This window comes from Diadema antillarum, unplaced genomic scaffold (assembly GCF_040938485.1).
Source record: "Diadema antillarum isolate AM-2024a unplaced genomic scaffold, OU_Dant_1.0 scf00000192, whole genome shotgun sequence".
Classification (NCBI taxonomy): domain Eukaryota; kingdom Metazoa; phylum Echinodermata; class Echinoidea; order Diadematoida; family Diadematidae; genus Diadema; species Diadema antillarum.
Genome location: NW_027271081.1, coordinates 1,648,734 through 1,792,912, shown reverse-complemented (window position 1 = coordinate 1,792,912; position 144,179 = coordinate 1,648,734). Strand labels below are relative to the sequence as shown.

The window sequence follows — 144,179 nt, the reverse complement described above, 5'->3', positions numbered from 1 at the left end:
TGGTGACTGTGGTAATATTTGTATTTGCGTTTGTGTGTATTTATATGAGCGCATTATTCTACTGTATAGATGATATTGTGCAAATGCTTGTGTATACCGTTATCATCGGCTGAGTGTTTCATCTTTTCCTTGTTGTTTTATTATAACATGCTGAAGCACTTGTTGCTGTGTACTTTAACCAAAAAGTCTTGATAGGCTTATCAATCATATCGTGCTTATTAAAATCACATTTATGCATCACAAAATATACTCATGAGAAAATATATCAAATTGTTTCTAACCCTGATTCCTAGATACAACCTGTGCATGCACCTGCTTCAACTGATTATACTATTCGAGACGCTTTCAATCTTTGCCATTTTGGCGCGAAACACCGAATATGACCTGTGGCAAACTCTCGGTTGCCATAGCGATCATTATTGATGGAAACATGCGAGAAATTTCAAGGTAAGGATAGACTTACCTACTCGCGATTTTTATAGTAATATCACACAGGAAAAAAAGTACAATCCTCCATCTTGGAATGCTGACTTCTACTTTCCTGCTTTCCATTTTTGACTTTGCCTTTGTGTATCTCTTAAACTGGAGTGACTTTATCATGTGCGTAAAATTTGTCCGTGATAATCCCTTCTATTACATATAGGCTCCGTTAGTTTGCGGTGCGTTTCGTACAATATTTCTTGTGATTCCAAAAAAAAAGAACAACAGACTTACAAACTGCACTAACTCGCTTTGAATCATGTTTTTTTTTTCTTTGATGGAAATAAATAAACTATTGAATGAAATCGAATTGAATTGAATGTATTGATGTAACGATTTTATTATTTCTGTTGTGTGGTTTCGTCTTTCAAAAAGTTTTCCTTAGTTGTGTTTGATTAATCGTAAAGTGGTGATGATTATCAATTTGAATTATCTTCAGAGGTTCGAGGTCTGAGGAGGTAGGTTATCCTATAAAGATTCCATCACGATTCTCCAGTGAGAATGTGTCAAACACCACTTGAAGCGCTTTATACATGATCATGAGCGTGCGCGAACGCCAGGTGGTGTGGTGTGACGAACAAAAACTTGCCGCGTGCTCGTAACTTTGGCAAATCTAACTCTTCTGCCCTAGTGCATAGAACTGTACTCAGTGAGAGGGGGAAAGGCAATCGGGGAAGCACCCCCGGGCTAATGGGCTGGTCCCGTATCCCTGACGCTGCGATCGTGCACATGCGGTGTGCCATTTCCAACGTACCATACTTTGCGGCGCCAACTCTGAATTTCAAATTACCTACTTGTTTGGAAAAAAAAGTACCATAGAAGCAGAAACAGGTATGGTAGGAGGCAAAACGAAGTACCAATGTCTTGCAAAGCTACTCTGGCGATGCAGAAGAAAATGGAATTAGATTACATGAATTCAATCTCAGGTAACAGGTATAAAAAGACAAACATATCAATTTATCATTGACCTAACTTAATAAAATGGTGACACTAATACCAGTTGAACGCTTTGTCTCAAAAAATATCTCAATGAAAAGATAAAAGACGAACAACGTTGTAATCACATTAACCTGGAAACATAATTCCGTCGAAGAGGTTTGGTTGCTAGGGCCTACTTTTGATAATTATAAAGTCGTCTCTTTTAATGAGAAATGCCTGTCACATTTGTATTGTCTCTGTGTGTGTGTGTGTGTATTTGCGTGCTGACGGGAGAGTATCCCTTTTGACCCGGTCTTCAAAAATAAATTATCTGTCTTCCCAATTTGACCCAAAAGAAATGAAAAAAAAAGTGAATGGCGAATCGTCCAACAGCTTTCAAATAACGCAATGGATTTGCTTCAAAACATAAATAATTATGACCATACACAGTCAAACTTACCTGTCTACGATGATCACCTGCCGTATATGGACACTAAAAAAAACAAAATCCCTCCGAATAAAAATTCATATTAAAGACCCTGTCTACAGCGGTCACCTGACAGTTGCGGCCATCTTTTTGTCTCCCGTGGGTAGCCGCTATAGACAGGTTTGACTGTATAGATAGGGCCATATAGAATCATGCTGATGTATGCATATCTAATGTACGTACTTACAGCGTTGCGTGTGCAATCATTTCTCTCTTTCCTTATATATATGTAACAGCGTTCTATTTTGTAGGTAAATTTATTCTCTTATCACTTATATTTGCTGTATGTTCTCAGCGTAAGACAAACAAAAGAGTATCCGACCAAAATTTGACGTACAACCAAAAACAGAATATGATTCATATCCACGATATAATTTGTTGTCATACTAAACAGAAACCCCCCCCCCCCACAGAAAAAAACCCCACCCTTAAACAATAATGACGATAACAACTTGTCGAATATCGAGGAGTCACATATCGCCACCACATTATATAAGCAAGTGTTAACTCGAGTAGTATGAAATATTTCTTGTCTCTCACATCACACTGTAAATTCTGAATTCAGTACTTTCGGGAGATGTGTCTCGACATTTTTTAAAAGTATTTAGAATAAAAATGAGTAAACATTTACGTGCAAAGTAAATGAAGAATATTACGCAAGCCATGTCCTGCGACAGAGCAGCTACTACGTAAAAGATGATCACGTGACACGTGACATCTTTCGAAGCGCCAAAAGAGTTTGTTTTATGCCGTCTGAACTGCACTGGAAGAACTCCTAACTTCTATTTCTCTGATTTCACTCACAGCTTCACTGATCCACTGGTTTTGGGTTCGGCCAAAGCACACGGAATGTACATTGCTCCTGAGGGTGCACTCGCCATTAAGCAGAGAACCGAGGTAAGCTATATCCTCGACCTTTCCGAACTTCGGCGGTGCATGTAAACAATGCACTGTTGAATATTACTTCATGCTTGGTTTCTGGGGCGCGTTGCGATATGAATATTCCTTGTTATTATTCGTCATAATGGCATAGGGCGGTTCGGGTTTTTTGTTTTTTTTTTGGTTTGTTTGTTTGAGGTATAATCAAAATCTTAGCCTTGAGTGCTGGCCCAGGAGAAGCACGACAGACCTTGATCAGTGCCAAGTTTCCATTAAGTAGCGAAACTAATCCACTCCTTTCTCACCACCCGACAAATGATTTATCCTTGAAGAAGCTTTCGCCGTGCTACGTGCAAACAACTCGCGACTAGGGTTACGATGTGTAGCTAACTGTGTATGGTGACAGCAAATATACGCCCCGACTCTTCCGAAGCTGATCTTAAGCCGTTGGCTCCCGCAGTAACGTTTCCCCTGTAGTGACTTAACCCGTTCCCTACGGGAACCTCGTTACCTGTGTATCAAGTCAACAGGGATTAAAGAATTCAGTATGGAATTGGTTAAAAGCGGTAGAATGATTCGTAGGAGCTTAAGGCTTGTAAGAGGACATCGCTCTGCCCCCTCCCTCTCTTTTCCTTTCTCACGTGTGACGTGTGCGTGCCTATGTACGTGGTCATGAGTAAAGAAGAGGGAAAAAAAGAGGAGAAAGGGGATGAGGAGAAGAAGAAGATGTGGAAGAGAAAAAAACGGAGAGAGAAGACGTGATCAGATGAGATGCAGAGATAAGCCGCAACCGCATCGCTCGAGGGGGGATTTTAAGAGATAGGGTATCGGGGGAAAACAAGGACGGTTAGGTAGCTGGAGATGTATCTCTAAATGTTGCCGAGGTCTCTTCATAGCCAGGGCTCCCAAGTCTACCTTGCTGCCTCCCAGGGGTGCCATCATGTTTGGGTGATGATATCTCCTGCGAGAGGTCACTTTGCATGCTCCTGAGGTTAAAGGAGAACAAGCTTCGAACATTCACGCAGCAACAACACGATCTATCGTGTCCGGAGAAAGCGAGTCCGTGCCTTACACCCCTTACACTCCAGAAGAAGAAGAAGAAGAAGAAGAAGAAGAAGAAGAAGAAGAAGAAGAAGAAGAAGAAGAAGAAATACAGTGTCTTCAATGAATCCTATGAGGTCCATGATCTCTTCTAAGGTTTACAGGATTTGACGGGAGCTGGGTCTTAGATTCTATGTTCCTTGAAAGGTTCAAACAAACATTGACGAAGCCCGCTCTCTAAGATCCCTCTCAAAAGGGAGGAAGCTTATGGGGCGCCAAGTGTCGACGAAATCGGTCATTTCGTCGACGAAATTACCATTTCGTTAACGAAATCTTCACTTTGTTATCGAAATTTTCATTACTTTAATGTTCATTTCATTACGAAATGACTGTATTTCGTTACGAAATGAACACTTCGTCGACGAAATTATATAATTTGGTTATGAAACGACAGCGAAATTACAACATTTCGTCGACGTTTGCGATGTTCTCATTTCGTTACAATGATCATTTCATTACGAAATGAACATTTCGTCGACGAAACGACTGATTTCGTAACCGAAGGGACCATGCGACACTTGGAGCTCCATAATGCTCACATTGACTTGTATTCCATCCGATTCAAATTTTCAATCCAACGATCTTTCGTAACAACTACAAACACACAATCTTCGTGCATCTTGGCCGCCGGCTTTATCTCGAAAGTTTGGTGCTTCTCCCACCGTACTCGCCATAATACGGTCTTGAAGTTACAAAAGCAGAGGCGATATCTGAAGTAGAAAAAAATCAGAACGTATTCATAGTCAGAGTAACTGATGGAGTAATACTTATTCGACTCTCAGGATTCATGACGTCTACTACCTAAAATCAGAGAAAAATGTACAAGAAATAAGCACTTTGACATGCAGAGAAAGTGTTTCGTTCACATTGATTTCTTCCGAGAATCAGTTCAAAATTTAAACTAAAGAGCTTTAGAAGATTGTGGAAGTGAAACTAACAACTACCAAATGGGCCAAAATGAAAGATACGTTCCTTTACCTCACAAAAATATAGTACGAATTGTACACGTTCTAGTGAAATGATGCACCACCGAATCATAGAAAATCTGGTGGCTCTGTGGATTCAATGGGTTAAGTATATGTAACATTATAGAGGAAAGCTTCTCCAAATAACAGGCAACATTTGAATTGTAGGAATGCAGCAATATTACTGTAGAACACAACTGCGAAAGTTTCAAGAAAATCGGAGACACCGTTTGAATAGTTAGGAATTGTTGAACAGTTGAATGTGAAATTTTGGTGCAGTCATCGCTGGGTGAGAAGACTACTACACTTTGTGACGTCACGTATTTATGGACAACAGTATAAAGCAAACGTAAAGAAATTTTAACATAATTATTTTCACTTTTCTAGCATGATGAAAGACCGCCTGACGTCCGTCTTTCAAAAAGCAGGAGGAATGATATTACCCGTAATATATTTATGTCATGCAGGAAAAAGTCGAGAGAATGTGTACATTTCGTTAAAAGAAAATGAAACAGTCTTTAATTGTCTTTATTGTTTTCTTCGTGTCGTTTTCGACAAATGCAAGGAGGACGTCAACAACTGTAGCAGTCTTCTCATCCTGCGATGGCTGCGCCGAAACTTTGAAATAATTATTCTCAACTTTTGAACGGATCGTCTATTTTCCTCAAACTTTGCTGACGTGTTCTACTAATGTCGTAGTATTCACTCAATCCACGACTCGTGTATACTGGGGTTTCATTCTCCTTAAACTACCAAGAATATTCCCCTCCGGCATGTTCGGAGGCGGGATAGTACGACGCCTCGAGGAAGGGGATTGCTGATGGGTCACATTCGTTTTCTACTATGGTACAATCCAACTGAATTCAGGCTTACGTCAAAACCTTCTTAAAGTGCGTCGGCATCTGCGTGCATCATAAAAACGGAAACATGATAATCTGTGACACGGCGATACCTGTATTTTTCATAGTCACGATACCTGGGCCCTGTTTTATAAAGAGTTAAAATTGATTATATAGTTGATTTCAGCTGTAAGTCTATGGCAGCCTGTGTAGTAAACAAATTTAAAATCGATTTTATCTTTTGATAAAACGGGGCCCTGGTTACCATTCTTAGTTGTTCACACACGTACAACAAAGTAAGATCCGTGCAACATCAGATGCTTAAAGGGTGTGTACAGTTCTGGTCGAGGTGAGGATTTAAGGATTTAGCTTTTAACGTTTTGCGAGATATTCAGAAACCACTCTATGAGATGTCAAAGAGCATGCAATTCTAAGGGGTATCAAAAGTTTATGTGACGAAAATCGGTTTTGAAATGGCTGAGATATCCAAAAACAAGGTGAGACAAAGAGATCTTAATAAAAGGCGTGGTCTGTCGCCTTTTATTATTAGCACTTTTTTTGGATATCTCAGCCACTTGAAAACCAATTTTCATCAAATAAACGTTGAATCCTTCTTAGAATTACATGCTTTTTCATATTTCATATTCAGGTTTCTCATTATCTCACATAGAAATGTTCCAAACATGAATCCCCACCTCAACCAGTACTGTACAGTCCCTTTAAAGTAGGGATAAAGTGAGAATATAAGAACGCAACAAAAAGAATAGAAGGAAAGAAAAGAGAAAAAACTAAGCAAGTTTAGAGTATATTTTATGTAATATATATGCATATATGTGTGTATATATATCATAATCTCTTTCTCTCTCTCTTTCTCTCTCTCTCTCCCTCCTTCTCTCTCTCTCTCTCTCTCTACCTATCTATCTGTCCCTATCTTTCTCTCTTTCACTCTTTTTCTGGGAGTAAAAGACAGCAGGTGCAGCTGTGGAGATCAAACTCGCTGCCGGCAAAGCTTATCGGGATATATACAAGGAAAGAAGATCGTCCGCGAAATAATATTGTACCAGCAAATTTGCAGCACAAGATTGGATTCTGTTTTCCCCTTGGTAGTATATACGATGTGTTTATAATTGAGTATATGAATATAAGAACGACCCAAGTCCAATTTTTGGCCAAATTCAGTTTGACATGGGAAATTGTAGCTTATGCATGGACTCATCTTGTGTATAAATGATAAATCCTAATTACCCCCGGAAGTGCCTGAAATAAATGAGTTAAATCTTATATGAATGTAAGAATGAAGGACTTGGGTCATTCTTACATTCATATTATAGCGCCCTCTCTCATCCTTCTCTCATCTCTATAGCAGAATATCATGTGTATGAATCAAAGAACGACCCAAGTCCATCACACAAAATGGCCTCTCCACAATTAATGTTAATGTTAATTGTCATAATAATATATGTTCTAATTTGTATATACAATGTTGCCTTCCCATCACAGTTAAATAGAATATTATTGGACAAACAAAAAAGATATGAAGTTTTTTTTAGTTTACTCGAAATGGTCTTCCATGGACTTGGGTCGTTCTTATATTCATATACTCAATTATAATCATATATTACATGAAATCAAATTTGATAAATGAATGTTCATTGCAGCTGTGTTTGTTGTAATAAAACTAATATTTCTGCTAAAATTTGCGCAAAAAACTAGCCACTTACACCAATTACCATATTTAATTGACCTAAGGTAGAATTTATATACTTTTTTTTTTAAAATCTCTGAAGAATAGCTTTGGCATGAAACACTTTTCTCCAACAGAAATCTCGTTTGTTTTCACGCAAGTCGACACGGGTGTATTCCTGTATCTTGACGACAGGGACTGAAAAATCCCATTCCTTATCAACCCCTTTAACTGAAAGCGAGAGCACCCCGTCGAAAATACAAATCGAGTCCCAACACGAGTCAGTTTTAAAGGCTGGTTAAAATTTGTGGACTGTTTTAGCCATGGGAAGGAGAACGAATTTCCCTTCATATTCCCAGATTGCTTAATTCGTCTTTCAGTCGCAGTATAAAAACATGAAGTTGAAACATGGAAGGGCGCCACGCTGTGACCATCACGAATTGACCGCAACAAAGGATCGAACTACCTCGTAAATCACTTTTCCTCTTTTCTACTCCATACTGCAAATGGTGTTTGCCCCCTGATCACTCACACACACACACACACACACACACACACACACACGCACACTCACACACACACACACACACGCAAAAACACACACACGTGTACATGCAACACAAAACAACCAGAAGTTCTCTCCATATTAGATTTGTGCAACTACTTGTGTGTACCATTCATTCCTAATTCATTTGTTCGAACGTGATGTAGGGGAGAAGACTCCGAGACACAGAAATAAGGGATCTTATAGTTCCAAATGTTATCGCCGTTTGCCTCCCACATGACAAGATTCTTGCCCCCTCTTATGTCTCACCTGACCCAGATGTATAAACGGTTACCTGGCAAAGCTTGGAACGTGATAATGGAATCTAATAGGCTGTCTGGGAAGCGCTGCTCTTTAAAACACGAAAGAAATCAGCTTCATAAATCAAGTATTATTACAGTTATATATGACTGTGTTATCCTGACAGAATCAACATCCTCACTTATCCTCTAATCAATCAGCGTAGTGAATATCATTCTTGAGGAAGTCATGACTATCATTATTTGTATTATCATGACTATCGTTATCATTATAATTTTTTTGATTAATATTACAATAATATGGGCGTCATAATCTCTGCAATCTGATTGGTCAATTAGACTGATGTAAATTCTTCTCATTCATCCAGTCGAAGTACAAGATCAATAATTAGTTGAATCAAGAAACTGGAAAGTAAACTCACTGTTGCGACGTTTCGCCAATTATCAATTGGCTTCTTCGGGCGAATGACGCTCCCGATGATCATGGCCACTCATTTAACACCAAAGAAGTGATTATCCTGGACAGAGAATCCAGATGGTTTGAAAGAGGCGTCAAGGAAGCCATCTGGGAACGTGTGGAAAGACCCACACTCAACAAGAGAGGAGGTCTCCGGTTCAATTTATCGCACGCGTGGGACCGGGCCGTTCGCAAGATCCCAAGCCGTCTTTCGCGCGCTGGACAAGGTCCAGTGCGCTCTGCACAATCTCGCACTATTCAAGGGCCATTCCATCATCGGGAGCATCATTCGCCCGAAGAAGCCAATTGATGATTGGCGAAATGTCGCCACAGTGAGTTTACTTTCCAGTTTCTTGATTCAACTAATTATTAATCTTGATTGGTCAATTATTATGCATTGATTTTTACTGATCCACACTGAGCCATGCGTCCGGTAAAATCCGGTCGCATAATGTATGGCTCAAGCCTTGTATAGTGATGTAAGTGTACCGGAAGCATTATGGGGAAAAGTTTGAATATTTTATGAAGTTGTTGGCCAATTTCATAAAACGAAAGATATACAGGCCTTTCTTTTCTTTTCTTTTTTTTTGGATCAGTGAGAATTGGATGCTCTCTTTTAACTGTGGAAACAGTCTAAAACCCACTCGCTGCGCTCGTGGGTTTAAACAGTTCCAAAGCGCATCCAATTTTTGTTCTCACCGATTAACTCTGTTCTTTGCGTCATTTGTATGTTGATGTCATTGTTACTGCCATTTTTTTATTATCGATATCATTATCATCGTTATCACTATCCTCTTCGTCATCGTCATCATCATTATTACCGCTGCTTTCATCGTAACAATCTTCACAATGTAGTTAATGGAGGTGTCGTGGCCGAGTGGATAAGAGCGCACGTCTTTGAATCACACCTATAAGCGTGGTATGGGTTCGATCCTATGCAAAGCCCGACACGTTTGTCCTTCAGCAAGGTACTTTATCCACATGGCTGCTCAGGAGTTTGACCGAAAGATCGGTCTGTATCTGGTCGTCCGGGAATGTTCCGCGGAGACTGCGTCTGGCTTCACGGATCCCCTCCTTATACAGACCGAAGTCAATGATTCCGGCTCCTGTGTGGAGCAGTCGCGCACAGATCAAACGTTACGATAAACCAAATTTCAGACAGCTTTTTTACATTCAAACAAGTTTGACATGACATGAAATATTATGCAGCAATATTTGGGGTAAACTTCTCACATCGTGCAATCGAAATATTCACAGTAACTAGGTTATAACGCAGAAATTTTATCCAAATCGCAACATCGCCTTTCGCTAGCTGTAAATCGCCTTTTTGAATCTGTAAGCCAATCACATGCGAGGTAAGTGTTTTAGTAAAAAAACGCGTAGAAACTACCTCGCATGTGATTAGCTAATGGATCCATACTGTATGTTTCTGCAGTTTGAACGTGACGACGCGACGGCTGGTTGATGTGTGTTTTACGTTGAAAATTCTACCAAAATGTTGGATTATTCATTAATCTGGTGAGTGTAGTGCATTCTTGAAATGTTGATTTTGCTATTAAAGCTTAAATTTGCTGACCTAGGGCCATGAATTAGACGCAATCGAGAAGGGTGAGGTACCTAATCCAATTTTCCATAGAGACAGTGGTTAAGAACATCCACACAGCGATGGATACTAATACCTTCCGTCTGTCTACGGAGGAGAGCGATAACTTAAAAATATATAAGACTCCTCCGGACAGACGGATCTTTCTGTCTACTCAGGAGTATAAGTGGGTGGGAAAGCTTATGTTGGTTGATTAGCATGTGCGCGCCTGTAAAATGACTGCGACTGGAATGTTCCCTGCCAGGGAGTGGAGAGTGAACTCTCAGTGCTGGAGGTTGGAAATAACTTATCCAGTGACCGGGGTAATAAAAGTGTGTGTGCGCCTTGAGCACTCTACAGAATAGATATGGCGCAAACTAAATTGATAATAATAATAATGATAGTAATAGTAATAATAATGATAATAATGATAATATCATTATTACTATTATTATTATCATTATTGTCATTATTATCATTATTGTTACCATTACTATTATTATTATTATTATTATTATTATTATTATTATCATTATTATTATTATTATTATTATTATTATTATTATTATTAGCATTATTAGCATTATTATCAATATCATTATTATCATTACAATTGTTGCTTATCATTATTCTATTAAAGTTCTTTGTGCGTAGTACCTCTTTACCGGATTGTGGCTTAATCATTGTTAAAAATGCACCCCCCCCCCCCCCCCCCCCCCCCCCATTTGCACAGATTGGGCTTTTGTTGCCTGCAGCAAGAAACATTAGTGGTGGAAACACCTATACAGCCTTGTACTACTTTGCATTCTTACTGTAAGTTCCGTCGGTGTCAATTGCGTGTCTATCTTCTTGTCAGACAGGGAGACACGTTGACTGAAATAAAAAAAAAAGAAAGAAATAAAAACAACAACTGTGGATGGAAAAAGAGGATTGGGTAAAAAGAGGATGATAATGGAAATAAGGACAGAAAGACTAACAAAGAGGAAAAGAGGGGAAAAGTAGAGAAAAAGAGAAGAGAGTAAGTGAGAGAAACAGAGGGAAATACTTCCTTTTTAATTGTAAAACTATATTTCCCTCGCATTTAGGTGGTATAGAGCTCCCTACAGACACGAGAAAAATCAAATTTGCCCCGTAGCTCAAGTGTCCTTCTATCTTGCGATACTTAAAATGGCCGAAATGGCAAACCGACAAGTCACCCTGCATAATCTAATCATGTTTGTCGTAATCAAATATAGGCGCCTTGAATAGGCATGTTATTGAATTGTCACATGAGATGGGGAGGCGCTATTCAAACTCTCCCGTTATTCTGCCACGTGGAAACACAGCATCCGCCATTGATTTTGTTGTGTTTGTAATTGTTTTCTTATCTACACATTGTGAGACCCATGCGTCCGTATCCGCAGTGACAACATAACCCAACCATTGTCTCTCAGGTATCCTTTTCATACACAATTTAAAAGGATGCGAAAACGGCAAATGATGTTTCAAATTAAAGTGATGATTTAGTATTGAATTGACATATGGATTCTTCTCACATATTGACTCAAAAGGAGCATTTAACGCATTTGCGAATTATAGTCCATTCCAGAATAAATGAGATATTCACAAACGACAGCTAATGCCCCCTTTTCTTTTGATACGAGTAGAGCTTCCGACAATCTGCTGAAGCTATTAAAAAAGGCAAGACTTTCTGGGAAAGGAGTGTTTTAAAAGAGAAGGCCTGATGGCCCTTATCAGTGTCATCACTGTTGAACTAACCTAAAAAAAATACCTCACGACAGAAGAGCTGTTTAAAAACTAAACGAACAGTGAAGTGAAAGAGAGAGTTAAAGAAAGAGAGAGTCGGAGAGGAAGGGGGAGAGAATAATATCTTACCAGCTAGTACTCAGCAAGTGCGCAGGTATGTGCCAACAGAGGGCGACATACTAAGTCAGGTAATTGTAGACATTAATCACATGATGGAGAAGGATAGTAAAGGCCGTGTCACACCTTTCATTTTTGACTACCCGGAGGTCCCCATAGATGATCCGCACATGACAGTACCTAGCACGTATACAACCGTAGTCGCCCGGAGGTGTGCACGCATTTTTTTTTTTTTTTTTTTTTTTTTTTACCCGCAACCATGTTTAGGCCCTGTCACACCTTTCCGGGCAAGTATACTCAGGCTTGTTGCGTGTAGGGATTTTTCAGCATACGGGAACATTTCTGAGGGAGGACAAGGATTTTGGCGAGTCAGTGCATGTGTCTTACTTGCTGGACGCGTTCTACTTAAATTCTGCTTGCGAGTATACTGTGTGATCTTTGTACCAGTCGCGTGGGGGCTGACAACTCAGTGGAGGAATTCCTCTGAAGGAATGGCAGAAGTCCCACAGAATGTCATTATCCTGGCTGCATACGGGACTGCGAAGTACCTGCGTGGGAGTTGCCTGCGAGGTGCTACCGCTAAGGGCCTCCTGCTGGCGTATTGCGTGGACCTCTCCGGGCATCCCCGCGACTCATCCGGAAAAAAAATTTGGTCATGCTCAAAACATGGCTGCGGTTAAATCGGACTTGCGTGCGCACCTCCGGGCAACTTAAGGCGAGATACGCGCTAGGTACTGTCAGGTGCGGACCAACTGCGGATAGCTCCGGGTAGCAAAACTTCCCCAGATGCGGTATGACAATGCCTTAGGCATGCTCAAAACTTGTTCCGAGTGAGTCATGGGGGTTCGCTCGCAGAGGTATACACGCGGAACACCAGTATGAGACCCTTACCAGCAGCACCTCGCAGGCAACTTCATCGCAGGTACATCTCAGTACCTGAAAGTCGCTCGTAACAGAAAACGGATCGGTTTCAAAGCTCTCACGCAGGTCACACGGAATACACGCAAGTAGAAGGTAACTAGTACGTGTCTAGTTAGTAAGAAACAGGTGCGAAACTCGCAAACATTCTTGTCCGCCCGCGGAGTGCGGAAAATCCCTCCTCGCAACAAGCCCGGTTAGCTTGCCCGGAAAGGTGTGACACGGCTTTAATACCCTACAAAGACTTACCGCGTCCGGGCGTGTTTGTGTAGGGGTGTGTGTGTGATACACAGGTGAAGATATTTGGTAAGATATTAGATTTTCAAAATATTAAGCCAAAAATATTGTATGAGTATTTTGTTACAGATTTACAAGTGTAATTTCACTAATAACGAAATTAGAAAGTTATATTAGACCTAGTAGTACGACTTTACTTAGTAAGCACAGTTAATTTCAGTTTAAGTTGTCTCACGGGGTGATATACACAAGGGAACATTTGTTCAAGTTTGGTTTTGTGAATAATAATCGTTGTTCTTATTGTCAATTAGAAAGGAAAACTTATTCACATATATTCTTAATTGTGTTAAAGTAAAGCCGATATGGCAGTTTCTTATTAAGTATTATGAATTAGTTGAGTGGGAGGCTCTCGAATGGAGAGATATTTTCTTGGGCTTACGAAACAGTTCAAATCGAATTAAATGTGTGAATGCTTTGATAATTTCGATGAAAGTTGTAATATTTCGGTTAAGAGTAGAAAATAATTTACCCTCGAGGTAACCATGATACGTCATGTATCCAGTGTGATTTGGTGTGTGAGTGTTTGTGTTTGTGGGTGTGCGCGTGTGGGTATTTTTGTTGTCGTCGTCGTTGTTGTTGTTGATGTTTTTGTGTTTGTGTGTGTGTGTGTGTGTGTTGAGGGTCAGTTTCGGGGGGGGGATATGTCTGTGTAGAGAAGTGTGTGATGGGTGGGGTTGGGTAGATGTAGTTAGGTAATAGTAGAGTAATGGTGTGCAAGCTAAGAGGGTTAAGCAGAAAAACGGTTTGTTTTGACGATATGCACAGTCATATATGTTTGTTTAGTTTTGTACAGGGGGGAAGGTATACAAAACTAATGAATTTCGTGCAGTTAATTGAAGCATGATTTTTTTTTTCAGTTTACTGCAGGTTTGGGGAAACTATTCGCAAGGGAGTGTAAGGGAGTTTTTGTAATGAAGCAGATATTGATTAAGTTGGTGAAGTTGTTTTTTTGTCTCTAAGAGTTATGCTGAATTTGATATAATTTTGTAAATAGAGTATGCTCTGCAAAAAAAGAAAGTACAGGCGTATGTTTAAAAAAAGAAGGTGAGTCAGCAGCACAAGTTTTTGTGTAATGAGGCAGATTTGGATTAGCTTGATTAGGTTGATCGAGATAGATTTTTCTGAGAGTCATACAGAAATTCATGTCATTTCTCTTTTGATTTAAACAAAAGAAAAAAACCCAAAATATATTATACTGTATGTTGGAAAATGATTTAGCAGCACAAGAGAGAAGAATACAGCTGCTTACAGTTCATATTAATTTCGTTGTTAACATGAACCTGATATTGAATGAAATTCAAATAAAGAATACCATAACAAAGTGTGTATATGTGTGAGTGTGTGTGTGTGTGTGGGGGGGGGGGGGCGTTTATGGGCAAGCATTGATCAATATTGATAAGTTTTATTATGTTTCGTTGCACTAGCTGAATTTTATCAAAGTCTTCCCCACTTTGCTGAGCAGGAGACGTCTTTTACATGAATCTCCCCATTTTTGGCATTTTTTTTTTTTTTGGGCATTGCACCGAGTTGGAGGAAATGATTCATAGCATAATTATTATGGTTTATATCGCTACTCCTACCTATCCCCCCCCCCCCGTATTTGAAATAAAGCAGTGACATTTTTTGCTCCACTTAGGACTTGCTGTCCAACTTATCATTTCGAGGAAGATTTCCTTATTAAAATGCTGAGCTTTAGAAAATTACGTAGGTGCGTGAAACATGTTGATGGATAGACATTGCAATCGACGAACAACAATTTCACGAAAAGAAATAGAAAGATACTACAAGAAGAAGAAGAAGAAGAAGAAGAAGAAGAAGAAGAACAAAACTACAGAGGGCGACATTTCGTCTGATGTACGAAAGCCATTGATTGGCGTCTCATCAGCATGCATGGAGTAAATGTTCATGTGGATAATGTCTGGTAATAGCTGCGCATGTGCTGCGGATCACCGTTTTCCTCTCAAATGGTCTTTCATTCCTTCCCCCCTGCGTTCATACATTCATTCATTCATTTATTTACTCATTCATTCATTTATTTCTTAATTATTTGATTGATTAATTAATTAATTGATTAATTAATTAATTAATTTATCTATTTATTCATTCATTCATTCATTCATTCATTCATCTATGTTGATGTGTGTGCTTCCGTTATTTTACTTGTTTTTTTTTTCTTAAAGTTCACTTTATTGAGTTGCCTACATTTCTACATACCTGTCTTTTACGTGGACCTCTCTCTTCCAATAGTACAATGATTTTGAACAAATAATGCCATAATATATGTATCTTTGTAGATTTTTGTTGTACATTTTTTTTGTGTGTGTAATTGTATGGAAAAAAATATTAATGTGATATCTGAAATGAAAATAAGGAGGGGAAATACATTTCCTAACGCCCGACCAAGTACTGTGCATTATCATTATCATCATTATTTGTAAAGTTGTGATCTGGTTGAAAATCCGAAGTAGATAATGTAATTTCGGAAGATTCCCAGCGCCAGCACCAGATTAAGCGAACTGAACAGAGCAAGCTGCGTTTACACCATGTTCACGGCGACCACGGCGCAGCACCGTTTCAGGTCACCGTGGACAAAAAGGGATAGACTTGAAACAACGCCTTAAAACGGGACAGGCAAACGCGACAGGTCGTGATTGCCGTGGATGCCGTGTCAGATTCTTAGACTGTCAAAAAAAAAGAAAAAAAAGAAAGAGTGCCACTGCAGTCCCGCTGCTAATGAGGAATCTTGTATGCAGCGATAAAACAGTTGAACGTAACAAAACGAGGCGGCACGTAATAGGCCGTAACAAAACTTGGAGGTTGTCCGTATAGCGGGACGCGACTGAAAGAAAATATTGATAGTCTAGCCTGACCAGACGCCGTGAGAACAGTGGCTGATAGCAATATGTTCACGGGGGGGGGGGGGGGGGGGGGCGAGGACTGAATCGGAGAAGACTAGAATGCGAAGTGGAGGAGGGGGGGGGGGGAGGACAGCAGAATGTCTCATCTACCCACGGTGCACTACGTTTCGAGCAAACGGGGATGCCGTGGCCACCGGGAACATGGTGTAAACGCAGCTTTACGCAAACCACTGCAAGACATTTATGATACACAAGCTATGCACCTGAGTTTTTAGTGACGTTCAATCATGGAGGTATACTAACGCATGGTAGAAAAAAAAAACATTTTTTAAATCTACAACATTATCTTGTAATTGTCACTATTCTAGCTTAACTATAAAGTGTGTTATACCGATCACTGACAGCAAACATGCTTTCAACTTGAGAAACTGTTTTGGGGTAAACACACAAATTGTCAGCAAGTCGTTTCTGCGGTATGATCCGAAAAGCAAACCACTGATTAATGTAGCTACTTTGAAAGAATGAGGCAACACCTTTTCCTACTCTGTCCTTCTAACCTTAAACTGCCGACCCATGGCTGTACCAGTTCATGCATGTGGATGAGCACCAACAGAGGATATAATCTTTAGTTACATGACAGTTCAATCTTTGTCAGTGGTTTCAAGCACTTATATGCAGAGTCTTTCTTCATCACTTCATCTTACAATAGGTAATCTCCAGGATCTGATAATGATTTATTCAATCTGTTACGGAATAGCACAACTGAAGAGAATCATATAGGAGTTTGAACATAGCATGTTGTCTACACTAAGGAGGTTATACCTCCTGATTTTGAGACCCTTACAAGAACCATGCCATGACAACACAGTCCTATTCTTTATATTATGAGGATTCACTTAATAGTGTCTCTGCGGCCCCTGTTTTTTTCACTTGAAAATTAACTGAGTTGAATGTGATTGTGAATCATATATTGTTCTTTATCATGATGATATATGATAGAATATACATGCATTACTTTTAACATGACACATAACACTGGGTCTTTTGCCTTAAGTAGGATATTGAGATTCTTGTCCTTGTATTGAAAATGAAAAAGAAAATATTATCTTCCTCTTACAATACCCACAGTGGATTGTAAAATGACTCCATAACATCGAATCACTTCATTGTGCTGTGTCTCTGCGTTGTACACTAATGATCTCCTACTGGACACAATCGTACCTATTCCGTATCATTGCGTAACTTCAAGGGAATCGCGCACAGAACAGAAAGACCTCATTGAACTGAATTCCCCTTTTATGATTATTCTCTTAAAGAGATAGATGTTAAGATGTCTCCATTGCACAATTCTGTGAAACTGATAAGGAAAACTGGAAAAAATAATCTGACTATCATCTAATGAAGGAAACAGTGATTCAAACAGTGATTCCCGTCGTAGACTGGTATTGATACTGCTGTAACCTTCAAGTCACAATTCCTTTTTATTTATTTTGTCTGCCGTTCACATCCCTTAAAGTGAAATCAAAACGAGAGAAGGAGAAATACAAACGGATATAAAAGAAAACATGAATGGTTATTGATCGTCCTTGTTAATGTATAGGTAAAAACAAGTAGGCCTATAACGTAAGGCATGACATTGAATGACCTCTGCCGTGAAGAATATGCCTACTATAAGGAAAGGTGGAATTCATCGCCTAGATTAATGTCGTGAGCTATATTTCCCATAGACATGCTCCAAATTCATTGTTTGACAAAAACACTCGCAGTTGCCTCCCAACTCCCACGCGGAGACTAGCGGGTTTCATCGACCTGAAAGCTTCAAATTGCACGTGACCTGGTTTTTTTGTTGTTGTCGTTTTTGCTGTTGTTGTAGCTTGTGTCCGTTAACTACAGGGCAATTGTCACTTTGGCCAATTGCGTGTGGTCGAATAATTTTTGGATTCAGCGGCATTTCAAAGGGAAAGCGTTCCCAACGACAAGGCCAAACATGTTAATCAGCAGTTATTCCTGGATGGATGACACTTGACAGATGAATATTGCTCCGCATAAGATGCATCTATGAATTAGATCTATATCTTTGTGTCTGCAGATTGCTATGATTGCGGGGGAGGAGAGCAATAAGAAACATTTCATTTCATCTAATTTTACCAAGGTGATACATCATTTCGTTTTGTAAATACACTTCATCAGTTATGGGAGAGAATTGAAACTAACCAGCGTTTTATTGCCCACTTCCACAAATTTCATTCAATGTAGTAAAGTAGCATAGAGGATATTTGTTCCTATTCATGGAAAAATTGTCTTGTAACAGGTCATCAACTGTTCGGTGAAAAGGTCAGTCGCGAATAATACTCCGACTTTGAATTCAATTTCACGACACATTCAAGTGACAGCGAGGTTGATAGTGAAGCATTTGTGGGTCTCGGTATAGATATTGCTACGCGCTAAAATATGAATGCTGAAATGTAGGCAAACACACACATATGTATGTATATGTTTTATACATGTATCTATATGAATGTATGTATATATGTATATATATACATATATATATATATATATATATATATATATATATATATATATATACATAATATAAATACACAATGGTCATGTATAATCAAACGCAGAGTCTTTCAAGTGGCGTGAATTCTTTTAGTTAATAGGCTTGCATAGAGGGTGGGGGGGGGAGGGGAATTAAAATATAATCAAAGAAAGCACAAGAAATCCTTCTCTCAATGAGTTTCAGTGTTTTGTTTTGCGTATAGTTTTTTGTTGTTATTGTTTGTCTCCAAGGCTTAGGAATTATTAGTTTTTTTTATCTATTAGTCAGTTTATTGTTTCTTCTGCAAATTTGCAGTTTACATCGTTTGTATTTTTTTCTTGTTTGAAAGTGCTATGAACCCACACTCCGTGCCCTACATTATTATAGTTATATATGATATACACTGCATATACATATCAGACATTACACAATCTATTCTATTCATAATTAGTCAATAAAGCCATAAAATGGTTGATTGATATTATGTTTCAATCATTTACTATTCATTGATTTATTCATTCATACATTTTTCATCTCCAACACAAGCAAAATTAATAAAAGGAGTTATTGTGATTATACAGAGTATAAGTGCAGTGTATTATACTAGCCTTACTATCGATTCTATCGTTATTATTTTCATTGTTTTTTATTTGTCATTCTTTTGTGTCTGAAAACTAAAGATCTCCTTGACCTTCAAAGTACAAAAATAATTCTGTTCAATTGTACTATATTTCCATCAAACAAAACAAAAACTGAATAAATACAAAATACAAAGTAACATTTGTCAAAATCATATTGTAGAACAATATGAAAGAGATACAAGTCATAAAGTATACCGCAAACGGATGATTAGAAATCGAGAAAAAAAAAATCATAGTTTTGTGGAAAGCGGTGAAAAAGAGTGATCTACTACCTAAGTAGCAGAGCTTTTACAATGACATTGTGTTACAGGTTGTCGGTGATACAAAATGTTGGTTGCAATTCAATTCTTAACGAAAATAACCACCAATACCGTCCAAAAAGTGCCATCAGTACACCAACCTTGTTATTCGTTTTGTTGATTCTTCTATAAATTCGTCAAATACAGTACCTGCTTACTCTTAAATTTTCCAATTACATGTCTTGCCTTTGCTGACGTTGTAACTAGACCTCAGTATGCCCAGAAGTGAAGTTTCTTGGAAATAAAGCCTTGGCATTTTTACGCAATTTGTGACCAGTATTACTTGTTCCTCTCCTTTCTCTTGCCAACCCTTTTCTTTTTATAAACATAGAAGGGACCTTCATCCCTTTGTATCAAATGACGTCTTTGTCGAGGCGAAAATTACGGCAAATGTCAAGCGGGAGATGTTTGTGACTTTGCAAAATGTAATGGCACCAATAATACAGAAAGCAGAGATTGCTTGGAGATTGTGCTCAACACTGTGCTCAAGGGGAAGGTACATTTCGCTGCTTCCTTTTCATCAGTTGCAGTATAGTGACACCACACGCGACGTATTCCCGCGTACAGGGCATCGAATAACAGCCCAAGGAAGGCAGCTACTAACGCTATATTTAGCTTCAGGATTACGAATAATTAAGGCTAATGAGTATTTTGTGAGAATCAGTATCAGAAAACAACTTCATCTGACGCGTGGTGTGCGCATGGGTAGCACTTTTTTTTCGATAACAGGTTCAGATAGAGGACAGATATTGCACATTTTGTCTTGCACACTACCGCCAGTTGTACATATGAATTTGTTTGTTAGTTTTTTTTTTCAACAAAATTCCAAACATGAATCCTTTTTTCAGTAATATCTTAGGAAACATCAACATATTATGAAATGTACATGACTCAAGGAGAAAAAAAATTAATGTGTACGTTAATTCCATTACCAAAATATATGTGACCCTGCACCACAAAACAAAACAAACAAACAAAAAAATCGCCAGACATGAATTTTTAGTTAAGGACAGATTCTAAAAGAGCAGACTCTAAGCTTTAAAATGATGTATAACTTGATTCAAATGGACTCTTCTAACCTTACCTTCTAATTTAAATGTTGGAAAAAAAGCACATACTCTGGAAAAGTGTGAACTGAGAAAAGAGGCTCTGAAGTAATGAGTCTATTCAAGCGCTTAATCATTTCCAAGCCATGCTAGCTATGCCAATAATGGGACAAAAAACCAGGGTGTTTACCACCGTAGCGATAACAATGAAGAGATTATTAGATTAAGCTTAAATTAGGCATGCTTTATTAACACATTCTGTCCATGATTAATGACAACTTTCAAAGCAGCAGAATTTTCCTTTCAAAAGTTATTAGAGTTGAAAATGAAGATTGTGTACAGGATTTTGAAGAAATGAAAAATAGACTCTATTAGAAACATCTAATCACACTGTTCTACAATAAAGTGTTTGAGAAAAACTGCTAAAAACACAGTTTCCTGTTTGTTTTATGATACCAAATTTTAACATAATGTAGAAGAAGACTTGCTCTTTCAAAAAATATGAAAAACTAAAGATTGGCTAGGTTGACCCATTTCACCTATTTTCAGCCCTCACCCAAATTCACTGCGTGCGACTTTTTGTTCGTTTTGTGACGCACAGTCACATATTGTACGTGTATATTACCAAATTTGCAAAATAAGCAATACGAAATTATGCATAAGAAGGCCTGCCACTATTAATGCATAATTGAACACGTAGCAGGCCAAGAAACCTACCTACGTATAGATATTAATTTATCTATTTGTTTATTTGTTTATTTATTCATTTATTTATTTTTTGTATTCATTCATTTATTTATGCATCTATTTTAAGAAGAATCGAGGAAAAAAAAGATCCCTGAACACTACATGAATTAGGTCTTCATTTTCTATGGACAGGTGCATGGATACATATAAAGATATCGCCATTATGATTATGATAAATACGACAAAAGGGTAATTTATATGGTAAACCCAATGTCTTCTTGTTTATTTTATAGAGTTGAATTGTTGTTGTTGTTGTTGTTGTTGTTGTTTGTAATCGGAATCCTTTGTCCCCTTTTTGGACAATATCTCTCGTGATTGCGGAATTTAGAATTCAATGTTGTATTTTTGTCTCATTTGTTAGGTATTCACTCGCTTCTTCTTTGATATTTGTAAAAACATGATCATGAATTCCAGGTTTTAGTGGTCTTAACTTTAGGGATAATTTGAAATACCGCCTACAGCAAACGATTGGCCCGAGTGACGTAAGTATACCACACAGCACAGATGTGTTAGTGGGTGGGTGTCTCTCTGTGTGTGTGTGTGTGTGTGTGCGTGTGTGAGTGTGTATTGTTTTACTTACAAATCACTGTATAGTGTTCGTGCCAATGATCTAATATAGGAATAAATATTAATTTCATTGACGTGACGTGCTTTCAATGAAATAAAAATAAATTACTAAATTAACAATACTGACAACTGTACTGTGGCTACTCAAGTTGGTAATTAGGTTTCCGACGAAAAATGTAAAGAATATTTTTTTTTGTTTCTTCTCTTTCTTCTTCTTTAGCCGTCGAAGCCTCTTCTTGCTTTCAGGGAAGAGACAGCTCAAATTTTCTCTGATGGCAGTAACCATTGATCACACTCGGTAGTTTTACATCAACCATCCGTGCGGATCAGACGAGTCATTATGGAAATATTTACGGATTAACTACTTGTGAGAGGAAATGGACTCCTCTCAAATCACAGCACAACCCTTCTAACTTTAAGCCATGTTTGTCACCTTGTCTGAAAGAGGGTATACTTCCAAAAATTGAGTATTACGTAACCATCGACCCTTGATTGCTGTCGAAAACTACGACAAGAGTCTATTCTTTTTTCTTTTTCTTTATTTTTTTTTTGTTCTGAAAATCTGCCACAATAGGTAATTATTTTCACTTCTGTATCCGAATCTAACAATATATTTTTTTAGATGGTTCCCCTACTAAATTTTTGCAGTTATTCAAGGCTCCGGTTCGTGGCAAAGTCATGTGTGTACATGCTATCGACTTTGCACGGGGTAGGTTTTTGCTTCATCTTGTAAATTTTCCCTTCATCATGTAGAACCGCAGTAAACATGTGATAAACAAATGTGATTTTGTTGTTGTTAATAATGTTTTAATTCCTGTCCAAATTCAGAGTCTATTCAAACTGATTTTTTCCTTATTTGAAACGTTTTCTTTCTTAATATAAAAAAGTGTTTTCTTGGTTCTTTATATGTTTGGTTTAATACGCTCTGTTCTTTATGTGCTTGGTTCTAAATATGCTTATGATATAATTCCTGATTTATTTTATTCTGTGTTATGTTTTGTTGGAAGATAAATAAGAATGAAAACCCACAAAAAAAAAATGAAATGAAATGGAAGTCATTGGGTGTTGAAATAATAATCTCCTAAAAGATTGGGCACATCGTTTGGGATTTTAAAACATCATTTTGTCATTTTTTGTCGCACATCATAAACACACACACACACACACATACGAATGTGGCATAATTGCGAGATTATGTGTTATAATCATGCTTATATTAACCTCCCAAAGAGCTGTTCTTATTTTCTTATGCAAATTACTGACAACGCATCACACCAAGTAATCCGTCGACTTCTAATCCGATGACTACATGAAACGTACAATCAGTGCTGTTCTACGAATTAACACAAATTTTGGATGTGTTTATCGTGTACTCTATTTCTTTTGAAGTAATTTATTAGTGGTAAAATGAGCAAAGAAAATAGGATTCCTAAAATACATGGGTATCCAAGAAACAATCAGATGTGCTTATATTACCATGCATGATGTTCGATTGTAAGTGTTCGCCTTAGAAATCTTATCTCTTTATTCACTTCCAAAATCATCAGGATCTTGTCTGGTTCGTGATCTTCGACAGTGAATACTTTTGAAGTATGAACATCATTTCTGCTAAAGCGATGCATTCACGGCAGTCAATCAACGGGCATAGAGATGTAATTTATTCCAAGTGTACCCAAACTGAATTTCCGTCTGATGTGAAAGTTAATTAATAATACACATATAATTATAATCACTCCACTTTCTCGCTGTTATGTAAAATGAAGTGAAGCACAGCGAATAACTAATGAAAGCAGGAGCGAAAAATTACTTTAAGTTTTTTGGTATGATTTAAATATATGGAAAGACTGGATGCACATACGGCTGAAATGAATTTAAAACCAATGGGGATTACTAGATTCAACGGTTTTTTTTTCCTTCTTTTTCGGCTAATTACCTAAATCAAAATTATAATGTTTGTTTTGAATATATAAGTAGAGACACAATGGTAATAATGATAATGAAATAATAGTAATGATAATAATGATAATGATAATAATAATAATAATAATGATAATATTAATAATAATGATAATGATAATATTAATATTAGTACGGATGTTTCTAAACACACAGTTTACGGAAAATTAAGATTCAATCCAAAATGATACCAAAAATAAAAAAAAAAAATACATTCACTCTATAATGTGTAAGAATGTACCACATAAAGCTGTCAAGCGCAGACGACTGTGAAAAAAATAATCATCATATATGATGTACAAAAATATTGTACAATCAACTACGGACAAGCCGCAGTGTGAATACGAGAGACCAAGCTACTGTCCTAACTATCTTGGTAAATACAGCTAAGGATAGCATGTCAGATTTTGATAAAGCCTTCCAGAAGTAAATTGTATGATTCTTATCATGAATAAATCGTCCCCCCTTTTGTTGGTTTGCTAAATTCTGGAATTTATATTGTTCACTGTGATTCTGCACCTATCATACACCTTTATAAATCACCACATTATACTTGACACCAAAACCAACGGATTTCATAATGAAATAATTCAGCAGCAGGAAGTATTGTATGAACAAAGAATACACCTTATATTGAATGACAAACATCTTTAATTGTTAGACAAGATTTTGAATCAAGGACGAATTCTGCAAGAACAGACGTTAAGCTTAAAAATGATATAAAACTCAACCAAAATGAACTCTCCTAACCTATCTATACATTGGAGAGAAAGCGCACACTCTGGAAAAGTGTGTATCGAGAAAAGAGAGGAAAGCGTCTGTTCGAGTGCTTAATAATGCCAACATGAACTAGCTGTACAATGGATAGAACAAAAAAGAGGATATTTTAAACCCATAAAAACAACAATGAAGGGATTATCAGATTATGAAAGGTGAAATCAAGCATTATCAAATATTAAAACATTTTATCCATAGTTCATACACTGTCATACCAACTTTCAAAGCAGTATAGCATTATCTTCTCATAGATCATTAGAGTTGAAAGTGACTAAATGATTCTTTCAAAATAAAATGAAATAGGGCCCTTAAGACAAACCCAATTAAATAATTATGCCAAAAAGGTTCTAAATGAACTGCTAGAAACACTGTTTTTCCTTTGTTTTATGATCCCACACTTAAGAATGATGTAGAAGAAGACTTGCTCTTTCAGGAAACATGAAAATTCAAGACTGTCTAGGTTGACACATTTCATCTATCTCAGGTCCTTACGTAAAATCAGGGCATGCGACTTTTTTTTGGATTTGTGATGCACGGTCGATATATATATATATATATATATATATATATATATATATATATATATATTTATATATGACCGAAATTCCCCTTGTTAGCCATTTTTAAAGTTTGGTGTTCATCTTCTTGGAAACAAGCGGCCGGATTTCGAGCACACTGTGGAAGAATCACGAATGAGCAGATGAGAGAGAGAATCGTATTTTCGTGTAAATAATGATGGTCCCCCTTCCATCTGATGGGTCCCTGAATCTCAAAATGTTTAAAATATTTTCATAGGAATGAGTAATTTCCACAAAGACAAAGTGTGCTTCTTAGGTGAGCGTTATGACCCGCTGGTCTGCTGTTCGTTTTGGTTTTATCTACGTCTTTGTGTGGTCTCATTGCGTAAACCTTATTAACATATCTTACGAAAGCCAAAAGTTTCTATTTTCAAATTTTGACACTGAAAAAAAAAAAAAAACTTCTCCCTGGACAAATCACATTATGCTCATTTTTTTCAACATTTTATATTTTCTCATTATTATTGGTACTATTTTGCTTTAGTAGCTACGTCTTGGGAGGGTAATCAGGATAGTGGCGACGGATGACTATAAATATTTATAGGTATGACATTTCTTCTGGCAACTGAGGCTAGTCCTGCTGAAATGGCACAGTAGGTTGGTAATAAGGGAAAAAACATCTTGATCGTAAAGGCAAAATTGTACCACCTTTAATCACATTGTTTAATTACAAGGGCGTATCACTTAAAAATTACTTAAAAACACTTACGAATATCAGATCGTGACGAGATTTCGCTTCCAACTTTCCGTTGCCGTGTTTGTAAAACATATTTTGTAAAACTGCTCTTGAACAATTCCGGTATTTCGAGATGTAATGCACATCATTTTTATTGCATTTTTATTATTTCTTTTTTTTTTTCCACTGAAGTAAGCACAATCCTCTTCAAGTTAGTGTTTCATGAAGTTTGTCCTAATGTGAAGAACCACACGAAAGCGATCCGCTGTTTGTCGAATCGGTTGTATTACGAGATTGTCCTTCAACCTTCCGAGCTATTAAAGTGAGGAGGAAACGTCGTGTTTTTAAAACGGCAACTGGGTGAAGGATTGGACTCAAATAACACATCCTAATAATCTCAAGGTGGTGGCGGGGAGGGGGCTGGAGGGTCGTCATGTTTGTGTTCTTTACAAAACAAAAACAAAAAACAAACAAACCCAAATCCTTTTTCAGGAAGCGAAGCATGGCTGACTACAGCTCCTCATTTTTGCAAAATTGACGACTTGATGCAGCGGGTTGCATTTTAATGATTTCAACGAAGTAAAAAAACGAACAAACTGTAGGCCCCTACTTTCCCATCTCCAATCCCCCTTTTTCTTTCCTTTCCCGAACCGACATAACACCTGCAAAAGGAACTAAGGATTCTGTCTTCAAAAGAGACTGTGGGCTAGCAAATGAATACCTAGAGACATGGTCAATGTGCAATTTTCGCCAGATTATCACTTTAATGCGCAGTGAACAACAGCAAGGAACTAAACAATCAGGACTTAATACCCGAATAATCTCTGAAACTTGACCCATCTCCCTTCCCTAATATCTATCTGCTAACGCTTTTCTTATTCTATACGTTTTTCTACGCTCAATTCCCTCTATTTTCTTCTCTGTTGGCTTGTCCCGTTCGTTAATGTGTTGTTCTGTCTCGTTTGTCTTACTTGCCATCTTGCACAACGTCACTCAATTTTGAACATTGTTTTAAAATTTTTAACATAATTATATGACCCAGCTTTGCAATGTTTGTCTGAAATATTAAACTAATCTTTAATGTGTTTATTGAGTAAATTCTCTTATTTTTTTTAACGGATTTCAAGTTGAAGTGATCCTAATAAGTGGTCCTAATCAAAAGTGTTTTCGACCGTTATATTAGGATTTTTTTTGGATATCTCAGTCATTTCAAAACCGATTTTCATCAAATAAACTTTGATTTCCTGTTAGAATCGTATACTCTTTCATATTTCACAAGTGCTTTTCTCATTATCTGACAGAAAAATAAAAATCAGAAACCCCATTCCAACCAAAACTATACCACCTCCAAATCATATTTGTTTGAAATGAATTGTTGATATACATGATTATAATCTATTGAAACCATTACAGAATTTTGAATCGGTAGAGTGAAAACAAAGCAAGCCTTATAGTTGATAATTATTCGCTAAGCTGTAGTTCTTGTGATTGAGGAAATTAACAGAAAGTCTCATCCACGAGAGCTCAACAATTAATGTAAAATTCATCTTCTCTTTTATCTTGTTTAGGGAACCACCAATAGATAGCTCCAAAATAAATGTGTGTTTTCGAAAGTCTTAAACTTAGAATTTTAATGACCTCAGGTTGCAATATATTATACACTCTTGAGAACTTTGTCATATCACATTTGTTAATCGAGAAAGAAAGTAAGAGTAATATTTGTCGTAATCTTTTCTATTATACGAAAGATTCTATTATAGCATGCCAAAACCGATTGGAGCCTCGGTCTGTCAAAATGAAATGAATAGGGATGGATGTATACCGTCTGGTGAATGCAGACTTCATGTATTTTTCTTTTTTTTTCCTTTCAGAGTGTTGTTAATAGAAGGTTTCAGAACAGTATAAGAGCAAAGCGAGTGATACTCGTTCAGTGTCTATCATAGAAAGTAATTTAGTTCCATCATTCACGGCGTGTAAGACGAAAAAAAGTATATAAGGACGAAAACTTTTCTTTTTCATCACAGCAATGAGGATGAAATTGAGAGGCTTGATGAGATAAATGTCATCTTCATGAAATAACACAATCATATAATATAAAACCGATATACAACAATGGCCATGTCATTAATATCATGATTTAAGAAGCAATTACCGCGGTTGTTCCGGCAAGATTTCGCGCGGTTTCATCGAGTAATGACAAACGGCACTTAATAGAAACAATGGCTGCCAGAGTCATTACTGGGAATCAGCACGATCACCCTGTGAGGAAGAGAAAATTACATTTACATTCTTTTCATGAGTGCAAATAGTTACGGCTGACAGGAATGTATAAGGCCATCCAAGCTTTCTTACACGATTTACTAATTTTCATTTACAATCAAGTACAGTATTGTCTGAAGAGATTGAGATTACTCTATGCAGAGTGTACAACAAAAGAGAAAACGATAACGTGTCTTAGCTGTCTCAAGAGCAATTGAGTATACGAATATAAGAACGACCCAAGTCCAATTTTTGGCCAAATTCAGTTTGACATGGGAAATTGTAGCTTGTGCATGGACTCATCTTGTGTACAAATGATAAATCCTAATTACCCCCGGAAGTGCCTGAAATAAATGAGTTAAATCTTATATGAATGTAAGAATGAAGGACTTGGGTCATTCTTACATTCATATTATAGCGCCCTCTCTCGTCCTTCTCTCATCTCTATAGCAGAATTTCATGTATATGAATCAAAGAACGACCCAAGTCCATATGAATCAAAGAACGACCCAAGTCCATCACACAAAATGGCGTCTCCACAATTAATGTTAATGTTAATCGTCATAATGATATATGTTCTAATTTGTATATACAATGTTGCCTTCCCATCACAGTTAAATAGAATATTATTGGACAAACAAAAAAGATATGAAGTTTTTTTTTAGTTTACTCGAAATGGTCTTCCATGGACTTGGGTCGTTCTTATATTCATATACTCAATTGCCAGAGGACACGTTTTGACCATGCAGATTAACTGATATATCAACTTCCATACTTTGCTCAATATCATGCAGCTACAGACCGAGGGTGAACTTTGCCTGGGATTGATTGTTCACCTTCACAAACACGAAGTCAACGAGGGTGAAGGCAAGTGCTATATAGAATGGTTGATACTGAGAATGAGCACAATAATTCCAGTCTATCGCAGCAAGAACCGGTTCGCTATTAGGTGTTAGTGCAAGATTGTTCACAAAAAATAATCAGCAGAAAAACACGTACAGTTCTAGGGACTCTCCATTTAAAAGTACGTGCCTGGATGCAATATATCTTATCTCAAAAAAGGAAAAGAAAAAAAAACACAAGGACAAATCAAACAAACGCAGACGCAAAAGACAATCAAGACGAATACGTACAATTTTCAGGATATAATCACGGTTGTGCAAACAAAATTAATTGCTTACAGTCTTTAAGCTGAGTGCAGATTTGGAAACGGATTAATCGGGACAGGGTTTTTGGATGGGTGCTGCTACTGTTGGCACAGTTAAAGGCGCGGTCAGACCGGCAAAAGATCGAGAAGTTTAAGATCGCGAAGTTTGAGCCATTTGTACGCGCGCAAGAAAGAGTGCACCGTCCGATGGCTATATATTGTGATGTAACAATGCACATCTGGGGGTGTTTCATCAACGTTTGTCAGCGCTGACAATTTCAGCAAAATCCTTGGTTTTGATTGGCTGAGATGCTCTGGTCACTGACTGTTACTATGGTGATTCCAGTTGTCAGCGCTGACAAACGTTGATGAAACACCCCCTGTACCTGACAATGGCCTCGCGCTTCGGAGGTACCTCCCGGAAACAGATCGAGAAGTTTCGCGGGAAGTTACGCGGGAAGTTTGGGGTCACACTGGCAAAACGTCGAGATCTTAAAGATCGCGATCTTAAACTTCGCGATCTTTTGCCAGTCTGACCGCGCCTATTAGGTGCGGTCAGACTGTGAATTTTACTTTTAATCGGAGGTACCTGCATCCTTGGACAAGATGTTTTACCCAACAGGTCCTTCTCGACCCACACGTATAATATGGCAAAGGGTCATGATCATGGCAGGGCCAAGGTAGAGCAGTGATATGGCGACACCGAAGACACTACCCTGGTTAGAAAACAAAACAAAACAAAAAACAAAAAACGAACAAACAAACAAACAAACAAACAAAAAATAAACAAAACATCCCCACAAATAAATAAACAAACAAACAAACAAAAATAAGATAAAGAAAAAAAAGATACCATACTATTGTTATCATTGTCAAACAGCTTTCCAGGTGAAAGTATATCTCATAAATCACTGCAAGTTGTATATTATGATATACGTGCGAAGAACATACTGCCAGCGATGGATTTTCATATCGTAAGGTGTCACAAATGGGGAGGAGGATGTGGGAAGGGGCGAGGGGAAATGTATCCATATAGGCCCGATATATAACTTTAGTACACCGCATAGACCATAAGAAAGTGCTCCAAAGCATTGCGGAGTTCGTCATGGAAACAAACTTTAACCACAACGCACAGCAAACAAAAGCAAAAAAAAAAAAAGAAAAAAAAAAGTGAAATCAACCAGACAGAAAGAACGTCTTTACAACAGATATGTATAACATTTATTCCCCATGCTTTCTGGGAAGTGGCCTTTACGTGAATTGTTTTTATTTCTAAATAATGGCTTGAAGTCTGGCCAAAATTGGGGATGTTGACTTGTACGCAGTGCAGCCGAATTGCATTCAAGGACTCTATTTATTTTTTCTTCCCCTTCATCACAGGGCTGGCTGAACAAAGTCACATCCTCCCGTGTATGCTTAAGTGCGCTATCTGCCCACGCCGACGAAAACACGGTAATGTGCTTCTTGACCATTCGTAAATATGACCGAGGAGGTATCCGTTGTAACAAGACGCCTCATCGTAATTGGTCAACCGAAATAAGAATGGGTGTGATCTTCGCAACTACGTCAAAGATCCGGTGGCATTTTTTTTTTCAAACTTCTCGTATTAGTAATTGCGCGCGCAGGTCATATCACCTGTATCGTCTGTGAGTGTAAATGTATTACGTGATTTTCCTTCTTCAGAATTTGAACAAATTAGGATGGATAGTTGAAAATGTATAAATTTCTCCACTCCTGTATGTTTACCCCCATATCATCCTTAATGACGTTTGAGTTCAAAAGCTTCCCCGGTGAACACAAAGAATTGGAGCTCCGGTCAACCATCACAGGCGTTAACACGGGATTGCTTAATGCTTGCACTGTTGACAGCGAAGTCAAGAAAGGTAGATAAATACGAATGTTCTCCGACCCTTACGGAAAAGAAATAACAACTACTGAAAGGATACTTTGACGAAGCAAGACGAGGATATTCACTCTAACAGCCTTGGTAAGTTAGCTTAAGTTGTCAGTTTCCCCCCGACCGTATGCTGCTGCTGATGCTGATTCCGATGATGAGTGTCCAATACAATTCTTAGCTATATTAACACTTCCGGTGTTAATGCTAGTGCATTGAGATGGAATTGCTTAAGATAGGTTGTGCGCTTGTGTGTGTGTGTGTGTGTGTGTGTGTGTGTGTACTTTTTGTAAAGATTTTCGTCTCACTCTCTTCTACAAATTACTTATGACTTCTCATTGCACAAAACTAGAAAAACAGAAATGCTCATACCAATGTGTCCTGCATGTTGTTGTTGAACATAATTATAATGTCTTGTTTAATCAAAGAGTATTTTTTTAAATCTCACAGTGGTTTAGCTATTGTATGGGAAGTTATTGTGTAGGCCCTACTCAGTTTTACAAGTTCAGGTAGAGTAGCACACTACGTGTTAAATCTAAAGAGAGCGGATTTTTGCTGGATTTGAAGTATGGTAAAAAAAACCCTCCGTCTTCACGACGGCATGATATTGCAACGTCCACTGCATTTGTTGGTATTTTGTGGTCTGTTTATCATACTTTTGTTCATATGTGTATGTAGTTATACTTTAATATTGTTTTAGGTCATTCAATCTTTTTAAGGAAATGTAAAAAATCGATCTTGCTCATTATTTTACGGCGCACACATTTGTCTGATCGCTCTCTCTCTCTCTCTCTCTCTATATATATATATATATATATATCAATTGTAATATTTATTGATAGTGATGATACTGAGGATTGATGCTGGCATCTAAGAGTTCAAGCCGTTTCTACCTTAATATCATTTGCAAGTATTAGGACAATCAAGAACTTGAGAAGTGTATTAGCCCATGAACTGTTGTTTATCGTTACGACAAGTTATAATCATTTCGGGCATTTGTTAGCCGTGATGACTTGGCATATATATTTCTATGATAATATTTGTCAGAAAATGGAATTCGTTTATGCCGAAGGGATTTAAAAAAACACCCCCGAAAAAAAAAATCTTATCCCCGCACTGGGGGTCCAATGGCATGCGCGCGCTAATGAAAAGAAACCTTACAATGATCAGCAGCTAGTTACGTAATCATCAGAAGCGGATCTAGAAAAAAAAAAAAAAAAAAAAATCCGGAGACCATTTTTTTTATCTTATTTTTTTTTAACTTGTAATTTTTAATTTGGCAATGACCTCTATACCAAAAATAGTGTTGTTTTAGATGCAAGAAAACGCCATTTTCACACATAGATTTTCAAAAATTCTCCCTACTGTGGGAGGGGGGACACACCCTTCCCACACCCTCCCCCCCCCCCCCTCGCTCGCTCCGCTCGCTCGGGCTCGGTCGCTACGCTCCCTCGCATACCGCCTCCAACCCCCCTTTATAAAAAGCTAGATCCGCCCCTGATCAGATATGATACGTATATACGATAGAAATATCGCAGCGACAAAACAATTATCTTGGAAACAACTACAAGCGTTGGAGGTATAAACATTACATCCGTGTCGCTTTGATGACACTATACTATAAGATATAGATTTATAGGCACCTACCTTCGCCGCTGGATAATAGATGCCCCTTGATCGAGAAAGGCCGAGTTCAGGCCTCTGTAACATATTTTTTCTTCGTCCTCAATCTTATAACCTCTCGATCTGATTTCCTCTTCATTTTGTCTAAGATGCTCTTTTGCATCCTATTATGTCCTAATAGAGTACCGAGTCTAATTAGCTGTGAGTTGTTGACCTACACTATTCAGTCCGTGAACAATGGTGATTTTTTTTTTCCGGATATGACGAGGAATCGCATAATTTTATATAATTGCATATCACGAAAATGATGCAGAATAATTTTCAAGAAACCGAGGACATGGAAGATGGTTGATTTACCGATTTATTTTTTTAAAGTTATATTTGTTACTGAGGCCTACTAACAGTATGGAACACCCACTTTTTAACACCGAAGCTTTGCCGTTGGTATACTTCAATGAAAAATAAGCCAATTCGGACTCAAAGAATATTCAGTTACTCATCTTTCAGTAAAACTGACTACGTACAATCCTTGTCGTTGTTTCCAATGATCATCATACTGCTCAACTACTTATAGTTTTACAACAGTTTTTTTTTCTCTCGCATGCCCTTTTATATGGCCATTTCTTTAATACTTAAGTACACCATTTGTATCAACATTTTTGTTTCATTAAATGCCTCCAACATGAAACTCTTTTGTTTTCACATTGATTTAATTCATTTATTCTCTGTATGGCATTACTCTACATAGGGTTTCATCAATTTTCAGCAATATCATCAAACATTGTTATATGTATATAGACCTAGTGGTAATAATTGTATTATGCAGTATCTTTTTTTCTTCTTAGAATTTCGACAATTTTCATTACACGTATACATCTATAATTGTATGATTTTGATATCAATTTCGGTACAAAAATGGTTACAACAATGATAAAGCAGATAAATTGACTCCCTGATAATGGCTGATAAACGGCTTCAAAGATCCGTCATTTCTTCGTGACTTTACATTTTGATGTCAGTTCTTCCTTCAAACTAAATTAGAGCGCTTCCTGTATCTAAACGTTTACTCCAACGTTACCTATAATAATAAACAGTCGCCTGGGCTGTCATTACTTCCTAAATAGGTACTATTCTCTTTTTATTGTCCTGAATGCAAACTGAATCGGATTAAGCTAGTTTCCCTACGTAATGTGTAACGAATTCTTCTTTTTTTTTTGGGGGGGGGGGGCAGTCCTGTCTGATTGTGCTTGGTAGCTCACAAACGCGCTTGACAACTGATAAAATGCAGTGTTAAATCCTTCAGTAATATAAATAGCAGAATTAATGACATTGATCTAAAAGCAACATAGAGCAATATTCGAAACGTCGTAAAAGTTTGCATGATCTGCAGACTAGGGTTTTGGAAGCTGCTTATGTCTTCCCATATAGAGTGACCAAACGTCTAGATCTTGTTTTCAGATTTGAAAAATAGATTCAAGACCCTGTGAAGACTCATTGATTTCAGATCCATCTTTTTGCACCTTTCCACAGCTGTTTCACTCAGAGATGGAATTCCTCACGAAAATCCGCTCTGCGAATATGTTGGTTTTCTCAGCCCTGGCCTGTGTCGTAGTAACGTCATCTAGCCCTTTGTATGGAAGTTCCCTTCTTAAATACCATCACCTGCTATCTGCGAGGGATGACGCAATCGCCGAGCCGACGCAGTCTACGCGAACTCCAGCGCGGGAAAGTTTAGAGGGACCACGTGACCATAACGCGGGCGCCACCGTCGTGGCGCCAACTTCTCAGTCACCGTCAACACATTATGGCGCACACCTTATCAACAGAATGGCCCTCTTTCCTCACGACACCACGTGGTGCGTAGCGAGACATATCAAACAGGTGATCGAACACGAAGGATGCTCATCAAGAACCATTGATAATAAGGTGCGTATTATATTAATTATTCATTCTTTTTGGCTTCTTCCTTTAATTAATCAATTCCTCCATCATTTATGATAACAATTCCACAACATGCCTCTATGTAAACACACAAGCACATACACATACACACACTCACACACAAACTATTACATAAACATTATACATATCCCATATGACTGACATAAAAAAAAACAACAACATGAGATCAGTGTCACTTTACACAGGAAAATTTTAAAGAAACCAAACAACTGCGAGGCTTTTCTCGTATCATATCTAAGCAACCTACATGCAATTTCATGGTGAAACACCTACAGCAATTACTAATCAATTTTGGGACAAGAGCTATCTCTCGCCAGCTAGTGAAATTACGATCTAGAAAAGCACTCTGAGAGCGCAGACCTCCGCCAAGCATGCAACTCATTTCCACCACTAATCTTGTTCTTCCCTTGGCGGATATACCTTAATGGCGTGCTTTCTTTTCCTTTTCAAATTTCAGATGTGCGCTGGACAATGCATCAGTTACACCGTGCCTAAGGTTTTACCTCACCTTGGTAACAAGGACGACTTCCGGTCATGTGATTGTTGCCAGCCTTCACTAATCTCCTGGATAAATGTAAGAATTTCAATTTGTGACGATCATGTGTTGCGTCTTATAATAAATCAGTAAATTTACGAATGATGTTTGTTTTTACGAAAGTCCGTTACTACGAAACACAAAATTCAGTATACCTTATGGTTCGTTAATTTCAAAAGAAAAAAGGAAAAAAAAGTTCGTTAATTCGAACATTTGTGGCGTTATTCAAAGGTTCGTAGCTCCGAAAATGAAATAAAGATCGGATTCCCAAGGTTCTTTGAACCGAAAATGAAATAAGGTACATTACGCTGAAGGTAGTTCGACAAGGAAATAAGGTTCGTAAATCCGAAAAAAAAGTACAGTCAATTTCCAAGATAAGAAAATACAATAGTATAAGAAACATATTGACTTGGTCTCTTCAAACAGAACTGTGAAATTTGATACATTCAATTATTTGCAAATGCAATGGCTACAGCTACCCAAAAATCTTCAATAAGCTAGAAACAAAATGTAACCTAAAACGTAAGAAAGAGAAAAAAAAGATTTAAAAAAGTCCAACCCCAACAGTAACGACTATGGCTACGGCTTTCCAGCCATCTTCTCAGATGGAAAATTAACAAACAAACAAACAATATTGTTACTATAAAGATATCCTTAACTTGTGTCCGTCTACTACAGCACCTCTCGTATGCATTATGTGTAAAAAGTTTAACATTCACCACACGGCGGCCAAACTAGATAAAAAACAAATTCTCTAAGCGTTTTTTTCAAGCTTTTGTGGTGAGCTAATTACTCAGTGGCCGAGCACGTCGAGTGAAATGAAACGTTAGCATCAAAGTTTTATGTGAGAGAGTTTATACCATGTTGACAACCATGCTGCCAATTACTGCATGTTCAGCCAGTAATACTGAACTATTCGCTTACATTTCAGAGGATGGTAGAAGTTGAACGCGGTTAAATGAATCAATATAAGAAATTGATAGGATTCTTAAACTTGTAAATGCTGCATGAGTTACCTCTTCATTACTTATGCATTAATTCCTTCATTTAGTATTAAAGAAAGGAATGTATGAAGAGTTTGTTTGCAAAAACCGATAAGTCCATATTTGCCAGATGGAGATATTTGCGATTAAAGGTCAAGAAAAATACAGAAAATGATAAGAAAATTGTTCCTTCTTTTGACCATAACTTCAAAAATGTACCTTTATGGATTATGTAGTGACCAATGTATAATTTAAAAGGTATTATTTTGTACTTTATGACAGAGATCGTATTTCAAAATCTTCATGGACTTATCAGTTTTTGCAAACAAACTCTTCGTATGTTACCAAAGTTAAACAAGGGCGAAACATAAGGGGGACTCGATAAATGATATTAGATTATGTCTTTGCATGGGCTTATGTGTAATAACCTTACGGGCATTCCCCCTTCTTAATACATTAAAATGCAGGTTCAACTGACCTGCGACGCCTCCGAAGGGACGCCCGAAGTCACCAGACTCGTTGAAATCGTGGAGGAGTGCCGATGCACGCCTTGCGGTTCGCGTGAACCATCGATGACGTTTAGCACGACGCCTTCCGCCACCAACGGCACGGCATCTGTGGACGAGTCCTCATCTTATTTAGAAAGCTCGAGCTACCTTTAACGAGAATTCCCGGCCAGTAGTTATACATTTAGTGTCCTTCTTTGATGATGTTAGCGAGCATCCCACCTGCGCGAAGACACCGCTCAAGTTTGTGCTCAGCCTGCGTTCATTTCTAATGCCTATGGTTGTTTTTACACTAAAATACTCTTTTGAAAATGGTGCAGTATTGCACACTTCAACTGAAAACGACAGGACTTTCAACTCTGGTTATTCGAATAATATGTCGTTTTTGTTTAAGAATATTCTGTTGTGAACCTGTTCAAAATATATACAAAAGTCACATATCATATCTCCCCAGTACTTCTTGCTGTTGAACAGAATTTTTAAATTTTTAAATAGTTAAAAGGTCGGGTATACGACGAGGTGCCTGATGAAACGACCCCCCCCCCCCCCCAAAAAAAAAAAAACAACAACAACAAACAAACAAACAAACAAACAAACAAACAAACAAACAAACAAACACACACACACACACACACACACACACACACACAAAACAAACAAACATGCGGATTCTCTCATTTCATTTTTTTTTATATTGTCCTACTCTTACTCACGGTGCAGGTGTCTTGGTTGTTTATTTATTCATTTATTTTTTTTCTGTGTACTTGTAATTGCTACCTTGTTATACCTGAGGAGAGCTTAGCCAAATGAGGCATCTTACGCACGTTGCACAAACTAATGCGTCATCACAACAGCTGTGCAATTCATAGGTTAAAGCGACGAATGGAAACTTATCAGGGCGCATAATCAACAATAATAACACATATAAATGAGCAACCCATCAGTGAAATTGACGCATTTGCACGATTTAATCTGAACCATGTGTGCGTAATTTGATTTTCAAACAAGGTGCCTATATTCTAATATGACGTCAGCAAAGAGACATTTAAAGAAAGCATAGGAAACTGGCTGTTTAGACTTAGTCAAAGCATGTCAAAAACGTCACTCGGGATGATAATTATAGGGATTGGAAGTTGTTTTTTTTTTTCTTGTTGTTCCTGGCCGACTCTCGTCATGCACCTTCATTACTGCACAATACATACACGTAGGCCGTATTGATTGCAGCCGGGTGTATATTAAATCAATGGTATTTTATTGCATATTTTGTGATTCACATCATATTTTACACATTGATGTCTTATCTCACTTTCATGAAATCAGTTTTTCAACGGTTAGGTAAAAGGAAAAAAAAAAGGTATTCAAGAGTCTTTGCCTAAACTTGGTTATCACAGATCCTATTCGACTCCGGCACTATGACATAACAATTTTAAAACAAATGAAAATGAATGGAAAATCACCGTGTGGTTGATCTTTAGATATAATTATTGCTTTGACTCGAAAACCAAGCAAATCCGTGGTTGCACGTGAAATCGTTTCGTGGATAGTCATGTTTAATCTATAACTGATAACGTAATATAAAGGTAGTAATCTATTTTTCCCCCGCCACGGTGTAAACCCCCTTTGCGCCACAGTGTTGACACTGCAACGTAGATCCATGTAACCTTTTATAAAATTTCGTAACGCCGGACATGAAATGAGTAAAGTTGTAGAGAAAATGTCAAGATTTGCTATGATGTATACATTTTAGGGCAATTCTATAATCATTTTGTTTTCTTTCAAACGACCAGCAGCTACAATATTGATGAAGAATAACTTTTGCTCAACAGCTACAAAAAGTTGAAAATTACATTGTACTCGCAAATCCAAAGGGAACACGGCTTGATATTCAGTCCCCACACAATGCAAGCTCCATGTGACAGAAATGTAATCGTCAGTGAAGCTTTTATAGTATTATGAGGCATTTTGAGATCTATCGATCAGTTTTGGCTGGTTTGTACACTATCTTGACCCCTCCCCCCCCCCCCAAAAAAAAAAAAAAAAAAAAAAAAAATGCCAATTTGGTGTGCCGTCGAGTTGGGTGTGCAAACGCGGGACATATAAACATAAGCAAAGCACTATTAAAATGAACACATTGGCACATAACTGACAATGATTAATACTCCAAGCCTAATATCATTATAGATGTTATCAACACACTCAACATAGAGATGACTAGAAATGAGGTATTTCAAGCAAATACAATCTTCTGGATACAGTCCTATTAAAGATATAATTTTACGACGTGGAATGTATGACTTGATCGACATACCTCGGCTAGAACGAAACAGAAATTAAATCTTTGATAAGCAGACAAAATATGTGTGCATAAAATTGGTTCCTCGAGGAGGAAAGATGAGAGAGAGAGAGAGGAGACATTGATGCAGGCAGACTTAGATAGACATACAAGTTCAGCACAGACACATGCAGATGCATTACATTATCATACGAATGCAAGGATACTATAGTGTAGTGCAGCTACGGTCAGGACGGTAATCGAACTGAACCTTGATGTTTATGCGATGAGACTTTGCACTTCTGGTGAAAGATATGGATTTTTTTTTCCTCAAAAAGAAAGAAATATAACTACTCAGGAAAATGTTAAAAGTTAACTGATATGCGTCAACTCCAGTGCTCCGAATGTGCGCCTTCACTACCGGTGCATACTTAGCGTAATTATTATGTTAGTGGACTGTGCTGAAAGCTATTGCGATTGCAATAACGCTTGGTGCATACGTTTGATGTGAAATTTTGAAATATTTCAATCTAAAAAGTAAGAAATACCACTTTCGAGGACATTCTGAAGAGGAAGCTTTTGTATTAAGGCTCGGTCACAAATGCCTTTACTAACTGCTACGAACTCCCTACGAACGATTTTTAGGCAATTTCGTAAGATCTTCTCAAGAAGGCTGTACAAAACCAGCGTTCGTAGACCGTTCGTAGACCGTTCGTAAGTTCGTAGCCTGGTCGATGATCTTGTCCAAGATTTGTTTTAACTTCGTACGAAACCCTCTCTTCGTAAGGCGACCGTACGAACGTCGTACGAACATCGTAAAAACTACGCAAGATTTTGTAGGGTCGAGAGACAATTGTAGAAGCCTTAAATTCTTACGATGATTGTAAGAACGCCTTAAGTCGTTCATAGAGGGCTTTTACGTCTTTCGTAAGAATGCCTTACGAACGGAGATTCGTACGGCGTTCGTACGAACAACTCTTCGAGTTTGTAAGGCATTCGTAAGGGACTCGTAAGGCGTAGGTACACAATTTGTGCAACTGTTGAGTTTTAAGGGGTATAAAGCCAAACGCCAGAAGTTCAAATCCTCACTCTGCTCTATAAGTGTTCGATCAGAAAGCATCTCTGTTAGATATGGGACCAAAAGGGAAGGCAATCAAATGGAAAAGGGGGAAGGGGAAGAAAAGAAAGGAGGGAGATGAGGAGGAAGGAGCAAGAGGGGGAGGGTTGGAGCAACAACCTCCTCCCCCTCCTCTACTTGCAGATGCAGCTGCAGTTGTGGTCTTCTCGGCACTACTGTCATCTTGAAGTATGAAACTTTCAACTGCTACAGAATTTTCGACAGGACACGGCAGCGTCTGTTTAACAACCCGACAAAATATACCAAAATCATAAAATCTTCTTACGAATGACTTGAGAGTGCCGTGAGTTGCACCTACGACCATCTTACGACAAAAAGAAATCGTAAGATGGCCGTAAGTCTGACGAAAGAATAACTAAAGGCATTCTTACGAAAAACGTGCGAATTCTAGGGCCATTGTATAACTGAAAATCATTTCGTTTCTCTATAAGGTCTTAAGTTGTTCTTGCGAATTAAACAGCGTTCGTACGAAATTCCTAAGAAGGCCGTAAGAATCTGTGCCCCATCTACGAATCTCTACGAACTCCAGAATTCGTACGAACAGTGACATTCGTACGAACGCATCGTTCGTACGAACCTTTGTGACCGTAGCATTATGTGAAATAAAAGCCAAAATTACATATCTGGTGCACGCCTTTCTTGGAATGTTTGTAATAATTAAACTCTATGAAAGTAATTTTGAAAAAAAGGAGTATCATCACAGATACAATGTCACTAAAAGTCTGTTGCTGTACATTATTGAGAGAAAGATAGGAGGGGATGCTCAACCACCCCAAGTCCCGTTTCAAGATTAAAAGGGTGTTTGAACCCTCCAAACGGTCTATCCCTTTGCATTTACATGATGTCTGACTTAGACTAATCTAAGACCAAGTACTGACTGCCTATATTGGTATACTGCGCCCCCCCAAAAGACACCCACACAAAAAAACAACAACAACTAGGGACGGCATTCACAATGAAGTCGTGTCATAGCCTGTAGGCCAGTAAGGATGGCTTGTTTGATGTGTACTGCATGAACACACGTAAGCATACCTTCATAATTGTGAATTAAACATTTTCAATCAAGGTTTTAATCATGCTTTTCACTTACAAGCTCGTTTAATATACCACATTCTGCTTACAAGAATCTTTGATAGTTCTTTTGAAGAAAAATAATTACATATTACACACCTGTGAGAAATGTGATGTCCTTGTTTTCGTTTTTGCCACAATGTGCCGTTTAGAAAAAACACCACCATTGCTTGAAATCAGAGTATCATTTTCAGTTCAAAGGTGCATTTGTTAGTGTTGTGTGCAATTTGCCAATGATGGTCACAATTTTTTATAAAAGCTGTAACAATGTTTGTGGAATTATGATTCAATTAAAAGTTTGTGAACTTCAGTTTTTTTTTTGTCGTCTATAATTTGAGCTCTGCACAAATTTAGCATTTGGAAATGAGAAACTTTGTGTGAAACTTTGACATCTTAGGATGCTGATGTTGATAAAGACTTAACTTATATTTCAAAAATACAGCGCCACGATACCAAAAACTAATACCAATATTCCCATTAATCGTCTTCAGTGAGTCAAGTCGTAAAGAGCGCGCTTGAATTTAGAAGCATATAAACACTGTATATATATATATATATCCATATATATATATATATATATATATGTATAGATATATATTATATACATATACAAATATACATCTTTTTTATGTGTGTGTGTGTGTGTGTGTGTGTGTGTGTGTGTGTAACCGTGCATCACAAAACGAACAAAAAGTCGCACCCCTTGATTTTATATGGGGACTAAAAAAAGGTGAAATAGCTCAGCCAAGTTAATCTTGAGTTTTTCATTTTATCTGAAAGAGCTATTCTTCTACATTATCCTTAATTTTGGGATCATAAAATGAATTGGAAAGTGTGTTTTTAAAAGTTTTCCTACAACCCTTTGGTAGAGTAGTGCGATCAGGTATGCCCTATAGAGGTCTCTTTTCATTATCCTTTGCTCACACTTCACTTTTAACTCTAATAACTTTTGAAAGAATAGTACTTTGAAAGTTGGCATTAATCATGGACAGAATTTGTTAATACAGCATGTTCAATTTCAGCTTCATCTGATAATATTCCGTCGTCGTTGTTGCTCCAGTGGCTTGGGCCCTGCATCCCATTTTTTTTTCCGATTCGTACCACAGCTATAGCACGGCTTGGTAAGGATTAAGAGCTTGAATAGACCATAGTACTTCAGAGCCTCTTTTCTCAGTTCGCACTTTGCAGAGTGTGTGCTTTCTTTCCAGTATTTAGATAGGTTAGGGGAGTCAACTTGAATTGAGTTATACATCATTTTAAAGCTTAGAGTATGCTCTTTCAAACTTTGTCCTTAACTAAAAATCCATGTCTGGAGACTTTTTGTTGATTTTGTGGTGCGGGGTCACATAATTATACCCCCAACGCTATCGCAGATTCATCTTGAATGGAATTAGACTTACAAGCGATATATATATATATATATATATATATATATATATATATATGATATTATATTCTATACTTTATACAACATACATAAACGTATATTTGTTTATCTGGGCTTCTGTGTTGGCAATTTATATTTGCAGAAAGGAAATAAGAACGCTTTGCAACCGCAATTGCAATATGCAGCATATTAACTGGGTTAACCCTAATGTAAAGCCTTTCCTAAGCGAAAAGAACCCGACAATTTGAATTATTCAATCCATCAGACTGGTCTCGGAAGGTCTTGAATATATTCTAACGTAGACACTATATTATTTCTCAATTTCTTTTTTATTTGCATCACCAAGATTTAAATAAAGTCTGTTCATATTTCCTCCCACTGTTTAAGACGGGTTCTGACAGGATGAGCAATATAAATCCGCAAACGCTGCAATTCAGTCGGTCAATATGATTATACTCGCTTTCGAACTTTTTCAGAGCGCCAATCTACCAGTGCACATATTTAGTATCGAATAATCCCTAACTTATACCCTGGAAGATCGGCTTTAAATCCATCAGTAATCCTATATAGAGCCACGTGGCGGGAGGGGGGGGGGGGGGTTGTAAGATAAAGCTGTATATTCCACGTGATGAAATCGGGCAAATATGCGTTCAAGCCATGAAAATGATTTTTATTACATCAGCACATCCCACACACATCATTACAAAACAATTACAATTTTTGACAACTCCTGGTTGTAGATGAACTCCTTTTGCAGATGATCCTTAATCTAGTTATGTAGCATGGCATTTTACTTGAGAGAATATAATACAAACTAATGTATATTTTGAATATTCTTTACTGTTGTAAATCGCGCAGGTATTTAAGCTATCTGTCTTAAACATTTATTCACGAGTTTAACTACGTAATCCACAACTCAGAAAAGGATCAGACATTTAAATACACGTAACTTTGTGTGCAAAGTTATCATATTATAAACATCATCGAATGAAAAACGGTTAAAGATACCTCTGACACAAAACAAAATATCTTTAAAATGATCAAAGCACAGCACTGGATAACAAAGATGGAAGGGAGCGGACACATGACATCATCTCGCTCATTCCACAATCGCAAACACATGTGAAAGCCCCTTTCGCCTCGCATTGCAGGCTTAGAGTCGCGTAGTGTTGCGCAAACTTGCGTAGCCTTAACTCTTGAAAGTTATTTTGACGGAAGCAAGTGACTGCAAATACGAAAAAAAAGAAAAGAAAAGAAAAAAAGAAGTGGTTGGGTAAATCCTTGGATAAAGCCTCAAAGGGGTTTTAGTCGGACTGGCATGGCGTAGAGTAGCTTACCATTGCGTAGTTATTGGCACAAAGTAGCGTGTTGCGTACTATTGCGTAGGCATGGTGTACATCAGCGTAGCGTTACGTAGACTTGCGTATAAACCGCGTATGTTTGCGAACTGCGCTGTACGCCAAAAGTACTGATGTTTATCTATACATCTACTTATTTACACACACACACACACACACACACACACACACACACACACACGCACAAAGCTTGCTCTGACTTTTACGATACACTACAAAGCAATACAAGTTTGTATAACGCTGTTACAAAGTATTTTAGTTGTTTCCTAGCGCTCTGCATCATACTGACATAATTATGGTCTATTCTATTATGCACAGATGTCATAAATACTCTATATCAACACACTGTACACTTTATATCTATACTTGATTTCTTTTTCATTGTTTATACTTAAAACATATAAAAAAAATAGAACAAAAGCAACTTATCAGAATTAGCAGACCATTACGAGAACGCATAGACTGGACTGCAGTAAGAAGGCCTAATGGAAACATGAACCCCTGCCAGCCATAGGGGGCCTACAGAGATAGGATAGAACAAACACAAGAAAAGAGAGAGGCATAGAACAGACTGAGCGGTACAGAATTCATGTATGTCCTGTGCATATACAGGTAGTATCAAAAAAAGTTACACTTTTAAAAAAAAATGTCTAAATTCCATTTCAAAATATTTGGAAGATTTTTTCATATTAGTAGATGCTCAATAGTGTAATCTATTAAGTGCAATGAACAAAACAATTTTTTTTTCACGCTTGGCTGAACACTGACACTCTTTGTCCAGAGTGTGAAACATGACTTGCGCCAAAGTGAAAGATGGGAAATTCAGCCAAAAGCCCAAATAGGTGTTGTCATTCAAACAAATTGCTCTTTTGCTCACAGTTTTAATTATGTTATGATAGTTTAGGAATTTTCTGGCAGTTTTCTGTCACGTTTTAAATGATTCCATTGTGTTACAGAAGGTTGACGAACAACATCAAGATCTTTTAAAGGGATCGTACAGTTCTGGTTGAGACCTAATTTCAGGTTTCTAACATTTTTAGGTGAGATAATGAGAAATCTCATATGAAATATGAAAGAGCATGCAATTTTATGAGGAATTCAATGTTTATTTGATAAAAATTTGTTTTGAAATGGCCAAGATATCCAAAAAAGAACGATTCTAGTAAAGTGTGGGACCCACACTTTGTAACGATCGCTTTGTTTTACTTTGTTTTTGGATGTTTCAGTTATTCCAAACCCGATTTTCATCAAATAAACTTTGAATTCCTCTTAAAACGGTAGGCTCTTTACTATATCATAAGTGTTTTCTTGGTATCTTGCAAAAATTTAAAAGCCTAATTCTCATCTCAACCAAAACTGTACTATCCCTTTAAGCACGGTTATCACAAATCATGCACAGACATATCGAACCCACATGCCAGTCACTCAGTCAAGAAGAAAAGTATAAAATTAATGCATCCTCAGATCATTCAATCAATACAATCAATCCAATCAATGTAATCAATCAAGCATTCAATCAATCAATTAATTAATTAATTAATCAATTAATCAATCAATCAATCCATCAATCATTCAAACAATCAGTCAGTCACAATTGTAGGTATGTTTTATAAAAAGTAGAAGTTCGACATAGGGAATATCACATCCTCCTCCCCCGTGGCTTAAAGGCTAATCAATGTTTGAAAAACTGATTTATTTGTTGATTTATTCATTCAATCAGCCGATTAATTATTTCAATGATTGAAAAGTGATTAATTGATTATTGAGTTGATATTAAGTCGGTTGGTGTATAGATGGGTTGATTGATTGATTGATTGATTGGTTGATTGATTGATTAATAGGATGAATGATTTGAATGTTGATGAATTTGGTACCACTACCACATTAATGAATAACTGGCATATGGTATTGATGTGTCCGTGCATTGTGAAAACTGTGCTTTAAAGATCTTGAAGTAATTACACACTCTAATTCTCACCAATTGATTTAGAAATGAAATCATTAAAATTACGATAAAACTGACCAAAAAAAAAAAAAAAATCTCTGACTATCATAACATAATCAAAGCTTTAAGCAAAAAAGCAATTTGTTTGAATAGGAGCACTTATTTGGACCGCTGACTGAATTGTCCATGCATCTTCTTTCAATTTGGCGCAAGTCATTTTTCACACTCTGGACAAAGAGCGTCAGTGTTCAGCCAAGCGTGAATAAAAATTTGTTTTGTTGATTGCACTTGATAGATGAGACTATTGGGCATCCATAAATGTGAAAAAATCTTCAAAATATTTTGAAATGTAATTTAGACAATTTTTTTTTCAAAAATGTAACTTTTTTGATACACCCTGTAGAATAAAACAATATGTAATTGTAGCTACAGATTGAATTCCTGAACAAAAAGTAGAATTTGTATAATTCTCTTGGAAATCTCAAGAAAGGTCTGACAAAATAATCTTAAAAGCTTGTTCTAGAATTCTTTAGAAGAATACATGTAAAACCAAAGCATTTAAGTGTTACGAAAAAAAGTATTTGAGTACTTCCTTTTTTTCTTTTATCATGATAAATATGTTTCACTTATTCACTGTGCTGTCGCGTGCGAATGCTTGTCCTTGAGAAAACACACAGGCAAGATTGTTTGTTTGTTTTTTCAGTGACCAGAAGCATGCATGTCGCTATCAGACTTGCGACTCTTCATAGTCGTTCAATGTAGATTGTATATCTCGGAAGTAGATACTGAGGGTAGCAGATAACTCTTCATGTATGTCCACTTAAGAAACACTGGTCATTACTACAAATGTAGTAGATATTAGTCTTGCATTATTACTAGTACTAGAAAGCAGCGACACTTAAAAGGATCATATAGTTTTGGTTGCGACCTAACTTCAGGTTTCTAACATTTTCTTTTTTTTGTGAGATGAGAACCTAAATATGAAGAGCATGTTATTCCAAGAGGGATTCAAGGTTTATCAAAAATTGAATCGTTTCTGCAAAATAAGCCAGTTCGGAGATAGCTCATGTGCACATGGGTACAAATGACCTTTCATTTTTTCTCAGTTGGTTAGGCACTTCACTCAATGAAAGCGACATAATGCAGCAGCTTGCCCAACATAGCAATTTTTGGAACTCGTATTCTAACACAGAATAAACCTGTGTAGATGAAGTGACCAGAATGGTTCGTCAATCAATACTTTGGGAAGCATCTATTGCATTGTGCTGTTTTGAATACATTAACAAACTTTTTCTGTTAACATCGCCAAATATCAGGCTTGCTGTCAGGTGGATGTACTTGCAGGCACCATTTATGAGGATTCTATGAATAATCATAGCACATTACAGATGCTTATCTCAGTGAAATTAAAAACCAACCTGTCTCTCGGTGCAAATGACCTTTTTCTGCTCATGCTCAAACTGGAACCCCGAACTGGCTTATTGGTTTTGACATGGCTGAGATATCCAAGAGAGCAATCCTAATAAAAGGTGGGACGTTTTTTACTTTGTTTTTGGATGTTGCAGCCATTCCAAAAACGATTCTTATCTAGTATATTTTGAATTCCTCTTAGAATGATAAGGGCTGTGTTATTCTATTAAGTGGTTTCTTGTTACCTCACAAAAAGCCCAACAGCATGTCCACAAACACTATATCGTCCCTTTAAATTTGTAATATCCGGCTAGAACGACTGCAGTGGATTTTTTTATTATTATTATCATTCACATGGCTCCCACTATGACCTTTCATGACGTTGAAACTCATTTATTGTTTAACACCTCTTAACTTCAAATTTCTATCAATTTATCCATGAAGTATGCAATGTAACACATGAAAAATAATTCATAAAAGTGTATCAGCCTTTATTAAACAAAAAAGAAGGACGGTTTGTCATGTTTGTATCTTTTCATACGAATAATCGTCGTATCTAAAAGCGACCGAACATTAATCATGATTACAGAGGGCGATTCTACAACTCTTGTGTAGCCATTGGCGCCATGGGAACGATTTATTAAACCAAAGAGTGACGTCCTTCACAACAACGCATCCCTTAAGATGAATCTCTTTTCTTTTGATCTTTAGCTAAAACATGAGTACGAAAGTACAACTCAATTTAGGACTTGCGAGGTAATGACATTACCTAGTCGAAGTTGTGCCTATGTGGCTGCTTTTTGATATCACTGTTTTGTGAACCGTGTTAAACTTTAAATAAGCAAAAAAAAAAAAAAACACCAAACAAACAAACAAACAAAAAAACGAAAAAAAAAAGAAAACCAAACAAAACACCAACAAACAAAAACAGAAACAAAACAAAAAACCCAAAACAAAACAAAACTTTATATCCGGTTGAAAGGAAACTTCTATAAATCGGTTAATCTGATTTGGACATGATGTGGAATAGAACTTACACGGTCTCTTTTAGACCTACTTTTTAGGCCAGCAAAATCGGTCAAAAGACAGGAACTACATGTATAATTACCCACGATATGTTTGAAGGCTGGTGTACATTTGATTCTGTATTATGCTAGTTGGACTGTCTTCATTACAGACAGACTTTTCCATATTATGTGCTATTATCATACACACTGACGTTCCTTTTCCACCATATCAGTAGGCCGGAGACTATTACCAGGGTATAACTTTCCTCCCAACTTGAAGGAGCATTCCAGAAGAAAATAAAAAAAATATTTATATATCGATATGTTTCCCTGCCTGTCTGAACTGAATAATTCTACAAAAGTGAACTGCCTAAACGAGGACAAAATAGTTCATCCATTTCTCAAGCAGTCTGGCAGAACAGGCAAATCAGACACTTTATCGGTCATTATGCATGGGCTAAATGGCGATAGTCCATGACCTATAATGTACATGCACCCATGAATCGAAGTCTTCATGAATCCATTCATGATATTGACACAAATATTCAAAGGATCATAACATTCTGAAATCTTCCTTGTCAAGGAAGTGTCATATACATATAGACGTATATAAATACATCACCAAAGAAATACAATGATATACATTTGGTATACTCATCTATTTATAAGGTTGATTGAGAACGCGTAATTGATCGGACGACTTAAACACGGATGCACTATCAAGTATGTGCAATATTTGGCATTATTATCACAGGGGCTATGTAACAGATTTTGGTTTTTGAGGTCGAGAGTGAACGAAAAATCAAACTACGCGAATATGACGTCAGCATCAAGTGCTTCGATAAAGGTCTGCGCGCTGCCAAGTGTCTACGAATGTTTCAAACGAAAAGATAAAACTTTATTTGGTGATTATCTATACGCCTGGGGATAACTATGACAAGAGCTAGAGCCTCTTGCTCCCGTTCCTGCTGTTGTTTTGATGCTTTTGAGTGCCATATCCATGTACCCAGATGATTACGCAGTGTCCAAGTGGATTTTTTTTTTCGTTGTTAACGGATGCATTGAATTGGGTAACAACGATTTCAAGAAGGCAATTGCGCTGACAACAATTTAAGAGGTTCTAGAGAAGTAGCTCATAAGGGATGTCTTGAAGCGAGCATAATGACGGCGTAAATGTTTCAAAGGTTATTGAAAGTTTAATCGGGTAAAAAAATGTGCCTATCGCAAACTCAGAGGTAAAATAAAAGGGGGAGACTTTCTCAATTCTGACAAACTCATCAAGGGTCATGAGAAATTACGATTTCAAACAAAGAAATGTCAAAAACATTTTTGAGACAGAGCAACTTTTGAGACAGAGCAATATTACGATGACCTTTTGTTTAAACAAAAACAATATTGAAAGTGGTTCTCTATCTGCAATTCGAATACTTTTGCTGCTTTAAAACAATCCCGCGGTTGTCTGTAGTATGTATCTGCATCTGTTGCGAAGAGTGGAAAGGTGCATGCGTCACAAAGGAATAGTGCTTGATAAAAATGAATGTGATGACATAACAAAGTGACAAAGACAGAGGAAGAACGGTAGAGAGAGAGGGGGAGAGGGGCGGGGAGTGGATGGGGGAGGGGTTAAGCAGTCATACATCGATCCGCAGGGAAATTTACCGGTAAACTGAACATCCAAGTTGAATTATCTAACGCTTCAAAAGCGGTTCAAGCTATCACAACACTTAAAACAGCGCTCCAGGAAGTAAGAACGAAAGCAACCTTAACATCTTCGCTGCTTTGCTCGTGTTGTTTGGTTCTCTTGAATTCAATAAATCGATTATGTTATCTGAGATCCATTCCGATACTTTGTTTTGCGATCAGTGCTTGCTGTTTTACGTTGTATAGTACTATTGCTTGTAAATAACAAAACACTCCTGATTCAGGTGCCTTTTTTGCTTTTTGCTTGTCGAACCACTATTGATGCTTGGATATCAACAATTATAGTCGCTTTCCTGAACAAATATAATCATGCTTAACACATGTCATGAAAAAGCAACTTCCCCTATCAAAATGTTTTTTTGTTTTTTGTTTTAAAGAAAATAACTTGGCAGGGATGTGCCTATCATTATATATCAACTTTAAGATAACTTCTGGGTGAAAATAAGAATGATCTGTTGAGTTTTGCATGGGTAAGCAGGAATAAACGTTAGAATTAATGATCTCTTTTTAAAAGTAAATTTGGAGGGTTTTATGAAATAAGACTTTCAACAATTTCTCTCTTGTTGAAGTTGTATTGTTCATTTATCATTCATCGTTTCATCCTCTCGTATCTATGACACTACATGGTATAATCAAGCTTTGTCTTGTATTTACGGACGAATGAGCACAACTAAGGGGTATGTTCAATTGATTTTACTGACGTAAGAACTGACGTAAGATATTGTAGCAAGTACTGACAGGTAAAAGCACATGTTGTGTTAACATGTGAGGTCGTCATTTAAAGGACAAGTTCACCTTCATAAACATAAGGATTGAGAGAATGTAGCAATATTAGTAGAACACATCATTGAAAGTTTGAGGAAAATCAGACAATCCGTTCAAAAGTTATGAATTTTTGAAGTTTCTGTGCAGTACCCGCTGGATGAGAAGACTACTGCAGTGTATGAATAACTTAGATGTCACATGCGTACAACAATATAAGGAAAATATAAAGAGAATTTCACAAAATTCCATCTTTTGAAAAAAGTACATTCCCCTGACTCGTTACCGATAAATGTTATGGGTAATATTATTCCCCCTGCCTTTAGAAAGAGGCAAGTCAATTGCTCTTTTATTATGCGAAAAAAGTGAAAATATGTTGAATTTTCTTTTATATTTTCTTTATACTGTTGTACGCATATGACTCACAAGCTGTAGTAGTCTCCTCATCCAGCGGTTCCAACACAAAAATTTAAAAAAATTCATAACTTTTGCATCGATTGTCCAATTTTCCTCAAACTTTCACTGATGTGTTCTACTAATATTGTTGCATTTTCTCAATCCTTATGTTTATGAAGGTGAACTTGTCCTTAAGTTAAGTACTGTACTTGTGTCGCGAGTTTGGTGGACATTTACCTCAAAGCTTTTAACGTTTTGTGAGATATTCAGAAACCACTCTATGAGATGTCAGAGAGCATGCAGTTCTAAGGGGTATCAAAAGTTTATTCGATGAAAATCGGTTCTGAAATGGCCGAGATATCCAAAAACAAGGTGAAACAAAGAGATACTAATACAGTTGGGGCATGTCGCCTTTTATTATTTGCACTTTTTTTTTTTGATATCTCAGCCATTTGAAAACCAATTTTCATCAAACAAACGTTGAATCCTTAAAATTACATGCTCTTTTATATTTCATAAGAAGCTTTTCATTATCTCACTTAGGAATGTTCAAAATATGAATCCCTACCTCAACCAGTAGGGCCTACTGTACAGTCCCTTTAATGTGTGCTCACATGGTACCGGTCTTTACATGTCGTGACTCAGCAGAACGTTCTCCTATTGATGATGATGATAGAAGTTCATGGTCAATAAGTTAGTGTAGCACACTCCTTTAAATAAGTTTGTTCAAACCTTTTCGTCAAAAACTTATGCCATTGGAGAGGAGATCCTTTTGTTGACATAAAAGTGTGTGTGTGTGTGTGTGTGTGTGTGTGTGTGTGTGTGTTTGTGTGTGTAGGTGTACATGTGTTTAGACGGTAGACATAAAGTGTGGCCACGCGCCACATAAAATAATCCCTAAGTGTCATGTATAACTAAAATGCTTTTGGCTACTTCTACAAGTTCTAATCCTATAGATGATATAAAATGCTTTTTAATTTATAATTTGGTATACTCTGAAAAATTTCATCAATAAGTTTGTGACATTTTGAAACATGAACGTTACACGTAAACAGGCATGCAAAAGACAAAAAGCAATGAAAAGTAATCATCACCTTACCATAGATAAGTGTACATGTATTATGATTTTGACACACCAAAGTTGCCATTACTCAACTAGAGACATACAAATCGAAACGAAATACGAACACAATCTGTGAATATCGCATTTCGACGCACATGATTATTGTGTACACTCCCACACGCAGTACATTCATGTGTACACAAATTCAAAGCACAAATCATACATTAATGATTTTACATGTTTGTATGAATTTGTGATTATAACGGGAATCACAATATACAAGAAATACATGTATCTGCTTTGTGACTTCCAAATAACATTCGTTCCCATTTTAGAAGTAATCTTCTCTCATCACATAATTGCAATTACAGTGTAACACTGAGAGTCAAACAGACATACAAAGCTAGAAAAAAAGAAGAAATGTCATGTCCAAGCAATTTAAGTTAATGTTAGTTTCCCAATATTTTCAAAACAGGTACGTTTAATATCGATTCCTGCCATGACTTGGACCGACATAGAATGATAAAAAAAAGAAAAATCTCGTATCTAATGTTTCCAACCCACGCAAACATGTTCTTCATCATGTTTACAGAATGCCGCCAAGAATAAAAGAAGACAGCTTCGAAAAATATGGTTGCATAATCTCGGCTGGCGAGACAGGAAAGGTTGAGAGGGAGGGATGAATAATCCGTCAACTTCCCCCTCAAATCTCGGTAGTTGAGTCACTTTAATTACACCTTGTCATCTCATGCCTACTTCATTATCATTTTCCCCACTGCAAAAACCTGCAGGTCAATGACTTCATCCCACGTTCATCTTCACAGTCTGCACCTCACCCATGCCCTTTAACCAACCACCGTTATGGAATCAGATCAAAATCACACTGAATTTATAAAGCGAATCGTTCTCTGTCTCTACGTTTTCAGCCATCAGCAGAAACTGCTTTCTGCCGAACAGCTTAAATTGATGATATGGTATTGGTGCAGATAAGAATTGGACTTATAACTATTAGTTTATTTCTGAATTTCATTTTCATACATAAATGAATACAAAGACTTTATCGAACGAACTAATTGAGTACAGTATAATTTGAATCTGACAGTTAAAACAGATAAAAGATTGCTCTGTTTCGGATATCTCAGCCATTTCAAAGCCGATTTTTATTAAATAAACGTCGAATCCCTCCTGGAATTACGTTCCCTTTCGTATTTCATAAGAGGTTTCTCATTTTCTCCCAAAAGAATGTTGGAAACCTGAAGTTTTTTTTTGCCAAGACATGATACACGTACACTGTATGACGGCAAATGATAAAGAAAACATTCTAGCGCCTTAAAACAGCATAGCTTGATTTTCTTGCACTTTTTCCAATGGCATGCATGCTTTATTTATTTCATGAACCACACTCATAATAATTCATGCAGCTCATGGAGTTCGTATTCATTTATTCTTAATGGATTCATTCAACCTTTCCACTCTATGAAATTATGAACACAGGATTTACATAAATACTGTATTGACGACTGATCTACGCCATTAATTTTATGTGAAATATGTTTATTACACTTTATAGATAAAATCCAATACAAACTTGTGACATACTCAATGCCAAGATGTCCTCGAGAGTGATAAGATATAAGACATAATAATTCCAGTCAACCTCGTGTAAGTCGACATAATCGGGACTGAGAAAAACACGTCGACTTACGCGTAAGTCGACATTTTGTCGACTTATAAATGAAAACTATTTTCCCCTACACAGAGTGACATTACGATGCGGATCGCAACCCAAATCTTACTCCTTTTGCCGCCAAACATACCTACTGACATTAACAACAATTATGTTTTAGTTCATGCATAAATCTCGCGCGGATTAGTAACGACAACGCACAATTCCCAAATCTCTAGAGAGATTTTGAGAGCGGGATCGGAAACCTGGGCCCGTTTCTAGACACTGTACGTTTTAAATTTGATTTGAAAAATCAAACGCATATTCCCCAAATTGCATGCAACTTTGCGATAAAATTCAAATGCGTTGCTGCGAAGATATGCGTGTGAATTCGTATGATTCTGTCGAGATAACGTTTCAGTGCCGACTGAGTTGAAATATGATGTGTGATTTTCCTTCCCTAAGTCGCCATATTTGTTTTGCTTAAATTTCTACTGCCATACTCTGAAAATAAATTGTTCTTGCGCTCCGATTTGCAACATTACCGCTCTGTACGGCGCGGGCCAGTCTGAAATAAAATGAAGAAGAAAAAGTTTGTTATTCCGAAAACGATATCTTTCGGATTACTAACCTTCGTAAAAACAAATCTCTTCCTAACGACGGACTAATTTAACTTTGGTCTGAGATTTAAACCTTTGGCATAGCGAACTGTAACAATAATTTGCTGCTATATTTTCATTGACAGTTCGTGAAGCAGGCGTTTCGGTATACGAGTTTGAAACGTGTAAATGTTGCGATGTCTTTCCCCTGCTAGTGCAGACTTAAGTTCAGTCATGGCGAAAGTTCCGTTACGAAATAAAAAATACTGCAAGTCTTTTCAACAATAACGCACTTCCGTATAGATTTTTGAGCGTTTAAACGCAGTTTCTAGTTTCGTACAAAACCGCAAGTCTTTTCTGCAACGCTCTTGCGTTTTAGATACAGCGTTGCTTGTGATTTGATGGACTTGAATTTGATTTTTAGAATTGCGTTGAAACGCAATTGAGTTTAAGTTTCCTACAATTTTCTAGTTTCGGATGATTATCAAACGCAAGTCTTTTCAGCGTTCCGTGTGATTTGATGGACTTGCACTTGATTTCCGGGGTTGCGTTTAATTTTTAATTTTGCGTACGAAATAAACGATGCAAGTCTTTTCAACAATAACGCACTTCCGTAGATGTTTAGAGATACATTTAAACCCAGTTTCTTATAGTTTCGTACAAAAACCGCAAGTCTTCTCTGCAACGCTCTTGCGTTTAAAGACAGCGTTGCGAGTGATTTGATGGACTTGCATTTGATTTTCAGAATCGCGTTTAAACGCAATTGAGTTTTTAAAAAAAGTTCCCTAAAATTGTCTAGTTTCGTTTGATTATCAAACGCAAGTCTTTTCAGCGTTCCGTGTGATATGATGGACTTGCAATTGTATTTGATTTTCAGAGTTGCGTTTAATTTTTAATTTTGCGTACGAAATAAAAAATAACGCAAGACTTTTCAACAAAAACGCATCTCCGTAGATGTTAAGAGAAGCTTTTAGACGCAGTTTCTAGTTTCTTACGAAACCCGCAAGTCTTCTCTGCAACGCTCTTATGCGTTTGAATACAGCGTTGCGCGTGATTTGATGGACTTCATTATTTGATTTTTAGAGTTGCGTTTAAACGCAATTGAGTTTCGGGTTCGTACAACTATTTCCTAGTTTCATATTTATGATTATCAAACGCAAGCCTTTTCAGCAACGCACTTGCGTTTATGTGCAATGTTGCAAGTGATTTGATACACCTGCATTTGATTTTCAGTTGCACTTAATTACATGTAGTTGGATTTTAATTAATTTTCTAAAAATGGGCCCAGGTTTCTAATACCGCTTCGGAATAATCAACGTAAGAATATTCGGATAAACGGAAACACCTATTTTATGTTCTGATAATGATTCTCTACTAGGACCTATAGGTTTACAAAATTTGTGCGTTTTGAGAATAACGAGGAGAAAAGGGGGAGAGTGAACTAATTTGGGTACCACATGTAATTCTCCAATGTACTAGTATATGGGTGTATGCCCTTTCTATTCTGGCGTACAAGACAATGGACGCATGGCGCGAACGCTACCGCGCCGTACACTAGCGAATTACCGAGTAGAAATGCTGCGAATCGGAGCGGGAAAACAATTCTTTTTCAGAGAATGACGATAATATTTTGAACGAAAAAATTATGTCGACTTAGACGAGGGAATTAACACGTATTTTAGCTCAGTTGGCACTCAGAAATCAGGTCGACTTACGCGAGTTGTGAACTTATAAATGTCGACTAAGACGAAGAAATTTTCAAGGAATAACAAAGGCAAAAATCGGGACTTTATCGTGTCGACTTAAGCGAGTTGTCGACTTATGCGATGTCGACTTAAGCGAGGTCTACTCTATGTGCATCCATTTTGCTCTAAAAAAAAATGAGCAGAAGCCACTCTTCGCAACCGAAAAATATATACATGCAATAAGGAAGAAAGAAGAAAAAAGAAGTACTCAAGCGTAATGTTTGTGCAATGAATGATTGGTAATAGACAAAGACTGGCTGAGAAGTACATGTAAGTCTCCACTTCGAGGTTGTTGTTTACACCTGATCTCTCTAGAGAAGAATGTTCAATTCTGAAGTACATACTGCAGGTACTTGCCACTAAATTGTATAGCATTGTAAGCTGACTGATATTCACGATACATAATTCAAGAGCTTTGATTTTATGAAGATTCATTGTCTCTCGTATCGGGTTCATACCTTTATGTTCTCGCTTTATTCCTCCCCAAATTACAAAACGTACACACGTCACACCGTAGCAAAAATGCTGGACCAATAGAGTTTGTAATAATGACTTTATTTTACATTCGATGACACGGCAGCTATCAGAGAGACATAATACGTGTATACATAATACGTGTACGTGTACACATTGTGCATTGATCTGTATACATGTCGTTGCATAAAATAATGATTTCTGCGTCTAGTAGTTGACATGAGGCAGCTACTGTGAGACGAGGACCACACACGCATAACATTACTGAAAATGATAAGTAGGATAAAAGTAGTCGAAATAAAAAAAAATAGCTTAAAAATATCCGTATATCAACGAATCCGAATGCAACGGGCGTGTATACCCGGGGTTTTACAATAAGATTATGGGATTTAGTATAATAAACATAAATGACATCCACCCCCCCCCCCCCAAAAAAAAAAGGAGTGAAAAAGTATGGAAATACACCTGAATGAGTATTTGCCGTCTACAAGTTGTGAGTGTGACATTTGACCCTGTAAAGACGGAACGCTGGCATGATTGGGGCAAAAGATTACATGGATTCAGATTTGACTCATAACTATATACAGCATCAAACTTGAAGGAAATCCGTCATATATTTAGCTAGTAGAGCGCACCCATCAGATTTAAAAAAAATGAACTGTTTTTTTAATCTTTTTATTTATTCATAAAAAAAAAAATATATATAAACACGTTTTACACGTGGGCATTTTCCATCCAAAGTTATAGATGACGTTAGAATTTTTATCATCATTATTATCGTACACCTACATACGGAATTTAAAGAAAGTCTGTCGAGAGACGCGGCGTAATTGCGCATATAAATGTGACCAGGCGGCGGCGATGGCATAAAACTGCTGAATCCAAAGTATCCTCCAATACACGTTTCGCGGAATAACGAAACAACTTCATTTATAAAAATAGTAATACTGATAATACTGATCACAATCAGAACTAAAATGGGAACATGGTTTATAATAACCTCGGGTAGACATTTTGATTGCTAGTACAGTGGACTCCCGTTAAAACGAAGTCCTCGGAACCAGCAGCTTTCTGTCGTTATATTGAAATTCCGTTATAACCAAACTAAGAAATAAACATTAAAAAAACAGAGCGGATAAGGTTAAGGCCTGAATTGTCACTTCGTCGATCCGCAATTGCGTAACAACCGTATTCGTTATAACGGGAGTGCACTGCATACACTTCCATACAGAAGCCATGATATTACTCAATACAACCACATTCACACATACACGCGCGTACACACATAAGAATAATCCGCACACAAGATATATACATACATGTACATTACAAACATAAGGCACATTCTATTATGAATATCAACTTTATGCCGCAGTTGTGGCAAAAAGGAAGTAAAGGACAGATACAAATAGACATCTTGTGCGATAGTCAATGGATCGAAATACGCGACAGTTTCTGACGTTAATATGCTATGCACTGGACGGTCTCCACTTGCATCTCTGCAAGAACAAATTGTTTACAAGACAAAAATAATGAATTTGTTAGTCTCGCTATCATCGACTCAAATAATTTAACTTTTGTCTAGGACGATCTCGAAATATTGTCATTGAAAAATGTCATCATTACAACATGCGACCATATCACTGTCATACTACGGAAATTGCACACATGTGAGCACCCATTATCTTTATAAACAGTTATATATAATTTTTTCTTCTTCTTCTTCTTCTTTTTAGAGGATAACACATCTTTGAATATGAATAGCCCCCTCCCGCCCTCCGCCACACACTGACACACACACGCACAGACACTAATCTTCATACACCTGATGTGAAATATATAAATGGGAAGTCCGATGTTTCGAAATAGCGCGCTATCTTCTGACTTGGGAAATCAACCCGATCACGAAATAGCGCGCTATTTGAAAATGTGAATACAAATTAGCGCGCTAATTGATGGAAAAAAATTCCCGAGTCCAACTCGGGAAATTTCCGAAATAACAGGATAATTAATGCGAACTAGCGCGCCATGTTCGGGCTGATGTGAACAGGAAATGAAATAGCGTGCTAATTTGCAATCGCGAAAAATATCTCGAGCTTGGATTTTTATCGGGCTGATGTGGAAACGTCTTGTGAGAGTGCTTTCATGAGTATAAACATAATTTTCGCATCGCAATGCCCAAGTCTTACAGGAATTTAATGTGAATGAATATGACCATCATCATCATCATAGAATTACATCACAGAATATCATTGCTTTCTCTGATTCGTTGACGAGCTTGTGAAAAGGACTCGGCGACTGATTATCACTCTTAGAAGCTAGGGCAACACTTTGTATGGATTTAGGATTCCTTTGGGGTCCATCATCGCTTTAATCCCTCGCATCAGACCGACGGCAGCGGCAGCTTTCGACAACCCGATGTAGTTTCTCTTCAGGAAACCCAGTCCGTGCTCGGCACTGATGCTCCCTTTTAAGTTCGACGTCCACTCGTACACGAAAGGCTCCAGAATCTTGTGCACGTGGCTGTCGTACTGCGGCGTGACGACATTCAGGTGGAGATTCTCGTCGCCGACGTGCCCGTACCCGACCACGGTGGCTTCGGTGCCCGACAGTCGCTCACGAGTCTCCTCAACGAGACCGTAAAAATGGTTGATGGGGATGGTAAGGTCGTACTTAAAACACCAGCCCATTCTTACAAGGCCCTCAGCTATCCGCTCACGCAGGGCCCACAGCGCCTGCATCATAAGACACCATGAGGAAAAAGAAAGAAAGAAAGAAAGAAAGAAAAAAAGGACCACTTCAAATACAACTCTTTGGACGCTGTCTCATGTCCCACTCGCAGATGGTTTCATGGACATCTCCCTCACACCCGGCAGTTTCCAAAATGAAATGTTCTTACACACGCATATTGAATATCTGTGGAGCAGCAACATTGTCATCTCCTCTGCTGTCCGCGCAGTAGAGATCGATAGCACAATCTGAAATTCTGGAGCAATAAGCCAGTTCAGAGTTAGCATGAATGGGCACATTGGTGCATGAATGGGCACATTGGTGCAAGTGACCTTTTTTTCAGTCGGTTAGGGGAACTTCACTCGTTTTTAAGCGACATAATGCGCAAGCTTTACTTAAACAATATTATGGAATTCATTGAACCTGTCCAAAAAGGAATGAACTTGGTTAGACCAGATGACCAGAATGTTCCGTCCATTAACACTTGGGAAAGCATCCCTTTCATTATTTTGAATTGAATGTACAATGTATTAACAATCTCTTTCTATTGATATTGCCAAATAACACTTTTGCAGTCAAGTGGATGTGCTGGCAAGCAGCATTTAGAGGTATTACATAAATAATCATTACATCACAGATGCTTACCCTAGTGAATTTAAAAACCAACATGCCTGTTTGTATGAATGACCTTTCTTCTGCTCATGCGCAAAGTGGAACTGCGAACTGGCTTATATCATTACTCTTTACTTCTTGCTCGTTCCATTAACGTTTATTAAAGCTTTAAAAGTTCTTTCGTTTGATTGTATTACTCAGACAACTTTCAAGGAGTAGGATTTCACCTCACTTCAGCAGGGGAGATTCTGTACTGTATTCATTTTAACAAAGGAAATTAAAACTATGACGGCAAGAACGATAGATCTGTCGATATGCTTCTTTCTCTCTTTAAGATAAAAAGATGGATAAAATTAATGTCACATTATTCAGAATAATTGCATTTCATAATTCTTTGGCATTGTGTTGGGGAGTCTATGAAATAAGCATTTTTCTTTTGTTCGGTTGCACGATGAAGGTCTCACTTCTCTGATCAACCTCGAAGTGGAGACTTATATATTTCTGTTCTTCTTTAAGCTTTTTTGTTTCAACTGTTTGTAAGTTTCAATGAAAGGAACTCCATTTTTCTTAATTCTCTCTTACCCATCTGTGTAGTTAGTTCATGTACACTGAAGCATTTGTCAGTGCACTGTCAAACAATAATGATAGTGGCATAAATGCAACTTATTTGTGATTTAATGTTTCACGATACATCTCAACCTTACTTATAATAAATTCTTCGGACCTTATCAATAAGCTCATGTGTCTCCACACAAATTGTGTCATTCACCTGAATTTTTGACACTTCTGTTGCTACAGTTCCGTCAGCTACATAACCGGCTGAGAGGGCACTTTCTAGAAAAGAATTCAGCTTTTCCTCATCGTGTGCAGAATTTGACCCAGAGGTTTCCACCAGCATGTAAAACGGGTGATCAGAAAGTGGGTTTGACAACCCTACAGCATTGACAATAACCTGGGATTATAGAAACAACGACAAAAAACAAACAAACAAACAAACAAAAAACAATAAAAAACAACAACAAAGAAAAACATATGAACGGACAAGAAAAAAAAAAAAGAACCTCCGGCTACCATCATGCAACAAAAGATTACAAACCATGAAATGTGAGATTTTTTTTTCATATAAAATATTTTCCCCTTGCAAATGGATCTTTATTTTTGTTATTTCACTAATCACTGACATGACAAATTTCTCTTCGGAGAACCTCTCATAAGATTGAAAAGATCATTTTTCATTTTGATAAAATAATTTTTAAAAAAGCCTTATTTCAATATAGATGAACAAAAACAATCCCGGGAAAGATCTCATAAAATACAATTGTACCATTGAATAAGGGACTGCAAAATATGAACACATTTAATTCGTGACATTGCTTATTTTGAAACTATTTTTTTCTCTCCAACAATATTTTGAAGAAAAAAAAATCACACAGTCATAACTAACATTATGTAGCTAAACTTGACCATTGTATTCTCTAAATGTTCCCATTCAAATACATGTATACACACATATACACACACTATATATATATATATATATATATATATATATATATATATACATGTATATACATATATATATATATATACATGTATGTACATATATATATATATATATATATATACATATATTGTATATTATATATACATGTATATATATATATATACATATATAATATATATTCACCAAATCTCCCCTTTGCACATGTTCATTTTTCTTTCTTCCTCCCCATACTCCAACACAACTCTGATAATTCATTGAAGATATCAAATTTTCTCTATTCCTGAACTTGAATAATGCAGGACCATTATCAAAGAAGCAACAGACTAATTTGAAACGAATTTCTGGACAGCCATTGAAATGAACATTAACATATTCCTATTTTTTTAACATTTCCATTACATCACAGCAATAGCACATGCAATAAAAGTTTTTTCAAACATCTTTTGACTTATGATTGTTACAATACAAAATTAAGAGTGAACATTACTGACAATTCTATTTCTTGTTGGCAAAAGAAGCAGAAGCTACTTCAGACAGGGCCGATTCTTAAAAGTTGTACTCTGGTGTAAAACACATATCCCAAATTTTGAACAAACATGTAGATCTAGATCTAGATTTTACAAAAACTTCTGTATTGTGTCTTTTCTTTATTACTGTAATTACAATTGCTTTGACTATCTTTTATCTGTAAATTGTAGGAGATTTGGAGATGTCAAACAATAAATTGATAAATATCTTATGAACAAATACCTCTCATATTGTCTTTTCTGTCCTTTATTGTTTCATTCTATTTCAAGGTTTGCCATGTCCACATTTTAAAAAGCAGACGCCGTCTCACATTAACATCCATGTTTATAATGCATCTTTCCAATTAGTGGTAATATCCGATGAAAAACATACTTCTAAAATGTACATTTTCACACTAAGCTACTTCTGGAATGTCACTTTTTAAACCATAGCTAGGCTGGGGGGGGGGGGGGGGCCTCCAAGACAGGCATGTCAGACCAAACATTGCTCAAAAACGTGAATTCGTGTACAATTTCATGCAAACTGTGCTTACAGGCAAATTTCATAAAAGCATGATTATTTTGGTGTTTTATTGTTTAAAATCAATGAATAACATATTTTCTTGTTTGGAGCAATGTCGCGGACAAATTTCATTGAAAAAACAATGAAAAACATAAAGTCGAAAAGACACAGAAATACATAAGAAATTAAAAAAACAATAAAATACTTAAGAATTTTTTCTAATATCACAATTTTTTTTATTACATTTGCTAAGGACACTATAAAGAATATTTGCTCAAAAATGTGCCTGTTTTGAGCTTTATTTTATTATTTAAACCAAATAGTCTGATTTCATGTATCATTATGCATAAATTAGCATAATTTAGCATAAATGATAATTTTTTGGAAAAATTCACTTCATGGTATTTTAGATTACATCATAGGCAATGTGTGTGCCAATTTTCGTCACGATCACGCGGTCGACGGCCGAGATCTGGAGAGGGGGCCTGGGAGGACCCCCCCGCTCTATCAACTACCTAAATAGTGCGGCCTATTTAGGGTTAAAGCCCAATCCAACTGTATATGTTTTCCTATTTACGCCCACACTCACACATCCTACTAGCTTAAAACCTCTTGAAGCTCCACTTTTCATATAACGTATCAAATCATAATTATCAGATTTAATACAAAAGTAATATAATACCTTGGTTCACATCAGGCTAATGCTCTTTCACCCCCCTGCAGCCTTCCCTTTAAAGCACCAAACTTTTCTTACAATTCAAAATGAATTCTTCCATTTCCATACTGATAAGCAGAGACAAACTGTGCTAATGCTTTTTATGGCTTGCTTACTAAAGGAAAGCTCATGTTTTAAACAGGACAATTTACAATCCACCTACAAAAATAGATCCTACCAGGATCGACATCCTGCTGCCAATTGTCAATGACCTCTCTTTCATAAGACGCATTTGCGATGTAAAAAAAAGTAATAAAAACCTATTAACAACAAACAGAATAACAAGAAGATATGTCATTCTTTTGTAGCTTAAAAGCTGGAAGCCTTGTCATGAATATGCTGATAACTGGTGTCTGTGCGTCCATGGGTGCATAAAGGTTGCTTCCCTCATCCCCTCCCGTTTCCTCCCGAATGTGTGTGTGTGTGTGTGTGTGTTTTACATGAGTTGTTGTTTTGTGTGATTTCTGTTTGTTTGTTTTGTTTAATTCAACTCCCTTTAAAAAACATAAATTTCACCCATGGTTGCAAATGAAACTGACTTTTGAAGAGCAAGACGGGATGACTGTAAAATCCTCCTGACATCGTTGGACTGTGTATACAGTAATTTCACTAATAAAGCATTCATGTAGATCATACAACACTTTCACTCCCATTCAATTTGGTGATCCTGCAGGTCTCTGGAAGTAATTTAATATAAGTACTTTCATTTTCTACATCACTTTTTTTTTTTTTTGGTGAAAATTCCAGGAGATTCAACTAAAACTTCAAATTTTTTGACATGCTGTTATGATGTCTCGAGCCTTTTTAATTTTCTGCTTTTAATACTAGTGAAATATGGCTACACTCATTTTGTATTCAATATGGATACTATGTAGTCAGCGATGATCATCTTGGAAGAAAGGAAAGTTTCACCTATAAAATGATCAAAATAATTCTGTGTGATATATTCAAGTTGATGAAATGAAATTATCATTTATGGATATCGAAACAACTGTATGGGCATAAGAATATAATAATTAGTTAAGCCACATATTATGCAATAAATACTTTGAATTATTTGGAGCTATAATGTTGACTTTTTTTCTGCATATCCTTAGCAAGGAAAATACAGATGTGTACTTTAATGGATAGATATGAATGAAGATATAATATATATATATATATATATATATATATATATATTATAACCAAAATGACAGATTGAACTGTTTGACAGGAAACACTGCAACAACAAATAATTGTGACCCTGCACCTCAAAACAAACAAAAAGTCGCCAGACATGAAGTTTTAGTTAAGACCATATTCTGAAAGAGCAGACTTTAAAGGGGACCTCCGGATGATTTTCAGATTTTTACATTTGAACAACTATAAATTAGTTATACTGATGACAGAGTTTTAGAATTTGCGATAACTGAGATGAAGAATAAGAATATTTTCAATATTTAGAAAAAATTGCAATGAACAAGGATAGTGACATGGCAGAGTCACCATAAGAATGTATGAGTTGAGGATCAAGGAAGCAGAACAAAAGAAGAAGGGATGCATAGATTATACACAGGTGAACTCGCAAGCAAAAGTGGTATTGTAATGGAATTACACTGCTACATTTCTGAAATGTGCGAACCTCCTATGTCATCATCCTTGCTCAATGTAATTTGTTTAAGGTTTTTCAAAATATCGTTTCTCTGCTCAAAAACCACAATAAATTCCACAAATCTATACATGGAGTTGTCAATTTATTTACTACATGATGTGAAATTGTGAAAATCGTCTGGAATGTCCCTTTAAGCTTTAAAATGATGTATAACTCAAATCAAATGGACTGTCCTAACCTATCTAAATGTTGGAACGAAAGCACAAACGCAGGAAAAATGTGAACTGAGAAAAGAGGCTCTGAAGTACAGTGTCTATTCAAGCGCTTTCATCTTCACCAAACCGTGCTGGCTGTGCGATGAATGGGACAAAAAAAAACAGGAAGTAAACCACCAGAGCAACAACAATGAAGGGATTATCAGATTAAACTGAAATTACGCATGCCTCATTAACACATTCCGTCTATAATTAATGCCAACTTTCAAAGCAGTAGCACTATCGTTTCAAAAGTTATTAGAGTTGAACATGATGAGTGTGGACAAGGTTTTTCAGAAATGAAAAAGGGATTCTAAAGACACACCAAATCACACTATTCTACCAAAAATGTTTGAGATAAACTGCTAAAAAAAAAACACACTTTCCTGCCCGTTCTATGATACCAAATTTTAGCATAATGTAAAAAAAGACCTGCTCTTTCAGAAAATATGAAAAAGTCAAGTTCGGCTAGGTTGACCCATTTCACTTATTTTCAGTCCTCACGCAAAATCAGTGTGTGCGACTTCATGTTCGTTTTGAGGTGCACGGTCACAATTTATACCATGAACACATTTTAGCATTTGGCCATTGCACCAACTTAAAGTGGTCTCCTCACTTACCTCCATTGAGGCATGGTCCATGACCTCACAAGCAGATAGAACTTCACTTAGGTTCCTTCTGCTTTCCCTAAACGTCGTCTTAACATTCTCAAAATCTGACACACCTGAATAGAGAAATGGAGAAAGAAAAAACCCTTTGACCCCATGGACCACAATTCTTCAAATAATCACAAACTGGTAACATCCATTTTCAAAACAATACTTTGAGCTATTTTCAATACTTGGGAAAAATAGTGACAATTGAACATTGACCCTAGACCCAATGGCCAAAATCTTTCCCTACAATTGTGCAGTAATGCATGTTTTATTTAGTTTATGCATTGAGTACTCTCCAAGGTATAGAGAAAAAGTGTAATTTCGGCATAAAATAGTACAATTTTAGCATTTTGACCTGACCTTTGACTTTTGAATTTTGACCCCAAAAGGTCCTATTAAAGAAAATCACTGTCAGACAGTACATGTATGTGTACAGACTATCATGATGATACCTTGAGCCATTTTCAAGACATGGACAAAAAAGGGTTTTTTTTTTTTTGGTTGCATTTCCACTTGACCATTGACCTTTGACACCATGGTCCATGGCCTAAAACTCTTCATAGAGAATCTTATCTGGTACTAGATGCACGCACTAAGTTTTGAAAAGACAACGTTAGGCAGTGCATAGATATGGGGGAATAATGACATTTTTGAGAAATTGACCTTGACCTTGGGCATGTGCACTAGAAATTGATAGGCACAACCTCGTCCACTCATACATACAAAATATGCCAAATTTTATGATACTTTGAATGGTTTCTACATTGCACAGCCCTCAAAAGTGACTACGGACGGAAGGACTAACAAATATACAGACGGACAACCCAAAACCATAAAATACATAATACATACTTGGGTAGTACTAAAACATATTATGACCTGATGTTTCATATTGCTGCTTCCACTAAACACAGATTAATTTGGTGCTCATTTACGTCAATGCAGGGTAATTTGTAAATCAGTTGTCCACAGTAAAAAAAAAAAAACAAAGTAAAAAAAAAAACCAACCTTGATAATAAGAATTTCATTACCGGTAATTAGAACTACCATAATTATTTACTACAGAGGAAGTATTTTTGGTTTTCACTTCTGAACTTTTGATCTATGTCTTCTTTTCTAACTTCCCTCCTAAAAAAGATGATTAGTTTTTACTTCTTGTTTGTTTCATGGGAATAACGAACAGACCTTCTGTAGCTCTGTTGTCTCTTTAGGGTTTCACGTCCAGCTTGCATTAAATAATTTGGCTAATGTTATTGTTTGTGAAAAACAGACCACTACAATGATACCAGTACTATGGAGGATCTTCATTTACTTATTCTTGTTTTTTTCCCTTCTGATTGATTCTTTGGTAGCTTTCTTTGAAAAAAGAGGGAAGTTTCTTGGCATCCTATGACATCATGGATGGGACAACAGAAAAAAAAAACCCCACAGGAAACAAGATAAAAAAACAAAACAAAACTATGATACTCACACGCACTTGATTGTTAATTAACTTCTATATTGCCCATCTAAGCTGTGAAAATTTATGATATACTATCACCCAACCCAAAAGGATGTTTGTAACTTATCAAAGAAAATAAAAATGTAGATATCATGACATTCTTAAAGAACAAGGGGTTCAAAGTTAAGGGGGCAAACAAGTGATTTATGTCATTTTGATAACAATTATTCATGAAGAGCAATGAGTGTAGAACAAGGCAACCACTATCAAGGGATTATCAGATTAACATTAAATTTTGTTTGACCACATTCATTACAAAATATTATATTTCTGAATATGTGCATGAACCAGAAGTAGCTTTAACAATATTTTGAATTCATAATCTGTAGAAATTTTCACATGGTATTGCATTTTCCTATTAATGATGCATCACACATGAAAAATGAAGACACAAATTTTGAGAGAAAACTCAGTCTAAGTGAAAGTCCTCTATCATTAGAAACATTTCATTTTATCACTCATGGATAATAAACTTTTTAAACTGTTTTGTGCAGTTTGTGATGCAGAATCAATTTTTGTTGTTGTTGTTGTTTGTTGTTGTTTGTTTTTTGGTGTGCGCCTCCATAGGTAGCCCCACTCATTTAGGGCTCAGATTATATTGTCTCTTTTACCAGGTTTTTGCTGCATTTTTGCAGTATGGTTGTTTATATTGTATTCTGTTTGTGTCAAGGATCTTGCTAGACCATTTCCAGTCAATTTGTTGATAAGTTAGCTGTATATTTAAGCAGTTGAATTTTGTATTTTGATACTGTAGCTGACTCTGTATTAGGGCAATTCCGCAGTTAGTAACGTTACATTTAAACAAATTTAAATATTTATTTTTGCTACTAAATCCTCATTTATTCATTTCACGTCAAAATCATGTTAAAAACATGTTCATCCTTCCCATATTCATGATATAGAAAAGACTGAATAGAATCCCATCAATATTAGAATTGCTAATGCAACTAAAAGGGCTGGTTAGTAACGTTACGAAAAAAGGACATGACAAAAAAAATCAATATCTTGTAACAAAAAGTGTGCAGAAATTCAAGGTACTTCAAATAAAGTGTTGCATTAATTTCAATTATTGCATCATGGCTAATGTTCACGCAAATATTTTAAGCAGTTCGACCAATAATGTATTAGCTAGACCCCCAAAAGCATGGTTAGTAACGTTACGGTTAGTAACGTTACATTTGTCCGAAGTAATTCCGCAGGTCATTTCACCCTTTTGTAATTGACGAAATGTCACATGACTTCTAAAGTATTCAAATGAATTCATCTTTTACCCTTTAGCAAAACTTTGAGAAAAAATGTTCAAAGGAACCCTCTGTAATTTACATTTAAGTGAATTTTAGCATCCCTAGTCCCACATGTACATTTTAAATGATAGTTTCAGATCTCGCAAAACCAATAAATATGAAAAATAAAATGTACTGAATTTGAAAGCCCTTTATGATTTGTGAACATCCATGACATTAGCTGTTACCTAAATTAAAGAGTAAGATAAAGAGGCACATTTCTTTTATCCATGTCATGTCCACCTAACTGCGGAATTGCCCATTACCATTTTCAGTGTCCAGTGTTGTACACTTGCTTCGTGCATCTTGTATGTGTACTTGCTTTGTACTTTCAATAGCATCTTTTGTTGTCAAACCCTTCACATGTGTATGTCAATGTAATCTTGCACCCATATATCTTCAAAACCTAGTCTCTCTCCGCTCCTCTTCTTCTGCCAGACCCCTCCGTTCATCTTCCTCTCTCCAATTACTTCATGGCCCACGTACAAAAACCCGTTATGGTGACCAAGCCTTCTCTTCCATTGCTCCCACTCTTTGGAATAAACTCCCTCTTTATATTCAGAATGCGTCATCTGTCGAATCATTTAAAATTCTTCTCAAAACTCACCTATTTAATCAGTTGTAATTTTTTTTTCTAAATGCGCACATGGTTATCAGTTATTGTACCATTGTATCACATGTATTTTCCTTTTCTTTTCTTTCTTCTTTTGTTACTGTTAATGCTGATTTTCTTAATGTTATTGTGTTTTCTAGTCTATTTGTATGAGTAACAAAAGTGTGCTTTATAGAAACATCAGTATGAAGCACCATATACATGCAATTATTATTATTATTATTATTATTATTATTATTATTATTATTATTATCATTATTATTAAGTAATAGTTTGATGCTAATTCTTGAGCAGTAGCTGCTGATTTGACAATAATGTACTTTTAATAGACAAATAGCACTCTGGGTGGTTCAGAATATACACTTGTAACAAAACTGTCAATTATATGCAACTGATAATTCCAATATTGTGATTGCTGATATGACAAACAGTAATCGATTGTATTGAACACTGATAAATACTGAACATTTCTAATCACAGATAAGAAACGATTAAAAAAAATCAACAAAGAATAGACAAACAAACAAACCACAGGTATGTGCCATCAAACAGTATGATAAATGTATACACTGCACTGCCAATATCTGATGCCCCAAACATCAATATATACAAAGTGTTCTGTATAGCAATCTGGTGTTCTAGGCTGAGCAGCCTCTGAAAAATAAAAATGCATTTCATGCTTTGTCAAGCTTTGTTTTGATTAACCATATATGTTGCTCCGGTCTCTCGTCTATCATTCATTCAAAATGATGGTCTTCTGTATTTGTGTTACTATTTATGGTAGAATGATTTTTGTCTTTTGAACTGCAGGTACATGTAATTCTCAGGTTTGAATATGCATTTCAAAGAACACCTGTTTGTCTACATCTTGTATCATTGTGAAAAAAAAATCCCACCATTAATCAATCACTTTAACCTGTTTCACCAGTTATAGTCAGGCAATATAATAAAACTCTTTTCAATTGACTTTGTGCTACATTTTGTATCAATCAATCAATTAACAATTAGTGTGCCTGTTTTGCCTAATCTTTTCAAATGTATATTTATCACATTGGGGAGAGGCTGGTGACCCTCATGGCTTTTTGATCTAGGAAACAGAGATTTCATAAATTTATGCAAAATAGCTGACTAAAAATTAAGAGGGATACCATAGGCTAATACGCAGAGATACAGGTTTTTCTATTGGGTAATCTGTTCAATTTCCACCAGATATCTGCTCAAAACTGAAAGGCAGGATATGTTTGTGAAAGGGCATCAAAACAACACTGCTGGATTCACACTGTTTACTGGATGTGGCAGAGTGGGGACATTTGCCCACATCATTATGTAATCATGTCTCCAGATAGACAAAAGCCTAGGATTAACCATGCATGTGTGCCAGAGGAAAATGTACATTAAATTATGCTTTATCCCACTGATAAGGTAACACTGCTTTCCATCACATCATGGTTGTTCTTTTTTTCCCCTCTTTTTTTTTTTTTTTTTTGGCTGTTGTACATGTACATTGTATGCTTAATTTGTGTCTTTGCTCCATGTGTTTGTGCATGTGTGAAATTTGTTGTTTTTGTGTGTTTTGTTCTATTTTTGCTGTGAAGTGAGGTAGGCATATATATAAACATTTAAATGATAAATGTAAACATTTACATTCATTTTCATAATTTTCTAAGAGTATAAAAGCTTGAAAGAAATAAGAAAAAACAACCCTAATTAGTTTAATATTTGATATCTGAATGAAATGTGACAAAGAGCATTGATGAAACAATATGCCAACACCTTCTTCAAAGAAATCAATTACGTTTTTGTCCATCATGAGTTCCAAACAATCTTTGAATGACCTTGTCATAGTAATTTGTGAATTCTATTGTGCTAGCCTAGAAAAAGGCAGGATAAAATCTGACCACACAAGATATGCACAGTATATAATTATGTAATATGTTTTAAGGTGGTGGTATTACATTTGGAGTATCTTCAAAACTTATTTTGACAGCTAGACAAGGACACATTAAGGAAAAGTCATTCAAATACTAGTAAGACATTGATGTCTTCTCTCAGTGCTTTCTTTTTGTCTTTTTCTTCTTTCTTCCTTTTTTTTCCCCTTTCTTTCTCTCACAACTTATGCTGATACACCCATGATGCCCCAGGCTGATTGAATTTCTTTCTGGATTTGGGCAGTTAATGCCCATACATGTAGATGTTGGAGGATTGAAGACTGAGGATACCAATATGGTAACATGTGAAATCTCCCCCTGAGGAAATATGCAGACAAATATGCGGGAACAGGAATAATAATTATAAAGATTATACACTTTCTGTGAATACCAAAAAAAAAAAAAAGAGAAAAATAATACAGCAAGAAAGTGAATCATGACTTTGGTATTCTATTTATAAAATCCCAGACAGCCAGATTAATTTTGTAAACATGAGATGTGAATCATAGCACAGTTAGTTTGCACTATCTGTGAATTGCTTGTCTAAATTGTTCTGCCAGAGATGTTTTGAAGCAAGCACTAACTGTATATAGCCCAACCTTTTTTTACAATTATAATTCTAAAACGCAAATTTTTTACTGCTGAAATTTCATAACTTTTGGTTATCATTAACTATTCAAGACACAACAAACACTGAAAAGAAAAACAGAGAAATTGTCATAAATGAAAAAAAAGTAATAAACCTTTGGTATTTTGATATTCTCTTTAATAACTTTGTCTAAATTACATTTGCAATACAAAGAATGATAATTATTTGCAACATTAGACCATGGGATTCAAAGCTTAAAGACAGCCAATCCCTTTTCCATGCAAATTTTTGAAAAATTGGTGAGAACACTTTAGGTATTGAAGAAAACACTATTTGTGACCCTGCACCTCAAAACAAACAAAAAGTCGCCAGGGATGAATTTTTAGTTAAGACCATATTCTGAAAGAGCAGACTTTAAGCTTTAAAATGATGTATAACTCAAATCAAATGGACTCTCCTAACCTATCTAAGTATTGGAAAGAAAGCACAAACTCAGAAAAAGTGTGAACTGAGAAAAGAGGCTCTGAAGTACAGTGTCTATTCAAGCACTTAATCTTTACCAAACCGTGCTGGCTGTGCGATGAATGGGACAAAAAAACAGGAAGTAAACCACCAGAGTAACAACAATATCAAATTAAACTGAAACAAGGAAAAGTAGAAATTACGCGGTGCGTAATATATGTCCCCGCCGGAAGTAGCATTTAGTAGCAAAATTTACAATATAGGTAAAAAGATCAAGGTCAAAGGTCAAGAAGTCAAAGGTCAAAATTCTGTGTAGAAGTTTTGAAGCCCTCACCTAGTGCCATCACCTAAAGCAAACGGATCAAAATCGGGTTAGAAATGGCGAAGGAGTAGCATTTTGTAGCCAATGTACAATATAGGTCAAAAATCAAGGTCAAAGGTCAAAGAAGTCAAAGTCAAAATTCTGTGTAGAAGTTTTGAAGCCCACACCTAGTGCCATCACATAAAGCAAACGGAATCGAAATCGGGTTAGAAATGGCGAAGGAGTAGCATTTTGTAGCAAAATGTACAATACAGGTCAAAAATCAAGGTCAAAGGTCAAAGAAGTCAAAGGTCAAAATTCTGTGTAGAAATTTTGAAGCCCTCATCTAGTGCCATTACATAAAGCAAACGGAATCGAAATCGGGTTAGAAATGGCGAAGGAGTAGCATTTTGTAGCAAAATGTACAATACAGGTCAAAAATCAAGGTCAAAGGTCAAAGAAGTCAAAGGTCAAAATTCTGTGTGGAAGTTTTGAAGCCCTCACCTAGTGCCATCACATAAAGCAAACGGAATAGAAATTGGGTTAGAAATGGCGAAGGAGTAGCATTTTGTAGCCAATGTACAATATAGGTCAAAAATCATGGTCAAAGGTCAAAGAAGTCAAAGGTCAAAATTCTGTGTAGAAGTTTTGAAGCCCTCACCTAGTGCCATCACATAAAGCAAACGGAATCGAAATCGGGTTAGAAATGGCGAAGGAGTAGCATTTTGAAGCAAAATGTACAATATAGGTCAAAGGTCAAGGTCAAAGGTCACAACTGAAATTCTGCGTAGAAGTTTCAAAGCTCCCATGTAGTGCTATCATATAAAGCAAACCGAATCAAAATTGGCTCATATTTGACAGAGAAGTAGCAAATTAAACATTTTGATCACACACGGACGCACGGACGGACACACGGACGCACAGAGGGACGGACACACGGACACACACACGTACGGAGTCCGTTTCATAGTCCCCTGCTCGAACTCGTTCGGCGGGGACAATTAAGCATGCCTCATTAACACATTCTGTCCATAATTAATGCCAACTTTCAAAGCAGTAGCACTATCCTTTCAAAAGTTATTAGAGTTGAAAGTGAAGAGTGTGGACAAGTTTTCTCAGAAATGAAAAAAGGAATCTAAAGACACACCTAATCACACTATTCTACCAAAAATGTTCGAGATAAACTGCTAAAAAAACACACTTTCCTGCCCGTTTTATGATACCATATTTTAGCATAATGTCAAAGAAGACCTGCTGTTTCAGAAAATATGAAAAAGTCAAGTTCGGCTAGGTTGACCCATTTCACTTATTTTCAGTCCTCATGCAAAATCAGTGTGTGCGACTTTATGTTCATTTTGAGGTGCACGGTCACATTTGGAAACCTCCTGTAAATTTTGAACTCAAGAGGGTCTTTATTTGTTTACTTAAATTGACCGTTTAGATTTGAATAATTTTTGCGAACTTCGCAAAAATTACAAATCTAAATACTAGTCTAGTTTTACAGACCTGTGTGATGCACTTAGTTGTACATATAGTTCATGTAAGTGGTGTGTTGTTAGCCATTGATAACAAAGTAAGAGAAGCTAGTGATTTCTTCTTTTCTGACAGCTTTAATATGCATATCTGTTGTTGGCATAATTTACTCTTAATGTGCCATAATGTGCACCTCCTGTGTGCCACATAATTCTGAGGCAGCAATGTAGTTTTGCTTTGGGAAAACATTCTGTGTTTCAAATCTATATAATTTATCAATTTTTGTTATTCTGGACATGTAATGTAAAGAGAGTTGTAGAGAATTGCTTAGCTTTGCTTTGATGTAAGATGACATTTTGAGCGTTTGAGCAGAATATGCAAAGTTGGCACACCGTCGACTGAGACAGGCGTGTGAACGTGGCACATAAAGAGTTAAGAGAAAATAACCATATCTGGGGAAAACGAATGACTCATTCTTGGAGATAACATAATGGGGAACATTTGTGTCAATTTTTGTCATGATTGCTTGATCGATGGCTGAGATCTTGTGGAGGCAAATATTTTACACCCCCCACCCCCATGTCCCCCATGTGATTTACAGAAACCACTCATTGTAAATTCCACCCATGGAAGAAGAACAGGGCAGAAACTTTATGAAACTACTAGAGAAGCACTCTGAGAGCACAGACCTCTGCCCAGCATGCAGCTCATTTCCACCACTGATCTTGTTCTTCCATAAGAGATCAGCGATTTCCACCCATACATACTTATAGGTATACATTGTAGCATGTGCTGAAAGTCGCCCAATTTTCCAGTACAGAAGCCTTCGTTACGTCATAAACCCTCAGCTGCACGGCGCAAATCGCCCTAGCAGAAATAAGAGCATACACTTTAGTGCGCGCATGCAAATCTCAAATATGCGCAGCCTGAACCCCCAAGTTCATTGACCCTACCTGCCAAAATGCCAAAAATCCTTCATAAATTCTCCCATAATTGTCGGATCACTACCAAAATTTAATTATCTGTTACTTGTATCATACTAAATCTTTCCTGTAAGTTTCATCCAAATCTGTCAACTACTCTTTGAGTTATTTTGCACATGGACAAACTAACTATACTAACAAACAAACAAACAAACAAACCAACAGTAATGAAAACATAACCTCCTCCCTTGGCGGAGGTAATAAGTCAGCAGTTACTTTGGCACTCTGCCATTCTCCAAGAATAGAATGTTGTTGAAAATTGAAGTCCTACAATTTTATGATCCCTTCTGAGTGGTTGCTACGTAGGAAGCTCTATATCCCTACAGATGTATTTTGTGTGTCGCAAACTAATGGGTGAACTCAAAATTGACATTTGATTTCAAACTTCCTTTTCTCTTAAGTTTCATCCAAGCATTTTCAATTTTCCACCATTAATTTTGGTGAGTCCAGAACATCTAATCATAATGAGTAATCGTATTGCTTAACCTGTTGAATACTAGTTCCGAGTATACTCGGGCAGGTGTATACGGGAAGCGCATGTAATAGCAAGATTGGCATGCCCTCCCTGAGAATTTCATCTACAAGAATCTGACCCTTAATCCGAAATTTCGTGTGACAACTCATTACTGATTTTGTGAAAGAAGATCACATTATCAGATGCGAGTTTCTTCACTTTGTCTCCCTCTACAAATTAAAAAAAAAGCAACTGCTGACCTGTAAATCAACAAACATGTCGGAAAAAAGGAACCATGTTTGTTAATTTACAGGTCGGCAGTTGCGATCTTAACAAATTTAATTTGTAGAGGGAGACAGAGTGAAGAAACTCGCATCTGAACCTTCACCCTTCTGAATAATATCTTTCTTTCATTTAAGATCACATGATGTTATTTGAAGTTTTATTCTGTTTACAGTCTAGCCTGAATCATTTATTTCTCTATTCCTTTGTGTGTCACTTCTACTTTGGAAATATTGATGACACAGGTCATGTGTGGAGGAGTGAAACTCGACGGGTTTAGAAACTTCTCCCGAATCAGCCTCCTCTTTTATTCCCCCATTTGATTTCTCACAGTGGTGGCCCCTGGACTGCAGACTGACATGACAAACACAAGCCCCCAAGAGGAGGTGGCTCAAGATGTCCTCCGGGCATCCAGATAATAAAATCTTGAGAGGTTGGATGGAGGACAGTGCCATCAACACAATGCCTCCCTCAAACAATGAGACAAATACAGTCCAGTACATGGTCAGCGATTACTACGGGGCTATCACAGATGAACGTACGTACGCAGCATCACGAAATGAGATTTCTCAAGAAAACCCCTTAATTTGTGATTGGCTAATGGGCCGCAAGTGACCTGGGAGCATCTTATCTGCTCTTCTGGATACTGCGGCGTCCAGAAATGCAATCTTTAATGCCTATGATCCACAATCATATTCATGGTCAGCACATCCTTTTGTTCTCTTAACTCTTCTTGCATTACATCAATGAGCCTTCTGCCTGTTTGTTACCAATTTTCATTATTGGAAAAAAAAAACAACAACATATTTTATAAACAAAGTATGTAGCTTGTTACAGCCACATCTTTGCTGTTTGAGGCTGATTTCTACATCATTAGTTTTATTTGTTTATATTTTTCTTAAAAAGGAAGAGGTCAACAGAAGGGTGCATAGATATGCCTCCGGAAACTCAGACCTGGAACTCATCATTATCCACAAAAAAAAAAATCATAATTTCTCTGACACAACTTTTGCAACCATACTAACATTCCAATTACTTTTTTCTCTCCTATGATAAGAGATAATCTGTTCCACAAATTAATTGATCTATTCTGTAGGACCTTCCTTCTTTGTTGGAATAATTATCTTTTTTTCTTTTTAGTTATGTATCAAAGAATCTTTTTGTGTGTTGATTTGTGTGAAAAATGTGCACAAATCATATCAAAATAAAATCAAGCACAGTGGTCACCCATTAACCAGGAGCTGCTTTAGTGGGAACCCTGCTTAAGTGCAACAAAGTTTGATGTAAAAAAAGTTTCACATGTTATACCCACCACTTACAATTGGAACTAAAATTGCTTTACCTGGTCAAATTTTTGCTGAAATACTTTTGTTGTCCATTATAAATGTCTGAAAATAATAACTAAATCCAATAGAAATAGTCACAGAGATTTCATTTCCATTACCAGATGGGTTATTTTCTAGCCAATTCCAGACTATGCTAATTGCAGTCCAAGGAATTGCTGCTATGCAGTAGGACGTAGGGCAGTCGGTCTATCGAGCATCGTCAGCTTCAACTCATGCACTTACCACCCTCTCAGTGTAATACTGAAAGTCAGATCACCTACCCCGCGTGCGGCCCAAACTCTCCCGGTTTGTGTATAGTATTCATTTGGTGTGTGTGTTTGTGTGTGACAGGCAGCACAAACAGGCATGAATATGAGCAAAAAAATGTTTCTGTGTCAATCAATTAAAGTTAAACTGTTAAAGGCATGATTTACCATTTGTAGTTCTAACAAAAACCCAGCATTAGTGCTTTACAGTAATAGTTCTAAAATAAGAGTTAGGGATAGAAACAACCACTGTAAAAATTTGAATAAAGTTGAATATTGTTTAATATACAAAATGTGAACAATAGCTAAAATAAAAATGATTCTAGACTAAACTGTAAACAGTTACAGTTTATTGAGAAAAATACAGATATCTCCTTATATTTTAGGCTTTATTACATAATTCTACATAATAAGATGTTTTGTGGTACAGACCTACACATACAATGTATGCATTAAATGTCATATCTTGAAATTTTTTAAAATCACCGTTCCCAAAGGTAAACAGGACCTTTAAAGTGAACAGTGCATTCTTCCTCTCTGTGTTGATAGGGTCATAGCTACAGCACGTATTGTGACTTGCTACGTTGTACATTGTATGTACTGTGAACTCTAAAAAGGCTTATTTTGTGGATCAAATGAACAAGGTTTGTTCCAATGTACAACTGGTTTGTGTCTGCGCGTCTTAGCATATGCGTTCTAGTTGCTGTGGTCATCAGTGGGTCAAATATTATATAAACTGTGCATGATTAAATGTAATGCCCACATACTGGGCTTCATGTTGTGCGGTTTGCATAGGTCAATACCAGCCACAGCTTGTAATGAGTGAGAGCACCAGTTAGACGGGCAAAAACTTGTCTCCCAACCCCTCCCACTTAAGCGGTGACGACTGTAGCATCCACAGCACAAACAACCTAATTTACGAAACACAATGATCTGCATGGCTTCCCTCAATGGGGGCGCTGTTAACTGTTGCCAGCGTTTGTTTTTTTATACAACTGACTGATATTGCCCTGCATCGGCATAAATAAGCACTGAATTCATCAGTGTTTTAGTAGTAGCCATGATAAAAATCCTCATGGCTACTATTAAAACACTGATCAATTCAGTGCTTATTTACGTAGATGCAGGGCAATTTCAATCAGTTGCATAAAAAACCTCTCGACGGAAGAATTTCATGAATTTGGATCATCTTTTTATTTGTTTGTTTGTTTGATTGTTACAAAGTGTGTCCTCTCTCTCTCTCAAAAAAAGTAATGTATAAGTCTGACAAGCAGTTTTAAAAAATAATCAGTACATTGTAGTTCTATATGAAATAACAAATGAAATAAGCAAGAAGACTTCTGATTTTGTGTCATGAATGCAAGTAATTGCATCTATGGATATGGATAAAAACAGATCCTTTGAATCACCTCCATTTGACCATTGGTAATGCAACAGCCTCCCCCCCCCCCCCCCTAAAAGAAACAACATCCACAACATCCCCCAACAAATCCATAGACACATCTTACAACCATAGTTTGTTATTGTCTATGAGTCCAAAAATAGCACGAAGAGACATGGGGATTCTACATTATGAGGGAAGCCATTTTCCAGCCTGCAGTTTGCACGCAACTGAGCTCACCCAGAAACGCGAGGTTGACGGCTTTCGGTCTCTGCGGGCACTTGATGGCCACTGCAGTGACAATGCCCAGGGTCCCCTCCGAGCCGATGAAGAGTTGCTTCAGGTCATACCCAGTGTTATCCTTGTTCAGGGAGGATAGGCAGTCTACAATTTGGCCATCTGCGAGAACCTGAAAGGGAGTAGCAAGGCATGGGATTCATGTGAACGATACCTACTCAGGTCTATTGCGCATGGTTTGTCACTTGTCGTTAAATTCTTTTCATGCATGCTACACCTCAATTCAGGGATATTTTCATACAACAAGGGAACAAAATTTTCATGCAGGGAATGCCACAGTACAGGGAGACCTAGTGAAGAAATAAATACATGATATCTAGGGCCTGTTTCATAAGGATTGAGCGTAAGGTGCAATCAATCAACAATTGTGTTTTTTAAACAACCTTGTCATTGATCGCAAGTAATGCTCAATCTACTGAAAGTTATGCATTTCATAATGAAAAACATCACTCGTTGAGACCACAGTCAAAGTGGCTGAAAGGGGCATTTTCATGTCATGGAGACCTCCTGGTGCATGGGAACATCTAATATGATAAACTAAATGTACAGCCCTCACCACATACCCATTCCTGGAGCGCTCAAAACATTGGTGATCATATCAACAGAGTGTCAGGCATGTCACATACACTCCTAAACCTAGAGCCTTTAGAGGGGCATAACTCTAGAGTGTTCGAGAGCTTGATTGCCTGTTCAAACAGAGTTCAGAGGGCTTGACCCATTGAGGACGAGTCCCGAGTATACTCAGGTAACTGTCTATGGGAAAAGCGTGTTGTACTGTAGCAAAATCAGTCCGTCCTCGACGGGTTAAGGAGTGCTCCTGGGCTCCATTTCATAAAAGATGTTGGGATAGCAACTCTTGCTGGCATGGCAACTCCAAATAGCAACAGCCACTCAGAAAGCTGGATTCTTGTCTTTACCATGACAATTGCCATTCTAGCTAGAGTTGCTATCATATCAACTTTTTGAAAAAATGAAATGGGCCCTGGAACGTTCTAAATACCCTGTATAAATGGAGTATGTGACATCACTAGTAATGTGCTTCTCATTATTTTACACAGTACGTAGTAGGTCATTCTACATGTACGGTACATTGTGTAGTTTCCTAAAAGAACGTGTCTATCCATGCCTACTGCCTTCCATGCTTGAAAATAAAAAGAGCATCACCCAAAGTACATAAAAATTGTTACAAGGTCAATTCATGGTGATGGATACTATGAAAGAGACAATGTAACATCACTACAAAAGCTATTTCAGTCTATCGACACACCCCTCTAATCTAGGGCTCATTGCTTTGCTTGACCTTGTTCAGAATGAGTTCCTTGCCGCACATGCACACAAGAAAAATATGTTGAACACAAATCAACAGTTTGCACATAAAATGCCCCATAGTGCTGTCAGACTGATTTATCATTTCACCTTTTTTTGTTTAGTTTTTATTCTTTTTTAAACCTGAGTATGGGGCCCATGCACAACTCTTTTTAGATTCAATATTTTTTATTTTTTATTTATCTATTTATTTATTAGTACTTTTTTTTTTTTTTTGGTAAATGAGTGCAGTGGAAGCCTGTGTCCTTAATATGAAATTCATTCATAGTCTGGCACATTATCAATAATATTTCTTGCTTATTTCCTTTCAAAACTGTATGGTGTCCTTGGCATCCTTCCTCTGATTACTGTCATGCTAAATTTAAGAGATTACACTAAATTAGTGAAACATTATCATTGATGCTATCAGCATATTCGTAAGATAATCTCTGCAGAATTAAAAGTAGGTGGTACCACTGATCACATGTTATGAAGCATCTTAGAATAATATGGTAACAAGTATCTTTACATTTGGGTGAATAGCATAGATTTTTTTATCAGCACTGACCATGATTAAAATGATGATGATGACGACAATGATGATTATGACCATTATCTTCATCCTCCTAATTGTATTCGTATTCATCCTCATTTGTATTAATGTCATAATTATTGTTCTAACCACAGGAAATAACTATTTTCAGGATGAATGTTAGTAAAAACATATATTTTTAATACAAAAAAAAAAATCATAAATGCAGCAATCATGTGAAAAGAACGACCTGGGGTAAGCTAAGCCTGTTCCCAACTATTGATTTTTATGCACGCATCAACGACTCCCAATCAAATTGTGGTTTAAGTTGAACAATATGTGAGATGTACAATGCTTTTACCAATCAGCTCATTTAGATTTCACCTGGAATGTCTATAAGATTATCATCATCTGTGACTTACTGCTTCCACTCCGAGGACAGTGCCGTGCAGTGACCCGTACCTTAGGAGCCTCAGTCCCCCAGCATTGGTGGACACGTTACCCCCGATGCAGCAGCTGCCCTTTGCACCGAGATCCAGGGGCATGGCTAGGCCATACTCACTAACAACACTGTCCAACTTTTCGAGCACACATCCTGCTTGGGCCACTAATATTCCTGGGGAGAACAAAGAACAAAAAATATCAAAAATCATATTGCCTTATGTACTTTGTACAATGTAGGTCAAGAAAATATACTGTAAAAGTGGATATTTTCGTGAGACTATTTTTGTGTGTGTGTGTGTGTGTGCTAAGCTTGGTAAGATGAGATTTGCATGTTTTTAATTCTGTAGAATCAAGACATTAACTACAGGAACATATGGCAAGCAAAAATACTTGTGTGCTTTTATTTTCGCACTACTAGTGCGACTAGTTTTTGGTTGCGAAATGCACGGAAGTTTCAACACCATGAAAATTTCCACTTTCACAATAATTTACTGTATCAGAGTAATCACACAAATAGGACATCGTACACTGGATTCCACCTGTTGATGTTGAGAAGTGGTAACAAGATTACAGAACATTCAAGCTTAAACTTTACCAGGATTTGTTTTTTTTTGTTTTTGTTCACCTTGACTCATCACTGGAATATTCATTTTGCATCGTCTTTGTTTCCATGACTGAAATTTTGCAAGTTATTGAGGTGCAGGTAGGCTGAAATACTGTATACGCCGAATATTTCGCGAGGTTTTTATTTTCGCGACTTTCGCGAGTCAGCTGCTATTCGCGAAATTAAAAACACGCGAAAATATTGACTCTGATGCCGATATGAATATGACATACGCATGTATACCTTTCTCTGTTCAGTACAGGACTCCACGATCGTGAATTTAACCACTCGCGAAATTGTCGGGAAGTCCCAATTCGCGAAATATATGGCGTATACAGTAGTCTCGGAGATAAATACCCTTCAGAGTACAAATATGAAATGTGAAACACTTCATGTGCCTACGCACCTACATGCAACTTGACTTGCCGTGATTTTCCACCAGCATTCAGTACTTGACTATAGTTGTAAAATTTAATGCATTCCATAGATTTGTATCAATGCGCCTCAATGCAACAGGATGGCCATGATGACACAATAGGGATTAGGTACTCTACACTGATTGGCAATTATTTTCCAGACATCCATGCAATTGGCCGAAGAAAGCTCCCAACCATGCCTGGCAATCAGTGAACATAGTGCAATAAGGGCACATTTAAATCACAGATACTTAATGAAAATTCAATTCAAAGATGCCATTTGAATTTACGAGTAGAAAAAGTTCCATTAACTCTTTATGTGCTACGCTCTCAAGCCCGAGTCGGGTGACTGTGTACCTAGTTCGCGTATTCTGCTCAAACCCGCCCACGCTGATCAATTACGTAATTGCCAAATGCCATAGTACAATGAAAGCTTTCCTTGCAATTCTGTTCCTCTCACACATAGCTTGCATTGTGTGGTGATTGAATATCAAGTGGTGTTCCCTATTGGATTTTCAAAGTTTTCAAAGATAATTCAAAGTTTCTGTCATTTTTTTGTGTATGTGTGTGCGCAAAAGTCATGCCTGTGCCAGTTATATAACTACTGCTCATTTGGAAGAGAAAAATAATCAAATCTGTCAAAAAATTTATCATGACGTAGTGTCTGACTTTCTCTACAGCTTTGCTCATTGCTTGTCTGGCATTTAACCATAATTAGCAAACAGTTACATGGATTTGAAAAACATTATGTCTTCCAAAAGCGTGCCTGTGTTGCAGTCTTGGAATAATGAGGCACACAGGGGGTGTGCGCTGTAGCGCATAAAGAGTTAAGGAAGCAATGTCTGCATGGCAAAGTAAAAGTCTCTGCTTAACCCATTGAAGACGATTTGATCTTGCTACAACACACATTTCCCATGGATGCTTGCCCAAGTATACTCAGGACTCATCCTCAATGGGTTAAAAGTGGTACTGGCTGAATTGTAGACCATTACCTTCAGAAGTTTGTTGGAAATCTGGAAGAAGGCAAGAGACTTTGAAATGGCACAGTTCATTTTTCTATTTGTGGTTTTCATGACTAAGATCAAGGTTTTATGAATGCTACAGTTCTCGATGTCACTGACCTGTAGTTTATATTGTGGTTTACCCCTAAACACATACACATAAAGATTCTAATATGCACGTACAAATGATGTACACATCTGAGTGCGTCAGTTGGAATTGTGTGCATAAGGTAGAATGCTTAACCCACTCGGCTCGCCTTGTGGGTTTAGGCTAAATTCCATAGTTACCGCATGCACACTATTCCGACTAACCCACAAGAAGACATGTGCATCATCTGTGCTATAGAATGGGGACATTTTTCTTGCCAAAAATCCATTTTTCGGTCAAATTTGCTAGATGCATTTCCTTTTGTCTTGCCTTAGACAAGAGCCTGAAAATCATGCATAGAGAACTTCAAAACCTGGATACATGGCAAAAGTACTGGATGCATGATTTTTTGGCCAATAGGCACCTCATATTGAGTGTACGAACGCTTGCTTAGTGCGCACATTCTTGCTAAAGTGCATGATAACATGTTTACCACCGATAACATGTTTATCACTGTGAGGCAGCCTGTGACCAGTAGAAAATCCACACACAGGTCTCGACCAATAAGATCGCAGGATTCTCGCTACCCATTCTACAATAAGGATTGTTGCTCCCATTTCTGATTCAGGGCAATTCGGCGAACAATATTCATTGAGATAAAGGATGCAACCTAATGAACTAGGTGTTGCATTCACTGGCTTTATGATTGAAAGCCATGGTAAAATTACAATGTAGTCTCTCTTACTTTAGAATAAGGCATGCAGTGTGGAATAGACAACAAGCCACACAGATTCTACTTAAAGGTAACTGGTGTCAAAGCCATATAAATTTCACTTGAACGATAACTGGTGTATAGCAGGTAAGACTATTCTACAGCAGGAAATTCAAGAGGGAAACACCATTTGTGCTCTTTATACCCCCATTTCAAAGAGATTTCTTCTCACTGGTCACTTATCGGAAGCAAAGTTTATCGCTTCTGTCTACCTACCGTAGTGTATTGGATCACAGTCCGATGAATCCAACATCTGCTGGCCGACTATCAGGTCAGTGTCAGACATGTTGGGCGGTGATCTGATGAGGCAAGATGGTCCAATGAGGATCCCGTGCAACATGTCTGACACTGACATGATAGTCGACCAATCAAGGCAGATTCATCAGACTGTGATCCGATACACTTTGCTTCAGATGAGAGAAAATCTCTGTGGAATGGGGGTATAACCCAACAAATATTTGGCAGAATACAAACCTAAGCCACAAAGATTCAAATTAAAGGGAAATGTACTGGTGGATAGCACATTGTGTAACTCTTTATTTCATTACAGGGAATTGAAGAGTGGAACACCATTCATGCTCTTTGCCCAGAGAAATTTGTTACCTGATGTCTCATCGATGCTCAGGACTTGATTCATGAGAGTCGTTGACACAATGACCTCATCAAAGACAGGCACACTGCCCCCAACCAGACCGGTGTTGCCACCCTGAGGGACAACTGCCAGGTTTCTGCTGTGGCAATAGGCCAGGATCTTGGACACCTCTTCGGTTGTCTTTGGCCTCAGCATGAGCCGGCTGGTGCCTGCAAATGAGAAAAGATTTTGATGCTCCAAATTTGGCAACATTGACAAACAAATATCAGGTTTTCCTTTTATGACCACCTCCCTTCCCTCCTTATGTAACACATAAAATTCTTGTAACCCATTCCTTTTACAAAACACCAAGGCATTTCAATGCCCCATAGCAAAATTCTTTTGCTCATCAACAAAGAACAGACAGCTTGGTAATCTTCCTGTTCAAAAGCCATCCACCTGCACATGTACGTGTAAACTGCATGGTCAACTACATGTTGCATTGAACACTACAAAAATTGATCGGAAGTGATATGAATAGAGCACATCCTTGGCTCGTAGACTCTTTTGTTATACATTACTCTGTAACAGCATCTGAATGTGGTCAGTTTTAGCAAAAAATTATTGAACTCAGCCTGGTTTGCTACATGCATCTTCATATCAATTTCATAGTAAAACAAGTATACAAGGTACTTCTATGTTGGAAAGGGTAAATAAGTATATTACACAAAAATTCATGCAGTTGAAATAAAGGTAATAGAGATAAACTGATAGAAGAAACTCTCACTATTGAATAAAAGTCATTTATTCATTCAGCATAGCGAACATTAACCCACTGAGGACGAGTCCCCGAGTGTACTCTGGCAGGTGTCTATGGGGAATGTGTGTTGTAGCAAAATCAGCCCATCCTCAACAGTATAACATGGATTCAGGTCACAAATGCAGAAACTCTTGTCTACATTTTGACAAACTGGTATACCAGCAGTGGCGGATCCAGAGGGAGGTGCACCGGGCACGCCCTTCTTTTTATTTATTGTTAAAATGAAAGAAATAACAAGAAAAAAAAATGAGATGAAACCCAGAAGTACCACCAGAATTATTGTTTACGCCCCCCCCCCCCCCCCCCCCCATTTATGGAATTCCTGGATCCGCCCCAGTACCTGGTTCCCATAAGGAACAGGTTAAAATCAAACTAGCCTACCCAAAATCACACATTACTTTAGTATGACTGGGGTGGAGGTGAGGCACATTCATACTGTCCTTTGCCACTTTCATCGCCACAATCTATATCATTCTTTCATAGGATTTTATTTACACAATGTATTACTTACTGTTTTAAATCTAAACACATATGCAAGTTTAACTAAACTGCTCTTTCATGTTACAGATGATCCGTTTACCTTATTTCATTTATTTATATATTTATTTTATTTTATTTTATTTTATTTTATTTTATTTGTTTATTTATCTTTATTTTTATTTATTTATTTATTTATTTATTTATTTATTTATTTTTTTTTTTGGGGGGGGGGGGGGGAGGGGTTGCTTTTTTCCCCAAATTTGTTTTGCTTGTGTAATTGTTTGTTTGTTTGTTAGCTGACTTTTTTTTTTTGGGGGGGGGGAGGAGCTTCTATTAGCAATGCAAAAAAGCTCATGATATATCTCATTATGACTCCTGGACGCAGAGCTGAGAATTGGAATTAACTTGCATGATTTAAACTGATGATTTCTAACTAGATGATTGACTTCTATTACATAAAACCAGTCAGCGTTCGCCTGTTAACCTGCTGAGGATGAGTCCAAAATATACTCGGGCAGGTGCCTATGTGGGAAATGTGTGTTGTAGCAAAATCAGTCCCTCATCAACAGGTTTAATATCTACTTTCTCTCTCTTCCTCTCTTTGTGATGTCAGAGGGATACAATCAGCTCTTCATGATATACAGTCAAACCTGTCTATAGCGGCCATCCAAGGGAAACGAAAAAAGGAACCGTTATAGACAGGTGGCCGCTATAGACAGGTTATCCAACTATGTGTGTGAATTGCCTATACATGTACACGTACATGTATCATCGTTGTATACATCTTTAAGTACATCGTGTACAAACGTACATGCGTACGTATGCACACGTGTGTTTCATGTATATTGAACAATGACCGTGAAATTGTTGCACAGTAGCAGTCGTGAAGAAAGCTTAACACTAGTGCAATATTATAACTGAGTAAGTGATGAATACAGCGGTGGCGATCACTTAACATTGCCCATAAATAACTGGCACGGCCACAAATCAGAAAAACACGCTGAATTATCAGCTCTGTGGCCACTATAGACAGGTTAAAATCTACCGCGGGAAACAAAATTTGTGGCCGCTGGCCGCTTTAGACAGGTGGCCGCTATACACAGGGTCTTTAACAGGGCTTTTCTCTCGGGGGGATTTTTCAGTGGCCGCTATAGACAGGTGGCCGCTATAGACAGGTGACCGCTATAGACAGGTGACCGCTAAGGCAGGTTTGACTGTATAATATTCTGCTCTCATAACAATCATCTCACAGAAAGGGATATCTGAATCATTCAATCCATGCAGAATTGCCATCAATTGTGGGACAAAGCGTTACATTATTATATAACTTCACTTGTGTGCCTACCAAGTAGTGCTCGCAGCCCCTGGATTTGTTGTTTGAATACAGCATGGTAATCATGCCATTACAGGTCTGGATCTTTATTCAAGGTCTTCACATAGCACAGCCTCTTTGAGTATACAGTACAGATTCTTTTTGTAGATATTCCACTTATTAGACTCTAAACAACACTCGATGTAATAGTAACCGGAAGATGAGAAGAATCCAATTTATTTTCTGTTTTCTCTAATTACTATTGTATATTGTAGCACTTTTGGTTGAGTAAATTAAATTCCATTCTATACTTTATTTTCCCAATAGTTTACGATTACACTGAATGGCTATCATGAAAATCCACATTCAATTGTATCAACGGTATTCAAGGACGTGGATGATTTCATGGTACAAGGGATATTATCACATTTTGAAGTGGATTCATGGAGTTCCGAGAGCAAATAAGTAGTTAAATTGAATCTTTTCTTCTGCACATTTCAGCTGCGTCTGTACCAAGGGTAGCCAATCTACGTCTGCTCCCTCTTCAAGCTCTTGATAACAATTTGTGACCCTGCATCACAAATCAACAAAAAGGCTGCATGACATGGATTTCTAGTTAAAAGCAGATGCCAAAGGAGCAGACTTTAAGCCTTAAAATGAAGTAGAACTCATTAAAATGGACTCTCTTATCTATAAACAATTGGATAGGAAAAAAAAAGAAATGTAAACCACTGTAGCAACAACAATGAAGAGAGTATCAGATTTAGCTAGAATTATGCACTCTTCATTAACATATTCTGTTGATGATTTATGCCAACTTTTAAAGCAGTAGCATTATCCTGTCTAAAGTTATTAAAGTTGAAGGTGGTGAGTGTGTACAGGGTTTAGAAGAAATGAAAAGGTAACACTTTGTAAGACATACCTACAGTGCAATCACACTTTGCTAAAAAAAAAGTGTAAGAAAAAACCCTGCCACAAAACACAATTTACTGTTCCCTCTATGATCTCAAACTTTAGCATAACATAGAAGAAAACCTTGCTCGTTCAAAAAATTTGGAATTTTTGTTTTCATAGAAAAGTTTGCTATTCAGCTCAGACAAATTGTTTAACTCTATGGTGCCCTTCAACTGACCAATTTACCTCTACAAATTCTCATCCAGTCTGTGTTGGCTCCCGACAGTTCATCCTCGTCTGTGATGATGCGCCCCTCCAGGAGCTCGTGGAAGAATCTGACGTCGTCCTCCCCGACCTTCCCGTAGTCGCCCCTGACGACAGAGGGGAACCGGTCTCTCGTGAGGGGTACCTCCGTGCCAGTGGAGCAACTCTGAGGAGATGTGCAGATGAGCCGACTTTGGCACTGTTGCCCCAGAATGGGATGTCTGAAGGTACACCTTTGATTTCTGTGCCATGGCAGAAAAAGGGATAACAAAGGGTAAAGGAAACCATGATCAACCAATGATGGTAGAAGATGCTTGTAGAATGATACTGACTGAAAAAATCATGTCAACACTTCTATTTCTTTTCTTCTTCCTATCTTTATTTTTCCACGTGATATCTAATTGACTGCAATTTACGGACATGGACAAAAAGATAGGCATGGGTAAATCTATTATGATACCGAAGGTGGTAGTACTATATCTAAAATATAATCAGATATATAATCTGCTTATATAGTATATAATCCAATATCTCAAACATTGGTGCCCTGTTGCATGAAAAGATGCAGTCAAACTTATCAGAACATCCAACATAAGTCAGGTATTTGCCAATCAGAATCACTTTAAAAATCACAGACTTATGCTTGATATTCTGAGATCTGTTTGATCTCAACTATAATACAACAGGACGCACAAATTTTTGTTTGTAACTGGAATCAAGATTTCAGTGTTAACCCACTGTATATTGTAACCTGGGGGATCAAGTGTGAAGTCTGAGAAGTTCAACTTAAAAAAGAAACAAGTTTACAACACACACTCATCTTCTCTTATCACCACCCTATATACAACAGCCAACAGGGGCAGATCCAGAAATTATGTAAAGAGGGGGAGCCTTTCCTATAAATCAAAGGGAGGGGGCGCATGCACCCCAATTTTTTTTTTGTTTGTTTCATTTCTGCTGTTTTTACAAAAAATAAAGGGGGGAGGGCGCCAGGCGAACTCCCCCCTGGATCCACCACTGGCCAATAATATGTAACACATCACTTGATTTGTGTGCTGGAATCTCTCATGCAGATGTCTTGGGACATCAAATTGCACTGACTTTTCGAATTCAAAATTGTATTTTTGCACAAGAATGTCTTCACCATGAAACTATTTAGCTCTTGAACTTTAATGAAATTGGCTAATGACAGAAAAAAAAAATAACATAAAATAAATAAACACTTATAGTATTAAAGAATAGACATAGTAAACATAGAGATTGTCTGGATGCTGTCAGACAAACCTGCAATTAGCAGCTGAGCCTCCGGACTGTGAAAGGTGTCCACAAGCACTATAAAGAGACCTTGGAAACTGTCTCATGAGAGCTTCTTCTTGATTGGCCCATCTGCAGGTGGTTGCCTGGGCAACTGTCCTCACAGTGCTGTTGATTCTTACTGGGTGCATACTTGGTTACACATGAAAACCTGTCTTTTTTTTCAATGAAACAGAGAGCATAAAGAATTGTAACTTAAACCTGTTGAGGATGAGTCCCGAGTATACTCTGGCAGACGTCTATGGGAAATGTATGTTGTAGCAAAATCAGTCTGTCCTCATTGGGTCAAGACTGAAGAGCATTATAGTCCAATACATTAGGGCAATTCCGTATGGGAAGGGCAAAAAACAGCAAAATTCAAAGTTAAGTAAATGCTCAGAAATTTCAGTTTCCCGTACAGATGGATTGTTGTATTTACGGAAACAAAAAACCCTTTTCCAATAACTTTCCTCGTTTTTGTTGTACACACTTTTAAAGTTGGAAGACTATTTATTGTATTTATCTAAAATTTTACAATATTAAATGAAAATTTAAAATGAAACAACTTAAATATCTCTCTGCTTCATCCATACTTCAACATCTTTCTTCCTATGCTTCAACAATCACATGTAATGAAGCATTCAGTCACTCTCATTATGATATTTTTTGGAGAAAGTTTCAAAATCTACTGACAAATTGACGTAATTCCGTTACCATAGAATTGAAAAAAGTTTTCTCCTGAACAAACTAATCACTGATTTTTTCTCCTCTTGTAAATTTTTTCTCTACATGTGACTCCCTGAAAAGTCACAAAACATTTTGTGAAATATCTCCTTCAGTTCTTCTGTAATTGTGGTAACGGAATTACACGCATATCTAATATGGAAGAGAATGACATATCCTACTTTCGTGCCAATATGTATGTGAACTGTTCATGAAATAGCTTCAGGGCATTATTATTGAGCTTAACAGTGTTAGTGATTGGCAGTAAAGGAGTGAAACTGTATGGTATGATACACTGACATGACTCAGCATACAGTGTAGCTGGATGTCTCTGACAGTGAGTCCTGACATCAGGGTATACACGCTTGACAAGACTTCTTGTGCTGAAAGTCTCCTCCCTTCTTTCACATTTTCTCATGTACAAGAACTACATGTGTACATGGACACTGTGCTAACTGATAACTTTGTAAGGTTTGCTACAGATACTCATTCTCAAATGTTCAAAATCATGCTGACTTCTGAGATATCAACGTATATTTTCTTGCTAAAAAGTCTCATGGTTTCATACAAAATCTAAGTATAGTGATGAGGGACTATTGAATGGGTGTGATGCAGCATAAATTGAACAAAGGTTACAAAGAAGAGGAAGGACATAAAATTTCTTTAAAAGGAAAAGAGAGCACTGCTACTGACAGAGAGAAATGAACAGATGGGCTATTCCACGGTTACTCACGTTACACTTGGAGAAACCTTCACTCATTCCTGGAGCTGTAACTCTCTTATTATAGATATGAACCAAACAACTTTTTATCACAACAAAGTATACAGTCTGACTATCCTTTGTATAAAAACAAAACTTGAGAAATTTCGATATGCTCCTGGCAAATCTTTAAAATGTGTCGGTTACAACATTGTACTCACGTTACACGATTTGGACATGCATAAAATGAAAAGTCAACAAAAGTGAAAAGTGTCCTCATACCAAGCCTTTATGAAAGTTAATTATATCCATTTCAAAGAAGTACAGTAGGGAGACAAACTTTGTATATAGTATAAAAAATAACAAACGCATGGATTTTTCTTGGGGTGCAGATAAGGTGGTTACTCACGTTACGGTTACTCACGTTACATTTTGTCCATGTTTGGTCCTCAATATAAACGTCACAAAAAAAATTAATAATGTGTGTAGCAGTCAAGTTTCTTTTTCTGAAATAATGTGTGTAGGATATCAGAGACCAGTTTATGTTTAAAGATAACATTCTGAGTAGGTTTCCTTTTCTCTTTTACTAAATTGGACAGTTTGTATGCTATTTATGTATTTATTATACTGTATGAGATCTGGCATGGGCTTTGCAAATGAAAAAAAAACTCAACAAATGCATTCAATTTAATTTCTTGCTTCAGCTTCAATTAAAAAAGAACAGTAAGTATAAAAGATAGACAAACATAATTAAATACTCTTCAGATTGGCTATAACAATAGACCAGAGACATAGACTCAAAATCCAAATCAAATGTTCACATTGAGCTCTCCTTTCTTGATACTACTGTCCATGTCATTTAACCTGCATTTTGACTATACTATCCAGCTGATATGTGTTTGTATTGAAAGCTAAAGTGCCCACAATTATTGCCAATATTGATAGCTGGTGCATCTACAGTAGTTTTTTTTTTTTCATTAAACATCTTCTATTTCATGTAAAAGATTACAAGGGTTGGGCCATTTCCAATGCATCCCAACTTGCTCCATTACAGATACAGTGTACATTATACTTGATATGTAGTTATTCTCTTGGCCAACAGCAATTACTTCTCCAGGATACATTCTTCTGTCTTACTCCACTGTATACCAGTCTCTAATAGATAGATGGGTTCTCTTGTGCCTCCTCTGATTCTGGTTAAACTTGACTCGCTGCATCCGCAGAAATCAGGAATTTTGACATCTCCTAAGCTTTTGAAAAAATAGATACGATTTATGCTTGTGATTCCTGGAATGGGGTGTGTGGCTTCTGATACCAATATGAAGAAAATTTCCAGCCTTCATCTCAGCTGGTGACAGGACTGCCACTGTTACACCCTTCATGCCCTTAACTGCAGCAACAGATGTAGTAGCATCACACATATTAGCTTTTCTGATCCTTACTTTACCCCACATTTGATGTATCACAAATATAGCTATCCGGCCCACTAGTCACTGGCCATCAGATGTGTCTAAAAAGTTCCACTAAATCTAGAGTTTATCTATGCAGTGTGTACAGTGATGCTGCAATGTTTCTGTTTTTTTATTATGATGCTGGGCCATCTGACTAGAGAAATCCTTTTTCACATGATCTGGTAAGCCATCCAGCACAGTTTCCTTTTATGTGGGCAAGATTGTCTGATGTGTTGACGTGGGAGTGCTGAGACCCAGAATGCCACACTGCCACTGTAAAAAAGACTAACCTGCCTTTGATTCCAGTAGGTACTCTGGATCTTATCTTGAGCAACACAGGTGTAATTTTTGCTGAAATGAACCTCAATGAGGGCTTCTCTAGGATAATTATTGTTGGTTGTTTGGTTGCATGTCTGGTCCTCATATACTATGCCTGGTGACGCTTGTTATGTTGGAGGAACTGAGGCACCAAACTACAGTATGTTGTAATCGACTGGGTCATGTGTGGTGCTCTCCTCAACAGCTTTCATTTATCGGTTGTCTTCTGTGCACAGTTTTCCAAATGTACTGCTGGGTACCAGCACTGTCAGAGTTCATGATTCTTATGAATCTCCACCATCCTTGCACAAATTGCACTCATTCATTCAGCATGCTCACTTACGTGTAGGTTCACTATGTACACAAGAATCTCTAGATCTCTTGGAGCTCATGCAGAATGGGACATGGTGATGATACTTTGTGAAGAGCACTAATTTCAGATATGAAGTTCTCTTGATATTTACGTATTTTAAAAACAAACATTGTGGGGAAGCTTGCTTGAAAGTTGGACATGATTGAGACAAAGTTCAGTAAATTTTACTTATACTTTCCTATACTTTCCCACTTTGACATCTGGGAACACCTTGTAGAAAAGAGCATGTGTTTCCAAAATTGACAATGCCATGTACCAAGCTCATATTTATTCATTTATTTGTTTATTTTTGATGAGGAAAGAGTCACATCAGAGAGGGTACTCTCATTTCACTTTTAATGAACCAAAAATAACTTCAAAGCTTACCACGAGACTTAAAATTTGCCATCCCACAGTAAATGTTACCTGAATTCATAATTTTTGCTGGTTACTCACGTTACAAAATGGTTACTCACGTTACAAGGTTACTCACGTTACAGTTTTTCTTCATCATTTTTATAAAGATTAGTATTCTCTTGTGATTTTGATAGTCATCACCTTGTCAAAGTTTGTTTGAAGGAAGAGAATTTCATATCCCACCAATTTAATATGAAGAATTGTTCTCTCAGAAAACAAAGTCAGTTTTTTTGGTTACTCACGTTACATCGCCTAAGTGGGACACAATATTTATTTTTGAACAAGTTCTACAAATTTACTTGAAAAGCTGTTGTGTATTTTAGGTAATTTGAGTCTTCTAAAATTCAGAAATGAATAAACTGGCGTGATGTTGCAATAATGAAATGGTAATATGCCATATTCCATTTTTCACTATTTTTCGTGTATTTTGGTACAGAATGGAAGTCACAACTTTCAACCATTTTTTCCCAAAGTAAACATATGAAAATTAACTTTTTATTTTTGGTTCCTGAAAATATCATGTGTGAAGGACTAAAAATGAAAATAACACAGGAAAATATTGAATTTGATTTTTTAAGCTCATGTCCACCAACCTGTGGAATAGCCCAGGATAATTTTTGTGAGCAAAGATCAAGAATTTAAGAGAAGGATCATACACAATGTGATAGAAGTCATTACTTGACACGGGATGCCCACTGAATGTGACACCTTTGATCTTTCTGTATACATGCTAAAGGCTTTAGTATCACCAAGTCGATAGTCTGACCTTTTATTGAACATGTCCTGTTTTCATCCTCAAGTCCTTTATCTTTAATGGTATGACTATGACATTCTTTCATCTGTTTCTTAGATCTTTCCTCCACTATTCTGATTTTCATGCCCATTTGATACAGAGCATCTGCTACCCTTTGAAATTTGTTCTTTAATCCTTTCTTTTTTGAAGGAATAAAGACAAAAACACCATTTGTGATGAACATTTACCCAGTCAGTAATTGTGATACAGCTCTAAAATGTAACATTTAGGCCTAGACTTTCCCATCCTAAGAAGATTTTAAATATTAAAGTCAATGGGCTTCTACTTCTACCTTTACTCTTCATGTTACCATTTGCTGTACAATCCAGTTTCCTTTCATACAAGTGCCATTACAGTGTATTTTATAATTTGCTTTCAGGCAGTCAAAATACAACTTACTGCAAAAGAGAAGATGCACACTTCTTGTGAGTAAATTTATGGCAACACTCAGGATGAGAACATAGACAAAGTCAAAGAAGAAAGACAGAGACAGGAAACTTGTAGGAAATTTATAGGCCTGGTCATGATTATTTTTCTGAAGACGTCATTTGGAAATTTTGTGTGGTCAGAAGTAAATACTAACATTATTCACAGGTTGATTAATCTAACTCTAACACAGTGAGCTGCAGATGGATAAAAGAGGCCCTCTTACCTTTCTATGAAATACATTGTAACAGAATTTGGTGGACTCTAATGGTTGTAAAAGTTGTAGTTTGTTCAAGTTACTTTGCTGTTTTCTATTTCCTTTTAGTTTAGTTCATTTTATTTTGGTGGGCTTAAGTAGGACTTACACTGTAAGGGAAAATTATGCACTACATTATATACCAGGGGGCAACTTCAGCTATTAGTAAAATGTCACAAGTTTTTAGTGATTAATATATGCCACAACACATAGATAATAATGATTAAGCACTGGTGCAGTACCATAATCATATAAGAAAATTTTCTTTTCTATTTATGATTGAATTGTAATTTGTTATATTTGTCATTGAACCACAACGGCATCTTTTCACTTAACAAATTAAAAGTTTCAAGCATCTTTAGTGTTCATCCTTAATATTAAACATTGTGTTCAATGATGGGGCTGCACACTGTGCTCTTGCACTGTAAATTGGCACTTTATGATTTAGATTTAAATTCAGTGTCAATCCGGACAGTTTTTCATTATTTTCTTATGCATGTGCACATAATATATATGTACAATACTTGTAAGTAATTCACACATATTGTCAATTATTGGCATATTTAGGAAGAAGAAAACAGAAAAATCTGTCTTGCATGATATCAACAAAAGAAATACAAGAAAATTTGAGTATTGTTGACTGGATTTATAGAATTGTACTTGTGTAGGGCTATTCTAGCGTAATTCCGTTACCATGTGTCTTAGATGTCATTTACCTGCAGAGTGTGAAATTCTTAACTTGAAAGTAGACAAATTTTGATGGATGTGGTACTTAGAAGTTACGCGATCTTGATTGACATAGTTACGACTTCAAATCACGGTCGTTAGCCTGATTATTTTATGTTTTTTGACAATAAAAACTCATTTGGCACCTATAAACTTGTACCAATTCAAGGTCAAAGGCTAGAGAGTACTTATTTAGTGGTTATATTATAGCTAAAGGCATACAAAATCTTTATCAAGACATTTCAGAATACATGAGTACCAAGAATGTGTATTTTTTCCAGTGTATTTCAGAAGGCGTAATTCCGTTACCATTTGTGTAATTCCGTTACCACTGACTTTATCGGGAAAAAGCCTGCTGCTTTGAAAATGTGATGAAATATTTGAAAAACAATACAACTGAATTGAAGTCAACACAATCAAAGATGATATCAGACAACAACCTACAGTGTATGTGTTATAGATTTCAGAGAAACAACTCCCAAAGTCAGAGTTGAAGTTGTGACTAAATTTTCTGGTAATTCCATTACCATCGCACATAGACCTCCTTTGTAACCAACCAAGTGAGAACATTTAATAAATTTGTATTTGGGGTGACAGTGTGAGTACCTCTGCATCTTTTAAATGTATCAAGAGAAGGCAAAGTAATCAATCCTGTATACAGGGTGAAAGAATATTAGCCAAAATTCTCTGATTTGTAATTCCGTTACCACGGAATTGCCCATTAGCTACTTTCTCCACTCAGCAAGTTCATCACATGACACTTTTTATTATTATTATTATTATTATTATTATTTTTTTTTTGGGGGGGGGGGAGGGGGGAGCAAGGGTTTGGGTTGGGGGCTTGTTTGTAATTGTATTTTCAGCTTTAGGGTTTACCAGGGTTAGAGTTTAGGCAGGGTATTCAAGGGTTAACTGCACCAGCAACCACAACATGCATACACGGTCATACGGCACCCCAGGGTTAGGTTAAGGTTTGAGTTTAGAGTTGGGTTTAACTAGGGTTTAGGGATAGTTTAGGGGCTGAAGCCTAAGAATATAATTCAGCCCCCTAAAACCAAGGATAGCCCCAATGTAGACGTACACAGATGCAGACCTTGACAACTTGACAGAAACTGTCTCCATTCTCCAAAGAGGTGAAAGCCCAAGCCTACAAGTCACTTGTCCACCCACAACTTGAGCATCGAGTAGAGGCCTGGAATCCTTCATGAAATTATTTGTTTTAGTGTCAATCGTTTGGAACAGGTAGGAAACCTACAATGAGCTGCTGCCGGTGCCCGCTTTGTTTACTGATACTACTACTAGAATATAGTGACACTCATCTCCTGTCACACCATTACTATCAAAGTTGGACTATGACCTCTTACACACCAGCCGTCTTCATGCGCAAGCAGCAGTGTTTTATAAAATGCAACAATGACAACACAGCCTACCTGGCAATCATCTCCTTCCAGCCATTATAATCCCAGCAACCTATTGGCAAGATGACCACCTCCTCAAAAAACAGTCCCGGAAGCCACAATTGATCCATACAAATACTCATTTTTTACAAGAATAACGAAACTGTGGAACCGCCTATCATATGTGACCGTGCACCACAAAACGAACAAAAAGTCGCACGCACTGATTTTGTGTGAGGACTAAAAATAGGTGAAAAGGATAAATTTGGTCAATCTTGACTTTTATATATTTTTTGAAAGAGCAAGTCTTCTTCTACATTATGCTTAAGTTTGGGATCATAAAATGAACAGGAAAGTGTGTTTTTAGCAATTAATCTTGAACACTTTTTTTAAAGAATAGTGTGATAAGGTGTGTCTTCAGAGTCCCCCTTTCATTTCTTAAAAAAAAACCCTGTACACACTCTTCACCCTTCAACTCTAATAACTTTATAAAGGATAATACTAGACTCTACTGCTTTGAAAGTTGGCATTTATTATGGACAGAATGTGCCCAATTTCAGCTTAATCTGATAATCCCTTCATTGTGGTTAAACCAGTGGTTTTCAACCTGTTTTTCTGTATCATTCATTGCACAGGTAGCATGTCTTGGTGAAGATAAAATGCTTGAATAGACCCTGTGCTTCAGAGGCTCTTTTCTCACTTCACACTTTTCTGGAGTGTGTGCTTTCTTTCCAATATTTACATAATTTGATTTAGATAGGTTAGGCGAGTCCATTTTAATTGATTTGAGTTAGACATTATTTCAAAGCTTGAAGTCTGCTCTTTCACGATATGCTCTTAACTAATTATCCATGTATCGCGACTTTTTGTTTGTTTTGTGGTGCAGGGTCACATATACTCTGCAGTTATTTACATCAAGAACACCCACTCCTTTCCAAGAGGCGGCCCCTCTCATCTATTCGGAACATGCAGCCCCCTAACCCCGTCGCGGGGCGCTGTAACACAGTAACGGTACGTATTTGTCCGTATGGGGTCGCTGCTGCGGTTAGCAGCCCCCATACTACTCACTAGTGCCGTGGCGTGGGATCCAGGACAGGAGTGCTATATAGATCCATCGGCTCTGTTTTTACTTGCACAGCTGGCAAATTTTTATTTGTATAGATCTAGGCCTAACATTAACAGCTGAATAGTAATTAATTGATTCATTTATATTTGCTACCTCTAAATAAATTTACACACCGTCCATTATTGCATTGGCCTTTGATGTTACCGTATAATTTCCTACGAAAAGCTAAAACAGGTATTGATTCATTTCTTCAACTAGGTTCAAAGCTGGATTTCATCATGTTCATGTTCACGTTCATGGGATGGGACATGCAACAAGGGCAAGGCGGCATGATCACGATTCATGAGGATTGAAGTGTTTCTACACAGAAACATTGGCCGTCATTGCCAATCACTGACGCTGTGTCATTGCAACAAAATCGCAATGCATACAGATTTGCAGTACATTCAGTGAGAGCGTTATCATGACATAGCCATTGAGAAATTATAATAAGCTCGACAATGTGTCTATGGTTGAATAGTAGACAATCTACCTGATAATCTGCCGAAAATCTCCGTCCCCGAAGCGAAGCGAAGTCAGGTTTAGCGGTCAGGTAACTAACATCCCGCGGGCCGCCGTAAGTGGTCGTGTGTGACGCATGGTACGATGCCGGTACTCGCTGTGCAGCTACAGTCAGTGTGCAAACCACTATTGAGTCACATGATCAAATCACCTGATCCTGGAACTCATGCCAATTGTGTATGGGGCTGCGCACCCACCACCGGACGTTTGGTGTTCCAAACACAGAAGCTGCGGAACCCCTCCCCCCACCATGCACCTTGTTTGTTTGTTTGTTTGTTTGTTTGTTTGGTTGGTTGGTTTTTTTTTTTTTTGGGGGGGGGGGGGCGTGGGTGGTCGAATCAAGGGGCTAAGACTTCTCCCATTCCCGCCCCACGGAGGAAAAAAAACAACAAACAACAAACAACAAAAACAGACGGAACACTTTGAGAGTCATGAGTTTCTCTTTTGTGTAGGCCCCTATATTAATATATAATTCTATTGTTTCCACCACAAAATTATGAAAATTTTGGATTAAGTCTCACAATGTTCTGAGCAAATGTACTCCTGAATGAATAAAAAAAGTGTTAGACCTTTACTTACCAAGCATTTTCAATATTCTAAACCTTATCTGTGCTATATATTTCATACATAATTACCAGCGCAAAGGGGGGGGGGGGGGGGACGCAGTTTCAGGGTATATGATTTTATAACAGTGCAGTCATACGATTTTAGAGGGGCAAATATCATTAACTACTGCAGTGTGCCCTCATAAAAGCGCTGGGTCCATTTCCACGGAGTCTTGATTGCAGGTCGTGGGTAGCAAGCACCTTATCAATCTGTCTGAGAGTGCCCATCATGTTCTTTAATTCTGTACTCTCTAAAAAAAAATCGAGTGAAAATATTCACTCTTAACAGAGTGAATACAAAAAAGAGTGAATTTAGAGTGAAAGTGGAGTGAATTTTTAGTGAAAATGTTTATTTTCACTCGTTTAAGAGTGACGTCAGGGATCACTCCAAAATCTTCGAGTGATCCTTGAGGTCACTCCAAAATGAGTGAAAAGAACATTTTCACTCAAAATTCACTCCAATTTCACTCTAAATTCACTCTTTTTTGTATTCACTCTTATTAAGAGTGAATATTTTCACTCGATTTTTTTAGAGAGTATTTCTCTGCTTTTTTGCTTAAAATGTGAATATTTGCTTGAGTAAAACTACCTCTAAAAGAGTGAAGAAAAGCCAACGTTAAGCGTGATGTGAACGAAGAAAATCGAAGAACATTAGATGCAATGTTTCTGGGGAACAGTGGTATCGATCCTTTAAAATCTGACAAAGATGATTATAATGATAGCCCGAATGGCCTGAGTGCAATTCTCTTTTATCAAGTGCACAAGTTGTGCAACTGTATCCCCCCCCCAATAACTATGTCTGCTAACGTAACTCCTCGTTGTTACTAAGTCGCATCACTTCTAAACAGTCTAGACTCGATGGTAAATATTGAATAAAGATCTGTATTCAGGGGAAAGAATGAGAATTTATGAAATATATTGTGCAAGGTATACATTGAAAGTCTTGTGGAGTCATGATACCATCCTAACTCGTAACCGAAATTATGTGGCTTTTGTTGTAGAGAATGAAGAAACATTAGCACAAAACATCAGTGAAGTTTGACGTAAGTCGGACAATCTGTTCAAAGGCTTTGAGTTTTTAAAGTAACGATATACAGTCATTGCTGAACAATCAAGATTACAATTTCGTTATGTCCATTCAGTATAAAGAACGATACAGAGGAATTAACAAAAAAATCCTCCAAATCACATTTTTATTCAGTAAAAAGTATCTATAACATTCCGTTCCCGTTATACAGACGTAATTTATCTATAACATTCCGTTCGCGTGTTACAGACATTATTATGAAAGTATAATCTCCCTGCGTTCTGAAAGAGATAAATCAAGTGCTGCTATTCAATAAAAATGAAAATATTAACATGCAAAATAATGCCATAATTATATTGCGTAATTATACTCTGACACGCCATTGACTGTTAGTCGTTTTATAATAGTGATGACGGTACAAAAACTTTCAAACAACCAAAACACAAAACAAAACTAGACTTGGAATTTGTCAAGACTGACAAATTAGGTGATCCGATTTGTTTTAATCGATGATTCGAGTCCTGATCGCAATAGGCATGACCATATAGGTTTCATCTGTGTTTAGAGACATTGGCCGTGTGATGTTTGGATTCCCATTTAGAAAAGAGAGTCAGGTCTGCCATCTTTGGTACCAAATTCGGTATACACTATAACGAAGATACAGAATGAAGTATATTTGACCACTGACCCAACTTTGCACAGCCAAGATGGCATCTGAGCAAAAAGTGGTTATTTTGTGAAATGATTCTTGTAACATGGTCTTTGCGTGTGGAAAATATGGGAAAGATAGGACATGTATTCACCAAGATACAGGTTGAAACATTTATGACCTTTGACCCTAATTTACATACCCAAGATGGTGTCTGATCAAGTAGTTGTTATTTTATGAAATAATGTACGTGACATGACCTAAACATGTGCAAAATATGGGCGTGATAGGGGCTGGTTTTCTTGACTTATTGCAAAGAAAGTTGCAGAAAGAAAGAAATATCTCAATACATCGAAGATAAGTATAATTTCAACCAAGTTTTTTGACGTGATATCGGCGCCGTATGAAAAAATGGAGGGTATAGTCACGATAGCCCAAAGTCTGAGCTACAACATATTAAAATCTGGGAGAAATTCACAGAAGAGTAAGTGAGCTAGTGTTCGATAAAGACCGTCATGTCAATTTTCATTTCCAGAAAAATTCCCTCCCATAGAGATAACACGTAAACTGGTTAAATTTGACAAGGTTACATTATATCTATTTTCACGAGGTGAAGACATCATCCGATTAAAACTTTGATTGAACAAAACTTAAAGAGTATTACATTGGCTACAACATACTAAAATCTGGAAGAAATTCACCGAAGGGTAATTGAGCTAGTCGTCGATAAAGACAATCATGTCAATTTTCACATCTAGACAAATTCCCTCCCATAGAGATAGCACGTCATAATGAAGATAAAGAAAGAAGTACATATGACCTTTGACCCTACTTTGCACAGACAAGATGGCATCTGAGCAAAAAGAGGTTATTTTGTGAAATGATTCTTGTAACATGGTCTTTACGTGTGCAAAATATGGGAAAGATAAGACATGTATTCACCAAGATACAGGATGAAACATTTTTGACCTTTGACCCTAATTTACATACCCAAGATGGTGCCCGATCAAGTAGTTGTTATTTTATGAAATAATGTACGTGACATAAACTAAATGTGTGCAATATATTGGGCTGATAGAGCTTGTTTTTCTTGAGTTATTGCAAAGAAAGTTGCAGAAAGAAAGGAATATGAAAATACATGGAAGATAAGCTTTAATTTCAACCAAGTTTTTGGGCATGATGCCGACTCCGTATGAAAAAACGAAGGGCACATTACCGATAGCCCAAAGTCTCAGCTACAACATACTAAAATATGGGAGAAATTCACTGAAGCATAAGTGAGCTAGTGCTCGATAAAGATAGTCATGTCAGTTTTCATTTCCAGAAAAACTGCACTCCCATAGAGATAACACGTAAACTGGTCAAATTTAACAATGTTACTTTTAATCCCTTTTTACGAGGTGATGCCGTCATCCAATCAAATTGTTGTTATTATATATCGGAAAGACCATTTAATAAGCTACAACATATTGAAATTTGGACGAAAATCAACTAAAAAATAAGTGAGATATGCTTGAATGAATTTGAAATTTGATGATGTCATTTTGAAAATTTACTTTTTTTACTTTATTAAGAAATTTGATATATTTTAATCATTTTTCCAGCATTGCCAACCCATGAAATGACATGTACAACTCATCAGCTTTCAGAATATGTAAAAAAAATGGGGGGTCACCGTCCATCCTGACGAGTAAAATTGGATTTAAAATTGGCAGTTTTTTGGCATTGTTGCACTGTATATCGCCATTGACGCGCGCGCGGAATTTCAACTTTGACGGACCCGTATGACGTCATTTTGAGTCGGATCGACTTGAAACTTGGTAGAAATATTCCTTGACATTTCACACATCCGATAAAAGTGAAAAAACTGGAAATTTCAATTACATATGAGCTGTGCGTGCGTATATGTGCGCGCGCGTACGCGTCCGTCCGATTTTTTCAATTTTTCAAAAAATGCTCCAAATGGTCTGAAACGTGTGCAAAAAAATTTTGAGCTCGATTTGAGCATACAAATATTTAAACGCGCGCGTACGCGCACGTTTGAAGAATATAGATGAATTTTTAAAACATGAGTAGAATTGCGTTGACTTGAACTATATGTGACGTAAATTTCATTGAAAAATTCCATTCCATAATTGAGATATAATTGAGAATGTGTTTTCATATAATGACGTCATAGTGACGTCACGGTCGACTGATCACTTTGATTTTAGTTCGATTGTCGTCTTTGGGACACGATACATATATGGTATAAGTTTGACATTAATAGGCAATGCACTTTCTGAGCTAATCTCTACACAACTTTTGAGGAGAAAGAAGAAAAAGAAGAACTAGAGATTGTAATTTGTCATCACTGACAAATTAAGGTGATCCGATTTTTTTTTTATCAATGATTCGAGTCCTGATCGCAATAGGCATGACCATACAAGTTTCATCTGTGTTTAGAGACATTGGCCGTGTGATGTTTGCATTCTCATTTAGAAAAGGGAGTCATATCTGCCATCTTTGGTACCAAATTCTGTATACACTGAATAACGAAGATACAGCAATGAATACATATGACCTTTGACCCACCTTTGCACTCCCAAGATTGCATCTGATGAAATAGTGGTTATTTTGTGAAATGATTCTCGCGACATCGTCTATACGTGTGAAAAATATGGGAAAGATAGGACAGGTATTCACTAAGATACAAGATGAAACATTTATGACCTTTGACCCTAATTTACATACCCAAGATGTTGTCTGATTTAGTAGTTGTTATTTTATGAAATAATGTACGAGACATGAACTAAACATGTGCAAAATATGGGGGTGATAGGGCGTGTTTTTCTTGAGTTATTGCAAAGAGAGTTGCAGAAAGAAAGAAATATCTTAATACATAGAAGATAAGCTTTAATTTCAACCAATTTTTTATCGTAATCCCGACATCGTATGAAAAAACAAAGGAAACAAAACGATAGCGCAAAGTCTCAGCTACAACATATTAAAATCTGGGAGAAATTCACCGAAGGGTAAGTGAGCTAGTGCTCGATAAAGACAATCATGTCAATTTTCACATTAAAGAAAATTCCCTCCCATAGAGATAACACGTCATAACGAAGATACAAAAAGAAGTACATATGACCTTTGACCTCAATTTGCAACGACAAGATGGCATCTGAGTAAAAAGTGGTTATTTTGTGAAATGATCCTTGTAACATGGTCTTTGCGTGTGCAAAATATGGGAAAGATAGGACATGTATTCACTAAGATACAGGGTGAAACACTTATGACCTTTGACCCTACTTTACATACCCAAGATGGTGTCCGATCAAGTAGTTGTTATTTTATGAAATAATTCACGTGACATGAACTAAACATGTGCAAAATATAGAAGTGATAGAGGCCGTTTTTCTTGAGTTATTGCAAAGAAAGTTGCAGAAAGAAAGAAATATCTCAATACATCGAAGATAAGCCTGAATTTCAACCTAATTTTTTGACGTGATTCTGACATCGTATGAAAAAACAAAGGGCACACTTACGGTAGCGTAAAGTCTCAGCTACACAATATTAAAATCTGGGAGAAATTTACCGAAGCTTAAGTGAGCTAGTGCTCGATAAAGATAGTCATGTCAATTTTCATTTCCAGAAAAACTGCACTCCCATAGAGATAACACGTAAACTGGTCAAATTTGACAAGATTACATTTAATCAATTTTTACGAGGTGATACCGTTATCCAATCAAAATATTGTAAGTTTATGTTTGAAAGAACATTAAATAAGCTACATCATACTGAAATCTGGGTGAAAATTGACAAAGGATTAGTGAGATGCGCTCGAATGAACTTGAAATTTGATGACGTCATTTTGAAAATTTACATTTTTTATTTTATTAAGAAATTTGATATCTTTTAATCATTTTGCCAGCATCGCCAACCCATGAAACGACATGTACAACTCATCAGCTTTCAAAATACGTAAAGAAAATGGGGGGTCACCGTCCATCCTGACGAGTAAAATCGGATTTGAAATCAGCGTTTTTTTTGTATAGTTGCACTGTATATCGCCATTGACGCGCGCGCGGAATTTCAACTTTGACGGGCCCGTATGACGTCATATTGAGTCGGATTGACTTGAAACTTGGTAGAAATATTCCTTGACATTTTAGACATCCGATCCGTGTAAAAAAACGGGATATTTTCATCGCATATGAGCTTTGCGTGCGTATGTGCGCGCGCGCGTACGCGTCCGTCGATTTTTTCTGAAATACTCCAAATGACCTGAAACGTGTGCAAAACAATTTTGAGCTCGATTGGAGCATATTAAAATTTCAACGTGCGCGTACGCGCTCGTTTACCAGGGTCGCGATGAAATTTTATTAAATATATCGATAGAACTTGACTTGAACTATATAATATGTAAATTTCATTGAGAAATTCCATTTCATTAATGAGATACGAATGTGAACGTGATTTCAGATAATGACGTCATAGTGACGTCATGGTTGACTGATCACAATGATACATTAGATCTGTCGTTCTTATGACGTGATACATATATGGTATAAGTTTAAAAGTCATAGGTGAATGACTTTTTGAGTTAATCGCTGCACAACATTTGAGGAGAAAGAAATAAAGAAGAAAGATTCAGTACAGATACAATAGGTGATCCGAGAGGATACTCGGATCACCTAACTAGAGATTGTAATTTGTCATCACTGACAAATTAAGGTGATCCGATTTTTTTTTTATCAATGATTCGAGTCCTGATCGCAATAGGCATGACCATACAAGTTTCATCTGTGTTTAGAGACATTGGCCGTGTGATGTTTGCATTCTCATTTAGAAAAGGGAGTCATATCTGCCATCTTTGGTACCAAATTCTGTATACACTGAATAACGAAGATACAGCAATGAATACATATGACCTTTGACCCACCTTTGCACTCCCAAGATTGCATCTGATGAAATAGTGGTTATTTTGTGAAATGATTCTCGCGACATCGTCTATACGTGTGAAAAATATGGGAAAGATAGGACAGGTATTCACTAAGATACAAGATGGAACATTTATGACCTTTGACCCTAATTTACATACCCAAGATGTTGTCCGATCTAGTAGTTGTTATTTTATGAAATAATGTACGAGACATGAACTAAACATGTGCAAAATATGGGGGTGATAGGGCGTGTTTTTCTTGAGTTATTGCAAAGAAAGTTGCAGAAAGAAAGAAATATCTCAATACATAGAAGATAAGCTTTAAATTCAACCAATTTTTTATCGTAATCCCGACATCGTATGAAAAAACGAAGGCAACAAAACGATAGCGCAAAGTCTCAGCTACAACATATTAAAATCTGGGAGAAATTCACCGAAGGGTAAGTGAGCTAGTGCTCGATAAAGACAATCATGTCAATTTTCATATTAAAGAAAATTCCCTCCCATAGAGATAACACGTCATAACGAAGATACAAAAAGAAGTACATATGTGACCGTGCACCTCAAAACGAACATAAAGTCGCACACACTGATTTTGCGTGAGGACTGAAAATAAGTGAAATGCGTCAACCTAGCCGAACTTGACTTTTTCATATTTTCTGAAAGAGCGGGTCTTCTTTTACATTATGCTAAAATTTGGTATCATAAAACGGGCAGGAAAGTGTGTTTTTTAGCAGTTTATCTCGAACATTTTTGGTAGAATAGTGTGATTACGTGCGTCTTTAGAATCCCTTTTTCATTTCTGAAAAAACCTTGTCCACACTCTTCACTTTCAACTCTAATAACTTTTGAAAAGATAGTGCTACTGATTTGAAAGTTGGCATTGATTATTGACAGAATGTGTTAATGAGGCATCTTTAATTTCAGTTTAATCTGATAATCCCTTCATTGTTGTTACTCTGGTGGTTTACTTCCTGTTTTTGTCCCATTCATAGCACAGCCAGCATGGTTTGGTAAAGATTAAGCGCTTGAATATACACTGTACTTCAGAGCCTCTTTTCTCAGTTCACACTTTTCCTGAGTTTGTGCTTTCTTTCCAATATTTAGATAGGTTAGGAGAGTCCATTTGATTTGAGTTATACATCATTTTAAAGCTTAAAGTCTGCTCTTTCAGAACAAGGTCTTAACTCAAAAGTCATATCTGGCGACTTTTTGTTTGTTTTGAGGTGCAGAGTCACATATAACCTTTGACCTCAATTTGCACAGACAAGATGGCATCTGAGTAAAATGTAGTTATTTTGTGAAATGATCCTTGTAACATGGTCTTTGCGTGTGCAAAATATGGGAAAGATAGGACATGTATTCACTAAGATACAGGGTGAAACACGTATGACCTTTGACCCTAATTTACATACCCAAGGTGGTGTCTGATCAAGTAGTTGTTATTTTATGAAATAGTTCACGTGACATGAACTAAACATGTGCAAAATATAGAAGTGATAGAGGCTGTTTTTCTTGAGTTATTGCAAAGAAAGTTGCAGAAAGAAAGAAATATCTCAATACATCGAAGATAAGCCTGAATTTCAACCCAATTTTTTGACGTGATTCTGACATTGTATGAAAAAACAAAGGGCACACTAACGGTAGCGTAAAGTCTCAGCTACAACATATTAAAATCTGGGAGAAATTTACCAAAGCTTAAGTGAGCTAGTGCTCGATAAAGATAGTCATGTCAATTTTCATTTCCAGAAAAACTGCACTCCCATAGAGATAACACGTAAACTGGTCAAATTTGACAAGATTACTTTTAATCCGTTTTTACGAGGTGATACCGTTATCCAATTAAATTATTGTAATTTCATGTTTCAAAGAACATTAAATAAGCTACATCATACTGAAATCTGGGTGAAAATTGACAAAGGACTAGTGAGATACGCTCGAATGAACTTGAAATTTGATGACGTCATTTTGAAAATTTACTTTTCTTACTTTATTAAGAAATTTGATATCTTTTAATCATTTTGTCAGCATTGCCACCCCATGAAATGACATGTACAATTCATCAGCTTTCAAAATATGTACAGAAAATGGGGGGTCATCGTCCATCCTGACGAGTGAAATCGGATTTAAAATTGGCAGTTTTTTGGCATAGTTGTACTGTATATCGCCATTGACGCGCGCGCGGAATTTCAACTTTGACGGGCCCGTATGACGTCATATTGAGTCGGATTGACTTGAAACTTGGTAGAAATATTCCTTGACATTTCAGGCAGCCGACAAGTGTGAAAAAACGGGAAATTTTTATTGCATATGAGTTGTGCGTGCGTATATGAGCGCGCGCGTACGCGTCCGTCCAATTTTTTCAATTTTTCAAAAATGCTCCAAATGGTCTGAAACGTGTGCAAAAAAAAATTGAGCTCGATTTGAGCATACAAACATTTCAACGCGCGCGTACGCGCACGTTTAAAGAGAAAATATGAATTTTGAGAATATGAGTAGAATGCGCATAACTTGAAATATATGTGACGTAAATTTCATTGAAAAATTCCTTTCCATTAATGAGATATGATTGAGAATGTGTTTTCATATAATGACGTCATAGTGAGGTCACGGTCGACTGATCACTTTGATTTTAGTTCGATTGCAGTCTTTGGGACACGATACATATATGGTATAATTTTGAAATTGATAGGAGGAGCACTTTCTGAGCTAATCGATACACAACTTTTGAGGAGAAATAAAGAAGAAGAAAAACAAAGAATCCGTACAGATACAGAAGGTGATCCGAGAGGATACTCGGATCACCTAACAAAGAATCAGTACAGATACAGAAGGTGATCCGAGAGGATACTCGGATCACCTAACAAAACCTTAAACCTTTAAGCGTTGTCCGACTCCGCTCTAACTGAACTGATGGATTACGAGTGTTGTATCATACGAATACGTTATTTCTAAACGCTCATTCAATCCACATAATGGAGTGTATTCATTCCACAGTCTTTAAGCGAACTATATCACTGTTCTGGGAATAGGGCTTTCGAAATAATGTAATCATTAGGGACTATATCTTTGAGTTGTCCGGATCCGTTTTGCTCAATTTCCTCAAACCTGCAGCGTTCTGAGTTTATTTGCTTGTATGATTATGTTTTAATCATGAATAATTCAAAGGATACATCCCGTTACACGAAGAACTGCCTTACTTTAATTTGATGAATTGAAGAGTTTGTTTGCAAAAACCGATAAGTCCATTTTTGAAGATTTTGAAGTACGCGGTCTCTGTCATAAAGTACAAAATAATACCTTTTAAATGATATATTGGTCACTACATGATACGATAAAGGTATATTTTTAAAGTTATGGTCAAAAGAAGCAAACATTTTCTTATTATTCTCCTTATTTTTCTTGACCTTTAATCGCAAATATCTCCATTTGACAAATATGGACTTATCGGTTTTTGCAAACAAACTGTCAATTGTAAGCTGCTATATGAATATGCAAATGATTGAAAAAAATACTTATCGGAGACAGCTAGCTGAATGGTGTGCATTCGTTCGCTGGTGATAACAGCGGATTGTTACCGCCTTATCCATGTTTCTTAAAGGACAAGTTCACCTTCATAAAAATAAGGATTGAGAAAATGTAGCAATATTAGTAGAACACATCATTGAAAGTTTGAGGAAAATCGGACAATCCGTTCAAAAGTTATGAATTTTTGAAGTTTTTGTGCAGTAACCGCTGGATGAGTAGACTACTGCAGTGTACGATGTCACATGCATACAACAATATAAGGAAAATATAAAGAGAATTTCACAAAATTTCATCTTTTGAAAAAAGTACACATTTGACTCGTTACCGACATAATGGGTAATATTATTCCCCCTGCCTTTAGAAAGAGGCAAGTCAAATACTCTTTTGTTGTGAGGAAAAAAGTGAAAATATGTCGAATTTTCTTTACATTTTCTTTATAATGTTGTACTCATAATGACATCACAAGCTGTAGTAGTCTCCTCGTCAAGCAGTTCCAACACAAAAATTTCAAAAATTCATAACTTTGGCATCGATTGTCCAATTTTCCTCAAACTTTCACTGATGTGTTCTACTAATATTGCTACATTCTCTCAATCCTTATGTTTATGAAGGTGAACTTGTCCTTTAAAGGGTTCCATGACACTTGCTCCTGCGATATTATTGATCCAATATATCTGCACGCTAAGTCAAACATAAATTGAAGAGTTTGTTTGCAAAAACCGATAAGTCAGTGTTTGAAGATTCTTAAGTACGGTTTCTGTCATAAAGTACAAAATAATACCTTTTAAATGATATATTGGTCACTACAAATAAAGGCACATTTTTGAAGTTATGGTCAAAAGAAGAAAACATTTTATTATTATTCTTTCTATTTTTCTTGACCTTTAATCGCAAATATCTCCATTTGGCAAATATGAACTTATCAGTCTTTGGAAACAAACTTTTCCATTCTTCCGACATCACAACCTTAACACTAATCATAATCCTCACATAAAACTAAACCTAAGCCTAAAACCCTATCACACATATGACCCTGTAATCCTATAACAGGTACGGATCCAGGAATTCCGTAAGGGGAGGCTCCTTTACAAAATATAAAGGGGGCCCACGCCCCCCCCCCATTTTTTTTTTTTTCAGAGAGGGGGCGCGCGCCCCTGGATCCGCCATTATGATTAAGTCCTCGTCGAGTGGCAGCAATATCGTCGTAGGAGCAAACTAACGTCGTGTCACTATTACTTATACACCGTCGTCGTACCTCGACCCGAGTGTCTCGTTCAAGGCAGAATTCACTTCAAACAACATTTTATAAAGAAATAAAACCCTAACAAAACAAAAATACATAATGCTACATCATTTCAACTCACCGTAGTGCTCTCATTGAACAGCTATAAGCTAAAAGTAAAAAATAAAGAAGATATTTATTAATCAGTTAATGTTGACGAGGTTTTTCATGCTATAAGATAATAATATACAGGAACATTACGACTGCAAATCACTTCGTTTTTCTTTTCTTTGTTATTCTTCTCTTATTGTTTTTTACTCCCTCCTTTTAGCTTCTCCTCATCTGCTTTTGCTTCCCCCTCTCATAATCTTTACCCTTCCATCATGCTCACGCCTACTCTTCTTATTATTTCATAACGCATGTTTGAACGCAGTTGATCGATGTTGTGGAGCATCAGCCTAACTTTTAAAAAAATAATTTTGACAGTTTGGGAAGAGCACGCCCTCTTTATTGTGACGAGAAATATAACACATCAAACACACTGTTCGGGAACCTTTTGAGGATAGTGTATAGTGTTCCGTTTATTTCACCGTAGGTCAGAATGAAAAGAACAAAAACAGAAACAAACAAACCAACAGACAACGCAAAAAGTGAATTCCCATGACATCCCTTGCGAACCAGAGATCAAATAAACAAAAACACTCATTGATATATAATGAAGACACTTGGCTACTTAATTATACATGTACTTATTGCTAAACCAATCTAAACCAGTCGCATTTCTTAATTTTCCGTTAGATATACACGTTGAGTAAGGCCTACCCTGCGACTCTATGCTTTGATTATAATCATTTTTGATGATGTTGCTATAATATGCATGAAAATGAACATGAACGCCCTATAAAAAAAAGAAATCCATATACATTTACCTATTCCTATATATTTTTACCACCATCACAGTCAATACTACTCGACTCAATGTAGGTCCATTAAAAAGAACCAAAAGCCCTAAAATTGGACCCCTCCACCTCAGAAAGAAAGAAAGAAAAAAAATCACGAATACAACTTGTTATACAAACCACAGATCAAATAAACACAGTTTTATTTTTTTAAACACTCGTTGATCAATCTAGAAAACAAGTTGCTATTACAAAGTCGCAATAATAACATGTTTAACAATCTACAAATGCATTTGCATCTCGTGATTCGCCCATGTGTTAATCATAACGCAAAGACAATGAACTGGTTCGCTTTATTTTTGATAATTGTGACATAATTATACACACGAGAATGAACATACCAGTATCTATGAATCGATAAAGAACCCACACAACTGCCAAAGCTGTCTTAATTTCATTATCACAAGTCGGGCAATATTATCCATTGTACATGTCAGAATGAAAAGAATTGAATTTCCGAAATGGAACAGAAAATTAATTCATAAAAGATGTCATGCAAACCACAAAACGAATAGACACAATCTTATCTCCCCTTTATCAACACTTGGTGGATATGTGCAAAGAATATTTTGCGAATATCATTATGTTTAATCAATGAAACAATCCGCATCTCTTGATTCTATACCATTACTTATAAACGCTAAATAAACTGACACACTTTGCGTTCATTTACTTTCAGTGGTGTTGCTATAATATAGTATTATGTACACATGAAAGTGAACGTGAATGAATAACAAAATCCCTTACGACCGCCACAGTTGCCTACATGATTTTGTTTTTGTATTAACCATTACCACAGACAATATTACTATACTCGATATGGGTCAAATGAACATATAAAAAAAATCCCTTAAATGGGATGAAAACACCTCTATACTTGTAATAGAAACCAGAGATCGTATACAAGTGCTTCCAGTTTATTTCTTTAAACACTGGTCGATAAAAATCAATGACATGTTGTTATGATACAATGTATAAAAATGATCAATATGCTAAACAATATTTTTTTATCTCTCTTTTTATCAGCACTCGGTTGATACATGTACAGTGCAGGTGGCGAAATAACAGTCATCAATATTCTAGTAACCAAGGAAACCATTCGCATCTGTTGATTCTGCAACAATACTCATACAAGCTAAAAAGAATAAACCATACCACACTAACTTGCTCTCTTTTACTTTCGATGATGTTGCTTTACACAACACATGATAAAAAATACTTAATACTATAATAGACACTAAACACTAGTCGCATAATTCATACACGCTAAGTAAACTACCACACTTTGCTTTCACTGTTTTTATACTTTCGATGATGTTGCTGTATACACATGACAATGAACATGAATGAATAAAATTTTCACGGGCAATATCATTCGTCGAGATATATCTAAAAAGGAAAGAACAAAATCCTGACTACTTATATAAGTAGTCATATAAACTATAAAGATCGAATAAACACATACACACGTTGATGAATGTAATAGAGACCATGCAGGTTGCCAATTAAATCACAATTATCGATATGCTTAACCTCGTGATTATCCAATTAGTCATTATATCGCGCTAAATAATACATTGGTCCACTTTGCTATCACTTGCTTTCCACAACGTTGCCGTAAAACAAACAAACAAACAAAAATTTAATTGAGTATGAATGGTGGATGAGAAAAGAAAACACGTAACTGCCCTTAGTTGCCAATATTCCATCATCATCACAGGCACTATCATTTGACTCGACAAGTCAAACTGAAGAGAACAAAAACCTTGAAATGAGACCAATTACTTGTAATTTGCCTTACATCAGAGCTAAAATAAGGACAACCAACTTTAACTCTTCAATTCACAAAATTCTTCCTTCTTTAACAATACTCGTTCATAAATCTATAAAGCAGGCTGCTAAATCAGACATTAATTTTAGCCACTGACATTTCTAAACCATCCGCATCTCTTGATTCACTCATGATTATCATAAATCAATCGATGACAAGCTGACACACTTTCTACTTTCATCATTTGCTTTTGATATCGCGATATGTTTATGAGAATGAATATGAACGGACGAATTAAAACACCACTACCTACAGTTGTATATCATGATTAAAGATATGATACAAACAAAATGATAAATTTGAAACATCATCTAGTAATCTAAAGCTATGATTACACATGAGTTAAAAAAAGAAACAACAATAATGAGACACTATATAAGGGAACGATATGCAGGTTCGACTTCATTAATTTTAACCTTAACACTGGATTTGATAATCTCAGTATATGATTATATGCGAGTAATATAACTTGTGAGTATGAACACATCATTTCTAATCCCGCTTCAATCACCATGTACAAATGGATGGTAGTGAGCACGAACAATATGTAACACATGAATTTTACCATTATGTATTACACATTGGAACAATATTTTTGGGAATTGTGGCTGGATTAACTTAATTCACTCCAAATTTCATCATTCACAAAGGTAACAGTGTGAGATTAATCTGCCATTCCTCTCCCGACCCCTAATTTCATAAGCTAAAACCATAAGAAATTACTGATATTAATATTTTACAGACTCTTATGCAAGGATACGCATTATGTACGTCACGTTCATGGTTCTTTTTGATGATTTCATTTTATACAAACTCCGCGATACATTATAACCAACACGTCAGTAGTCCGATATCACTCGATATAACCTTTTGAAAACCCGTGAATCCTCACAGCCCACAGATCTTTACAGCATCATGGGCCGGATGTTTGAAATTCTTTGTCCACAAATCTAAGAAAATTTACATTGTTCAATATCTTAACTAGATATATCGCTACGGCTACTGATATGCCTCCGCCATAATGCATGGTTTTCCCAATATAGGTCTATAGTACAATGTCTTGACAATATGTGATGACAGTTTCACACAATTGGCAAAATATTAAAATGACAGGTTTGACACAAATGTGCTGAATGTTCACTTTCCTAGAACTAGGTTCAATTGGATGAATTATTAAAATGTCAGAGTGCAGGTATTTGGGGAACTGATGATTTTTACTTGACTTTTGACCCTTTTATAAGTTTATGTATTGAGTAATTTTCAAGGTATTGAGAAAAAGTATAATTTCAGTATCAAATGGGAAAATAGCATTATCTAAACCTGGCCTTTGACCTTTGACCTCACAGTTCCAAAGAGAATCACTGTTAGGTTGAACATGCATAAATATGTAAGTTTCATGATGATATCTTGAGTTACTTTCGAGATATGGAGGAAAAGTGCAATTTAGCACTTTCACTTGACCTTTTACCTTTTGACCTTTGACCTTTTGGCAAGAAACTTCCCCAAAAATATGTATTGGGTAATACATGCCATACATCAAGTAAAAAAAAAAAATCTTCAGGCATATTGCATTTTAAGGAAAGTAGTGATATTTTGAGGAGTTGACCTTGACCATTGACCCCCCTGACCTTTGACCCATGACCCCCAACTTCCCTAGATAATCACTGCCCATCGGTACAAGCATAATATTAAGTTCCATGAAGATACCTTGAACCATTTGCGAGATAATGGAGAAAAACATGAAATTTCAATTTTTTTTTTCACAAAATAACCTGTGACCTTTGACCTGTGACCCTGTGACCCTAAAATCCACACAAAGTATTATCCCCCAAGGATATACCCTCATACCAAGTTTGATGTAAAACCACCACACGGTTCTTGAGATATCGACAAAAACAAAACGGGACGGACGGACGTACGGACGGACGGACGGACGGACGGACGACCCGAAAACATAATGCCTCCGGCCACTTCGTTGCGGAGGCATAAAAAGAGAATAAAAAGAAATCCTTATAATCTCCTTTTTTTGTGGTCTTGACACATGAATAGACTCATACCACAGGTTCCCATATTACGCTTTATATTACGTTTCCCACATCACACTGGCGGGGTGTAGCCGGGTGAGTTGTACTTATGCATAATCGAGTATTAACTGTGCTGCACACCACAACGTACAATCAGGGAGGTGTTACAGAGATGGAGTGGCAACTCTTCGTAATTCATGCAAACACATGTTTGGGTTCAAGGCGTTACAATTGGATGTCTAGCATTCCACTACGCTTTGAAGTCATGCTCGCCACCGCTCTAGTTGCAAGATGAAGTTCGGAGACGAAGAACGCATTTCACCTTTCGTTGAATTACAAGTTTTACTTCACCGTAAAATTTTAAATGAAATACTCGAATTGGTTTAGAATAGTTTAGGAAAGAATTGAATATTATAAATATTCGTTTTTACGTTTTTTTCTAGTTTCTTCGTAATGCGCAAATCGAAATGAAATGAAACTTAGGCCCTCTTAAAAACCTAATATCTTTCTATAATGCGCACATTTCCGCATGTTAGTTTTTTTTAAATCTTTTAATCTAGGATATTTTGATCTTTCAACTAAAGTACTCCGCTGAAGCGTGTTCCAGCGTGCTTTTGAACTATTTGCTGTTAAAATTGTCAGTTTTACACTGCATTTTGATTCAAGGTACACAAATCCATTGTTGCCATCACATTAAAAGAGAGAGCGAATTGCAGTAGGGGCAAGTATTTTTAGATGTTAGAGCGCTAGTCCTGATTATTGATGCTCTCTTTTGTCAAAGCACCTGGTTTCCACCTGTAGTTAAGCGCATAACTTCTCGGCGGTGCCGCGCATGACTTCAAAGGAGAGCAGGAGTTGCATCTCCTTCTCCAGCACCTCCCTGGTACAATGTAGACCTCAGCTTGCTAGATACACACGCCCTCTGCGCTGCTGTTCACCGAGAGTGACAAGATATCTAGGGCTACTGTACGTTTATAGTCTATTTTATTTTTTTTACATTACTTAGGGCCATCTTCCAACTCACGCTCTGCTGTATGAAGAAGGTCACTGCATTTCTAATTATTTTCGCTAAATTCCTCAGCTATTCATTATCTTTAAGAGATAATGCATAATGCATAATATTGACGCAATTCACTGCCCATATAATTCATTTAATCACATCAACACCATAATTCTCAATTGAATATGGGATGCACAAATAATTACTGAAATGGACAAGGCCAAGCCACCATTGTCTCATAGTGTATTCTCAAGTGAACTAAAGCATAAACAATGACCTCACTAGCTGTAAAGGTAATGTGCCAAGACTCTGTACTTACGCACTTTACGAATGGACTAGTGTCAGATACATTTTCTTAGACCAAAGGGTCCTTCTTCTTACAACACTTGCACTACTGATAAACATGACCATGATTAAACACTGTTAACTAAACTTCACGTATCTTTTCAATAAACTCTCCTTACTTAAACCCATAACACATCTCCATTTCAGTCATTGTAAAGACTGGATTAATGGTATCACTTTCACTTTGACCAAAGAGTACTTTTTTGTTGTTGAAAAATTTGCATTGTTAAAAAAAAAGCCTGACCATGATTAAACATTGTTAGCTTATACTTCACTTGAAAAGAATGCTCCTTGCCTAAACTTTTAATACATTTCAAATTCTGTGATTATAATCCACAATACAAATCGTTCAATTACAAATCTATGTGTATAAAACATGAAACAAATATTTATTTTGTTTCCCCAAATGACAATCCACAAATTTTACTGGAAGTGTAACAATGCTAAGCTAAATTTGATTTCATTTGATTTATTCTATGTATGACATTTTCTTTACAAGTACACGTTACTAACATTGTAAGAATATGATATTGCAAATTAATATGACTGTTTGACTATATGACTGTTTGACTATATGACTGTTTGACTAAATGACTACATTCAACAAATTTTCGTCATAATACATCTGTTTTATACACGCATGCGTTACTCTTAATTTCCATACAATACGACTGTCAAGAATAAACACAAAGCTTGACTGTGTGGCAACCGATAATGAATAACAATAAATCTAGAGAATCAAATAAAAGATTTTTACAAACGTACAAAAATCCATCAAAATTCTTACCCAATACTTTATATCATATATGGAAATACCAGGTATAGATGACTTTGTTCAGGATCGCTTCATCTTTTGACAGTTATATGTGAATCGCAGAAGTATCGTTAATACAAATTTGAATAACGCAAGACTATGAAAAGATGATTCCGGTTTTACGATATGAAAATGAAACGTGTGAAATGTGACTTTAATGAATTTATGTTAATCATCCCGCCATGTCAATAGTGAAAACAATAGTGATGGCACTTTCGGTCCAGACAAGTTAATTTTATACCTATATACGTGCAGAAGTATTGAGAGATGAAGTCTGTTAAATTTGTCCCTGAAATCATTGCAATGTACTCTTTATGTAAACGTGTACATACACACTATTTGTATCTTGCAAAAGAGTATTTTAACGTGCTGTCATGTTATTTTGATACAAGGTCGCGTAACGTATCATCGGTCGTGTTAGAATCTGCCCAATTCTGCCACCTCGAGAGCAAACTTGAGGTCGACCTTGCGGCTTGTTATATTGCGTCTATGTAGCTGTCGAGGACATCCGATCGGTATAAAGTGCCTGGTGGAAGTCATTGCCATACTTCGCCAGTACCTGTCGTACACTGCCACATCTAGTTGGAATCTGCCATTTGATAGTGAGACTTTTGATAAAGTACTGGTTACATTGTTGACCACACATTAATGTCGAATCGACTATACGTACACTGTAAAAACATCGTTGTTAGATTGAACACCATGGGTGTTAAATCTAACACCGATAAAACTTCAATAGAGGACCACACCCACAGGTGTAGAAAATGTATTGTAACGGTGTTAAAAAGTGTTCGCCTGGCACTTCGTGGTGTTAATTTGACTCTGTGGCTCGTGATATTTTTGACACTGCGCTAAAGTTAATTCAATAATGACACCGCATGGTGTTGATTTGATATTGGTGGTGTTAATTTCAATGGTATAACACCCGTCCAGCTTCAATGGGGGACCACACCAACTGGTGTTACTGTGATGTAAATGTATTTACAGATTTTTTCAACAATCAAGTACTTTATCGGAAAATTCTTTTATTGTCTTGTTGAAGTTCAAAATTAACAAGAAGTGCAGCAACTAAGAAACTATTAAAAACAGAATTTTAAATTTTGAAATGACACCCGGAGGTGTTAATCTAACACCATGAATGAGCACCGGAAATTTAAAACCAAGTCGGTGTTTCATATTGACACCGGCCTTTTTGAAGTGTACGAGATAACTTTGGCATGACAGACTACAACAATATTGAGCAAAAAGTGAAAGTTTCATGAAGATTGAAAAGGAGAGGGATAAAAGATTACGAACATGTTACCACAGTGCAGAATAGTAATCCTAGTAAACTGAGGCACGTGGTAATATCATGACCTCACAAGTCTTTTATTGATTCTAGCTTTGCTAAAATGAACTCTTCGAGCTTTTTTAAGTGACTCCAAGAAGAAGCAATTTCGTCACTCACATAAAAGTATTGTAGACAGTGGTAGAGTCATACTCATGTAGCAATGATATCTCTTAACTCAATGATATGATCTGATATGTATTAAGACATTACTGTATACATTCCGATGAAAATGCGTATGAGGTTACGAACTCATTGTCATGTGTAATTCACATCATCATGACGACTGAATACTTTGGGAAACACATCTCAGCATACAAGCATACATGGAACAAGGCAATCGCCAAATTGTGTCTCGCCCATTCGCGTATAAGGAATTAATATTTTGTATAACTCCAAGAAGTTAATTGACCTGCTTATGACCTTTGACCTTGTGGTGACCTTCAACACCCTAAGGGACATTTACCATCCAAGTTTGGTCACAAACGGACAAAGGGATCAAAAGTAATGAGCCATGATCGAAATGCGCCATAAAAACTTAACATTCGGCCCTAAAATTTGTTGACCCCTTTCTGTGACCTTTGACCTTGTGATGACCTTTAACTCCCCAAGGGACATCTACCGTCCAAGTTTGGTTACAAACGGACATAGGGATCAAAAGTTATGAGCCACAATCAAAATGCGCCCTAAAAACATAACATTGGGGCCTAAAAGTTTGTTGACCCATGTCTGTGACCTTTGACCTTGTGACGACCTTCACCTCCCCAAGGGACATCTTCCATCCAAGTTTGGTCACAAACGGACAAAGGGATCAAAAATTATGAGCCATAAACGAAATGCGCCCTAAAAACTTAACATTGGGCCCTAAAAGTTCGTTGACCCCCGTCTGTAACCTTTGACCTTGTGGTTACCTTCAACTTCCCAAGAGACATCTACCATCACCAAAGTTTGATTGCCATTGTAGCAACATGTGCTGAGTTACGTGTGATAAGAGAGTCTTGCAAGAAAACTTTAACGTTTGACCTCAAATGAACTTTGACCTTATCATGTGACCTCTTATGGCACCATAACATGACGGTACCCCCAGTGCATCAATCACCCAAGTTTGATTGCCATGGTAGCAACATGTGTCGAGTTACGTGTGATAAGAGAGTCTTGCAAGTAAACTTTAACATATGACCTCAAATGACCTTTGACCTTATCCTGTGACCTCCAACGGCACCATAACATGAAGGTACCCCCAGTGCAGAGATGACCCAGGTTAGGTTGTAATCCAAGCAACTTATGTGAAGTCATTTGTCAAAAGAGAGTCTTGCAGGTAAACTTGAACATAGAAAAGAGAGTCTTGCACATACTCTTTAATATATGACCTCAAATGACCTTTGACATCATCACATGACCTCCGACAACACCATAGCATAAAGATACCCCTAGTGCTTCTATCACCCAAGTGTGGCTGCCATTGCTGTAACAGTTGCCAAGTTATGCATCATAAGAGAGTCTTGCAGGTAAACTTTAACATTTGTGACGGACGACGGACGACGGACGACGGACGACGGACGGAAGACGGACGGACGACGGACGACGGACGGACGACGGACGGACGCCATTTGGATCCCTTAGTCTCGCCTTCACCTCCGAAGGGCCAGACAAAAATGAGCTTACTTTTTCATGTGCATGCATTTCACTCTGTGTCATGAATTCAGACTAGCAGTGCTCAGGGCAATCCACATAAATAATTGATAAAGTATTCATGTGCCTTGCAGCAGAGCTCTGAAAAGTGGTATAACCATGTCCATTGTTCAGGGTCATTGTAAGCACACACTCACATATCATACACATCATTGGTTCCTGTGTAAAGTTGAAGTTTTGTTTTTGAGAGGGTTAGAATTTGCTGAAAATCTGAAACTTATATTGAAATAAATCATTGATTTCATGAAACTAATATAGGTTTTTATATTCAATTCATCTCCAACTAAATTGTACACTTCAGCTATTACTCATATCAATGGCAGTTTTACCAAATATATAGTTTTTGAACTATCAAGAATCAAAAGTGGGAAATGTGTTTTTTTTTTTTTGTGTAACACCTAGAAGCAATTGCTGACAAGCAATCATTATTGCTTGTCTTATGCATTCGGCCCAATGAGTTGTTTTGAAGGAAAATTGAGCGACGACATACGCTGGCGGAGCTTTAACGCTTGGGCGCGCCGCCGGTTCAACGTTCATAATTATGTCTACGTCATGCAAAAAGAGAGCCGAAATCGTACCTGTCTTATCACACTTAGAGAAAAAAATACAGCTTTCTAATTGCGTCCGATTGTCTCTTGGATTGCCTTCGGGAATCAAAACTTAAGATTGACACTGTTCATTCTCTTAGCTTTCTGTTGATGAATGATATGCAATATCTTGAATATTTCAACAGGTAGTCAGTTTACATTATAGACTGGTCCGATATTTTGAAAAACTATAAATTTACAAAAGAATGCTTGTTATTTAACTTTAGAATATGTATTTATTTTTAACAGTAAATAGTATCGTGCCTGGCTAATTCCTGAATAGTAATTCGAAGATATCTACAATTAGTGTCAGTTACATAATGACAATGCTAACATGTTCTCCTCTATAATCATACTACGATACATGTATATCTCATTTGATTGTAATTTTGTAAAGACCTACCTGCGGATAGACATTCTTCAGCTATGCGTATGAGACCGGCCTTCATCAGAGCTTCGCTCAGTAACGATTTGCATGATGCTGAGCTCTTCCCCTTACTCCACTTACGAATCATGCTGAGAGTTCCATAGTTTGTCACCACGGCGTCTTTGGTGTTAGTTTTCATGAATAAATGTATTTCTGCCAAGGTGAATCCCAACTGCTTGCCAAGGTTTTCGATGTCTTCATCTGCCGAGATATGTCTGACAATGGCTTGGAAAAGAACATCCAAATCAGCGATTTCTCTTGGGCTTGGACTCGGGCTCGGGTTTATAATCCTAGTGCAGACATGCCATGCATTGAGAGACAAACACATGAAAGAAGTATTATTATTATCATTATCATTTTTCTTCTTCTTCTTCTTCTTATTATTATTAATTATTACTAGTGTTATTATCATTTTCATCATGACGGCGATGATGATGTTGATGATGATTATAACTATTATCATTACCCTCGTTATTATTATCAGGATTGCTCTCCTTGTCATCACCACCAAGGAAAATGTGTTTTTGCTGTTTGTCTCGCTGTTTGGAAAATGAGCTCAGAAATTGATTATGATACCAGACACCGATTATGAAATTTCAGTTGTGATCCAAATGTTTGCCTAAAGCAAAAAAAAATTTTTTTAAAGGATCCTTTATTGGGAAATGGGACCATTCTCAGCATATGTGTATAATTATCATAAATGAAAATGAGCTGGTTGGCGGAGGTATACACGTTCTCCGAGTGCTTTTCTAATCCTTGTTATAATAGTAATGTGATGATAATGATAACAATGATAGTAATAAAGTAATGATAACAATCATCATAATCATCATTACTATTATCAGTACTATCAATACTAAAAATACCATAACTAATACTACCAGTAGTAGAAGGTTAAGGAGAGGTTTTAAACTGGCAAGATCTACTCATGCTGTTTTTTTTTTGTCCCATCCATTGAACAGCGCGCAACTTGGTGAGATTAAGGACTTGAATAGACCCTCAACTTCAGAGCCTCTTTTCGCAGTAATGACTTTTTTTTTTCAGAGCGTGTAGTTTCTTTCCATTATTTAAACAGTTTAGGAAGGTCAAGTTTATATTCAGTTAGACAGCATTTTTAAGCTTACAGTCTGTCCGTTCAACATCTGCCCCCATCTAAAATTCTATGTCTGGCGACCTTTTGTTTATGATTCACAGTAACATTTGTTAACGGTGACAAACTTTCATGGTCAGATAACTTCCGTCTTCATGAACTCAATAGGAATTGCGTAATTTACAGATAGCAAGTAGCTTCTGTCAAAATTAGACAACACCTTATAGCGCAACAACAGTTACAACATATGCGATATATCCCGGACAGTATTCGATTGGTTTACACTTTGCACGAGGCGAAGATAGAACAGCACTGAGAACAGTCACACAAATCTTACCACGTTCTCAATAACTATTCAGTCTATGCGTACCGTTTGATTGAAGATTCTGAACGTGCTCAGCTACCTTCTGTTCTCATAGGCCAAAAACATATTACCAGGAGACACCTATTGTATATACTTCTCCTTTGTCAGTCATCAACTTAGAATATTTTGGCTGCATGGTTTTATGCAGTAAAGCAAGATGGATCAGTGTTAGTCTTCAGTGCGTCTATCGATCTTTACTTATTTTCCCATAGGGTTTAGCTATGACATACCATCAGACATAAATCTGTACCTATGATTAGTAATAAATTTTGACATTCGTTACCAAAGAAAATAATTATATATAATATAATCATATATAATGATAACAATAATGTCACAACAGAGGAATGCATTAAATGCCAATCTTGATTTTAATTAAAAATCCGAATTTTCGGGGGTCCTCCCCCTTCGTCAGGGATGACAGTGCGAATGAATTTTCACAGTGATATTAACAGTGAGGTGTTAAAGCCAAAACATAGTTCTGGTACGCCAGTAAAAGTTGTCAAATTTCGCTCCCAAATGTGAACGTATGCCTAGGAAATGTGCGGAATAACGCTGTAATAACAAGATATTCGATGGGTAACGACGAAAATGCAAAATATTAACCAAAATGGTTCAGTCTCAGAACTTACCCGAACGGGGTCAAGGTAAACTCGAACTCGGGGATAACTCGGCCTCGCTTTGACAGCGGGCTGAGTTGTATTGGTTGTCCCTCTGGATTACATTGTCTATGGGAGCGGCCTGTGTATGGCTTTGCTTCGCGAACGAAGATTTAAGGAAGTCCACGTCTGCTGCAGGCTCGAAAGTGACTGATGAGTCCGATGCGGGACAGGCAGGCACGGTTGTAGCGGTTGCACGGGAAAGTTGGTTGGTTGGTGTTGGGTGTTGGGTTTTTCCTCTGTTGTCTTTTTCTGTTGAGTCGGGCCCTGCGATCATCCTCGAAGGCGGCTGTTGTTCGTCGAACAGTAAGGCGCCAAGATGTGCGATCAGAGGCGATAGCAGCCCACCGTCGATGATCGATGTTGCAGGTGCTCAAGGTTTTTTTTTCAAGCAGTCCTTGTATCTCTTCCTGGGTCCACTTTTGTCTCGGTGTCCAGAAGAGAGCTCACCGTACAGCATGACATTCGGAAGGCGATAGTCTTCCATTCTCGAGACATGACCAGTCCAGCGCAGTTGAGTTTTCATCAGTGTGGCTTCGATGCTAGTAGTCTCTGCCAGCTCAAGAACTTTGATGTTGGTGACAAAGTCATTCCAGTGGATGTTTAGTATGAAGCGGAGACATCGCTGGTGGAAGCGCTCAAGAAGGCGTAGGTGATGCCGGTAGAGGGCCCATGACTCGGATCCGTACAGGAGAGTTGGTAAGACAACGGCTCTGTACACGCTGATCTTTGTCTGCTTTTTCAGGTGGTTGTTTTTTCAGACTCTGTCGTGCAGTCTACCAAAGGCGCTGCTGCCTTAGCAAGTCTGTTGTCAATTTCTTTGTCGACTCTTGCGTTTGACGTGATGGTGCTGCCGAGGTAAGTAAATTGATCAACTGTTTTGAGTTCTGTTTGCCCCATGGTGATGTGGGGGGACTGGTAGTTCTGTCGAGGAGCCGGCTGATGAAGAACCTCAGTTTTCTTCAGGCTTACTTCAAGGCCAAATGCTTTAGCAGTAACTGCGAAGCAGGACGTTAAGCGCTGGAGAGCAGACTCTGAGCGGCATCATCTGCGAAGAGTAGCTCACGGACGAGTAGCTCATGCGTCTCAGTGTGAGCTTGCAGACGTCTAAGATTGAATAGACTGCCATCTGTGCGGTACCGGATGTGTACAGCATCTTCGTTATTGAACTCTTCCATGGCTTGTTTGAGCATCATACTGAAGAAGATGGTAAACAGGGTCGGTGCAAGAACACAGCCTTGCTTTACACCGTTGTCAATTGGGTAGGGTTCGGAGAAATCACTGTTACACCTTACCCGGCCTTGCTGGTTTTCATGCAGTTGGATGATCATACTGAGGAACTTCGGGGGACAACCAAGGCGCTCCAGAATTTGCCAGAGTCCTTTCCTACTCACTGTGTCAAAGGCTTTGGTTAGGTCAACAAAGGTAATGTAAAGTCCCTTGTTTTGTTCCTTGCACTTTTCCTGGAGATGTCTGAGGGCAAAGACCATGTCAACAGTTCCTCTGTTTGCGCGAAAACCATACTGAGATTCTGGGAGAACACTTTCTGCGACACTAGGCGTTAGTCTATTGAGAAGAATTCGAGCAAGGATTTTTCTCGCAATGGAAAGCAGCGTGATTCCTCTGTAGTTTTTGCGCTCTGATTTCTCTCCTCTGTTTTTGTACAGGGTGATGATAATTGCTTCCCGAAGATCTTGAGGTTGTTGGCCTTGATTCCAGCAAAGCATGAAGAACTCGTGAAGCGTGGTGTATAGGGCTTTTCCACCAGCCTTCCATACTTCTGGGGGAATTCCATCCACACCTTCTGCTTTGCCGATTTTCATTTGTTCAATCGCTTTAAGTGTCTCCTCGAGGGTAGGGAATTCATCCAGCTCAGGTTTAAAGAGCTGTTGGAGAATCTGGAGCAGTGCAGATTCTTGTACTACGCGGTTGGCACTGAAGAACGACTGAAAGTGCTTTGACCATCGGGTGAGGATGGAGGTCTTGTCGTTGAGGAGAACTTCGCCGTCCGCGCTACGAAGAGGACTTTGAACTTGGTGTGAGGAACCATAGACAGTCTTCAGTGCCTCATAAAAACCCTTCAGGTCGCCAGTGTCGGCACAAAGTTGAGTTTGTTTGGCAAGGTTTGTCCACCACTCATTCTTGATCTCTCGAAGTTTGCGCTGGAGGTGACTGCATGCAAGACGGAAGGCACGTTTTTTCACTGAACAGGATGGATTCGTGAGATGAGCCTGGTGGGCAGATCGCTTCTTAGCAAGTAGCTTTTTGATTTCCTGATTGCTTTCGTCAAACCAATCCTTGTTCTTCAGGGAGGAGAGTCCCAGTACCTCTTTGGAGGATTGTTGTATGGCTGATTTCATCCTAGCCCAAAAGACTTCAGGAGAAATGTCCTTGAATTGGTTTTCATCTTCAAGCCTTGTTTGGAGATTCGTCTGAAAATTACATCTCACTTCAGCTGACTGCAGGTTACCAACATTGAATTTCTTCTGAAGGGCCCCTCTGTATTTCAGCTTAGGCTTGAAATGAAGGTTTAACTTGCAGCGAACAAGCCGATGATCAGTGTGGCATTCAGCACTGGGCATAACTCTGGTGTGAAACACGTCACGTTGGTCTCTCCTGCGAACCAGAATGTAGTCCAGTAGATGCCAGTGCTTGGACCGGGGGCCTCGCTTTGACGGCGGGCTGAGTTGTATTGGTTGTCCCTCTGGATTACAGTGTCTATGGCCTGTATAAACTAGCGCTTAGCGTTCTGGCTACTCGCAGTAATGGTCCGAGTTGTTACAACGCACGCATCAAAAAAACCTCTTTGGCGCGCCATTTTTACCCCTGCCATTTTTACCCCTGCTATTTTTACCCCTGCCATTTTTACCCCTGCCATTTTTACCTCTGCCATTTTTACCTCTGCCATTTTTACCTCTGCCATTTTTACCACTGCCATTTTTACCCCTGCCATTTTTACCTCTGCCATTTTTACCTCTGCCATTTTTACCTGGCACCGGAATCACAGCAGCGCGAGCTCCGCGGTAATTGCGTGACGAAAAAAGTGATGGCCGATAGTTGAATTCAAATATAAAAAGATGTAGCCAAAACTGCATAGTTTTGGACACGTAACGAGGAAGACTGATTAAAATGCCACAAATTTCATCCCTTCTTTAAAACACAATTATCTTTATTTTGCTCCCAGGCTCGGATTTCTACGGCCATGTCTGTAGTGTTCATGTTCTTTACGTGGGCGACCATTGCATTAGCACATACTTTTCATGTAAAACGTGCATCTCTTATGGAAGTCAATACGGGTCTCGCACGGCAACGCTAACACCAGCACCGAACTTGAAATGAAGAAAATGATAATTCCCAGGGGCTAGTGTTGGTCAATAGGGAAAAAGCACGTAAATTGCTAACACAGACGGCGGAGCTCGGTTCAGCAGACGACATTCAACACCGTGCCCAGCACCAGCAACCGGAAATACGTCATAATTTGTGAGGTCAACTCCCAACACCGACGTGATTTCAAGTTCGGTTTTATCGCCGGTGCTAGTGCTGAGATAGCACTAGCACTAGCACTAGCACCGAACTTGAAATCACCCAATGAAGTGATACAATCTGTCATGTGCTTGTGCGCATAATATAGAGAGAAGAGAAAGCAAAAAAGTAGGAAAGGAGGGAATAAGGAGAGAAGAAAGAAGAAAACAAGAAAAGAAAGGTGAAGAAAATGCCATACAATGTATATGGCATTTTAACTTCATTGCCATTATGACGCTTCTATTATTATTGTTGTTATTGTCTCATGATCCTTATGTGCAGCGCGCGCAATCCTAGTGTGACGTCTTCTCTATTATGACGTAAAGTACGACACTCATAAGCGCACAACAGGCATTTGTTGTTATTATTTGTTAGTTTTTGTTTTGGTTACACAGATTGCGCGTGCTAGTATAGGGTATTAACACCCGGCTCATCACTGTGAAAATTCATTCGCACTGTCATCCCTGACGAAGGGGGAGGATCCCCGACAATTCTGATTTTTAATTAAAATCAAGATTGACATTTAATGCATTCCTCTGTTGTGACATTATTATTAGCGAGGTTCACGTCTAGATCCCTTTACCTTTTAAGGTTTACAAAACTTCAGTATTGTAAACTACGATAGTCCCTAACTGCAAGTTAGTGTAGATGTAGACGCACGTAGTTTTGAAAACTACGACAAAACCTTAAGGCGAAGACACCACGACTACACCGTGAAATTTCTTAGGGTTTTGTCGTAGTTTCGTCGTGGTTTTGGGAATGTCCTCCTCAGAGCGCTAAAACTACGACAAATGTGAACGGAGTTTTGTTAACCACGACGCTCAATTTTCCCCCAATAGCGCGCGACCGTGGGTGCTAACTATAGGCGCCCTTTATTTTCTATCGTAGTTAGCATTAACTTGAAGTTTTGCTAACTGCGTGTACGTGTGAACGGCATCGAAGTTGTGGTTAAGGGAAGTCGTGGTTAAGGGAAAGAATTTTAACTTTTATTTTAAAAATTTTAAAAATTCGTAGTTAGTATGACTTGAAGTTTTAGGATAGGTGTAGACATGGCTATTGCTATTTCAAGTACTGCCAATACGCGGAGCAACTACAATATATTTTATATTTGTATACTTGTATTTACATCCGGTCTTAACCCGTTGAGGACGAGTCCCGAATATATACTCGGGCAAATGTCTAAGGTAGAGATGCGTGTTGTAGCAAACTCTGCCCGTGCTCAATAACCTCCTTCTATGCTGCTAATATACGAATACCTAAGCACTAATTGAATTTGGCCAACTGCTCCTATACGGCTAAGAAGAAGGAGAGGCAATATGGGATATGTTAGAAACCACGTTAAAGCTTTTCAAAGTAGGATGCAGATGTTTTAACCTGTTGTCTGGCTTGAAGCAATTCTCTCTGGAACAGGGTGGTGATCCTTGACCTAAAAACGAGCACTAACTTTGACCAGCCCTAACCGTCCCCCTCCCGCTGACCCCCCCCCCCCCCCACACACACACAAATAAAAATGTTCCACAGCCCCTTTGAAACATAAAAGTGTAGCGTTCATGTTGGTTGTATTGAAATGTGGAAAAAGAAAGAAATAAAATTGCAGTTGAACTATTCTAAAAACAATAAATGCCCTTCTCCTATCGAGGATTTTTAGTGACCTGGATGGAAAAAAATAAATAAGAAGAAGTATTTTTGCCCCACAATATTGTCAAGCCATGCCAGCTCATGTACATGTGCACAATACATGGCATCGGATAACTTGCCCGACTGCGAGAAAGTGACAATTACTTGAGAGCATTGAATTTCTCCAGTAGCTGCAGCGCTGACGGACGCTGATCAGGATCATGTGTGAAACACGGCTCCAAGATCCCCCTGACGTCAGACTCCACCTTCGACAGAGCTTGCGGCATGCCTACGGAACCGTCTTTCAGCCGAAACAAGAAAGCAAATAGCTCCATGCGGAAAACTGCTTCCCCCCACAGATGTTCTTCAGAGTGCAGCTCGACCAGGGTGCCCGCCACAGACCACACGTCGTGCTTGTTGCTGTGTGTGGCGTCGGGAGTGCCCGCCAGTGTTTCCGGTGGCATGTAGAAGGGCGTGCCACGTTTCCCAGCGGACTGTTCAGACATGGTGCTGCGGTTCTTGATGTGGGCTAGGCCAAGGTCACAGATGTACGGACGCTTTGTCTCAGTCTCAATCTACATGGCATTGACCAAAGGGGGAAATGTAAGTATTCATTCAAAAGTGACGAAGATGGAGACAAAAAGTTGGACCCTATAGTAGACAAGCCACGTCTCCAAGTTATTCGGTCAATGATATTAGTTCTTTGTAAGCAGCGGAAGTGCCCTTCTTGATAGGCGAGATTCTCTTGCTATCTTTGGAGGGGATTTTATGGCGTAAGTCTGATGACTGCTTGCATTTGAGGAGCTTTTCTTTATTTGCTTAATTTTGATTACTTCTAGTAAACAGTAACGTGAAACGAATTTATTTCAAACCAATCCAAACGCCTGGTTTAGTTTCCGGACGATTTCCTACGGTCACAAAAGATGCATGACAGTAATCATGCTGTTACTAATGATAAACAGATTGGCTGGAAACGATTGTAAAAAAAAATGCTTAATAATTGCCAACAATATCATTGCAACTATCTTAAAAAAAAAGAAAACAAAAACGAATATTTTGAAAGTGCGCGTTCCCATGAAAGCAAGAGATTGTTAAGAAGCGGGATGAAGATATGGGATACAAGGTATGAGTTTTCTTCATTATTTGTCTCCCTCTGTACAAACGGAATTTTTAACAAACATGTCGGGGGAAAAAAGGACTAGCGGGAATCAAACCTGTCATATACTGCTCTTCGGGCAGCAACACTACCACCACACTTTCCCGTGTTGCCAAAAGTGACACGATGAACTCGAAACAGATACCCAAGCTCCGAAATTCAGGCACACAAGGCATATGAAATGAACGTATGAAATTATCAAGTAGAGGGGTAAAGATATGGTATGATTTTTTTCTTCAATTTGTCTCCCTCTGTACGAATGAAATTTGCAAGATCGCAACTGCTGATCCACATTTTTAACAAACATGTTAGAAAAAAGAACCGGTGGGAATCGAACCTGTAATCTACTGCTCTCTCTTGCTCTTGCTCTTATTCATTATGAGGCAGTAAGGATATATGCACGTACTTTCAAAAATACCAATCTTTCGAAATAAACTTTCCACTTTACCCAATGATCCAATCTTCATCTACAGACCTAAATGTTGTCACTCCTATATGCATTCACAGAGACCCTACTTTAGCGGGTAAGTCAATTGACTCAAAATTGAAGCACAAACGCAGATTAGCATCAAACTAGAGTTTTAATGTGACCACGCATAAAAAACCAACAAAAAGTCGCACGCCCCGATTTCAACTGGGGACTCAAAGTAGCTAAAATGTGTCAAGCAAGTCAATATTTACTTTCTACAATTTCTGAAAGAGCAATTCTTCTTTATCTGCAGGAAAAAAAAAGATTAACATATCATATATATATCATATATATATATATATATATATATAATATATTGCAGTTTTTCTCTAGCACACATTTTTGAAAGAATATTACAGTTGTGTCTCAAAGGTCCCTTTATGTTTCTTACGCATTCCTTGCATACTCTTCACTTTCGACCGTAATAATCTTGGATAAGATAGTGCTGGTGCTTGTAAAGTTAGTAAAAAAGTTATAAAACGTTTTTATAAAATGTGCAAACTTTCAGGTTAGTCTGATAATCCTTTCACAGTGGGTGCTGCGGAAAATTACTTCCTGTTTTCTTCTTTGTCCCATTCAATGCACATAGCACAGTTTGGGAGATTAGTGCTTGGATAGACCCTTTGATTCCTGCCATGCCTGCAAAGCCTCCTTTCCCACAAAACACCTTTTTAAAAGTATGTGCTCTCCGTTCATTATCTAGATAGGTCACGAAAGTCTACCTGTGTTGAGTTATACGTTATTTTACAGCTTGGACTCTGTTCTTTCTAAACTCTTATGGCCTTAATGAAAAGTCCAAGCCAGGTGACTGCATATTGGTTTTGTAATGCAAAAAAAAAAAATGTTCGTGGCGACGCACGCCCAATTTGGGTATCGCTTATGTACTAAAAGATTAGGTTAAGTATCGAGGCACTGGTCAAAGTTGTTAGGATGTTGTACCAGGGACACATTACTAGAAGATTACCTACCAGAATATTTGCTGGTTTGATATCCTGGTGCAGGATGTTTTTAGCATGCATGAAAGACACAGCCTGGAGAATCCCACGTGATATCTGGATTTTCTCGCAGCGATTCAGGTCAATCTGGGGGGATGAAAGGATAATGTAACTTACATGAGAGAACAAAGTTTCCGTCACATAAAAAACCCTTTTACAGTATAAGATAAGAATTCATATTATCATGTATTACTATTTGCCATAATTTTGTAGTCTAATGTTTCGTCTATCATGTGCCGATATTTGGAAACTAAACAATCAAAGGACATACAAGAAAAAACATTTTTCTGACGCCATGATTTTCCGACTTTCAACGGAACAGAAACGTCTCTGAAGATTTGGATTTAGCGCCGCAGAGAGACTCAGCCCCTAGCAACGATGGAGGGATTTTATTGGTCGGTGCATGCCATCTTGGTTACTGATTGGTCGTGCGTATAGACCGCTGGTGCTAAGCTTGAATGAACATCGCCGATGTTGCTAGGTTCATACGTTCTATTGTCAAGAGGTGAAACTGTCTTTAACCCGTTGAAGACGAGTCCCGGGTATAATCGGGCTGGGGTCATAAGAATTGCGTGTAATAGCAAAATCAGCTCGTCTTCAACGGGTTAATACCTCCCCTTTATCACGATTGTGTCGGAAGGAAAACCTTATAAGCGGTTTTCTTGAAACGCTGATTTCCTAGGCCACTCCACATGGTCTCATAAAATCATCGATATCTCCGCAACCGATTACTGAATCATGAGTCGTGCTTTGTATGAAATTCTAGCTGAAGAGTATGAATAATTTCCAGAAAATCCACCTCTCCCAATTCTCGGATTTTTTAAAATAATTTTTTACTTTTCTTTGTAGCGGGTCACATATTTTTCCTCTCTCTGTCTTTCCCTTGATCTCGCGTATGCTTCAACTTCATTATTTCCAGTGTATCAAACCTTATACCCGAATACATAAGAACATTCATTTTGATTTTCATTCAGAATTAACAAAAGATCAAAAGTTTAATTTTCTTGGGGCCTGAGCTTTTGATCCTGGATTCCTTGTCATAGGCAAAATGACGAATATAAAAGGAAATAAGACACTTACATGGACAACAGACATTACATGCATTATCTGAGACGGGATGGAACACAGAACAATGAAAGCACAAAAGATCAGCGGGTCCTACTCTCACCTGAGTATGCAAATTTACCTTCCATTTGTTCTTGCAGACTATTACCTAAGGAGAATATAACAGCTCGAGGAACTTTGCTTGACCAGGAGGACATGGTGTCTATTTACATATCCTTTTTGGCAAGAACACCTGGAAAGTTTGCAGAAAATTTGACAATGCGTTTTTGAAGAGATCAAAAAGTGCAAACTTGACCCAGTTTGAGTTTTTTTTTTCGCCAGATCCAAGGTCTACCACGATCAAACTTGAAAGTAGATTCACTTATTTCCATTATGTTTTATTACTCTGAGTATTTGGTTTCACAGAGTTTTGAAAGAAAAAAAATATCTCTACGTTGGAATTTCGGGGGATCCCCAATGGGGCATAGTGCCCATTTGTACAGTAATAATATTGCCGTCCTAAGACAAAAAAATCTCAACACATTTGATGAAAACTTGACCATAGATGAACATGTGAACATTTTGCCCCGATTTGTTTCGCACCCCCTAGGGCCCCATGAGACGAACTCGGACCCACCATTAGCAAACTTGAAACTACAATCATCAACATACTCAAAGCACTAACGTTATAGCTCTGTCATTGCTGTAGAGAATAATATTTCTAGCAATGTCTTAACTTGGGGGTCTTACCTCCTAGGGAGGGTGCCTATTTGAACAATATGAGATCCTGTCACCCTAGTGCGCTATCTGCCACGTTTGTGGAATACCATCGCTGAAGAAGAAGCTGAATCTGGCCCCAGATTTCGTCTCCCGAATCTGCTATGAACAAACTTGAAACTACAGTCACCAATGTATGCACTCGTAGCATAAACTTAGGTCTATCAATTCTACTCCTGGTTCAGGGCACATTTGAACAAATATAAATTCTATCACGCTTGAAGATGCTGCCTGCCAAGTTTGTTGAAAATCCGTAATGGGATCTTCAGTAAGAAGCTGAAAAATAAAAATGTAAAAAGTGTGTTAAATCTAACACCGATGTTTTTGCAGTGTATAAGGCCTCAGGGTGAAATTGAAATTGACAACGTACTTGAGCTCTTTTTGAGCTTTGCATCGGGATGTTTGCGTTGTCGGTGGTACCGTGATCCGTCTAGCAAATCGCGGTCGCGGTTCAATCCCTTATACCAGTATATACAGTGATTTTCCTTGTCTTGCTTTTTTCTCCTTTACTGTTTACACCAGGATCATATACATTATGAAAATGTCTAATATGAATTTTGTGTGCATTTTGAGGTTGGGATCCATGTTTTTTACATACCTTAGTGAGATAATGAGAAACGTCTTATGAAATATGAAAGACCATGTAATTTTAAGAAGGATTCAACATTATTTGATAAAAATTGGTTTTCAAATGGCTGAGACATCCAAAAAAAAAGTGATAATAATAAAAGACCACAGACCACGCCTTTTATTAGGATCTCTTTCTTTCATCTTGTTTTTGGATATCTCAGCCATTTCAAAACCGATTTTCATCAAATAAACTTTTGATACCCCTTAGAATTGCATGCTCTTTGACATCTCAGAGAGTGGTTTCTGAATATCTCGCAAAACGTTTAAAGCTAAATCCTCGTCTCGACCAGAACTGCACACACCCTTTAATTTATCCTGTCCATGGTTATGAGTAATCATAAAATGTATTTATTTCAAAAAATATAAAGATAAAGGTTATTCCCTTCTTAAATTAAAGCTGATAATTATATAAGGATGGTAAGAACAGACTCTTCCTTCCTCATTAAATAACATCTCCAGACGTACGTTGCATGGGCTTCTCACGTAACCATAATGGCAGTCCATGCTTTCTGTACTAAATTCACTGACTTCCAGATTTGAATTATTTAAAAGTTAGATACAATACGTAACAATTATGAAATTCATTCTAATGCGGGATTAAACTCAATTTTTATTGTGAAACAGTCTTGTCCCTTAACGGTCATTGTTTTTCCGGACATTACATTCGGAATTTTGTGTCCTATGATCCTATGACGGAAGTTGTGGTCTTAAGAGCATCATGATAGTCTTTCCTTTGGCCTAAAGTGTGTCTGCACCCTGAAATTATTTTGACAGGTGTGAGAGCATGTCTTTAGAACTCTAGAGAACATTATATCCCATCACAAAAAAAAAAATGCCCCAAATTGTGAAATATTAATCTTAATAAATCAGCACGCACTAGTGAGCGCTGCAATAGTAACCAAAAATGAAAATAGTAGCTGCGCGTCGGAAATCGGTGTGTGCATGCTTCCTTCGTTTGCCTCCGTCTGCATCGAATACTGTCTATCGGTATCGTGTGCCTTAACGTCCGTATAGCGTGACATGATTGTACCCAACTACACCATCGTAGCAGCGTTAGCCCGGCCCGGCCGGCCCGCCCGCTGGATGATGCGCATGGTATGACTAGCGTTTAGCGATCACGACTCGATCGACTCTTGATGTACGTTTAAGATGTCTATTATCTTCGTTGCACCACTTTGCCGGAACACCACTCCGAACTTTGCGACATTCAAATTTCCGTATCAGATTAAATGCCCTGAGCTGTTCCAAAAACGGTATGACAAACTTGAAACGGTATCGTTCTGCTGGTATGACAGTGGACCAGGTCCAGGACCGGATTGTAAACCCGAACGCAAAGGTTGTGTGAAGAACACTTCAAGCCAGCTGACTTTCGACAGGCATTCCGCCTTCACACATCGTCGACATTGGACTGTACAGAACATCATCATCAGAGCACAGAGAACCAGGCTGAATTTGCATGTTATTTTCTCAGTTTTCATCAAGCCCGTTTGTGTTGTGTGTAGACTCAACAGTAAGTTACTGAGGTAGACAGCCGTAACTCATGATGAATTATGAAACTATATTTGAAATTGACACTTTAAGTGAGAGTCACTGGAATAGTTACTAGAGTATCTGGATCAATACGCTGCCGGACCGGGTGGTATACTAGTACTGTACCACCCGGTATAGTGCAGCGGGGAGAGTGGGCGCGAAACTAATTAGTCGTATTAAAAATTAACACTCACTAACTGTCACTAACCCGTGAAGATATAACGTTAGGTCTATCTCTAACGTTAGATGTATACTCTGTTGTGTGGTCTCGAGGTCTAGTAGAGCTAGCACCTGTTTTTTAATTAAGTAAACAGGGTTAGGACTAGGTACCGGTACTAGACCTACCAATGATCAGACCCCTATACGTTAGCCTGACTCGGACGCTGTGCATGCAACCTAGCGACTGGGCTGTGTATAGACCGATTCAATTTCGATGACCTATTCACCTAACGGTCGCCATAACTGGGGGCCAACGGGTGGTAAAAGTACTGGCTGCCGCTGGCACCCTTGTCACGCACGCAGGGCGCTTGCCGACCCGGCACGCCGGCGTGTTTTTTTTAGACGGCACAAATTGGGGACCCTAAAAATCTATTGGGGCCCCTATCCCTAAACCTAACCCTAATCCTAATCCTAACCCTAACCATCAAACCCTAACCCTAACCCTAACCCTAACCCTAACCCTAACCCAACGTTTTTCCCATAGGTTTAACACGCGCCATGCCCCAATCTGTGCCGTCTTTAAAAAAAACGCGGCCTGGATGGCCCCCAGATATGGCGTCGCCATAAGAGGGCGCACTTCCTTGAACACTCGCTTGAATCGGTCTATAGACCGATTCGGGTTCGTTGAGGGCAGCAGACAATTTGTGGCACTGGGCGCAGCCATGAGCTCATTTTGCGGTGTCCCAGCCGACACCCCCCTCCTCTCCCCGCCCCACGGGCAACATGTTTATCGCGCACTTGTAACAAAGGTTCGCGCACTAAAGCAAGCATTCGCGCACTCAGTACGAGACGCCCATTGGCTAAAACAACCAGGCATCAGTTTTTCATTCCGTGCGCGTGAGAGGGGTAGGGAGAAAGAGAAGGGGGGAGGGGGGTCGGCTGAGACACCGCAGTAATGGCTCTGCCCATGCCAAAAATACACATAGCGCGTCACAGAATCGGTCTATAGCCCGACCAGACGCTGTGCTATTATTTACAGTGACTGGGCTGTGCAAAGTTAGGCTGTGTACCTATAGTATAACGTCAGACTGGACGTCTAACAGTAACGTTAGTGAGGTGCCCGCACCTCGCCATGGGCTCGAATACCGCTACCCTGTTTATAATTGTTACAAGTGCACTGAATCAAAATTAAAGCCCGGGACTGTGTTCAGTATCAGATTTTCCATCGTCGGAACGTCTTGCAATTTTATTTCTAGAGTGCACAGTTAAAGTAGTACTACGGCACAGAGTACAGCTCCGGGTATCTGTGCATGACGTTGAGCCGGTCCACACTGCAGCATGCATTCGCATGCCGCACCGGCCTCACGCGCTGGCTCTCTCTCTCGAGCCGGATACGCATCCGCATCAGTGGATGCTGCCGCAGCTGGCTGCTGCCTGGTGGCGCATTTATTTTTTGGCATTTTAGAGATTGCTCTATTTCTCTGTATATATTGCCATATCTCCGTATGTGAGTAACTTTGCACTCTTATATTTGACAGGGGTATTACCAGTACAACAACCTACAATGTCAGAAAAATACATTTCAGGGTGCAGGTACACTTTATAAATCAACACGTCATTGTCGGATCCAGTGGATGAGGCTTTTAAATCACTACGCTGTGCTGCAGATCGGGTCTAGGGCAATTACCCCCTGGGCAATTACCCCGCACCCTTCCCCTGGCCCTTATCCTAATCCTAATCCTGAACCTAACCCTAACCCTAAACCAAACTCCTAACCCTAAACCTAACCCTAACCCTAATTTTTACTCTAATCTTATCAACAACCAGTATTTGGCCGGGGGGTAATTGCCCTCTGGGGGTAATTGCCCGGATACGCTGCAGACCACCTCCGATTCGTCGCAGTTATTAATTACAGTCAATTTTTAACGTGTTGTCTGAGAAGCTTTCGAAGACTCTTACAGTTGAGCGTAGCGTATTCTTCCAACCATACGATCTGAAAATTGTTCACATCAAAAGCGAGGACAATGTGATAGCACATGCTGCGCCTAGAATTTGAGGAAAGTTGTAGTTAACCAAAAGAAAAGTAGTAACAGGAACACTTTCCAAAGTATATGTACTTCATTTAGAGGACATTTCATTTGCGTGTTATAGAGTGTATTTCAAGAAGTTTACTTTTATGTGGATATTTTGTTGGTAAATACACCAAAATGAGGTGAGATGATAGGATTATGGGATAAAGTCATACCATTTTATCAGAAATAACTGATTTGGACTTTCACACAAACTTCCCAAAATTGGAATGTGTTGGCTGCTTCGTTTTCTTTTGTCATAACTCATTTTTGTATATACCAAGTGTATAATTTGTCTGATACATGTCAAAGTCATGGTTTTGTGAGGCTATTTATGTAGTCTTTCAAAAATGTATTTATTGTAATATTTTTAAGATAAGCTTTGCATTACACAGAGGTAAAAAAAATGTGTATGGTTTGTGATTTCACATAGGGTCAAATCAGGTGAACATCCACAAGAGGAATAACATTCAGTTGCAATTTACACCTTCAGAACAAGTCCTGTATGATAAGAAAATACAGAGTATAATGTAGAAAAAAAATGGGCTCAAGTTCCAAAGTTCACTTACATGTGCATGAAACTGAGGATGTGTATCATGTTTAGTAAAATTGGTAGCATAAGTTTATCTTTCAAAATTATTTTATAATGTCATCGTTTTTGAAATTCAAGATCGTAGTTTTTCCTTTGCGAAAGAAAAGGATATAAAAGGAAATTGTGTCAGAACTATCACTTATTAAAGAAGTTGATTCACATAGCTTAGTTCATGCGCAAGATTTGTACTGAATTTGTGCCACTGAGATTTATTTCCTGTTTCCTATTGTCATTCTGATACGAAGGTCAGTACACTGAGTCAAATGCGAAGGGTTTCCATGTTTACAAACGTTGTTACATTCTAGTAATTCCAGGTGAATGCAGCAGCTGGGAAGATTATTACACGGAAAAGATTGATTCGTATATGTTTTGAAAGCAATTATGTTGTGTAGTGAAAATGTGATAGTATGCATAGACAGCTACATTTTTATGCATACAAAGAAAGTCATATTTCCAATAAAACTAGAAATATCGCTATGGCGACTGGTATGCCTCCGCCATAATGCATGGTTCTCCGAATAGGTCTATAGCACAATGTCTTGCCAATTCGTGATGAAAGTTTCACATAACTGGCAAAATATTAAAATGACAGGTTTGTTACAAATGCATTGAGTGTTCACTTTCCTTGAACTAGGTTTATTTGGATGAATGGCTATACTGTTTAAGAGTGCAGGTATTTCGGGATTTGAGGATTTGTACCCAACTTTTGACCCTTTTATAAGTGAAAAGAAGAAATGAAATGTAGCAATTTCACTTGACCTTTGACCTTTTGGCAAGAAACTTTCAAGAGAATCTGTATTGGATATAAATACATACATACACTAAGTTTCAAGAAAAAATCCTGCAGACATTGCATGGATAAGAGAGAAATAATAACATTTTGATGAATTGACCTTGATCTTTGACCCCCTGACCTTTGAACCATGACCAATAAATTCCCTACATGATCACTGCCAGTCAGACGCATATATACTAAGTTCCATGAAGATATCTTGATATATTTGTGAGATATGGATAAAAAAAGTAAAATTTTACCATTTTAACTTGACCTTTGACCTTGACCTTTGACCTCATGACCCAAAGCCCTCTCTGGGGAATCTTGAATTTGTAGTTCATGTATACACCAAGTTTCAAGAAAATACCTCCAAGCATGGCATTATAGGGGAAATAGTGACATTTTGAGCATTCGACCTTGACCTTTCGACCTTTCACCTTGAGCATGTGCGCCCAAAAGTTGATAGGCACAACTTCGCCCACTCATATACATGCCAAGTTTCATAAGGAAACCTCTGACAGTTTTTTAGATACGTCGTCCACAAAATTGATTACTTGGTACGGACGGAAGGACGGACGGAAGGACGGACGGACGGACGGACGGACGGACGGACGGACGGACAACCCGAAAACATAATCCTCCGGCGACACTTCGTGGCGGAGGCATAAAAATTAGATCGTGGAAAGTTAGATCGCCTGAGTGAGCCAATTTTCCAATGCATGTTTCACATTTCTTCATGACTGGTAATGTACAGTGCATGTGTGAAGGTACAAGTTATACGTAGGCCCTACATGTGCCGTTTATTTAAAGGAGTACGCTTGAAGCCTGATGCATGATGTATAATTCATTACGCTGCTTTAATGATATTTAGTGGATTACAACAACCCATGGCACTTGTATGCATGTTTTGTACCCACATAACATTGATATACAGCTACTGTATGTTGGAAGGTTCAATGTAGTATTCTGACATGTATGTCTGCAACAGAACTTACACTGCTAAAAGAAGACTGTACTGACATTTTCTAATTGTCTTATCATTGTAATCATGGACCTACTACCCATGGACATTCATCATTTGCTTAATTGATGCATGCCTCTGTCTATGTCAAAAGTGTCACAAAAGCATTTCGAACATTCTTCCCTGTTTTGATCTTATGAGCTCCGCCGCCGGCAAGCCTGGGCAAAACACAACACAGCTTTGAAAAAAATATGTACATTAAATGCGCAGAAGATAAAAACTGTCTTAAATCAAGGAAAATGCATGTGCAATTTTGGTATGTATTGGTACATTGTATATCACCGCTCAGACATTTTCATTAGCGAAATACATGTACTTTTTCAAGAGATAGCTAAGTTTTTAGCCAATTAAACATGATTTGTTATCTCATTTTCCGCCTTTCCGCACATTTTTCAAGTGTAAAAACAGATAGCAAGGGAAGAAGATATGTCTGTCTTAAGTTAGGCAAAGTCATAAATGTGTGAGCGCCAGCGGGCGTATCGGTAATTTCCAAACCAACGAAACAAGATCAGTCATGTTATGAGGTTTGCTGGTTCTCATCATTGGTGTTTATTCAAAGACGTTTCAGTCAGAAAATGCGCATCAGCCAAATAAGACCAGAATTAGGGAAATAATTCTTTTTTCAGTGACGATGCATGATTATGCAATCATTATTTTTGAGACACCTGTAAGTACCAACGGCGTAAATCCGTACTTAGGAGTGGGGGGATGATTGGCGATAGTCACCATCACCATAACCGGACCGGCGCAACCCGGGGGGGGGGGGGGGGAAGCTTCCCCCCCCCCCCACACACACACACAAACACTTTACAGGGATCAAATGCCCCACTCTTTTCCATGCATAGTGGGAGGGAAGTGGCAGCAAAAATATGACAACTTTTTGTTCTTGTTTTTGTTTGTTCGTTTGTTTTTTCATGTCAGCCGACTTTCGCCGGAAAATCAGACCTTAAAAGTATGAAGACTTTGTTGTTGTTGTTTCTCTTGTCTTTTGATGTTCTTTATTCTTGACTGACAGGCGATTTGCCCCCCTTTCAAAAATGTAGCGCAGCCCTGAATAATGCCCAAATAAATTCAATAAAATGCTTAGAAGGATATCCATTTCTTGAATAACGTAGTAGATATTTGGTGAAATTTGGGATTTTTTCTATAAAAGGACAAGTGAGAAAAGGAAATATTCATAGATAATTGAATGACTACATCGTGGTATTTCAGCTCTTGCTCCGCCTGTGCGACATCACTGTGAAGGCCTACTAAATAGTGGGGCCTATCACCGGCGTAGCCAGGATTTAATCTTAGGGGGAGCGGTTAGATGCGAGGGAGAGATGCGAGCAAGGGGTGAGGGTGTGGGAAATGGGTTTCCCCCTCCCACAGTGAGAACTTTTTGCCTATTGATGTTGTAAATGGTGCAATTTGATTCCTTTTTTTTGCGTGTTCTATCCACTTGAAACACTCCAACATGTTTAAGGTAGCAGTATACATTTTATTTAGAGTATTATTGAACAATTTTGCCTATACAATGGTATCAAAAGAGGAACTTCTTGTCTTAATCCTTACACTGAAGATCATGAACGCGATCATGAATTTTGACATTGTTCAGTCCAAAAGCGGCCGTTTGTAGCTATATATATATATTTTTCGCTTTGGAAATTAAAGGGGCGCACCGGGTGCATTTGCTGGCAATTTAATACTGGCAGCAACATCAGGAGAATGACATAACGATTAAATGCGAGCGAGCGAAGCGAGCGAGCTTGAAAATGTTGACATTTTACAGTCCCAAAACTGCCATTTGTAGCTACATTTTTTCTCTTTGAAAATCAAGGGGTGGGGGGGGGGGGGGGGACACCGGGCGCAACTGTTGGCAATTACCCGGCAGCAACATCAGGAGAATAGCATATAGCGATTAAATGCGAGCGAGCGAGCGAAGCAAGCGAGTTTGAAAATTTTGACATTGTACAGTCCCAAAACGGCAGTGTGTAGCTATATTTTTTCGCTTAGGAAATTGAGGGGGTGGGGGCGCACCGGGCGCAACTGCTGACAATTACTGGCAGCAACATCAGGAGATTGACATAACGATTAAATGCGAGCGAGCTTAAAAATTTTGACATTTCACAGTCCAAAAACTCCCGTTTGTAGCTACTAGTATATCTTTTTCGCTTTGAAAAATAAGGGGGGGGGGGGGCGCACCGGGCGCAACTGCTGGTAATTACCAGGCAGCAACATCACGAGACTGGCATGACGATTAAATGCGGGCGAGCGAAGCGAGCGAGCTTGAAAATTGTGGCATTTTACAGTCCAAAAACTGCCGTTTGTAGCTGTACTTTTTTTCGCTTAGGAAATTAAGGGGGGTGGGGCGCACCGGGCGCAACTGCTGGTAATTACTGGCAGCAACAACAGGAGAATGACATAACGTTTAAATGCGAGCAGGGATGTGTTTCTCTTCCCACCTCCCTGATGCGAGCGAGCTTGAAAATTTTGACATCTTACAGTCCCAAAACTGCCGTTTGTAGCTATTTTTTTCGCTTTGAAAAATAAGGGGGGGGGGGCACCGGGCGCAACTGCTGGCAATTACCCAGCAGCAACATCAGGAGAATGGCATGACGATTGAATGCGAGCGAGCGAAGCGAGCAAGCTTGAAAATTTCGACATTTTACAGTCCAAAAACTGCCGTTTGTAGCTGTACTTTTTTCGCTTTGGAAATTAAGGGATGGGGGCGCACCGGGCGCAACTGCTGGCAATTACTGGCAGCAACAAATATCTCATAAACACATTTACGATATAATCTGGGGAAATTTCAATCCCAGAAGTGTATACTATTTTTTTTTTTTTTTTTTTGGGGGGGGGGGGTATCCTCCGTTAAAGGTAGGGGATACCTTTTACAGACCTCCCAAAATGCAGCAAAACATTAAATATGAACCTCAGGGGACTTGTTTAGGCCACTGCTGAGAAATTTGGAAGTCAACAGTTATCTACAATTTGAATAATGCACAAAACTCAACTACTCAGTAGTTCTGTGTGTTAGCCACACTTAAGCCATTTTGTTGCAGTCTTCTGTACTTTTTTATCTATAAACACAAATCTAAAAGTACAAGAGCTGATGTAATAACATATAGAGTGTGTGGCAAGAATGTATACAGAAATGTTTGTAAGTTTTGATGAAATTTCGTCACAAAATATACATGATGGACACACATGCAGTGCATGGGTCTGCAAAGGTAGCCTAGTAATGTACTGGAATTTACGGTGAGCCCCGAAAAAAATTCAATTCAAAATCTAATGGTCAATAAAAATGTACCAAATGTTACCTTCCACTTTCAATACTTTATGGGAGTTTCTAAAATGATACTCTCTTCAACATACCACTGTATTTGTACAACTCTTCATTTAAGGCATGCAAATGGGATTCCCTACCTTTAATTGAAAGTATCTAGATATCTCCTCCCACCCAAGGAACATTTGCATTTCTTTAAACTGAAGTAACAGACCTGGTGCACACTTTGGATGAAACATTTTGAAATCTGTCAATCTAAAGTGTATTAAGTAGAAATGATTGAACGGGGAGGATATGGGAGGGGTTAGGCCTATCCCCCCTCTTACGCTTATAGGGAGATTTGGTATTTTCAGAATTGAAATTCAGCTATCTTTGGGGGAAATATTTAGACAGTATTCTATTT

At 37.7% G+C, this 144,179-nt stretch overlaps 2 protein-coding genes across 2 annotated transcripts; both read right to left on the bottom strand.

Moving 5' to 3' along the window:
* Positions 1–58,986: 58,986 nt before the first annotated feature.
* LOC139723479 (D-2-hydroxyglutarate dehydrogenase, mitochondrial-like) lies at positions 58,987–125,052 on the bottom strand. The gene is made up of 12 exons (XM_071634722.1): positions 124,933–125,052; positions 124,603–124,885; positions 124,280–124,441; positions 122,016–122,264; positions 89,341–89,353; positions 88,585–88,844; positions 84,865–85,062; positions 81,359–81,552; positions 79,043–79,211; positions 65,926–66,029; positions 60,979–61,161; positions 58,987–59,602 (listed from the first exon to the last, which is right to left on the bottom strand). Exons 1-12 carry the CDS (start codon positions 125,050–125,052, stop codon positions 59,186–59,188), a joined length of 2,352 nt encoding a protein of 783 aa, XP_071490823.1. The 3' UTR covers positions 58,987–59,185.
* A 4,400-nt stretch (positions 125,053–129,452) lies between these two features.
* Positions 129,453–137,511, bottom strand: LOC139723477 (mitogen-activated protein kinase kinase kinase A-like). The gene is made up of 3 exons (XM_071634721.1): positions 137,344–137,511; positions 131,885–131,998; positions 129,453–129,866 (listed from the first exon to the last, which is right to left on the bottom strand). Exons 1-3 carry the CDS (start codon positions 137,509–137,511, stop codon positions 129,453–129,455), a joined length of 696 nt encoding a protein of 231 aa, XP_071490822.1.
* Positions 137,512–144,179: the final 6,668 nt, after the last annotated feature.

What these genes read in the sequence shown, in the direction of transcription:
- LOC139723479 (XM_071634722.1), bottom strand. Translation starts at nt 125,052, where the DNA reads ATGGGGCAAACAGAACTCAAAACAGTTGATCAATTTACTTACCTCGGC. An exon ending in CGTCAACCTCGCGTTTCTGG is followed by an intron (nt 66,030 to 79,042) that starts GTGAGCTCAGTT and finishes TTCTCTATTCAG; the next exon opens with GTGTGTCAGATTTTGAGAAT. An exon ending in CAGAAGTGTCAAAAATTCAG is followed by an intron (nt 59,603 to 60,978) that starts GTGAATGACACA and finishes CTTATGATGCAG; the next exon opens with GCGCTGTGGGCCCTGCGTGA.
- LOC139723477 (XM_071634721.1), bottom strand. Translation starts at nt 137,511, where the DNA reads ATGCCAAAAAATAAATGCGCCACCAGGCAGCAGCCAGCTGCGGCAGCA. An exon ending in ATGCACAGATACCCGGAGCT is followed by an intron (nt 131,999 to 137,343) that starts GTACTCTGTGCC and finishes TCATCCCCCCAG; the next exon opens with ATTGACCTGAATCGCTGCGA. An exon ending in TCAAACCAGCAAATATTCTG is followed by an intron (nt 129,867 to 131,884) that starts GTAGGTAATCTT and finishes AATGCCATGTAG; the next exon opens with ATTGAGACTGAGACAAAGCG.